The sequence below is a fragment of the Amblyraja radiata genome, chromosome 11, assembly GCF_010909765.2.
Source record: "Amblyraja radiata isolate CabotCenter1 chromosome 11, sAmbRad1.1.pri, whole genome shotgun sequence".
Lineage (NCBI taxonomy): Eukaryota > Metazoa > Chordata > Chondrichthyes > Rajiformes > Rajidae > Amblyraja > Amblyraja radiata.
The window spans coordinates 33,166,373-33,310,551 of NC_045966.1; the positions used below are offsets into that span (position 1 = coordinate 33,166,373).

Here is a 144,179-nt window from a genome sequence, read left to right on the forward strand (position 1 = left end):
TAAATCTCAAAATTATCCTTCAAAATACAATGTTTCGCAAACAGTTGAAGGATACGTCAAAGTAAATGTTTGAAATAATACATTTCAAATAAAAACATGAGGAATAGAAATATTAATTGAAAAGCGGTCATGGATAAGAACAATATCTTCAGAGTTTGCATGCAGAAACATAATGACAGACACATCCACTATGTTTTAAGCTTTATTATTAAGGTTAAAAGTAAACGAGTAAATCAAATAATTTTACATTGGTACAATTGGTCAGGCCATAGTTATAATGTGTGAAGTTTCATGCAATCTTTATAGATAGGAGATTAAAGCCAAAGAATGTAGATTCCACAGAATAAGTATAGGGAAATGCTTTTGTGATGCAAGATATGAGTTACTCAAATTGTTACCATCAATAAAATGAAGAAATTAGCTGTTTGTGATCAACTTTCTGACCACATCAATTTGGTCCCATCCCATGGGTTATCGTCCTTAATTTTGCCCAAGTTGCGGTGGAAGGACAACTATGCTTGACTTATCAAACATTCAGGATTGAAATTAAATTCTGGAGAGTTTAGGTTAATCACCTGAAAGGTCCAAAAAGCAAAGACAAGTAGAAAAAACATCATCCAATTATTTGAACAATGTTTAGGAAGGCAACCTGAATGAGTGGGACTATTACATTTGGGAAGTCATGTAATGAAACATCCAAGAACAAGTCCAATTGGTGTTAGCAACCCTAATTAAAAGCCTGCAGTTTCTTCACCTTGAATCTCAATGAACACTGTAGAATTAACAAAAGATTGTGCTTGTGAATATTTTTTAACAAATGAAAAGATCCTCCCTTGTCTGGATTGTTGCGATTCATTGCCTTTTGAAATCAGAATACAGAATAATGGATTCTTTTTTCCCTACACCCTATAGCACAGCCTGTTCCTTTAACTAATTGAAAATCATGTACTGAGGAGCAAAGAAACAAAGAGGTTGGGGAGGGAGGTTGTTATTGTTGGTGCACATGGAGGAGTGCAGCAGAAAAAAGGGTGTGTGTATGACTCAAACAGTTCCGCTATGTGCAATGAATTTATTTTGGCAGCTGGGGAACAAGGGTGAGTAATAGGAGTCACGAACCCTGATATCAATCCCTATCATGGACTTACATAGCTCATTCATTCCGGCCTGGTTTCAATGTGTATATAAAAAATATAATAAATTCTTTTTTTTAAACTGTCAAATAACTTTGTTTAATTAACTCTCACTGTTCCATCTTCTCTTCAACACTTTTCTCACAAACTAAACCTTTTCTCACAATGACTTCACAGTAAAGTTGGGTGGTCAGAGACCATCACAATCTCCCATCAGTGCTCCATGATCATCATAGCTTAGAATATATTCTCCCAATTACTTTCCAGGACACAAGAGTTCATGTTCAATTATTTGGAAAGTATGGAGAATCTGGGATTTGGTTATTTTTTTGCTTGAAAAATGTTGCATGGGAAGAGATATAGAAGAAAAGAACTTTAAAATGAAGTGATATTCTGATAGCAGAAAAAGGGAAGTGCATTCCACTGGGAAGTGAAAAAAGATGCCTGAAAAAAGTAAGCTTATTAAAAATACAACAGTATCTGAAATGTGTAGGAAGGAACTGCAGATGCTGGTTTACACTGAAGATATACACAACATGCTGGAGCAACTCAGCAGGACAGGCAGCATCCCTGGAGAGATGGAATGTTTTGGGTTGAGACCCTACCCCAATATCTGAAATGCATTGTTTGAAAACAATGCCAATTAACATTTTGAAGGGAAACTAGATGCATAATAAACAAAAAGGTAGTGGACCTGACTAGATAATCCTTCCCTAGTGCTACCACAGTCAAATTAGACAGAAAAATATTCTATTTAATTCCATTTAAGATTTCAAAGTGGAAGTGACCAGAGCAATTCCTCAAATACCCACTTAAGACTGGTCACAAAATTAAACAAATGACGAGAAATGTTACATGGCAAGGATTTGGAGTGCTTTGCTATGGGGAATAATTACATAGAGCTATCTGAAGCAGACCAAAATGCAAATACTACACTATACCATCATTACAACCACATAGTTCCAAGTCACATTAGCAAAGATTCCAATATAGACATGATTGGTCAAATAGCCACCTACTATGTTTTTTAAATTCTGCACCTCAATTTGGAGTGAAAGAAATATTACCAAACTCCCCTCTGCACAAACGGTGGCGAGTTCCCGGAATGCCCTGCTGGGGGTGGTGGTAGAGGCAGATACGATAGTAGCATAGAGTTACTTTTGAATAGGTACATGAATGTACAGGGAATGGAGGGATATGGATTATGTGCAGGAAGATAAGAATTGGTCTTGGCATCATGTTCGGCACAGTCATTGTGGGTTGAAGGGCCCATTCTTGTGCTGTAGTATTCTATACATCGAGATTGTGCTGACTTAATCTTTGATCAGCAGCCCAAAAGGTTGTTACATCCTGAATAAAATACATAAATTGACATCAAATTAAGATGACAATATAAAAAATTCAATTTTAAACTCAGGCAATGATACATGTAATAACATGTTGCCATCTTCCACAATGCTCTGACTCACACCTCAAGATTATAGCATCTGTAGTCTCTTGTGTTTCCTCTATCTGGTTACTTTAGTGTGCAGGTATGCAAGAAATAATGGAGCTTAGAAAAATTCTGTTTGCAACCAAGGAGAAATATTTATTCTTGTATTTATTTCTTTAAAATGAGCAAGCCTTTAAAAGGACAAGAAACATGACACTGCATTAAATATAAACATGTATTTGCAATCAATTGAAAACACAAATTCTTGCTTTGCCTTCAACTTACCAATAATTACAGAATGAAAGACAAAACCTTTGGCTATTACGTATTAAAATAATGCAAACCAGATTACTATAAGGCCACAAACAACTTTCCCAAAATGCTTCACCAGCCATTAAAACATCTCACAAATTGCATTTTCAATAGTTAAACTATACCGAGTTCTTTATTCAAATCAATTCAATTATTAATTAAACCAAATGCATTTGATTAATGCATTTGGTTTGACCAAAATCATTACTGACAGGATTTATGCTGCAATAAATGGCTGCCAATTATACAATCATCTTGCTTTCCACTTCATTTTCATCCCACCTTTTACTTTTGAGATGTCAATGCGCTTTAATGTGAAAGTGTAGCAAGTTGTGAATTAGGCCTGACGGCATTTGACAAATTGTTATTTTGGTAATCTTTGGTGAATATCGTACAATCAAGTATCAAACCAAAAGCTCGCCGGAAAGATTGATTAAATAAAGCATATAACAGAGGATTAAGGGCAGAATTAACATAACCCAGCCACACAAAAACTTCAAGAACAATATGATGCACCTGATATCCAAGTAAAGCGTTAGCAATGTTTGCAGTGAAAAAGGGTAACCAGCAGAACAGGAAACAGCCAATGATGATACCAAGAGTTTTAGCAGCTTTCCTTTCCTTCTTCGTGGAAGTACTGTGGTGAAATCTAGTGGCGTCCATTTCGTGGGATCCATTTTCCATGGTATATATCTGTCTGGCTTGGATCCTGGCAACTTAGAACATTTTGCCATATGCAGCCAACATCACCAACATTGGAAGATAGAAGGAGATCACTGAGGCACAGAGAGCGTAAGGGATATTGACAATTAACACACAATCATGTGGATCCAGTTGTGAATGAATAGTTTCCAATCCCGTCAAATGGAGGCCCAATAGCAGTGGCACAAATGACACTAAGCCTGGTAGAACCCAACAGACGAGGAGGAAGGTTGTCACTCTCTTCCGAGACACCCTGAAGCGATATCTCAGAGGGTAGCACACTGCATAATACCGGTCGAAGGCAATGCAACTAAGGTTCATGATGGATGACGTGCAGAGCATCACATCCATGACCGTGTGAATTGTACAAAAAGCCTTCCCGAAGTACCATCCAAACATCACCTTGATCATGCTGAAGGGCATAACGATAATCCCAACGAGGAAATCTGCAACAGCCAGTGACAGTAGAAAGGCGTTGGTTAGAGTTCGTAGTTTGGTAAAGTAAGCGATTGAAACAATTACCAAGAGGTTACCCAGGAAGGCCCCGAGAATGATAATGGTGAGAACAGTCAGGATAAAAACCTGTTCTATAATTTGCCATGTTGCATGCGGAACGATTGCTGAAGAGTTGCGGTGTGCGCTGCAGTTATAAATGAGAACATTTACCACTTGTGATGTTGGGCAAATAATAACTGCAGACAACATGGTGCATTCAGCGGGAGAATCTAGTTTTACAATAGTTTATTCCACACATTTGGCCATCCATGCTGTTCTTATTTTAAACCTGTTCAATTAGTTCTTCAGCGCTTTAGAGTATTTTTACTCAACGCAGCGCTAGTAATAGACACACTGGTCGGTAATACGCCAATCTTACCCGGAACAGTCGCCAAGGGATACATTCGCTTCGCCTTTATCACCCATTTAACATACTTGATGCGTGACAAGTCGGGATGTAAATCATTAACCTTGTGACAATTATTTATCTTTTGCAGGCTGCATCATTTGCAACTGACAGTAGAGATAAACGACTGCTGATTTCTATCCTTGCTGACTAAATGGGTCATCCAGAAGTCCAAATCACTACCCACAGATCAATACTGGCCATACAAATCATCTGCACATTTCGAATAGAATGCAAATCTGGTGAAACTCGAAAGTGCTTTAAAAGGAATTTGCGTTCAGCTGGTTGTAATCAGTGGCGAGGTCATAATTAATATTTAGACGCATATAATGAGTATAGTCTACTAGAGTGAGTCCAAAGCGATCTGCGTTAAAATACATCTGTAATATTTACATTTTATTATATTTGAAAAGGGAAATAGTAATCAGCCACTTGAACGAACAATGGGGCTGATACAGCAGTTTACGACCTTTATAAAGGCACTTATTTGGATCTGACGAAGGGTCTCCGCCCTGAAATGTTTTCTTTTCCGCGACACGGCCTAGTATTTTCAGCCTTTTTTGCTTTTGTTTTAGATTTCCAATTTCTGCACATTTTCACTTGACTGCATTAGTTACATCAACTAAGAAACAAACTTATCCCTCTTTTAAAGGGACAGGTTTGAGGATGTGAATAGCCTCCGTATATTTAAGTTGTCAGCTAATTTGATTATCAATTTCAATTTTTGTTCTCGGACTTGATGCCAACGAATCCCCTCCAAGAGTCGTTCCTGCTTCTCTCCATTCTAGTCTGGTTTCATGTAGTTCCAGGATACCAGACAAAATTACAGAATAAATAGCAGTCCATAAGTAGAGTCCCTTTAAATGTGATATAAGCAAGGTGCATGCACTTTCCAACTAGGAATAAAGGGGCAATGAAAATGCACGGGCTTTTCAAAGTCTGTAACAAAAAGGTTCAAAAGGCAATCGGAGAAGCACTTGAGGGAAATAAACGTGAAACAACAGGGAAAGGGCAGGAGAATGGGACAGCTGAATCACTCGTCGGTATTAATGTGGAGTTCATAGGACAAATGTTACCATCATTACTCCAAACTTCTAATAATAAAAGGAGAGCTAATATGTAAAGATAAAAAGGGACCAGGGGCTCAAATTAACATTTGGAATCAATATGAATCATACAGCATAGGTGAATGACTTATGACCCAATGAACTTGTCTCAGCACCTTTGAAGAACAATCCTATGAATTCTACTTCAGCTTTTTCAACATATCAGTGCCATTTATCCTCCAAGTATTTATCAAATTCCCCATTGAAATTTTATTTTTTTGATAATTCTTTAATTCTATCCACCTGTTGCATAGAAATCACTCTTCATTGACAGGGTCTTGTTCATTTGCCAATCATCTCAAATTCATGTTCTCTACAATATTTAAAGACAGTTGCCCTTTATTTTCATAATGCAAACTCTTCACACCATTTTCAACCTCAATCAAACCTCCTTTCTCTAAGGAGAACAATCCAGTTTTGCCAGTACATCCATGCAATGATAATCCCTTTCCTAGTAAATCACACCTGTCCCCTTTGGAAAGCCACTGCAACCTTCCCAAAAGTAATAAGAGGAAGAGTGAAATAGATCTACCAGAAGAATAAAATTCAAATTCAAAAGGTATATAGACATTTAGTCTACAATCTGTGCCAAGAAACAGAAGATTATGCCAGATGAAGCTGAAAACAAAGGTTGCACATGACAATAGCAAAATCAAGTGAAATATAGGAAATACCATAATTGATAAATAATTTGGTAGATGAGGATCAATAACACCACTAACATAGTAAGTTAGTCCAAATTGCTTCATAGAAACACCAGCAAATAAAATATGGCACTGGGCAGATATGAAGTTGGGTCTCAGTGATTGAAAGTGTGCTTCAAATGTGAGATGACTAAAATGAAACAATACAGGTGCCACTGAAGGTTGTGGTGTTTGAGGAAGTTCCAGAGGCAAGTAGGGATGTGGACATAGAATGTTTCAAGAATAAGGATTAAAGATTTATGTGGCGGAGAGCATATTTTGAAGATTAGCACAACATACAAAGTATTGTGACTGAATCTATTCTGAAGAAGCTACACTGCATAAATGCAGTGAAATTTATCCTAACTTACTTGCAAGGCTTACTTACTTGTATTGATTGTTTGAAAACAATCAACACTTGACAATATTTAATAACGTAATTACTAAATTGTTCCAGGTAATTGCAGGCCAAATGTGAAAGCTGAGCATAGAATTATATTGTTAGTTTCATTAACTTACCAAAAGTGGTATTGCTGGCAAGGCTATCGTTAATTGAACCTCCCTAAATTCCCTTGGAAAGATGGTTGTTCCCTTGTACTGCTGCAGTCAGTCTGATCCAGTTACTCCAATAGTGCCATTGGTGATGTTATTCCACACAGTAGACACACTCACAGTAATGGAACTGTGATAGATTCCATATCAAGGTAGTGAGTGACCTAGAAGGGAGAATGCTGACTGTGATGGACCCAAACAATTGCAGTCTGCTGGAAATATAGTTTAATTAAAAAATAAATTGGCCATTCTGGTACTTAAGCTCCACATAGGTCACTTCATATGCCTTTTTTTAAATCAAATTCTGTCAGAGTGATCTTCTTTACCCATCTTCCTCAAGTGATCATATTGGATTTCTGCAAATACAAGTATGGTGTACACCTTGACCACTACTTGTGGTAGGAAGTTCCTTCCCATTGCAATGCCATAAATACATTTTCTTCTGAAATCCCCTTTGATCTCGTACTGTTTTTGCTTCGCCAAACAAATAGACTCTCCTTATGCCTATTCTCACATCACATTTCATAATTTAAATCTTGTTGGATCAGTCATCCCTTCTAAGAGAATGCTACCCAACATGCAATTCATTTCCCAAGAGGCATAGACAATTGCTTGGGCAAATTTCAAAAATGAAAATAGACAAAATACTTGTCAAACCCCAGAATGGCAGAGGTACATTCATTAGTGCTATAGCCTCTAGGCTGAGTTCCTAGCTTTTACCAAGCAGTCTAGGAAATAAGCTTACTAGTGTACCATCGTGTCTCCCTCGCTTTCATACTTAGTGGGGGGGGAGTGATGGTTTAGCACACTTTTCCTTGTATATTATATACATTGTTCAAGTGGAAGTACCACCCAATTATTCTGTAGCCTGGTTTCAACTAATCAATAAACATCTTTCTGGTAAGTTTCAGTTGTCTATTTGCATTTTCTTCAACTCTTTGAAACCAATTTATTTTATCTCCCTCTTTCAATTGTACCACTCAGGCCCACATGCATCCTTTTTCATCATCCCCTAATTATCCTGTCAGCAATACTACGTGGAGATGGGAATACTTTGTTCCAGTCCTAATTATGATAATAAGGCTCCTTTCATATATATGGGACCGTCTCATGAGATGGTTAATAATTATAATACATTTTATTTGCGGGCGCCTTTCAAAGTCTCAAGGACAACTTACAGAGATTAACAAGAGAGAAAAAACATATAATCGGAGTAAAATAAATAATAAGGACATCACCAATACACAAATTAAAGACAGAAATCGCTCCAAAGACAAAAAATCAAAAGCACAATGTGAAGAGAGAGCAGCGGCAGCTAAAGCGCGCCAGCGTCCACTCTCCCTTCCGACAGCCATCTTGGACACAGACTAACATGTCATGCCACTGAGGAAAACTACAGTACTCTATTTCATCCCCAACACTGCTGCCATATGAATAAATCTTGATTGATTAATTGATAGATACAGCATGGATACAGGCCCTTCAGCCCATTGAGTCCATCGAAACCGTTGATCACCCGTTCAAACTTGTTCTATCTTATCCCACATTCACATCTACTCCCAATACAATAGGGGACAATTTTTAGTGGTCAATTAAACTATAAGTTTGCACATCTCTGGGGTGTTGAATGAAAACTGGAGCTCCCAGAGGAAAAGCATGTGGTCACCGGAAGAACGTGCAAACTCCATCCAAACAGCACCTGAGGTCAGGATTTAACCAGGGTCAATGGCATTGTGAGCTAGCATTTCTACCAGCTGTGCCACTGTACCATGTCGGCATTGAAGGCAATGGGTATAATTCTGGGAAATTTAATTTTTATGGATAGATGGGCATGGATATCTTTGCCCTGCTTCATCGGTTGTAAGGCAGGATGTACCTTCCTCCTCCAATTTACAACACTAGGATATCTATCAAGAACAGAAGCAAAATCCCATTTAAGAAGAGACTACACTTGTTCATTGGGTGCTTTTGCAACAAACAATATCATAGTGTCCAAGGACTTCTGGTGGCATTGAATGTAAGAGTATCATATGTTTTAAGGCTATTAGCACCACTCATAACCCCAATCAAAAGGCGAAATCTCCTCCATTAGTGGAAACATCTTATTTATATATACAATTAAACAACTTCCTGTCACTTGACAGGCTCTTTTCACTTGACTAATCATCATAGGTGTTCCAGCTTTAATTGAACTATTAATACCTCAAGCATTACAACGCCAATGGTTTATAACAATGTTAGTTGCATCTATCTCAACGTTTTAATAAACTAAGTAGAATGCATACTATCACTATTCTAATCCACTCACAAAGTTCTTGCTGTCTTCCACTTTACACTACACAAAGTCTTTAAGGAAGAACTTTTTTTTTTATCAACAAGGTGGTTGGAACCTGAAGGGGATGCAGAGACGGATTCATACAATATTTAAGAAGTATCTAGATTAGCACATAACATTGAAGGCAATAGGAAAAATTCTGCTCAATTGAATTTTTATGGAGGGGTTATCATGGCTACTCTGTGCTTTTTCCACTCAATGACTGAAATAAAACTATCGAAAGGTCTGCTTTAAATGTGTCTGCATTTCCAATGCACAGTTAATTTATAGGGAGTAATTTTAATCTTCAGGAACAGATGGGGTTGAGTTTTAATGCTGGGGATCATGGGAGCTAGTATACACAAATATTTACAGTTTTTCTTTATTTTTAACTCAGCATGTGAAAAGGAGCTTAAAATGACCAGATACCTGGGTTAAGAGTATGTATTGCGCACTGAAGGCCAACATGTGTTGGTGTGCTTCCTCTACCCTGGTCAATGAGCTTATTTGTTTCTTACTTTATCATTTATGAACCCATCCTCCACAATCCACAAGATACTCTCTCCACACAACACTTTCCAAGAATAACCCATATATAATATTTGTCCCTGTCCTCAGGCACAGGTATGTGCTGTGGAATATCTTCCCCTGCAAACTGTCCTCAGACAGGTTCAAGTTCAAGTTCATGTTCAAGTGAGTTTATTGTCATGTGTCCCTGATAGTACAATGAAATTCTTGCTTTGCTTCAGCACACAGAACATATTAGGCATTTACTACAAAACAGATCAATGTGTCCATATACCATAATATAAATATATACACACATGAATAAATAAAATGATAAAGTGCAAATAACAGATAATTGGTTATTAATCATCACAGTTTTGTCCGAGCCAGGTTTAATAGCCTGATGGCTGTGGGGAAGTAGTTATTCCTGAACCTGGTTGTTGCAGTCTTCAGGCTCCTGTACTTTCTACCTGAAGGTAGTAGGGAGATGAGTGTGTGGCCAGGATGGTGTGGGTCTTTGATGATACTGCCAGCCTTTTTGAGGCAACGACTGCGATAAATCCCCTCGATGGAAGGAAGGTCAGAGCCGATGATGGACTGGGCAGTGTTTACTACTTTTTGTAGTCTTTTCCTCTCCAGGGTGCTCAAGTTGCCGTACCAAACAACGATGCAACCGGTCAGCTTGCTCTCTACTGTGCACCTGTAGAAGTTAGAGAGAGAGTCCTCCTTGACAAACCGACTCTCCGTAATCTTCTCAGGAAGTAGAGGCGCTGATGAGCTTTCTTGATGATTGCATTAGTGTTCTCGGACCAGGAAAGATCTTCAGAGATGTGCACGCCCAGGAATTTGAAGCTCTTGACCCTTTCAACCATCGACCCGTTGATATAAACGGGGCTGTGTGTCCCCATCCTACTCCTTCCAAAGTCCACAATCAGTTCCTTGGTTTTTCTGGTGTTGAGGGCCAGGTTATTGCGCTGGCACCATATGGACAGTTGCTCGATCTCTCTTTTATACTCTGACTCATCCCCATCATTGATACGTCCCACAACAGTAGTGTCGTCAGCGAACTTGATGATGGAGTTCGCACTGTGACCGGCTACGCAGTCATGAGTATAGAGTGAGTACAGCAGGGGGCTGAGCACGCAGCCTTGAGGTGCTCCCGTGCTGATTGTTATCGAGGCTGACACATTTCCACCAATACGGACAGACTGTGGTCTGTGAATGAGGAAGCCGAGGATCCAATTGCAGAGGGATGCGCAGAGACCCAGTTCTGCGAGTTTGGTAACCAGCTTGGAGGGGATGATTGTGTTAAATGCCGAGCTGTAATCGATGAATAACAGCCTGACATATGAGTTTTTGTTGTCCAGGTGTGAGTGTTATGGAATATTTTCCCCTGCAACTGGTCTCAGGTGCAGATGCGTGCTGTGGGCTCTGTTCCCCTACAATCTGTCCTCAGGCACAGCAGTGTGATATGGAATATCCTCCCCTCCAAACTATCCCCCAGTTGTCGGTGTGGGTTCGGCTCTGTTCCCCTACAATCAGTCCTTGAGATGCCTGTATGCCAAGGACTCTCTTCCTTCACAATCTGTCACTCAGGTTACCTCTCATCTCGGAAATGATGGCAGCAACTAATATCTGTAGAATATTCAAGTCCCTATTTCTGAGCTTTCCATACAGTGTCATCAGATTCTAATGTTCAGTTATTTAATGTGAATGTAAAGAGATGTTTCAGTAATACTTATAAAGTCAGAGTGGGATGCGCAGCAATTACTTTAAAATTCGTAAATCTGTTTTTCATGATCTGCTTGGCTCTTGGGTTACATAACCAGAAAAAAATGTCAAATCATATTTGAAGCAATATGTATACTGGTTCACAACTCATTCCATGTCCTTCATGCACTGGATTTCCCTTCTGTAAGTATCCAGCTCCAATGTATGATAGCAGCAAATGTAAAGATGTTCCACCTACTTGAAGGTTTTTACAAAATTAATCCATTATTATATCAAGTCAGAAACACTTGACTAAAACACAATAAATATTTTTTAAAGTAGTGTAATATATCATGTCAGTGAATACCTTGACATTGGCATTGATGTATTGTATGCTCCTGCCCTTAATGTTCTTCCCCTCCCCAAAGTTCATTTTTTATTACAGGAAAGCTTTCAGAGAAATGCTAAATGAATGATTGCAGGGTTCATTAGAATGTGAAGATTGAAAATCATATTCCAACTCTCTGGAATTCTAAAAGTTATTTGTAGTTTAGGGTGGTTTGGCTTTTTTGTGGAATATGATTATAGGAGTGAATGACACAAACACACATTTAATGTTATGTGCAATTCGATATAAATGTCTGGAAATTTGATTTAATTTATTTTTGTTGTGCTTAAACATTTGTTACATTTCGCACTGGTGCTGAACTCTTTTCTCAGGTTAAAGAAATCTGTAGCTATTCAATCTATCTTACGCCATGAAGAGAGGGAGAGAAGTCCATTCACTTTACTGGTGTGAACCACGCATTCGCAATGGGCAGCATCAACAAATATCATGGCTGCCATGAACGTGAGACAAGATGTAGAAGGAAAGGGAGAAAGCTGCACGATATTTTGAGAAGGATGAAAAATGCTCATAAGTAGAATAAGTGCCAAGGAGATGTAGGAAAGGCCTTCTTCATAAGAAGATCCTGACAGAAAGTGGCTTGAATAGTTACTTTCAGAATGCAAATGTGTAGACAATGTAACAAAGCCATGAGGAATTTAATTATCTTGTTAAAGTGAGTTGCACACTACTGAAAGAACTGCTTACATCTGTACATGCAGTCACACACAGTGGCGGACTGGCCAGGGTGTCAGCTTGCCCGATGACAAGTGGGCCCCTGATGAAGTGATAGCAAGTGATGGCAAGTGGGCCACTGTTAAATTATAGCATTGTAGTTGTGGGTGGGCCCCCTTTGTCTCCTGGCAACCAATATTTTTAGACCCAGTCCGCCACTGGTCACACATGCACATACACACGCATGCACACAGATACACATACACACATATACATGCAAACACATGCTGTTAAATCTGATGATTGAGAGCTGAGTGAAACATTGTGCTCCTGCCACTGAGATCTCATCAGAGAGGCTCCGTTGTGTACCTTGAAATGTTAAAACAGACTTCACTTGAAGTTCCGTGAAGGAAATTTCACTGGTGAATGAGTATGGTATTTATTCTTTGAAATGTTAGCTCTTCATTGCATCTCTTTGCCCATTGCATGCCAATCTAATCAATATTTTGTGTTATGTATTGCTCTCAGTTGCACTAACAGTGACCATTGATGCAGAATAGCAGGCCAAAGGGTTTAAAATTTCAACCAATGTTTATACTTGCAGAGTGGATCTTCTCCAAGGCAGGTATATATTCTGCATTAGGTCGGCATCTTCGGCAAGAGGGCCCTCAACAGGAAATACAGAGGTGTTGTAGCAAGGTAATTTAGTAATAATGGTCAGGGAGTAATTTATTGAGATGTTTTGAACACTGCAGAGCAGAATGTGAGAGAATGTCACATGTCACCTGGTCTTCCAACTGAATCTTAGTGAGCAACATTAGTGTTAATGGTTGGAGTGTGGAGATCGCCTTGGCTTGCTTTGAGGATCAGATTACAATGTTCCATACAAATAGGTATTTTTCCACTGGGTTATTTCCTACCATCAGCGTCCCCCTCATCCATCCAGGTAGGAGATAATGTTCTAGATGTTCAGCAGGGACATCCCCCATCAGCCTTTCTCATCCTCCTGTTCTTCCTCTTACTACTATTCTTCAGCTTATCCCTCCTAGTCCTCATAGTCAGCTTGCTGTTCTTTCTCCTGCACCAGCAGCTGCCTGTACTTTCATGTTGGGGGGCATATTGTATTTGGCGATAAAGTTTCCACATCTCTCTTCCAGCTTTCTTGACAATCAGTCAAGCCCCACATGGATGCACACCCATTTCTCCCACAATCACACCTCCCTTTCCCCTACCCCCATCATCTTCCACCTATATCCCTTCCTATGGCTTCACATTTCACATCTCTTCCCTCCTTATCTCACAGCTTTTTGTATTTTCATCTCCGGCCTTTGTCAAACCATCTGCCAATCATATCCCCCTCACCCGTATCCATCTATCACTTGCCCCCACCTCTCCTCCAGCTTTCTTCCTCCTCCTACAATCAGTCACATGCTCTTCAGCGATGCTGCCTGAATCACTGAATTAATCCAGCACTTTGTGCCTTTTTTTGGAAACCAGCATCTGCAATTCCTTGTGTCTGGGCTCCCACACCTGTTTGGTACATACCCCAGGATTGATGCTGGCAACAAAATCTAAAATTAAGGAGACCACTTCTATTTTGACTGTTTGCTATCTCAAATTATAAAACACTCATCTACAGTGGTTGGAGTCCAAACTGGCGAGAGCAGCATCAGAATTAGGGTGCAGTCCTGGCTCCTCAGGAACCACCCTTAAGGGACGTGCCCGCTACTGAAAATATCTGGCCTGGAGAACACTCTCGAGGTGAACGAATCATGGGTGCTGCCAGAATACATGGCAGCAGAAAGGATGCTGGAGCAATTTGAGGTGCGTTCTGCAGCTGACCAGTTTGGTCCCCAGATGTCCTGTCCAAATGGCCTCTTAAGTCCCCAAAGGGCCTGTTTCAACACTGTATGACTCTATGACGCTATGTCAGTAGTGTGCCCCTTTAAAATGTGCAGAAAGCATGAAGGTAGCATGATGTGCTCCTGGTTGTTGTGAAAGTAGTTCTAATATTCATTGAACAAAGCTGCATACTGGTGCTATTGGAAACATTGGAGGTAGTGGAAACAATCATTGTATGATGTCATTGCTATCGTTGGTTGCACAGTTGGTGCCAGGAAACGTCAGGTGCAAAATGTGGGTCTTGCATTGGAGCCAGTCCAATTTTGTGGTTGGCATGAATCTGCCCGATTTTATTCAGACACATATAACTTGGCATGGAAGGGGAAATGTGTAATGTAACATGGTCTCTTCTTTCCTTGCTACCCTTTTAATGTAGCTGGTTAAGACAAATCTATCTTTATTGTATGGTTCCAGCATTTACTGTTGTTGATCCTGGAACCTGACAATATGAAGCACATAGAATATTAAATTCATAATAATGAAATGTGGATTCAGATTGGTTCAATGTCAGGTTTAGAGAAATCATAGATTAAATGATCTGAAGAACTGAGCGAGATGCAGCAGAGCACGGCCAATATTCTAATTGACCTCGTGTTGTCTTATATCTTAGCCTGAACTCTGGAGCGCAATGCTGGACAGACATCTTCACAAATTTTTACCCCAAGATATACTTTCACTACAAACTTTACGTTCATTATTTGCAAATCCATATGCAAAATTGGCAATAAGTGAATTATAAATGTTTTATTTGCTAACTTACCTCTTTCTCCATTAACCTTGTTGTGTTGATAGCCCCCAGCTGACAGACCATAATGAATAATACTAGGTAGCAATTAAATCAAATTGGAGGAGCATGCTTTTATTTAAAACACTTATTTTTTTATTTAAATAACAATCGATTAAAGCATTGCATCAGCAACGCACCTTACTCCACCATATTACGATGAAGTCTTTGGTAAAAATCACTGTTTATAAAAAAAAACGTTATTGTGATGGCTTTATCATGAATCTTCCTTTTCTCTGGCTGTTCACTCCCTGATCTGATTCCTCTCTCCAATCTTTGCAATCAGCAACCAGTTACTGAGAATTGTGGCTCAAGGTGAGCCAGTGCCTTGTCCTCTCTTCTGGCCTGGACTCCATCACTTGCCTTTTTCTCTATTAAATTGTGTTACTTCTGGGGAAACTGACACTAGTTTAACAGGAGTGATTGGAATATGAAAATGGCCACATGATCTCATGGTCCCATACTATCCAACTATACAGAGGTATTTAAAGCAGAACACTGTGAATCTTCTGCAAACATATTTTTTTCATCAAAACCAACAACAGCAGTTATTCCATGGCTTGGATTTTTAAAGTTATTTTCAAGGAAACATGTTTTACGTGAGACACTGTTACATCTAACATAGACTAAAGCAGTTTAAATATCAGTGATCTTGTAAATGCAAACAAACATCTTTAGTGAAGTGTAAATTGTGCATTCTAGGTAACAAACATTTTCCTGAGGGTACGACATTTTCATAGTAACATAATATACATCTGAAACAATGAATTATCACACGTACAGCAATGAGAGTAAAACATTTATATAGCAATTATAATATGATATGAATTATACATTTGTAAATATTATAGCATACACCAAAATAACATTTCACAACAAGGCATTTCAATGAAAGTCTTGATTCTTGTTTAAATATTTGTTTCTGGGACATGATGCGTCTTTTTATTAGGAACGCTCTTTTGAAATCCCTCAGAATTTGGTGCAAAATGCCCAAAAGCTGTGGTTTTCTTTGTAGGTATGGTTGAACTATTACAGATTCCATACTCTCCATTGATGGTCCTTCCAGGAAACTCATACTTTTTGTTTGGTCCATTGGACTGTAAGGAAGAGCGGCGTTGTGATGAAATCAGCCTCCATCCTCGAAGGCTGCACATTTCTATGTTCTGCTGCTTGTTCTTGTCCACAAGAGTGTGACCCTGGCACAATGATGGCCTTCTGTCATTGTCACCAAAAATAAAGGAGCCACCGTCCACTGAGTCTTTTCGCTGCTGGTCAAGAGAATTCATTCTCCAGTTGTAATTGTAAACCCGCCAGGCTGGCCGCTTTCTGCGGGTACATTGACACTTCAGAATTCGAATAAAAGCTCTTTTGAATTCTTTACTGGAGCACGAGTAAATTATGGGGTTTACACAGCTGTTTGAATACCCTAGCCAAAATACTACTTTAAAGACAGTCTCCGTTGGTTTCAAAGATGGAAAGAATGAACCTGTGAAAGAAAAAGTTCACAGAAATTACATTCATATTTTTGTAAATAAACAATTCATTAAAGAATACAGTTTACTCATAGACAATAGTATTTTATCCCCTTTAAGTGTAATGCAATACTGTTTTTCAAAAAGGAATAGTGGACGTCTCTAATTGAATCTAGTAAATAGATTTACCTTTGGTCCTGAGTTGCTTAAATCTGTAAAGTTTGTCTTTTTTCTGTGATTGAAACCTGGAAATCTCTTTCTATATGTATAAAAACTTAAAGTACATTAATACATCTTACATTAATACGTCTCTTATTTATATGATATCCATTTGAAGGGGATCCGTGTACTCCTACAGTATTTCTTATGCCGATGTGTCAGTCTTGTCGTCTGATAATGGTCTGTTCAAACCCTATCAGTGGTCATTGTGCTTTGGGTGCAAGACATCTTGCAATTCCAAACAAAGCCACTTGGTGTCAGTGTAAACTACAGTTCAGTTATCTTGGTCTAATGTCGTAATCTGACTCATTAATTTTCCTGGGATTATCGTTGATTGAAAACTCCCCTCACTGTTCCCCAGAAAGATGACTTGAGACCATGATTTTCTTATGCCTTGCAACATTGTGCTTCCTCGCCAATGTTCAAGATTCTTTCATGAGTTTGCAGCTAAGAGTTCAGACTAATACTGCATTGCAGTCGTGATGGAGTTCTGCATATTGTGAAGTGCTGTCTTTTCGACGACATGTTCAGCCAATCATCTATCAAATTTCTCAAGCTGACGTGAAAGATCACGTGGCATTATTTTGCAAAAGAGTATGTGCTCATTCCAGTGTCTTGATCATTACTTATCCCTCACTTATTATTTCAGATGGTTAATCATGACCCGTTACAATTCGCATACCGTCCGAACAGATCCACGGACGATGCGGTCTCCCAGGTTTTGCACACCGCTCTCTCTCATCTTGACAGCCAGAAGGGGGGCTACGTGAGGATGCAGTTCATAGACTTCAGTTCAGCCTTCAACACGATAGTCCCCACCAGACTGGCCGAGAAGCTACTGGAATTAGGGCTCAACACCCCCCTGTGTGCCTGGGTCCTGGACTTTCTCACCGCCAGGCCCCAGGTAGTCAAGATGGGAGGGAATACATCAAAGTCCCTCACCCTGAGCACAGGATCCCCCCAGGATTGCGTCCTCAGCCCCCCTATTGTACTCCCTGTACACATATGTACACATATGACTGTGTGGCTAGGTTCAGCTCCAACTCAATAATCCAGTTTGCTGATGACACTGTGGTGGTGGGCCTGATCTCAGACAACGATGAGAAGGCCTACTGGGAGGAGGTGGCTGATCTGGAACTCTGGTGTCAGGACAACAGCCTCCTCTTGAAAATCAAAAAAACTAAGGAGCTGATCGTGGACTTTAGGAGGGCACATCATCCGACGACGTACACACCATTGAGGATAAATGGGGATACTGTGGATAGGGAGAGCTGTTTTAAATACCTGGGAGTCCACATCTCTGAGGATATGACATGGACATCACACGCTGCAGCACTCGTGAGTAAGGCAAGGCAGCGCCTTTACCACCTCAGGCAATTGAGGAAATTCAGAGTGTCTCCGAGGATCCTCCAGTGCTTCTACTCAGCGGCTGTGGAAAGCATCTCGTCTGGAAATATTACAATCTGGTTTGGGAATTGCTTTGCCCAGGACAAGAAGGCTCTGCAGAGAGTAGTGCGTTCGGCCGAACGTACTATGGGAACTTCACTCGCCCTTCTGCAGGAACTATACATCAGGAGGTGCAACTCCAGAGCCAATAAGATCATGGGAGACCCCATCCACCCCTGCAACTGTTCCAGCTGCTACGTTCAGGCAAACGCCTCTGTTGCCATGCTGTGAGAACGGAGAGGTTGAGAAGGAGTTTCTTCCCAAAGGCCATTAGGACTGTAAACTCCTATCTCACCAGGGACTAACTTTACTGTACCACTCTACTGCTTTTTTTTAAATTGCAGTTTTTTTCCCTTTTTCCTTCCGCCCACAATATTTAATATGTAAAAGAATATGTGATTCTGTTCCATTCTGTTTGTAGTTTGTTTGGTTGTTTGTTTGTTTGTCTTTTTGCACAAAGTCCGCGAGCATTGCCACTTTTCATTTCACTGCACATCTCGTATGTGTATGTGATGAATAAACTTGACTTGACTCTGTTTGTGAAAGCTAGCAGTACATGAGTTGGCTGCTCCTTTTCCTTCATTGCAGCATGATTATATTTCAAAATTATTTTTATGGATCTCTAACGTTCTATGGGACATTCTGAAAAGTGTCAGAGAAATGCAAGTTTTTTTTCTTTTCCTCTGTTCCGAACTTCACATGGGATCTTGATATTTACTCCTCCCACTCCTTTTTCCAGGCCATTACCTTTTAAGCAGCTACTGAAAAACTAGAAGTTTGTATCTGTTTTTAATGAAGCATCCTCTGGAAAATGCGATCCATGAGACTAATAACATGTTTTTTTGAGAATATCATCATTCTTGTGGTTTCTGTTTTTTTCCAAACTTCTCCCTCAATCCCCACTCTCATCAAACTGAGATGGGAATCTGGGAGAACAAAGAAAAAAAAGAAACATTTAGCTGATCATAAAATAGTACAGCACAGGAACAGGCCCTTAAGGGGCTGTCCCACTTGGGCGACCTAATCCTCGAGTTCTGGCAAGTTTGCCCTCGACTCATACTCACAGCATGGTCGATGCAAGGTCGTAGGAAGTCATACAATGTATTTACTGAACATGATGCCAAGACCAACACTGTCTGCCTGCATATAATCACCATCTCTCCATTCCCTGCATATCCATGTGCCTCTAATTGTTTTCTGCTGGAAGAATAAAAGGATACTTTTTCAAATAATCCTCCCTCTCTCTTGCCTATTGATATTTTTTTCACTCCATCTCTCTCACTGCACCAGCTTCCTGGATTTTCTTTCCCACTACCCACATTTCTATTGTTCCTCTATCTTGCTGTTAGCCTATTCTTTGGACCCTCCCCAACTCTATCCCTCCCAACTTTCTCTTTATGATTTACCTCCTGGTATCTTTTTCCCACTCGCACGGAAACATAATCAAAGGAGTGGGGGTAGGCATTCAGCCCTTCGAGCCTACTCTACCTTCAATATGATGATGGCTGATCAATTATCTCAACACTATATTCCTGTTCTCTCTCTACACCCACAAATGCCATTTTGTGCTTAGAAATATAACTTTTTAAACACATTTAGTGATTTAGTCACCACTGTTTTCCATGGTAGAGGTTTCCACATGATCACCACTCTCTGTGAGAAGAAATGTAAAGGGCCTGTCCCACTTGCCGATTTTGCCGGTGTCATATCAGTGTTGCTAAAAGATTTTGAACATTTCAAAACCCAGCGGCGCCAAAACAGTGGTGGCGACACTTGAAAAAACACCGCGGGCCATACGTCATCGCGCTGCGTCACCGCCGCGTCATACGTCGTCACGCCGCGTCACACCGCGTATTTTTCAGTGACATGATACATTAGTCAATTATGCCGGCAGTTGCCGAAAAAATCGCCAAGTGGGACAGGCCCTTAAGGCATAAAGTTGTGCAGCACAACTCTGGCCCACCACATCCATGCAAAGCTTTTTGCCCATTGACATTAATCCCACGCCCTCATTAGGATCGTATCCTTCTACCCTTTGCTTATTTATGTGCTTATCAAAATACCTTTTAATGCAGTAATTGCCTTTGATTCGCCACCTACTTTGGCAGCATGTTACAGATACCAATCTCTCTCTATGTAAAACAATTACCCCTTAGATTCTCTTTAGAACCACTACTTCTCACCTTAAAAGTATGCCATTGTGTTTTTGATAACCCTAACATAGGTAAAAGATTTTGCTATATTATCCTAAGTATGCTTCTCATAATCTTGAATACTTTACCAGATCACCCCTCAGCCTCCTTTGATCTAGGGAAAACAATCTCAGCCTTTCCATTCTGTTCCCATAACTACAGTACTTTAATGCAGGTAACATCCTGGTGAATCGCCTCTGCACTCTCTCTATCACATTCATAACTTTCCCATATTGTGGTGACCAGAATGGCAGGTGAGGCCTACCGAGTGTTTTATAAAATTGCAACGTCATGTCCCAACTCTGATATTCTATGCACTTGCAGGTGTGATCGCACTCAGGCCCTGTATAATTGTAGTGAGACACACTTGCTCCTGTACACAAAACCTCTTGCAATGAAGGCCAACATAGTGTTTGGCTTCTTAACTGCTTGCAACATATGGATGTTGCTTTCTCTGATTGGTGTGAAAGGCTCCCAGATCCATTTCTCTACCATTATTTTCAATGTTTTCCTTTATTTTTTCCTCTTCATTTTTCCCATCACTCTCTGTTTTTTTCACACAGAGAGTGGTGAATCTCTGGAACTCCCTGCCACAGAGGGTAGTCGAGGCCAGTTCATTGGCTATATTTAAGAGGGAGTTAGATGTGGCCCTTGTGGCTAAGGGGATCAGAGGGTATGGAGAGAAGGCAGGTACGGGATACTGAGTTGGATGATCAGCCATGATCATATTGAATGGCGGTGCAGGCTCGAAGGGCCGAATGGCCTACTCCTGCACCTAATTTCTATGTTTCTATGTTTCTATGTTTCTATCATCACCAACTCCATTGCTTCAACCACGTCTAATTCTCTTACTTTTTCCTGCCTGGTTTTAAATCTAGGAGTTAAACACCTGAAAATTTGTTTTAGTATTCGGTGACTGAGGACTGATTTCTCCTTGTGTCTTTTCAGTATATTGGTTGTAACAGTTCATAATAATACCAGATCTGGGTGTCCAATGTTAGCATATCACTATGAATGGAACAAGTTAGCAGCAAACCATCCTGTATTACCTATTAAAATTATGCTATAGTCCTTATTATTACATTTTAGCCATCACCTCTAAGCATTTGTTACCACCACATTATTAACAGAAAATAAATGGAGTGCAAATGTAGTGTCTATAATGTTACATATATCTACATAATATATTATGACCACTCCATCAACAGTCCAGATGTGACACAGTATCTAAAAATAAGGTTCTGTGCTGCAGTTAATACTGGTGTCAGATTGTCTGTAGATTCCTAATCAATTTCATCATAGGCAAAATTATAGTTCTCAACTTTGGCACACAAATGTGATCCTTCATTTCAAGAATGCAAAACAGTTCCTCTTTTGGTTTCAATTGGACATAATGGCAAGATAATGTAGTTTACACACTGTAATATATCTGTCCTTATGAAGCACAATGGCCAAGAAATTGGAACTATGAGCGCATTTTCTACGAATTCTGCAAAAGGTTGTTTTGGACACATTTAATTGCTTCCAGATCAATCAGCGACCAACAGGCACAAATGGTTCATATAGTGCATAATTCCTCCACCGCTGACGTACATTGCTGCTATTAAATGGGAAGTCAACATACCACCTTTGTTAATGCATTAAAAAAAACAGGTGTATGTTTTACAGGGTTCAGGAATTCAAAGGCAATTAATAGACTTGCAATGGTGTATGAATGGGCCGCTGAGAGCATTTCCCAGCATCACTGTTCGTGTTAGTTGGAAGTACTTCTTTGATGTTATTAATCCCCTGGAGCTCTTTTCACTTTTATAGTCACTCGTGACCTGCATGTGGTGACTGCCTTGATTGATTTGTGGTTCACAGCAACTTAGACCTTCTCACACCACCAAATGGTTCAGCCCTTACCCTTAGGCAGGGAGTACCTGGCAATATACCATAGAGTACAATACAATGCCTCCCTGTTTTACCTCACTTACATGACAACCTTTTATGCTGCTGTACTGTTGTGCTCCTGGAAAGTGTTCTCGAAGAGCTGACCCACCACCATGAGCAATGGAGCGATAATGTTGCAAATGCAACCTCTATAGACATCTGCAGTCTGAAACTGCGCTGCTGAGGGCTTGCTTTCAGATTGTATCTCTCTATAACTGTAAGAAGCAGCTTGGTGGCACAGTTAGTTAGCTAGAGGAAGTAGACGAGGCATGTATGCCTCTGGGTAGTGTTGCAGAGCAGAGGGATCTAAGAGTACAGGTGCATGGTTCCTTGAAGGTCGAGTTGCAGGTAGATAAGGTGGTCAAAATGGCTTTCGGCACTTTGGCCTTCATCAGTCAGTATTGAGAATATAAGTTGGGAGGTCATGTTGCAGTTGTATAAGACGTTGGTGAGACCACATTTAGAATATTGTGTTCAGTTCTGGGCACCATGTTATAGGAAAGATATTGTCAAGCTTGAAAGGGTTCAGAAAAGATTTACGAGGATGTTGCCAGGACTAGAGGGTGTGATCTATAGGGAGAGGTTGAGTAGGCTGGGTCTCTATTCCATGGAGTGCAGGAGGATGAGGGGGATATCTTATACAGGTATACAAAATCATGAGAGGAATAGATCAGGTAGATGTACAGTCTTTTGCCCAGAGTAGGAGATTCGGGGACCAGAGGATGTAGGTTCAAGGTGAAGGGCAAAATATTTAATAGGAATCTGAAGGGTAACTTTTTCACACAAAGGGTGGTGGGTGTATGGAACAAGCTGCCAGAGGAGGTAGTTGAGGCTGGGACTAGCCCATCTTTTAAGAAACAATTAAACAGGTACATAGATAGGACAGGTTTGGAGCGATATGGACCAAGCACAGGCAAGTGGGACTAGTGTAGCTGGGATATTGTTGGCCGGTGTGGGTGAGTTGGGCCGAAGGGCCTGTTTCCACACTGTATTACTCTCTATGACATGTATAATAACAACATTTAAAAGATAGTTGGGCAGGTACAAGGATAGGAAAGGATTAGTGGGATATGGAACAAATGCAGATCAAGATGCGGACCAAGACTAGCTTAGCTCGGGCTTCTTGATCGACATGGATGATCTTTGCCAAAGGGCCTATTACCATGCTGTGTGACTATGACTTTAACTGTTGCCTCAAGGTCCAGCGACCTGGATTTGAACCTAACCTCTGGTGCTGTCTATGTGGAGTTTGTGTGTTTATCCTGTGACCGCGTGGGTCTCAACAGGCTGGGCTGGTTTCCTCCCACATCCCAAAAATATTCAGGGCAGTAGGTCGCTGCAAAATTACCCCAAATGTTTTGATGAGTGGTAGAATTTTAAGGTTTGGTGTTGGGGTGGGAGAGAATAAAATTGGTTAGTGTGTGATTAGTGTAACAATGGGTGCCTGACCGTAGTGTGGTCTTGATGGGCTGAAGGGCCTGTTCCCATGCTGTATCTCATGAGTAAACCCATCTGGGTTACCAGATGATTTGAAGCCACATTTCACATTGCCCTCATGAAGGAAGGTTCTAACATGGTTTCTAAATACAGGTTGACATGTACTTGTTTAACAGAGAGATTACTGCTTTAGAGTATGTGCTGTTGCCTAGCCATAAGGATCCTGATATACATTTAATGGCTGTGGATAGTTAACAAACTAAGAGCAGCTTATTGAGATATTTGTCGCATCCAGCCTGTCAAAACTGCTGTTCAGTAGATTAATACATCAGCAGGGGAGTTCAACTTCAGGAACAGTTGGAGCCAATTTAAACCACACCACACGTCTTAAAGAGGGGACACACAATGGTTTAATGACTGGTGGCATTGGGTGTAGCTGTGAATGCAACTTGCTTATGCAGTTATGCCTTAACTTGGGAAAGGATAAGTCCTAGGATAGGGTGGGATGGGATGGGATGGGATGGGGTGGGGTGGGGTGGGATGGGATGGGGTGGGATAGGGTAGGCTACCCTCCACTGCTGGGAGACCAGTGAGAAAGGATGACTTTGGGCCAAACCATGAGAACATGGATGCTGTGCTGCATAATGTTCAGTGCTCCCAGCAGTAAGTCATCAGTTAATACACCTTCAAACTCATACCCCACTGACCTCAGACATGGCCCATGTACCCCCTGCCAATCAATCATCTACCAACTATCTCCAATACAAAGGCCTCAGACATCTTTCATGCTCTGCTCAGTGTCCTCAAACACTTACCCTTCAATGGCTCACACCAACATTTCACAATCTGTATAGGCTGCCAGCCTTTCAACAAAACCTATTGATCCGATACGTACTTGCCTTTTGCCAGCAGTTCTGTTGAGAAGTATCAGCAAGGTCCCCTTCATGGATCAGTTTATCTTTGATTTATGCATCTGTGTATTGTACTACTTTCCAACTGGTCCCTGTGCTTTATGCAAGGCATTGCTGACATAGGAAGGATCTCACTCATTTCAAAGTATCGTAGAAATATTGAACTCCACAGCCTAGAAACAGGCCCTTCTGACCAACTTGTCCATACTGACCAATTTGGCATTCTAGTCTAATCTGAAATGTCCATATCCCTCTCAACCCTTAGTGTGTTTGTGAGTGAAGTCAGATCGATCATGATCCATTTTAATGTATTACGCTGTCTGTGACAAATTCCTCCAACATCAGTGGTCGAGGAGAACGCCAGCACCACCTTCCTCCTACTGAGGAGACACTGCTGCTGGAATTTGAGCAGCCATGATAGTGGACATCGATGGAGTTGAAACCATTGAAAGTCCTCATATGTTCAACCCACCTTCTCACGTTGCGGCTTTCTTTCATTCAGCCTCTCTTCTGGGGTACAAACTGTAGAAGGTTAAAAGCTGGCACACAACCTCCCTATCCTCCTTTCCCCTCATCCAAATACAAGCCGTGTTTGTGCCTTCCTCTCTCACTTAGTTAAGACAGCACGCATCAGCAAAAATACTAGAAAAGAGTAAAGGCGAAGATGCACCTTCATTTGATTTTATCGTTGTTCCCAGCTACCAGCTCAGGTATTGGAAACAATGGGGTGCAGACGTTGATAATTGTAAATAAAAATGTAACATGACAAGGATACTCAACAGCTCAGGCAGCATCTTCTGAAAGGGAAACAAAGTTAACTTGTCAGGTCAATTGAACTCATTTTCTGTACTTGTGCCAGCTCAGATAACCTCTCTCCTCACACTGCAGAATAGTGAAGGAACTGGTTAGAATTAAAGACCTATTCAATTGAAGTATCAGTCGCTTATCAGATACATAAAGACAATGCATCCTTGTCTGAAGAAGGGTTTTGGCCCGAAACGTTGCCTATCTCCTTTGCTTCATAGATGCTGCTGCACCCGCTGAGTTTCTCCAGCATTTTTGTGTACCTTAGATTTCCAGCATCTGCAGTTCCCTCTTTAACATCCTTGTCATGGTTCATGGCAAGGGGATGTTGGAGCACATCCTGAGCTGTTGCCCAAAGGCTCTTGGGCAGGGCCGGTACACATGGCGTCACAACCAGGTTCTCAAACCCATTGCAGAAGCCATCAGCATGGGAATCAGCAGCTGCAGACGAGAACGCCGCACCGCCCAGATGATCACCTTCGTGAAGGCCGGAGTGCAGCTGCCAAAAACCACAGCAGCCAGGAATCAGTCAGGAATCCTGGCAACTGCTCAGGACTGGCAGCTTTCCGTAGACCTGGTGAAACAGCTGAAGTTCCCACGGCACATTGCCACGACCACCCTGAGGCCAGATATCCTCCTGGTCTCAGAGGCGACCAAAAACATCGTCTTGTTGGAACTGACTGTGCCGTGGGAGGACTGTCTGGAGGAGGCCCACGAGAGGAAGACGGCCAAGTATGATGAGCTGGTCATAGACTGCCGCAAGCAGGGCTGGAAGGCAAGGTGTATGCCCATCGAGGTTGGCTGCAGAGGTTTTGCAGGGCAATCGCTCTACAAAGCCTTGAGTGCACTGGGCATCAACAGAGTGGCGAGGAGAAGGGCCATCAAGAACACCACAGAGGCAGAGGAGAAGGCCTCGAGATGGCTCTGGATCAGGAGAGGAGGTCCATGGGGAAGAGCGAATGCCACCTGAACATGTCGTGGTCTGATCAACCACGGCTGGGTCGCCTTGGTGAGGGTGTCTGATGTTGAAAGACCCGAAACACCTAATGACCCCAGGTTACATCACTGATGATGTGTTCAGGAGCATCTATCGATGTATTTGTAGCAATCACTGTGCTGGTGAAACCAGTGGCGACCAGGAATAGACTGGTTGACAACCAAGAATAGGGTGGTGACGACTGGAGAGACAGTGGACAGCTCGGGAAGACGGCAACCGGGGCAGGTTGGCAGCCCAAACCGCATCCTCTGAGAGGAGGAGACCCAAATCACGCTACAGAAATTCACATGGAAAAATACCCCCAGGGGTTCCCGAGAGGGGGGGAGGATGCGCACCTCAATTTGACGGATAAAAGGTTAACGACTAATGGCAATGGACAACCGACTACGAGTATCAAATGCAGATGTGGAAAGGTTTGTAAGAACAGCCGAGGCCTGAAGATTCACCAGACCCGGATGAAGTGTTTGGAGGGACAGGGAGTGTCACAACGCATAGGTATTTTATCTGGTGAGACGCAGGAGGAGCCGGGCCCGGAATCACCCCATAGAGCCCAAAGCCTCCAAGTGACGCAACTAGTCCCTCGGAACAGTTCTCCGGAGAAGGTTCGAGTCAAATGGCCTCAGGCCTGCAAGACGGCAATCTGGCATCAGTTCGACGAGGACGTCGACAAGGTGCTAGAAGCAACTGTGAAGGGAGACGTGGACCGAAGGCTGCGGATGATGATGACAATCATCATCAGCCTAGCTGTGGAAAGGTTTGGAGTAGTGGAGAAGAAGCCTGCCAGAACATCTTTCACCATGAACCAACGAGCAACAAAGATCCACAAGATCCGGCAGGAGCTGAAGTCCCTCAAGAAGCAGTATAAAGAGGCCACCGAGGAGCAACGTCCCCCCTTGGCTGAGCTGAGAACCATCCTGAGGAAGAAGCTGATGACCCTCCGTAGAGCTGAGTGGCACCGAAGACGCCGGAAGGAAAGAGCCAGGAAGCGAGCATCCTTCATAGCCAACCCCTTCGGCTTCACCAAACAACTGCTCGGGCAGAAGCGCAGTGGGAGTTTGGCTTGCTCTAAGGAGGAGATCGACCGGCACATCCAGATGACCTACAGTGACCCCGTCAGGCAGCAGGAGCTGGGCCAGTTCAACATCCTGATAAATCCACCTCCACCCATCAAGGAGTTTGATAGTAGAGAGCCAGTCCTGAAAGAGGTCCAGGACGTTGTGAAGAGAGCAAGAGCTGGCTCAGCCCCTGGCCCGAGCGGAGTCCCCTACAGGGTCTACAAGAACTGCCCCTTGTTACTGAAACGGCTGTGGAAGATCCTGAAAGTCATCTGGAGGAGAGGAAAAGTGGCGCAGCAGTGGCGATTCGCTGAAGGGGTCTGGATCCCAAAGGAGGAAGATTCCAAGAAGATCGATCAGTTCAGAATCATCTCCTTGCTAAGCGTTGAAGGCAAGATTTTCTTCAGCATAGTGGCGAGGTGGCTGACCAACTTCCTCTCCAGCAATGGTTACATCGACAGCTCAGTGCAAAAGGGAGGCTTATCTGGAGTGCCGGGGTGTCTAGAGCTCACGGGAGTGGTGACCCAACTCATCAGAGAAGCCAGGGAGAACAAGGGAGACCTGACAGTGCTCTGGCTTGACCTGGCCAACGCCTACGGCTCCATCCCGCACACGCTGATCCAGACAGTCATGGCCAAGCATCATGTGCCGGGCCAAGTGGCAGATCTCATCCTGGACCATTACAACCAGCATTACAACGAGAGTCTCATCAGGGTCAGTAACATCAGAATGGCACAGACTGGAGGTTGGGATCATCACAGGCTGTACCATCTCTGTGATCCTTTTTGCCTTGGCGATGAACATGATCGTTAAGTCTGCTGAGCCAGAGTGCCGGGGCCCTCAGACCAAGTCAGGAATGCGCCAACCACCAATCAGAGCCTTCATGGACGACCTGACTGGCACCACTGAGTCAGTGCCAGGAGGCAGGTGGGTCCTGCAGGGGTTGGAGAAACTGATTGGATGGGCAAGGATGAGGTTTAAGCCAGGAAAATCAAGGTCACTGGGGCTGAAGAAGGGCAAAGTCATGGACAGGTTCCGCTTCAACATCGAAGGGACACCAATCCCAACACTCCGAAAGGCCAGTGAAGAGTCTTGGCAAGGTGTTTAACAGCAGCCTGAAGGATACAGCATCTGTCCAGGCAACCTGTCAGGAGCTGGAGAGTTGATTGAGAGCAGTGGACCGGTCGGGGCTTCCCGGCAAGTTCAAGGCATGGATTTACCAGCATGGTATCCTGCAAAGGATACTCTGGCCACTGCTTGTCTACGAAGTCCCAATATCCATCGTAAAGAGATTGGAGAGGAAAGTCAGCAGCTTTCTCAGAAGGTGGCTGGGACTGCCCAGGAGCCTTAGCAGCATCGCCCTTTACGGAAATAACGCCAAGCTCCAGCTGCCCCTGAAGTCCCTGGAGGAGGAGTTTAAGGTGACTCGGGCCAGAGAGGTGATGCTGTACAGGGACTCCAGTGACCCCAAGGTGGCTCAAGCAGGGGTGGAGGTGAAAACTGGGAGGAAGTGGAGAGCCGGCGAAGCCGTGCTGCAAGCAGAGTCTCGGATACGCCACAGAGTCCTGGTGGGAGCAGTGACTCGGGGAAGAGCTGGCCTGGGAATCTTCCCATCTCCCCAGTTTGACAAGGCCAAGGGGAAGGAGAGGCGCAGGCTGGTCCAGGAGGAAGTGAGGGCAGTGGTGGAGGAGGAGAGGTCTACCAGAGCAGTTGGATTGAGGCAGCAGGGAGCCTGGACAAGGTGGGAGCAGGCCATGGACCGAAAAGTCACATGGACTGAGCTCTGGCAGGCTGAACCACAGCGCATCAAGTTCCTGGTCCAGGCAGTGTATGATGTCCTGCCCAGCCCATCGAACCTCTTCATCAGGGGCAAAGCGGAATCTCCAGATTGCCCACAATGCTCAGGCAAGGGGACGTTGGAGCACATCCTGAGCTGTTGCCCAAAGGCTCTTGGGCAGGGCCGGTACACATGGCATCACGACCAGGTTCTCAAACCCATTGCAGAAGCCATCAGCATGGGAATCAGCAGCTGCAGACGAGGACGCCCCACCACCCAGATGATCACCTTCGTGAAGACCGGAGTGCAGCTGCCAAGAACCACAGCAGCCAGGAATCAGTCAGGAACCCTGGCAACTGCGCAGGACTGGCAGCTTTCCATAGACCTGGTGAAACAGCTGAAGTTCCCACGGCACATTGACACGACCACCCTGAGGCCAGATATCCTCCTGGTCTCAAATGCGACCAAAAACATCGTCTTGTTGGAACTGACTGTGCCGTGGGAGGACCGTCTGGAGGAGGCTCACGAGAGGAAGATGGCCAAGTATGATGAGCTGGTCATAGACTGCCGCAAGCAGGGCTGGAAGGCAAGGTGTATGCCCATCGAGGTTGGCTGCAGAGGTTTTGCAGGGCAATCGCTCTACAAAGCCTTGAGTGCACTGGGCATAAACGGAGTGGCGAGGAGAAAGGCCATCAAGAACACCACAGAGGTAGCGGAGAAGGCCACGAGATGGCTCTGGATCAGGAGAGAAGGTCCATGGGGAGGAGCGAATGCCACCTGAACACAAGTCGTGGTCTGATCAACCACGGCTGGGTCGCCTTGGTGAGGGTGTCCGATGTTGAAAGACCCGAAACACCCAATGACCCCAGGTTACATCACTGTTCAGGAGCATCTATCGATGTATTTGTAGCAATCTGGACAATTGTATTTACATTTCTATTTCCATCAGGCTAAATATCCAATCATCTCTTGTAAAAATGAAGATATATTACTTTATCACATCAGGAGCTTGCATCATTTAATTCATAATGAATCATTCTGGTACATAAATAATTGCCATGACCCTTTAATATACAGGTCGGCTTTCTGCGAACAAATAGATTGGATGGATAATTAGAGGACAGTATTTTTAGACACACCCTGAACTGAAGTACCGTAAAAACATACTCTGCAGATTAGTTGAAATCCTATTTTATTGCCATGGCCAAAGAAACCAACAAGAAATCATTTACAACTAGCCGTGCCTCTTTTACACTTCCAAAACTGATAGAAATTTACAAATCTAACAAAGTGTAATGAAGCTGTTTAAAAAAAAACATCTCGGGTTCATGGAGATGGCCATTGTGAAGTAACTCATCCAGTCATAAGGAAAATACGACTCACGTTTACATGTTATATGCTTAAACTGTTCAAATACTCATTATTTTCCAAATCCCACTACGCTAAATAACAGCTTGATTAATAACAAAGTCCAACAATGTTAAAACATTTCCACTTGGCTCTACGTTTGCTTTGCATGTGAAGTCAAGTGATGGCAACAGTGTAAATAAAACCGCTGACTTTCATGATGAACATGCAATGCTAATACAGGGCTTAGCAAAATATGCCGTGGCCATAATTCTTTCCCCCATTGCTTCCTGCATACATGAAGGAAAACAATTAGATGTACCTATATATGCAGAAGCTGAAACCAAACACAATATGACAGCAATAATATACTCCAGGTAGCCTTTGGTGAAGTTTGCTGCAGTGTTTAATGTCCAAGTGTAACTCATTAATTTGTCCTTGAGTTTATTAGAAAGATTCCCTGTATGCCAACAGCTGATTGGAGTCTGTTGGAATATGGAGCAGCTGTTTGCAGTCACGAAGTATAGAAGTGACATTAAATGCAGGAGCACAAAGATTAACAGACAGTGTAGGAATTGCTTACAATTAAATTCCTGCTTCAGCTAAGTGACACTAGCTCGTTAGGCACTTAAAGACAACACATCCTTCTGTCAACAATACAATCAATACAATCAATCAGTTTTATTCGTCACATTGCACATAAAGTGCAAGTGAAATGAATATGTCAGCAAGGATACAATGAGAAAGAACACACAATACACAATAAACATTTAACACAAACATCCACCACAGCATTCATCTGTGGAAGGCACAAAAATTGGCCAGTCCTCCTCCATTTCCCCACGTGGTCGGGACCAGAGTCCAGAGCCAGTCCATAGTCGGCTCTTCCCCACCGGAGACCGCGGCTTCAGGATGGTGTAGGCCGCAGGCCGGCGGTCGAAGATTTAAAGTCCCCGGCGAGCCGCAGCCAGAAGCACCGCAGACCGCAGGGCCGGCGGTCGAAGCTCCCCCTCCAGGGGTGATGGTAAGTCCATGCCGGGTCCGCGGTAGAAGTTGACCGCGGGCCGGCGGTGGAAGCTTCTTCTTCCCCCGGGTCCCCCACGAGGGATCCCGGGCTGCGGACACCGTGCCAGCTGGAACTCTGCAGACCGCGGCTTCAGGCTTCCGGCTGCCGCGGGCCAGCGAAACGGAGCGCTCCCCTCCAGCGAGCCCTCACCCGCTCCACGCCGAGAGTCCACGCTGCGCCAGCCGCTGGAGCCCCGGACGCGTCTCCGGGAAAGGCCGCGCCGATCCTTGTTGTTAGGCCACGGGGGAGGCGACCTGGAAAAAGTCGCCTCTCCATGGAGGAGGCGACCAAAGCGGTTTCCCCCTCACCCCCCCACACCACCCCCCACACAAAACACACAAAGAAACACAAAAAACATACTTTAAAACATACTAAAAAAACAAAAAAAGTTGAAAAAAACGGACACGCTGCTGACAGAGCGCCGGCTTGCAGCGCCCCCACCGACCGAAGATCACCGACCGTCATGATCCGTTACAGGAATTTACAGTTCTTCCTCCATTGGGCTAAACATACAACCACTTCTTGGGCCCCATGGGCCCCAGCTAATGGCACCAGCTAAGCCTGCCTCTTTGTTGGGTACGTGGAACAATCTTTGTTCAAGACGTACCGTGGCCCTATCCCCGAACTCTACCTCCGCTAGCATAGGCCCCAGCTATGCCTGCCTATTTGTAGGGTATGCCGAACAATCCTTGTTCAAGGCTTACCGTGGCCCTATCCCCAAACTCTACCTCTGTTATGCTGCCTCACCCACTGAGTTTCTTCAGCTTTTTTGTCCACCACTTCTTATAATGTAATCGGCAAATAGATGTTAAATAATACAATATGCTCAATGGTGGCCTTGCCTATTTGATCAGAGCACTTTATTAATGAAGTTTCAAATGCATGCATTACTCACTGTATTCCATAGCTTAAGGGTTGTGGAGAACCTACGCAGTACAAAATTGCATCAACAGCAAGGAATGGCACCATTTTGATGAGGATGTTTGAGATATTGACTGCCCACAGGAAGTCAGCTGAGCAGTAGGTCATGATGACATTGTCCAGCTCCAGTTTAATTTAGTTTTGTTTATAAATCCAGCCGGAAACAGGCCCTTCGGTCCATCGATTCCGCACCGGCTAGCAATCCCTGCACATTAACACTATTCTACACACTAGGGCCAATTTTTACATTTTTACCAAGCTAACTAACCTACAAACCTGTACGCCTTTGGAGTGTGGGAGGAAACCAAAGTTATCAGAGAAAATCTACGCAGGTCACAGGGAGAAAATACAAACTCCACACAGACAAGCACCCATAGCCAGGATCGAACCCGCATCTCTGGCACTGTAGCGCTGTAATGCAGCAACTCTAACCGCTGCGCCACCGTGCCACTCTATATAGCAGCAGAACCCTTTCTTATGTGTTAAAATTGAAAACATTTCAACCCTCCCTCTTCCCCCAGATAAATTGCTGACTGATATGTTTTTCCTTTTTGTGAATTCTACGGGTGTATATTTTCCAAAATTGGTATTGTTTGCAGATGTCTATTTTCTGTTGGCTAGGCTTCTGGTGATAAAAAGTTGTTGATAAATATGGGTGGATTTGAAACTGTCTGTCTGTCTGAAATAATGTGTAGGTGGCAAGGTCACGCTAAGCAAGAAAAAGTTATTGGAAATGGCCACAAGAACGACTGTCGAGTCAATATGCCAGGCATATTGAGGGTCTCCAGGGAACAATTCTCCTGCCTGATACTCAGAGAGGTACATTGTGTGAAAAATCTTGGCTTGATAAGGACATCCTCATTGTAATCTGCCGTGGTCTGCAGCCAAAACAGCAGTCTCAGAGCTGGAGAACTTAGTCTCAGAGCTGTGCGAGGAATGTACTGTATCACTGTCAAAGACAAACACAAAATGCTGGAGTAACTCAGCGGGATAGGCAGCACCTCTGATAGAAGGACTGGGTGACGTTTCAGGTTGCGACTCTTCTTCAGACTGAGTCAGGGGAAAGGGAAACAAGAGATATGGAAGGGTAAAGTGTGAATATCAGAGATCAAATGGGAGGAAGTTCAAGGAAAATCATTATTAGCTAGAGGAAGGTGATAAAGTAAAATGTTATCAAGAGGACAGTCAAACCAGTCAGAAATCTATGATTGGAGAGGGATGGAGAGAGAGGGAAAGCAAGGTTTACTTGACGTTAGAGAAGTCAATATTCATACCGCTGGGTCAAAGACATCACTGTATTCACCCCCCAGATAAATTACTCTTATGAAGCAGCAGTCGAAAATATTTGTAATATTTCTTAGTCTGATAATTCCTATTGCTCTGCGGGGTTCTTTGAGATCCTCCATTCAAAATTTAGTCATATTAGCTTTGGTAGATGATGGCCATTTGGAAGTGATCAATTAGGAGCAGGAGGATGAGGAGGAAGAGAGAAGGGAACCTCGAGACTATTCAGGATGATTAGCCCTATTTAATGTAAAAACTGGGAATCACATTTGGCTACAGTTCCATTTCCCCATGCACTATTAGCCTCACAACTTGGATCCTTTCCATCACTAACCATCACCTGATTCAGTTGGCCACAGTGAAAGAGTAAACTTCAGCGCAAGAGAAATGTTCCAAACTGAATTAATTTATGAAATGTCAGATTTTACAAAAATGTTAACTGGTTGTTCTTAGTACTTGCTTTCTTCTTGCTTATGACTATGCTAGTGCCTACTACACAATGCTTCCATATGATGCACATCGCTATAGAAAGCCTCCTGACTTTCAGTGGGGGAAACAACAGATAATTTTGGAGGATGACTTCCAACAGTTTTGGGCGGCATCTTGTTGCGAGTGGCTGCAGCTGGACTGGCTGACTGGCAGACAATGGTAGGAGTGAGAGGGCAAGGAACTTCCATTACCATCCTCCTAATCTTCTCTGGAAATGCCTCAGTAACACTGTGAGCCTCTCAGCTGACAGATTGCTGGAAGTCCCTTGTGGTACGTAGCCTTGATGACAACAGTCATCGCTCACAACATTGCTCATAGTGCACAGGTGTTTGGTGGAAACTGCATCTGAATATATGTACAGCGTGATTCGTTCCATAAGTGAGTGAATGAAGCCCAACACTCTTTTCACACTGGAAAAAAATAGGCTTTATATAGAGTGAAAAGAGCTGTGTCCAGTTGGATTCCTTCATTCTCTTTGACGAAGATGCAGGGTTTCCGGCAAACTTCTAAATTAAATATGCATTAACCTTTATTTGCAGGTGGCACCATCAAAACCTTAACAGGAACTCTTTATGGAAGAACTCATGCTTAACCGTCCCTCTCATCTGAATTCCCACCTGCTCTAACCATTCCCTCTTCCATGATACCCAGTGCCCAAAACCTCTTGTAGATCTAAGCTGCTCCTCTAAACTGTGCATTGCTTATGTCTGAGCTGATAGCACCAAGTGTGAAATTAAGTGTAATCTTTTTAATTTTCACTCTTTTCTGACGTTACCTGGTGAGATTGCTTTTCTTGGGTATCTGAAATAAGAAATACACCTCTCTGTTGTTATGGTGCAGGGATGGATGTGATGTCAAGTGAGAGAATATTAGGTGAATGGTAGTTCCACATGCTGCTGAAATCGGAAGTGTGAGGAGGTTCATGTGCTAGTGACAGGTGCGAGACATGGAAGATTAGGTATGGCGGTATCTTTTACTGGATTCTATTTCACCGCTGGCTGTAAACCCAGTAACCCGTTTTCCAATGGCATCTAACACCATCTCCTCCAAGAAAGGAAGACACATTTATCCCATTTCAGTTATTGACTTCTGCATTCAGTTGTGCATTACCCTGTTCTGATAGAGAGAGGGAAGTATGTTAGTGAGTCATATAGTAGGTATGTTGCAAAGCCTACCTGAAGCGTCGCTGAAAATCTGTCGCTGCGGGTGTGCGCGATTTTGGCGCTGTTTAGAGGGGGCGGGTTTAAAACGCGATTTTCTCTAGGCTGTTCAAATCGAAGATGTTCAGCCTAGTTAATTATTAACTAAAAATCGCTGAAAGACCCCGTCGCAAAAGCTATTATTAGTTTTAAAGGCCTCGTAAAATAGTTATAGTAGTTTAAAAATCAATCTTTAAACCCGCGACCTCCAGCAACCGCAGGGTCTCATAAAGCAAATAACTGAAGGTATGCTGCATATTTTTACATTAAAAAGGGCTTCTAAAGATCCCTTTATACAAAGTTTAATATTGCGAGTAGCTCATTTTGGGCCCATTATATCCCGCAGTATTTTTCTCGGCATTTGGGGCACAAATCTACCGCAATGTGAACGTTCTAAACCAGCGCGTTCCACAGGGACCCACTGGAAAGCTGATTTAAATGGGCATTTATTTACAGCAATTGAACACTAAATTCCTTCCATTTGGTCTATAAATCATGTTTTATTGTGAATTATTTGTGAATATTATTTGGACATTTAGGCTATTTAAAAATGTTAATCATTTATTAAGAAATGGATAGATGTTTAGATCTAGTAATTGAAGTCTGAAATTAGCTACAATTAGGTAACTAACTAATTATATGCTTTAATTTCAGGTCATCCAAGTAAGATTATTTTATATTTGTTTCAGAATGCTTCAATCTATGATAACTGAAAATTTCATTCAGTTCTCTTAATTTTTAAGAAAGTTATGGGCTTTTGACTGTTCACGATCACAGCTTTTTTGTTATGTCCATAGAAAATCAATAGGGAACAAGATGCTCATTTCCCAGTATGAAAATGGCCATAACTTTTTAAATACTTGAGATATGAAAGTGAATTAGGAGTCAAATTAAACTTATTTTTATGCTTTATCTGATGGGATAAATTACAGACTTGATTTTTAAAATCTCAAAATTTTGTAACATTGCTACATATAGAGTATTCAAATAACATATGTAATGCAGCAAACTACCACATTTGTTCAAAGTAATAGCCTGTTGCGTGATAGAATTAACGACAAAAATAACAAGTTCCAATTAATCTTTTGATGGATATGTAGGTCACGTTTCAGGTTGGGACCCTTCTTCAGATGGATTGTGCTTGGTGAGGGGATAAGAAAGGTAGGAGAGACGAGAGGCAGGACAAAGCATGGCAGGTGATAGGGGTGGGGGTTTGGGGGGGGGGGGGGGGGGGGGGGTGGGGGGATGTTTTGATAGGCTGATGGTTGGAACAAAGGCCAGATCAAACAAAAGTGTGAGACCAAGGAATGAAGAGTTGCGAAGTTTGAAGCCAAAGGAAGGAATGGTGGTGGAGGAAGATGGGGAGGGGAAATAAGTCGAGGTGGGCCACATGGGGAAGGTGAAAGAATCCCATTTTCAATCTGATCCACCTCATGTGGCTGCCCTGCTACTTCTATGGATTCATGGACTCACACTTCAATGTCCCTCTCACTTATCACTATCCTACTACTTGTTTAGGATTCCATTGCTTAATCTCCTGAATCCATTGCTTTGCATTTCTACAGACTGAATTCCCTTGTCATATTTCTCCCTACCCAACCAAGCATTTGAAACCTCCTGCAATCACCAACTTCCAAAATATCAAATCATTTCAAAGTCTAGTTCCCAAATTTGCACAGAACCCTCCAGCTGGTACTGAACTCATATTTTAAATGTTTTTATACTCCATGCCTCGACATATGAAGCCCAAACCTTGTGTACTTACAAAATTCTTAAGGGGTTGGACAGGCTAGATGCAGGAAGATTATTCCCGATGTTGGGGAAGTCCAGAACAAGGGGTCACAGTTTAAGGATAAGGGGGAAGTCTTTTAGGACCAAGATGAGAAAATCATTTTTTACACAGAGAGTGGTAAATCTGTGGAATTCTCTGCCACAGAAGGTAGTTGAGGCCAGTTCATTGGCTATATTTAAGAGGGAGTTAGATGTGGCCCTTGTGGCTAAAGGGATCAGGGGGTATGGAGAGAAGACAGGTACAGGATACTGAGTTGGATGATCAGCCATGATCATATTGAATGGCGGTGCAGGCTCGAAGGGCCGAATGGCCTACTCCTGCACCTTTTTTCTATGTTTCTATGTTTCTATGTACTCAATAAATTGTTTAAGAAGGAACTGCAGATGCAGGAAAATTGAAGGTAGACAAGAATGCTGGAGAAACTCAGCGGGTGAGGCAGCATCTATGGAGCGAAGGAAATAGGCAACGTTTCAGGTCCAAACATTTCTTCAGACTGATGTGAGGGTGGGGGGGCGGGAAGAAGTAAGGAAGAGGCGGAGACAGTGGGCTGAGGGAGTGCTGAGAAGGGGAGGAGAAAGTAGGGACTACCTGAAATTAGAGAAGTCAATGTTCATGCCGTCGGTGTGCAGACTGCCCAAGTGAAATATGAGGAGCTGCTTCTCCAATTTACGGTGGTCCTCACTCTGGCCATGGAGGAGGCCCAGGATAGAAAGGTCGGAATCGGAATGGGAGCGGGAGTTGAAGTGCTGAGTATCGGGTGATCAGGTTGGTTATTGCGAACCGAGCGGAGGTGTTCGGCGAAGCGACCGCCAAGCCTACGCTTGTTCTCACCGATGTAGGGCAGCTGACATTTAGAGCAGCGGATGCAATAGATGAGGTTGGAGGAGGTGCCGGTGAACCGCTGCCACACCTGGAAAGACTGCTTGGGTCCTTGAATAGAGTCAAGGGGGGAGGTAAAGCGACAAGTGTAGCATTTCTTGCGGTTGCAAGGGAAAGTGCCTGGAGAGGGGGTGGTTCGAGTGGGAAGGGACTAATCGACCAGGGAGTTCCGGAGGGTGCGGTCTCTGCGGAAAGCAGACAGGGGAGGAGATGGGAAGATGTGGCAAGTGGTGGGATCACGTTGGAGGTGGCGAAAATGTCGGAGGATTATTTGTTGTATGTGACGGAGGCAGGGTGGAAGGTGAGGACAAGGGGGACTCGGCCCTTGTTGCGAGTGGGGGGATGGGGAGTGAGAGCAGAGTCACAGGGTGAGAGCCTTATCTATAGGAGAAGAGGGGACCCCCCTTTCCTGAAGAATGAGGACATCTCCAATGCCCTGGTGTGGAACACCTCATCCTGGGTGCAGAGGTGGCGTAGACGGAGGAATTGGGGGTAGGGGATGGAGTACATACAGGAAGCAGGGTGGGAAGATGTGTAATGCAGATAGCCATGGGAGTCAGTGGGTTTATAGTGGATGTCGGTCAGTAGTCTATCATCTACGATGGAGATAGTGAGGTCAAGAAATGGTTGGGAAATGTCGGAAATGGTCCAGCTGTATTTGAGTGCCGGATGGAAGTTAGTGGTGAAATGGATGAAGTCAGTGAGTTGTGTGTGGATGCAGGAGGTAGCACCAATATAGTCGTCGATGTAGCGGAGGTAGAGTTCGGAATAGGGCCACAGTACGTCTCAAACAAGGATTGTTCGACATACCCAACAAAGAGGCAGGCACAGCTAGGGCCCATGCGCGTGCCCATAGCTACGCCTTGTATTTGGAGGAACTTAATAACTCAATAAATTATTTTGTTAACCTGTATTGGCATTTACAATGATTAAAATGTTTCTCAGAACCTCTTTTAAAATGACCTCTTCTTGTTCTTTCCAGTTTGCATTTTTCTGTATTGAATTTAATCTGCAAGTGTCATGTATCAGGTTATTTAACCTACTTTATGCTTTCATGTCTAATACCATTCTCCTTTCTTCTTTATTATATTAGCATTATCTGAAAATGTAAGTGCACTGAAATGGTTGTTTAATAATCTTTATTTTACTTTACCTCAATGTTTTATGGTAAGATACTTTATTTACATTTATTATATTGTTATGATTTAAATAATTTATTAAAATGAAATAAAATGATGTCCATTTCAATGCCGCTACTTCCTGAGGAGAATGTGGAGATTTGGTATGTCAATGAATACTCTCTTGAACTTCTGCAGATGTACAGTAGGGAGCATATTAACTGGTTGCATCATAGCCTAGTCCAGCAACTTGATTGCCCTAGAATGCAAGTCAGTAAAAGACAATAAAACACTCTTGATTCTTAAGTTTCTTGAACTTCAAAAATGGTCTGATTATTGTAAACATAAATCTAAGACAAAAACGTTTGCAACAGCAAGCTGTCAAAAGGTCAACGGTGTGTTAATGATCAGGGGGTCAGAGTCCAATTGGCCTTCCATAGATGTGGTTTGTCAGACGGCTATTCAGTATGGAGGTCAGGACAGTCATCCTCTGTATCCAAGTACTGTCCCTGTGGGAGGTAAGCTTGGGCAGGAGTCAGGATCCGAGTGTCCTGTTCTATATTAGTGTTTTGCAATTCCTCAGTTTGGATATTGTGAATAAGAAAATCATCAGACGTCTGTCTTAAGTGGCTTTTTCACGGGGCGACTTGACGCAAGATGTAACCAGAGTGAAGTGGTCGTGGTCTAGCACGATATCACACGATATAACGGGGGGTAGATAAAGAGTTCCCACGGTACTCGGCATTTCTGTTATTTGTGCGAGTGACTTGTCCGTCTCCCGAGCTTTCCCGTTATATCTTGAATGAACATTGTGAAGTGTTGTTAAATCATCACGTGGCACAAATGATGTCACTTTTTTTTCACACACTATAAATATCCTCCCTTGGTTGAATTGGCTCATTTGGAGACATGTTTTACTGTGTATGTGGGAGACACAAATGGACTGAGCACAGTACCTCGGTCTTACTGTGTGTGGGAGAGGGGGAGAAAGAAACGTACACTCACAGAGGCAGAGTCTCTCAGCCTGTGTAAGAGGGAGGGAGGGAGAGAGAGAGAGAGGCACACACAAGGTGGATGTGAAATCTCACCTGCCTGTTTCAGTGACAGACACCCGCCGCCAGTAAATGAAGACACCCCCATCTGTCTCCCCCTCCTCTCCCTCGACTCCCCCACCTTTCCCTCCCAACTCCAGTCCCGTCCCGACCCCCTGGGAAACTGAATAAAGCAACAATCAACTGCTGCCTGTGCGCTGATATGACAATAAAGGCTACTTTACTTTACTTTACTGAGTTAAAGAGTTCCCACGGTAGACTGTAAAACTGGGACCCTGGTTCTGGACTCCCCCAACATCGGGAACATTCTTCCTGCATCTAGCCTGTCCAATCCCGTAGATACTGATTAGACCGGTATCTATTTATTTACTTTATTAATGATTTCAATTAAATATTGGGAACATCAGGCCGCAAACATTATTTCTTGAGTGTTAGTGCTGGACTTTGACTCGACCTTCCTAGTTAGCCGGCGCCTGAGACTGAGCCAAGCAATGTCCAGACCTGACTTCAACACAAAGTGATGGAGGAACTCAAAGGGTCAGGCTCGTCCAACGCTCCGTGTTTTGCTCGTGATTCCTGCATCTGCAGTTCCTCGTGTCTACAGACCAGAGTTGCCACTTGACTCCGAGATGACCATCACAGAGCATACGGAAGATAGACACGAAATGCTGGAGTAACACAGCGGGACGGGCAGCATCTCTGGAGAGAAGGAATGTGTGACGTTTCGGTTCGAGACCCTTCTTCAGAGTCTCGTCCCGAAACGTCACCCTTTCCTTTTATCCAGATGCTGCCCGTCCAGTATTTTATGTCTGTCGCCAGTATTACTGTGTCTATCATCGGCGCAAACCAACATCTACAGTTCTTTCCGACACATTAGAGGATACCGTCTCGTCATCACTCGGATTACCCGCTTCATTTCCATAACGTTGCCACCTCTCTTTACTTTGCTTACTGAAGCCTGATCCTTGTCACACCCAGTGCTCTATCGCCCAGCCTCTCATCTTTCAATCGGGTTCGGCCAGGAAGGAACTGCAGATGCTGGATTAAAACGAAGATAGACACAACCTGTAGCTCAGCGGGACAGGCAGCATATCAGAAGGGTCTCGACCCGAAATGTCACCCATTCCTTCTCCCCAGAGATGCTGCCTGTTGCGCTGAGTTCCTCCATTTTGTGGCTACCTTGGGTTTATCCAGGATCTCCCCGTTGATGTCCTAACTCGCTTTGGTTTGTTATTATTGTCTCATATCGAGAACCAGTAGATACAGGTTTAGGTTCGGGGGGAATGATTTAATGAGAGCCTAAGGGGTAACTATTTTACGCAAAGGGTGGTGGGTGTATGGAATGAGCTATCCGTTAAGGTAGTTGAGGCAGGTACTGTCGCAATGTTTAAGACGCATTAGACTGAAGCATGGGTAGGATAGGTTTAGATGGTTATGGGCCAAACGCGGGCAAGTGGGACTAGTGTAGATGGGACATATTGGTCGGTGTGGGCAAGTTGGGTCGAAGGGCCTGTTTCTACGCTGTGTGATTCTATGCAGGGAATAAACTTTTGTTTGCGTGCTATACAATCATATCAGATAATGCTATACATGAATATAACCAAGCCACGTACAGTCTGAAGAAGGGCCTCGACCCGAAACGTCACCCGTTCCTTCTCTTTAGAGATGCTGCATGTCCCGTTGAGTTACTCCAGCATTTTGAACCATCGAGTTACTCCAGCATTCTCTTTAAACCGGCATCTGCTGTTCCTTCTGACACATGCACAAGAACACCAGGTAGAGCGAAGAGGAAAATACCAGAGTTCAGAATATATTTTTTTGCAGGGGGAAAAAGTCCAATGTCCGCATTGAGGTAGGTTGGTAGGTCGGGTCAGTGCACAAACGAATGGAAGGAAGAACCGTTCTGAAGCCGGATAAGAATAGGTGGTCGGCGCGGACTCGGTGGGCCGAAGGGCCTGTTTCCGCGCTATATCTCTAAAATCTGAAGTTAGGTAATGTCTAAAGGAACTGCAGATGCTGGTTAATACGCACAAAAGGACACAAAATGTTGGTGTAACTCAGCAGGTAAGTCAGATCTGGGAAGAAAAACATAAAAAACTGGAGTAAGTCAGCGGGTCAGGCAGCATCTCTGGAGAAAAAGAATAGGTGGCGATTCGAATCGGAACCCTTCTTCAGACATCCTAATCGGAATTGAGTCTGAAGATGTGTCTCGTCCCGAAACATCAGCTATTTTTCTCCAGAGATGCTGCTTGACTCACTGAGTTACTCCAGCTTTTTGTGTCTGTCTTCGGTTTAAACCAGCATGTGCAGTTCACTCCTTACACGGGTCTCTGGAGAACATTGATTGGTAGCGTTCCGGACCCTGCTTCGGAAAGGCATCGATCGCTAGTTGGCGAGCACTCCGAGCTGTATCTCTCAAAGAAGTACATGTGAAAAATTTCTCACGGACCATAAAAATGTGGGACCTTTCAGTAAAGTCCCTTTTAAAGTCCCTTTTAAAGATTATAGTTATTTTCTTGGAACTCATTAACATAACTCATGAATAAGTTGATGTCCATAAGCGGATGCAAATCTTTATTTTTTAAATTCAACCCCACAGAAGACAATTTTTACTCACCTTCTGTCCCCTCTGTCCAGCTTCCGGGTTCACCGTTCGCAGGAGTTCCCACGGTAACCGCAAGAGTTATTACGGATATCGCACTGGCCACTACGTTCATATAATGTTGCAATGCTCAACCACAAGTGTACAAGTCACTCTTGGAGAAATTCAAACTTGCTTGAATTTTCTCCCGAGTCACCAAGTTACACGATTACCTGCCGTTAGCGCCACGGTGGTCCACGGTGGTCCACAAATGCCGTACTGTTATCGCACGAGGTTCCCACGATGTTAAACTCTGGTTAACTCTTGCGTCAAGTCGCCCCGTGAAAAAGCCCCATTATGCCACTTAAGGTATGGGAGTAATTCCATTATAGACGTGGGTGGCAAAAAGCCTGTTAATTTAACAAAACAAGTGAGTCTGGTTATCACCTACATAAAGCCGAAGATATCCTCACACAGAGTAACTGTAATGATCTGACAGGCAACAAAGGTAAATTATGTGGCTATTGACTGACAGATATTATTCCATTTTACTTTTGAAATAATTGACCAATATTTACTGTAAACATTCAATATGATTTATATCTTACACAAACTCAACAATGGTCACTTATTGACGTTTGAGTTATAAAACATTACCAGTGTCCACTCACTAAACCATCGCCCTTCCTGTACTGTGAGAAGAGTATGATACTGTTGCAATAATTGATAAATTGATAATAACTGACAAAGAATCAGACTCTGTACAGAAGGTGCATTAATATATCACATAGAAAATAATTGCTTCCAATGGATGCTAGGCAGCAGAAAGAGAAACTATAGCCCCTGCAGATGTAAGAGGCAAATTCAATCCTGGTTACTCATTCATTTAATAATGTTTATGATGTATATACACTAGATTTGTGCCTGCATTCAACTATTATTATTTTTATTTTTTTTGAAGCAATACTCTGAGGAGGGATATTAAGTGAAATTAAAAGTGGAGAGCAGAAGATTAATTGACTGTCCATTTTTTTATGCCAGGAGAATCAAAAGGATGAAAAACTTAAGGAATAAAAAATCAGTCGCTCAGCAGATTCACTCAGGATTCATCACCAATATATATGTTAAAGAGACAAAAACCTGCCACCGAGTGATCAATTGTGTTCAATGCCATGGGACGAGACTCAAAATGAAGAGTAATATTGCAGAAACAAAGTTTAGGTCTGTCAGGTCTGGGGATTTCACATTTAAATGATGATCTCAGGTGTTCTGCAAAGAAAATGGAATGTTTGTAGAATTTTAAATAAGTAAAGGGCCTGCATGCGGCAAGCGCGACCAAACCGGAAGCAGGGGCCGCGCGGGGCCGCCTGGAGGTCGAGTGATCCCCGTACAGGGCCTGTCCCACCAGCATGCGACTTCATGCGGCGAGCGCAAACAAACCGGAAGCGGGGGCTGCGCGGAAGTCGAGTGGTCCCGTACGAGTTGACGTGAAGTTCGAGGGAAGCGTACGCCGTCAAGACGCTGCGTACGGCGTCGAGACGGTGCGTACGGCGTCGAGTATCTCACATATTGCAAAAATGTAAGACAAGTGCCTCCCAAATGAGATGCTGAGGCTCCTGGCACTGAGTGAGTGAATGGGAAAATTGATACCTTCCTTGCTTCAATGTAAAGAGTCTCATCTCAAGGGTACTGAGGATAACAACTGTGCCTTCTTTTCGGGAATGATCAAGAAAAGTGCTTCTTTGCAGTTCCTTTTCCAACGGATCAATGACAAGTAAGAGAGTAGGTTAATCCTCTAAGGAAATGGCTTTCTCTTCTTCGAGCCTCACTGCTCCTCATTATTTTTAAACTGCTCTACCGCAGGGTACTGACATTTGGACTCTTTATCTTCTTCAGTAATTTCAATTTCACAAGGCTCTTGGATAAAGATGAAATTGCAAAGGGCTTCCTGATAAGTACTGCAACTGACCCGAGCACCTGACATTTTTCTTCAGTATTCCCACTGTGCATTCAACTTTAGTTTGTCTGAATTTTCCCTACTGTTAGTGTAAATCTTCACAATTATGTTATCTGAAATTTATACATCTCACCCAAGATTTTGAAATAGTACAGATGCACTATTGGAGGATGAACAAGATTTTGTAGCTTCCAAAAATTACACATTCATATGTAGTAATCTGTTCAAATGAATACACACTAATTATTCAAGATGTACAAGTCACCTGAAATAGAGCACTGTAGTCACAAGAAGAGATTAGATGGGCTGGGTTTATTCTCACAGGAAGCTGAGGGGAGATCTTATAGAGGTTTACAAAATTATGCAGGGCATAGATAGAACAGAGTGTTAAACTCTTTTTCCAAAGGCAGGGAAGTCTAGAACAGGTTTAAGGTAAGAGGGGAGCAATTTAAAGGAGATCTGGGTGGTAGGTTTTTCGCACAGAGAGTGGTGAATAGTTTGAACAATCTTCCAGGAGATATCTCTCCTGGAGGCAGATACTATTATGATGTTTAAAAGACACATAGATCGTTTTTTGCTCATGAAAGGAGTAGAGAGACATGAGCCTGATATGGAGAAGTGAGAGTGTATATAGGAATGAGGGTCTGCATTGATGAGATGGACTGTAACTGCCTGTTTCTGTTTTTTATGAAATCCCTTTTGTTTAACAATTTCCTTGGGATCATAGCAGGGTTCATATGGCTTGAGTTCATATGAAATAGTTGTTTCCAGGAATGGCTTGAAAATCATTTAATTCAGAAAAATAAATGGCACACTATTATTTAAGTTGGACTTGAATTAAAATGTAATGAACAGAGTTGCCCTGCCAAATTAAGTAAACAGACAGAATAGCAAATTGGCTGATTGGAATAAGTAACTGAGAGTTTTTGCAATGAGTTGGTGTCATGGAAATTAATCATTGTTGTCACATTCTCAGCCACAGTAAGTGGCGCCTAGAATAAATTTGGATTTAGAAACAGCAATAGTATCTGACTCAAATTATGCTGCATTAATTGGAATATGGCCATTATATATCTTCTCTATTCTAATGGATTTATAACAGAGATAATATGACAGCAAACCTAGTATATCTGGAGACCTCTTGCAGATTCATAGACTAATTTCTCAAAGCTTACTCCAAACCACCACAGCAATAACTTGTGCAACATACGTAATACAGAAACAACTAGAGAAAAACAATTATTGCTGCTATTTCCCAGCTTATTCTCTCTCACATGCCTTTCAACTGCAATTTAATTCTTTTGTCAGTTATCTATATCAGGGCTCAAATAAATAACAGCCAGTCAATCTACCAACATATCTTTGAGACATGGGAGGAAACCAGAGATCCCAGGAGAAACATACATGCTCATAATTAGAACATACAAACAAACAGCACATCATGTCAGGATCGAACCCAGATCACCAGAGCTGTGAGGTGATAGCACTAGTTGCTACATAACTGTTGTCCATATTGAACAGAATGTTACCTCTAAGATTCCTGTCTGTGGGAAATATAATGATCTTAGCAGAGATTGCAATAAAAATCCATGGACAGCCGGATAACCTGTAGCTTGATGTTATCTAGTGGTCTTTCCTGGAAAGGTCAACCTCTAACAAGGTCACATTCAACAAAGATATACCAATGGTCAGATAGCCTGATAAAATCTATTTTTTAGGGCTCAATAGTTGTGCTGTTTACAAGTAGCAAGGACTCAAAGATTCATTTTCCACTGCAAGTATTCATGAAAGGAGAGAAATTTCTAAGATAGATAAAGTATCTGGAATGATGAAAAAGTTTGAACAACAGCAGCAGGAGGTAATAAAAAAATGCATCCAAGTTGCAAATTATATACATTAACAATTCATTAGAAAACTAGAATTCAGTTGTGTTACATTCTCGGTTTTGAGGAAAAATAAAATCTATTAATCCTATTAATGGGAAATAAACAATTGCCATTTAACAGTGGAGCTTGGAACCCATTTTGATGTTCTAATGAGGGAACGACTGTCATCGTTCATTATTATTACATTATGAAACCAATACCACTTTTGTAAACTGCCCGTGAAATATGAGATGCTGTTCCTCCAAATTAGCGTTTGGCCTCACTCTGACAATGGAGGAGGCCCAGGACAGAAATGTCAGTGTGGGAATGGGAAGGGGAATTAATATGTTTAGCAACCGGGAGATCAGGTAGGTCCAGGCGGACTGAGCGATGGTGTTCAGCGAAACGATCGCCCAGTCGAAGTTTGGTCTCACCGATGTATAAGTGTACACAGCTTGAACAACAGATACAGTAGATGAGATTGGAGGAGGTGCAAGTGAACCTCGGCCTAGCCTCTGGACCTACGTGATTTCCCGGTTGTCAAACATTTTAATTCCTGTTCATTACTGATACATCTACATTTGCATTGTTATGATATCACAATAAGGGATTCAATCTCTCAGGATGTCTGAACTCAGAACTACTTTTTGCAACAACATAGCTCCAAATATGCAGCCAACATTGCCCCAGCAACTATTCTGCGAGGCGGGGCAGTCTGCAAGGAACATCTAAGGCAAATGTAGCAGGAACTAAGGCCCTGCCCAAAGACTGTTCTCATGGATTCGACAGGTTTTGCCCTCACAATGTATTTTATCAAATACATTTTGAGACAGCTGAAACCATTTAATTAATAGTTCCTGTCTATACCCGCCTTTTATTTGGTTACGTTGAATAGCCTTTGTTCCAAATGTACACTGACACCATCCTCTAACTCTTTCTCCATTGCATCGATGACTGCAGCAGGGTTGCCTCCTGAACCTGCACAGAACTTGTTGATTTCATTAACGTTACTGCAAATTTCCACCCTGCCCTCAAATTCACCTGGACTACATCGGGTATCTCTCTCCCCTTTCTTGATCTCTCTGTCTCCATCACAGGGGACAGACTATCAGTTGAAATCTGCTACAAACCCAGCGACCCCACAGTTATCTTGACTACACCTCTTCCCACCCTGCCTCTTGCAAAGGTGCTATCCCCTACTCTCAATTTCTCCGTCTCCACCACATCTGCTCCCAAGATGACACTTTCCATTCTAGGATATCCGAGATGTCCTTGTTCCTTGGTAGAAGTGATGTTCCCCCTTCTGTCATAGATGTATTCCTCACCCGTATCTCTTTGTGTCCTGGAGTTCAGCTCTTGTTACCCCTACCCCCAGATGAAACAAGGATATGGTATCCCTGGTCCTCACCTTTCAATCCACCAAACTCCACATCCAACACATCACTTTGCGACATCTCGCTGTTAATCCTGGCTAAATTGGACCAGTCAGGACTTCAAAATGGGGTTAAGTTTCAGGGTTGCTGGGAGATTTGGTCAAATTGGAACTAGTCTCTGCAGAGCTAGGACAGGCTGCGAGAGGTGCCAGGGAGTCTGGAGCTTAGATACAATTTGCAAGCAAAGAATGGGAAGCCTTGTAAACTTTAGGCAAGTCAACTTTAATTAGGCAAGGCAACTTTAATTAGGCAACACAGCTTTAGCATTTCCAAACCAAAGGCAACACAGCTTTAGCATTTCCAAACCAAAAGCAACACAACTTTAGCATTTCCAAACCAAAGGCAACACAGCTTTAGCATTTCCAAACCAAAGGCAACACAGCTTTAGCATTTCCAAACTATATTTTCAAACCACATTAAGGGCACTGACAGATCAGCAAAACCACTCACAGTTTAGTAGACATGTGTTCAGTGTTATTCACAGCTCAGACTGAGAGACGCGACCCTCTCGTTCCCCCATCTTGCAGAGACTGACTGAGGCACTCAACACTTCCGGGTTTTATAGTCCCTCCGGAAAGGGCGTGGCCTTCAAGAGAGAGAATCTCAACATTTTTGTAAACACTAATAACTCTTTTAGTTTTCATCAATGGGAAAAATCCTCTTGGCCTGCGCAGCGGAGGGTGACTCTGAGTAAGATGGCCAAAAATCCCAGCCGTAAGTGGCAGCGTTTTTTCTAAAATCAATATACAGAACCACAGGAAGTGGTCAAGATCAGACTTTTAGTAATATAGATTTGCGAACTACCATGCGTGTATACCATGCAGATTCACAGGATTTGTGGGAGACCATATAACAAATATTTACTCCAGCTGAGAATACCAAATTTCTAGTAGCCCTAGGACACCTGACTTATGAAAAATTGGCAGGTGTGGTAATGGATGACAGTGCAAGAGAAGAGGCTGTTTTAACGGCTCTTGCAAAAACATTCCAGAAACCAGGAGATTTAAGTCGAGACCTGGAAATGACCAGAAAAGAGTGAAGGAGCAGACAAATTTCTAGACCGCTTTTCAAGATTATATATCGACCAATCAGGTGATTTGGACTATCAGAATGGAGTAAGTTCCCCTAAATATTGTGCAGTCTTGTTGAGTTGTCTCCCCACTAGAATAGCGAATTTAATTAGAACTAATAACAGGAACTGGTCTGAGAGCCGAGCTAGTCTAATAGCCAGAGCTGTGAGCTATTACTGGAAGGTAGGAAGGAACCAGGAAAATTATCCTGTAACTAGGAGAGAAAGTGAACGCACAGCGAAGGAAGAATTATCTAAATCTAACTATGACCCATGGATTCCCAGTGTGCCAGCCAATTACGGATTGGAAGAAATTAGGGGCCCCAATTACTCAGATTATCACCACTATACTCCCAATCTCGAGCCCATTTCAATGGAACCCAGAGGTAGAATAAGACCTACAATGCTGCCTAACCAATGCTATACTTGTGGAGGGATGGGACATTGGAGTAGGGCCAGTCCAATGAAGGAATGAATGAAAGAGAGGGGTCAGAGAAGGGATTTCTGAAGAACTTAGGGATCCTAGAGAATATAGAGACATCCGAAATCCAAGGAATTATGGGAGGTCCTTTAAGTTACGAGACTATTGGGACCCAAGAAACCAGAGAGAGAGATGGCCCGAATGTCAGGAATCAAGAAGTCACACACCATTTACTCAAGGTAACCCATTTTCTCAGTCCTGACTCACCAACCCGCCCTGGAATTGTGGGCGTGGAGACATGACCCCTACTCTAATGTACCAGAATGAGTGGATTGGATATACTATAGTAGTAAAAACGGGAAACTTTTTGGAGGAAAATTAAAACCCATATGATTATTCCAGAAACCCCCCCTAGAGCAAAGAAGATTGTAAATCAAGGAGCTTGTTTAAACTGTATCCAATCAGGTCACTGGAGCAGGGTGTGCCCATCGAGAAAGCAGAACATAGCTGTATTGAAAAAAATATCAAGGGGCAATAAAGAGAGTAAGAAAGAGAACATAGTAGCTAGTGTGGGAAGAGATAACAACTGAGGAATGGAAATGGCACTAGGTAGAGAAGAAACAAACTTACTGTACAGGAGGAATGGGAGTGGGGAAAAGAAGATATTGAACTAATGTATTGCTGAGTTTTGTGCCTGCAGGACAGTGTGTCAACAAGAGACTATCTGGGGAGTGAGGTAAAATAATACACAGACCCCCTAAGAATGGGAAGAAGACAGCAGAAGGTAATGTAGCTCCCCAGAAAAAGGTGACCAGCAGGAAGAATTGGCACTGTCCTGCCCCTTTAAGACACTTGGGAAGGCCAGCATGTAGAACCTTAGTATCCACACTCTCTAGCAACAGACACCATCATTAGAAAGGAGGAAGAAAGGACCTTCCCTAGTGTCTACCTTCAGATCATCTAGCTACTGGAAGAATAAAAGGAAGGAGAATAAAGGACACTCCAAACATTTCAAAAAATAAAGTACCCTGACAACTTATAGTGACCGTTGGGTTCCTCTTTAGAATTGGATTTGAACAAAAAGGAATTTCTCTGTAATTCGGGTCAAAATTCTCACTTTGCGCCAAAATTCAGTTATAAGTAAATTAATTTAAAGTGGGTGTATGGGATACAGTCTTGGAATTGTTGGAGATTTGACCGTTAATTTAGCATTCTTCTATTATCTCACCCACTGGAAAATAGTCAAAGATAGTACTGGGCCATCTAGTTACCATTCAGGAAGGGACAGACCTTAGCAGGTATCAGGAATTAAGACATACCCTGGAAAGGTAAGGTGGTAGTATAAAATGATGAGGTAGATCGAAAATTTATGTTCCCCTCGGAAGATCAATACTGACCATCTAGAAGAGTCACCTAGGATAAGAATCCCTAGACAACGAAGCCAACAGAATAAAAGCGAGAAACCCTAGACAGAGAACATAGTAAAAGCTAACATAATAAGAGCTAATAAAATGAAGAACCAATATAGTGAAGAATTAGCATAGTAACCAGTTATCATAGTGAAGAGTCTGTACATAAATGAGAGAAACTGGAGGACAGACTTGATTAACTGTAGGGGGAAACTTGGATTGTATTGGGAATTGCAGAGCCGATGTGTATTTGCCCGATGTATTTGAATTGTTTAACCCTTGATGGTAAAGAGGCTTATATTATCAAGGTGAAAAGAAACTGTTCCTGGATTTGGCATTTTGATTGGACTTAGGTTGAAATTAGTAGTAAAATAAAATGGTTGTTTAAATTTGAACAGCTGGAAATTCCACAGGAATTGGAAGGGAATTGTATTATCGGCTACAATGCTGTGGAATGAAGAAGTGGAAATGGGCATTGAAATTCAAAATGGTAAATTGGAGGCTGAGACTGAATTTGGTTAAATTGGAACATTTATCATGGTTTGCTTCAAATTAAAGTCACCCCTGTAGGGGAACCGGGACCGAACCCAGCTGGAAATTCATATGATTACCTCTCACCAGATATACATAATAACACCATGTGAGGATGAAGAAGGATATTTAGTGTCGATCCTAGAACAATAAAGAATAGGTTAGGGAACAGATAGGAAAACAATATAATAGGTTCAATAGATAATAGAATAGGGCTAGGTTCAAGTGAAATAGCGAATATGTGGGAAAGCATGAGTGCATGATGGTAACTTGCTTTGTCCCAAGCTTCTTAGGATTTTCTAGGGTTTAGGTTTGACTGTGGAAGGTGATGGAAGACTGGGCAGGAACACGGATGGAGGTAATTCGTGCCCACGAAAACTCGGGAGATGAAGACTCCTCAGACTGGACTTGTAAAGTCATGCCCATGAAAACTCGGGACGCTTTACAATATTCTGAGAAGAAACATCATCATCTTGTGTTACTGATAGATGGGAAATGTAAATCACACATGTATATCTGGTTAGCTGATTACTGAGCCACTTTGGTTATCATTGATGATGGGTTATCATAATGATAAAATGAAGGAATGTTAATCCTGGCTAAATTGGACCAGCTATGACTTCAAAATGGGGTTAAGTTTCAGGGTTGCTGGGAGATTTGCTCAAATTGGAATTACTCTTTGCAGAGCTGGGACAGGCTGCGAGAGGTGCCAGGGAGTCTGGAGCATAGATACAATTTGCAAGCAAAGAATGGGAAGCCTTGCAAACCCTGTCAATCTGGTGCTAAATGCATAGAATGGATTGGATGACTGCAAACCAGACATACACCTTGTAAACAGTTTGTAAATAATGTTGCAGAGTCTGACTCTGCTAAGTGTTGATTGGATGGGGTCTTGAGCCTTGTCTGAGTTTTCTGTTAATCAGGGTAAATGTTTCCAAGTTGACTTCATCCTGAAGTCCGTTGTGAATACAATGTATTGAACTGTTGTATCATTGGGTTAGGGAAATGCCTGTTATGTATGGGGTTAATCGATATCTGTAATTGGGTGATTAAGAGACAACCCCCATGTGGTTCGGCCTCTCGAGTTCCCGGGACATATAAAAGTCCATGATCACGAGGCTCAGGGTCGATCTTCTGGAAGAGCGCTCAGGACCGTGTACCCTTCTGGAGTGCCTCTGTCTGAGTGAGGCCTAGAGGGCTTGAACAGATAGATGCAAGAATTGAACCCGCGTGGGATAGGTACATTGTGTGATCTGTGACATGCTTTTGGTAAAATAAAATTTAGTTGATTCAAGTGCTTGATTCAATGTTTTTACTGATACTAGACTGGGGGGAAGCTTAGAAACGAGCAATTATCATCGCCACCAATAACATCTTCCCAACCCACCCATTTCCGCCTTCCACAGAGACTTCTACAACACCTTGGTTCACTCATCCCTTCCGACCAACCACCCCTTCCCCAGGTACTTTTCCCTGCATCCGCAGGAGATGTAACACCTGTCCATAGATTTCCTCCTTCGCCTCCATCCTGAGACCCCAGCAGTCCTTCCAGGTGAGACAAAGGTTCACATACACCTTATCTAATCTTTTCTACTGCATCCAGTGTTTCCGATGTGGCCTCCTGTAAATCGACAAGACCAAACATAGACTTGGCGACTGTTTCGCCAAACACTTGCTCTCAGTCCGCCAAAGCCTACTCGATCTCTTGGTTAATAACTATTTTTAATTTCTCTTCCCATTGCCATACCCTTCTAGTCCTGGGCCTCCTCAATTGCCAGAGTGAGGACACATGCCAACTGGAGAAACAGCACTTCGTATTACCATATAACCATATAACAATTACAGCACGGAAACAGGCCATCTCGGACCTACAAGTCCGTGCCGAACAATTATTTTCCCTTAGTCCCACCTGCCTGCACTCATACCATAACCCTCCATTCCCTTCTCATCCATATGCCTATCCAATTTATTTTAAAATGATACCATCGAACCTGCCTCTGCCACTTCCACTGGAAGCTCATTCCACACCGCTACCACTCTCTGAGTAAAGAAGTTCCCCCTCATGTTACCCCTAAACTTCTGTCCCTTAATTCTGAAGTCATGTCCTCTTGTTTGAATCTTCCCTATTCTCAAAGGGAAAAGCTTGTCCACATCAACTCTGTCTATTTAAAAGGTATTCCACTGGGATAGCTCACAATCCAGCAGTATACACTTTCCACATACATTCCTTTCTCTAGATTTACAATTTGCAACTCTGCAATCCTTTTGTTTCACGCCTCTTGTCTTTTTATCTCTGGCATTTGTTCAACCATCTATCAACCCCTCCCCCCCTCACCTTTATCCATCTATTACTTTTCCCAACATCTATTACTTTTCCCAGACCACAATCAGTCTGAAGAAGGGTCCCGACCGGGAATGTCACCAATCCATGTTATCCATCCATAATATGTGAAACAAACCATTTACTTTTTCAATGAAGGTGGTGATCTCATTTGAATGAATGGGGTCACCTGCAAGGAAGGTGCAAAGCTGAGGGGCCAGATACAAGGTGTATCCAGCTTCTTTGCTCATGCATTACACAATGCCCTAGAAGCAGAGGTTGGATGTACCCAATGATGCTCAAACATGTCCTGGAATGAGCCATTGTTTTTTAATGTTTTAAATGGAACAACTGGCAGTGTGACCTAACTCATTATTCAGACACCCAGTTACCATCTGGCCATGTGCTACATATCATTTTATAATGGCAATAATGTATATTAACAGCCAGAATTCTGTATATGTTGCTCAGTAATTATCTTAATAAAGACTCAGTGATATTAAGGCATAGTTTAATAGCACACATACAGTAGGTATGTTACAAAACTTACCTTCAGAGGAGCTGCAGATCTGGGGGGCGGGTTTAAAATGCCTTGTTTCTCCAGCCTATTCAAATCGATGTCTGTCAGGCTGTTTAGCTACTAAAGAATAATCGCTTCGACTGCCGTTTTATTAAGTTTCTTTTAAACTGCACTGGATATTTTACGAACAGGAGTAAATTAAAAATAATCTTCTAAAGCCGTCAACGCCGACAACAGGGGACGGATTTCATGTATGGGACAGGTATAGGAAAACCGTTTATTTTATATGTAAACTTGCTTCTAAGGATGCCTTTAATCAAAATTTCACGTTGCGAAAATGTAATTATGTAAATATACGAACCGGCAGTATTTTTCCTGCCGATATGAGGTTTAACTTCACCGCAAATGCAACGTTCCAAACCAGCGCATTCCACAAAAACCCACTCGCAAGATGATTAAAACGGTCATTAATTTACGGGAATTAAAAACTAAATTCCTTCCATTTGGCCTATAAATGAATGACAATGAGATTTTAAAATCATGTTATATTGTGAATTATTGTGTGAATGTTATTTGAACACTTAGGCTATTTAAAAATGTTAACTTTTTCTTAAGAAATGGATAGATGTTTAGAACTAGTAATTGAATTTTGTAATTAGCTACAATTGGGTAACTAACTAATTATATGCTTTAATATCAGGTCATCCAAGTAAGATTGTTTCATATTTGTTTCAGAATGCTTCAATCTATAATAACTGAAATTTTCATTCAGTTTTCTTAATTTAAAAAAAAGTTATGGGCTTTTTACTGTCCTTGATCACAGCTTTTGATTTAAGTCAATGGTAAAGCAACAGGGAACAAAATGCTAATTTCAGAGTATGAAAATTGCCATAACTGTTTTAATACTGAAGATATGAATGTGAATTAGGTGTCAAATTAAACTTCTTTTTATGCTTTATCTGATGGGATAAATTGTAGACTTGATTTTTAAAATCTCAAAATTGTGTAACATACAGAACGCCTACATTTATTAATTAACAAATTAATTGTAACGCTGCATGGTAAATTACATTTCACTGCACCTTATGGTGCATGTGAAAAATAAATTTGAACTAGAACTTGAAATAGTCCTCTATATCGATAATATATAGACTAATTTACATGACACTAATACACTGCAATATGCCTTACATACGATATATACTAAATAGTAATAAAATTAATTTATGGGGCAATAATGTATTTTGACAAATACCATATTGGTTTGAAAACATATAGGTTGGTTACATAAATATATAGGGAACATACTTCCAAAGTGACACAAAACTGCTTTACAATTACATAGATGAAGTTATACCGAAATATGTTTTTGAAAATTCCATCAGGGTATTCACAATTATGAGCATTCACATATTCTTGCTACTTTAACCCCCCCCCCCCCATACTTTAAATAAACATAATAAAATACATTTCAAAATATTTTCCAAACTATAATCCATGGAAGTCATAGGAACTCTTAGCTTATTGTGATTCAGCACATGCACAAAATGTGCAACGCTCTTGCACATTTTGTATGACACGTGGGAAAACTTGGCGACCATTCAGTAATCTGTCAACTGGGATTACTGATATTGCAATGTCACATTTTCCAATGGATGCATAAAATGATTTACAAATGTTCAACCACTGCTGTCACGTATCTGCAAGATAGAATTACAATTCCCGTGATGAGTATTATCAGGCTGATTATGAAACGTGGTTCTCTGAATGCTGTTCTAACTTTTTTTAGTGGATCTAATCTGCACTTGCTTCAAGAAGAACTTCCAGTCAGAGAGTATGGCAGCAACGATATCCAAGGAATCAATTCTGCTGCCTAAGATGATCATATCTATTAAATTATCTACCAGCACTGAAATATATGGAAGCAAAAGATATTTACCACCTTGGGATTTTAAAATGTTAGGCCAGTGTGTATTTTTTTTAAAGTTCAATAATCATAAATTGGGCTTATGAAACAGGATCATTTCATAGAAATCATCTGCAGTTCCTATTAATGGTGTCTGAAAAGGCACATTGCATATAAACATTGTAATAGTGCTATAGGGGAGAGGGAAGACATTTTCTTAATGCAAGTTGATGATTATGATCCAAATCAAAATTTGTAAATAGTGAACACTGATTGCATCTTTGTATACAATTTCTCAGTTCACAAAAAAATGATTCATTTCTATGTAATTTCATAACCCCTCACTGAAGACTCATAAAGGTTATGTCTACTAAATAATGGTTTATATTGAACAACATCCTACCCCTCTCTAACAGCTGTATGCTATTTCAGTGTTGTATCCACACACACATTTCAATTATTTATTGCCATCACTTCAGGGTCATTTTAAACAGACTGCACTTGGACATAAATGGATTATATGTTCAAAAACAAAACATTAAAAATGATTTAACAAATCTTTACTTTACACACACTTGAAGGATGACAAACTTTTCTAAAATTAAATTATATTGAATCATTTCATGAAATAAGAGTTGAGCACAAGTATGCACAAGGCATTCAATTATCATACGGAGTATGCTTTTACTGTATAATAAAATCTTTGCAATGCCTGCCACTATTTTACAGATCAAATCCATATGAAGGTAGGTTTGTGAACGAGCAGATAAAGAGCAACTATATAGCTGCCTGGCAATTGGAGAAAGTGTATAAAATGGATGGTCTTAGTAAATATTTTAGTGGAGCATGTTTTCAGGGCCAAATCAGAAATGTGGTCCAGTTGTCAAGCAGCACTGGGTCTCCCACTGGTACTAACAAGCAACTCAAAACTAGGCTGATGCTTGAGTGCACCATGGCTACTGGGCCTGAGTCTCAGGTGCTGATTGTGTATATGTTGGGTTAGATGGGGTCGAGTATCAATATGCTCGTATTTTAAATCAGCTTCAAATTGTATGTGGTTAGATCAGGGTTTATTCTTATACCCAAAGATACCTCAATGCTACATCACTAAAATAGGTCCTCGAGATGAACAATTCTGTGCTGGTGTAACATTTTCAGGATCACTCTCTGTTCTTTTCAGAACTGCAGTGACCGACGTTCAAACCTGACATTGGGCATTGCCTTTGTGGAGTTTCCACATCCTATTCACAACCAATTCATTTTCCTCACCAAAGACATGTCTGATAAATCAATTGCTCACAAAGTGTAGGAAGGAACTGTAGATGCTGGTCTACACCAAAGAGAGATACAAAATGCAGGAGTAACTCAACGGGATTGGCAGCATCTCTGGAGAGAAGGAATGGGTTAACCTTTGGGTCGTGACTCTTCTTCAGACTGAGAGTCAGGATTGTTCTAACCTTGTTGATCAACCTTCTGTGTGAATGCCTTCCAAAAACCCAAATACACTATAACAACTGGTTGCCTATCAGCTACCCCATGTCAAAGAGGTGGAGATGTGCGGAGACAGATTCCATTGAGGCTTTCTGGAATGAATTATATAAATACATGCTGATGACAAATTTGCAGGAATGCAGAAAAGGGGCTGGGATTTAGAACTAGTGAGTGGGTTTGGTAAAGAGCTGGTGTGTAAAACCTAACACTATACATCCTCCCTCATCTTCATCTAGGGATCTCAGCAGTCCTTCCAGGTGAGAAAGAGGTTAATGTGCATCTCCTCTAACCTCATCTACTGCATTTGGTGTTACCGTGATGGGCTACCGTACATTGACAAGAGCAAGTGTAGACTTGGTGATTGTTTCGATGAACACTTGCACTCGGTCCGCCAAGGCCTAATGAATCTCCTGGTTTCTAATCATTTTAACTCCCCTTCTCAGTCCCACACTGACCTTTCTCTCCTGGGCCTCCACCATTGCCAGAGTGTGCCACCTCCACATACAAAATGGAAGAACGGCACCTGATATTCTGCTTCGATATCTTCCAATTCAATGGTATGAACATTGATTTCTCCAATTTCAGATAACAACCTCTCCCCTTTCCACCACCCCCCATCCTCCCCTGTGCCCCACCTAGACTCACATGCATTTCTTCCCTCCCCCTCCACTCCACCTACAAACCTTCCTCTATATTCACAATTTACAACTCTTTTTTTTGTCTCTGGCCTTAATCCACCCATCTGTCCATCACAACACCCATTAACCTATGTTCACCTATTTGCTGCCATGCTTCGTCCTGCTCCAACTCTCTTCCAGCTTTCTTTACACCCCTCCTACCCCCCTACAATCAGTCTGAAGAAGGGTCCTGACCTGAAACATCACCTATCAATGTTCTCCAAGGAGGCTTCCTGACTCGTTGTGTTACTCCAGCACTCTGTGCCTTTTTTGGGTCTGTACATGATGGGCCAAATGGCCTCCTTCAGTGCCATGATCATTCTATGCTTCTGTATTTCTATGAAATAGCCAGGAATGTACTACTTTCCAAGTCACCGTTTAAAAAAAATCTGGAAGCAATTTTTATCTGGCAGGACATAAACACAAAATTATTGAATAAAAAATGAATGTAAAACCATCAGCTCAACAATGGAATGAACACGACGGGGATGGTGTCCATTCTTGCGGCACCTATTGCGCATAACAGCAGAGATAATGTCAGCAATTGTAATTGTTCCCTTGTTTTCATGTTACAGGCATGGTGAAAATATTTTGCAAGTCCATAATTGATAAAATGTAATTGGGGCAGGGTGGGGGTGTTACAGGGTGGGGGTGGGATATCATTAATATGTAGTGTGTTGCTATATAAAAAAGCTACCCAAATCTTCACTGTGATTTTTACTCCCTTAAACATTGCTCGCTGTCTCTGGTTATCTGAAGTAAAAATGATTTTAATCAAGGGATCCAAGGTAATACAGGCTGATGCACTGAACTGGTTTGTAAGTAATGTAAATAGAGCCATCTCATGCTCTGTGGCACTATATTGACATTATCAGTTAAAATTCTGGAGTATGATTGACAATACTGAACTCTTTTAATGTAGTAACAGGTAATTGTATCAGGCTTTGCAAGCTCTGGGCTTTTTGCCCCGATGCAAAGAATTTGTTAATAATATTGTCAATGGTCTCCGTCTGTTAACTTTCTCCGGCCACTACAGATGACTGAATCATTGGGTTGATTAGTTACTCTCTCCAAACTGTTTTGCTTCCCCATCTGCTGTTTTAGAGAATGCCATATTTGAGATAAAACATAAGCTTCACGAACATTAAATATTATGTAAAGACATCAAATAATTGAAATCTATCCAGTACATCGGAAAGAGATTCCATCTGGTGCTTGATTCTCCTACTCAGTAAATCACTTTATTAATTCCCCTCATGATTCCCCTTTCCACATCCAACAGCTGAATCAGTTGACTTCGGGTTGTTCCATATCTCAATTCCATTTACTAACCTAGTCGCTGGTGCTTGATATACTTACCTTACATAACTTTAAATTTGCACTTTATCTCGTGTCTTTTGAAGGGTAAATTTCGAGATTTACTTACTTTTTGTATGGCAAATTAGTTCTGGTGTTTTCCCTTTCGACAAGTCTATCTCTATTTGTAAGTAGACAAAAATGCTGGAGAAACTCAGCAGGCGAGGCAGCATCTATGGAGAGAAGGAATAGGCGACGGTTTGGGTCGAGACCGTTCTTCAGACTGAGGCCTTCTCTCCATTCCTTCTATTCCTTCTCTCGCCTATTCCTTCTCTTCATAGATGCTGCCTCACCCGCTGATGTTTCTCCAGCATTTTTGTCTACCTTTGATGTTTCCAGCATCTGCAGTTCTTTCTTAAATATCTCTATTTGTAAACATATTCCAACTTGTTGTGTGCATTCTCCTACCTTATCTATTTTTTCATTATTTGAATTGCTCTTTTAGAATACCTTTGAGATACAGAATACAAAATGAGTAAGCATCATACATGTCTTTAAGGATAATTATGTCAATTTTAACATTCTATCTTTTCTTTCAGGGTAATGGCCAACAAGTGAACACTCAGCATAGACAAATAGAACCAACGTGCCTGCTTATGCGATGTATGGGATAATCAGAATGATTTTGATGTCAATGGTGCTGTCAGGACCTGAATGCCTGAGCTAGGACTTTATTCCTTGGAGCGTAGGAGGCTGAGGGGTGATTTTACAGAGGTGTATAAAATCATGAGGGGAATTATGATTACTGAGTAGGAGAATCAAGCACCAGATGAAATAGTTTCAAGGTGAGAGGGGTAAGTTTAATAGGAATCTGAGGGACAACTTCTTCCACACAGAGGGTGGTGGGTATATGGAACTATAACTATAAGATACTATAACAAAATTTAAAATAAATTTAGAGAAGTACATGGGTAGGAAAGGTTTACAGCGATATGGGCCAAATGTGGATGGGGCATATTGGACGATGTGGGCATATTGGGCTGAAGGACCTGTTTCCATGTTGTATGACTGACTCTATTTAAAGAACATAAAATGGAGAATCTGAGGAACTCTTTAATTTGAAGGGACAGAATAATGAATGAAGAAAACGTGAAACGGTATGAACGCCAGCATCCTCACAAACTTCTACAGTTGCACCATCGAGAGTCTGCTGACGGGCTGCATCACAGTCTGGTACGGGAACTGTTCTGCCCACAGCCGCAAATCACTCCAGAGAGTGGTGAAGGCGGCACAGCACATCATTGGCAACTGCCTCCCGGCCATTTTGGACATTTTCCACCGGCGGTGCCTGTGGAAGGCACACAGCATCATCAAGGACCACAGCCACCTAGCACGCAGACTGTTCTCCTTGTTGCTGTCAGGCAGACGATATTGGAGCATGGCTGCACGCACCACCAGACTTAATAACATTTATCGTTGTGCCAACAAGCTTCTGAACTCATAAACACATCATATATGTTGATTATTTTATTTATTATTGTCTTTTATCTACCATTGTCACTTTTATCTTATCTTATTTTACCTTAATTTTATCCTTGTACTATCATTACTGAGGTGACCCGTTGTCTTGTCAAACACATTTCATTGTACCGTTGACCCTGTGTTAACCTACATATGACAAATAAAACTGAACTGAACTGAACTAATGGTGGTGCAGGAAGCAGTGGTCAGGAATGATGCAGGTATACTCAGAAACTGGCCAGCCAGTCAGTCCATCGACGCCAGCATTTATGCTACACCGAAGAATCCTTTTGTTTTTTTCCTCGACTGAATCTATGGCATGTTCCAACAAAAAACATGTGCTTCAGCCACGCTTGTGGATGATAAATTCAACATAAATAAATTACACATTCAACGTAAATAAGTTTCCGCTGAATGTCGAGGTGACCTAATAACTCCTGGCTATGCTTTTCCCGGTGTCACACGCGTACTCCATCGAACCCAATGACCAGAACAGGAGATGTGGGGGTTAACAAGATGTGCCTTTTTGTTATTCCAGCTGCACTTAATTGTGTCGTTAACAGTGTACAGGGAGAACAGGAAAGAAACTAAACACCGTGAAGATCGTGTGTACGTCTCAGAAGAGATCCAACTCACTTCTGGGGCAACTCGAAAGCTGTGGCAGAGCCCGGCAGCTAAATGCCGTGCGAGCATTTATTGTTTGCTACCGACCGCGGTGTCCGAACTCTGAAACATCAAGAAGGCATTTAATTACGACTTCCAGTTTGAGCGAGTGTCCGCTCGACAAGCCGTTGAGAATCAATTCGATTTTTCATTTCTTTAAAACAGAATTGTCTTGCTTTAACGTCAAAGTACCAGCTTCAAGAAGGTGCACAGCTATAGTTAAATGATCATACACCACCGAAATAGTTTTATAGTTGGTCTCAGTTCCTATTACCCGCTAACATTGGCATTGATATAATCGATTTACCAGTTTAAGTACTCCTCATCTCTCATGTAAACAATCGCAGTGTTTAAGATGACACTTAAAGTAGAGAGCATGACATGCAAGGCTGCTTAATGCTAATTAACATTAACTTGATTTTCAGTTCTGGGCTGTCTTGGGTTGATATTTTAAGCCAATTAGTTATTTTCAGAGCATTTAATTAGTCACCCCACTCTCGCCCCAGAAATCGTGAATAAGTTGTTATTCTATTTATGAAAGTGCCCCTTTATTAGACTTCATGCTTTCTACAGATGTAGGGGAAAGTTCCAAGAACAAGCACACAAATGTGAAAGAATGAATCTTGCGGCTTGCTGCCTGAATAATATTTGTATGCTATTCAATCATTTCAACACCGATGGATTTTCGAATAAGCACAATGGTAAAACTAACATAATTTTTGGCGTTCTTAAAATAAGAATGTTATATATTTAAACCATATTCTTGTTCCCACTGCAGATATGATTTAACCTGGTGATAATCGACGATTTGAGGAGAGAGGCTGAGGAATGTGCAAAACTATTTCCCCACGTTGAAACGTCTTGAAGTGAGAAAGTATCCAGGCAACGTTTCCGAATTTTGCCTGATAGTCGCTGCCATTTTGCGAAGAATCTGAATATGTTGCTCGTCACTGTGCAATAACTCGCCAAAAACTTTTCACAATACATTTAAAGGTGCTCGCAGGAGGCTTCAGAACATCATCCCGATCAATAAAAAAAATGAAGTTAGACACGAAAAGCTGGAGTAACTCTACGGGTCAGACAGCATCTCTGGCGAAAAGAACAGGTGACGTCGAGACCCGAAAAAAACACCAGACACTGGGGGCTTTAATCTTTCGTGTCTCCATTGTTCAGCTTACCGTACCTGGAAACTTCATGGACTGTGGAAACTTTCACAATTATAAACAATGCATTTTCATTTATAAGTCTTGGAGACATAAGTCAACAATAATGAGTGAACTATATATAAAAATGTCACCGACCCATTTGAACTCCCTTTAGGGCACCATTTTAAACAAAGTGAAGGGATTTTCATTTATTTTGTCCCGGCCGAGCTTTATATCTGTGGTGCTCATAGGTTTACGCCACTATTCAGTTATGGACCATTTCCCCACAAATGGTCAATTGCTAAAGTTTACATTAACTTCTACTCACCCAGGGGAAGGGCAATGAAAAATGGCAGCCAGCAAAGCATGAACATGCCCATGACGATGCCTAGGGTTTTCGCTGCCTTCTTCTCCCTGGAGAACTTGAGGAGGCGCACCGACAGCGAACTTCTTAGATGGGGCCCTTTGGATCTGGAGGCAAGGGCCTCGTCCTGAATGTTCCTGCAATGGATGCGCAAGGTCAGCTCTCTGGAGTCCGAGGTCTCCTTCATCACACCAGCCTCCAAATTCTTGGTAGTCCTTTTGGCCACAATGTAGACCCTAACGTACATCACCAGAATGACGGTTAAGGGTATGTAAAATGACCCCAGCGAGGAGAAGAGAGCGTAACCAGCTTCCAGTGTGATCTGACAGTCCTTTTCATCGGGCGGAGCAGGCTGTTTCCAACCCAGGAGAGGTCCGATGGAGATAACAATCGATAGAGCCCAAACAGCCACTATAACCGACACTGCCTTTTTCTCGGTTACAATAGAGGGGTAGCGCAGAGAGTAGCGCACACCGATGTAACGGTCTATTGAAATGGCACACAGGCTCATGATGGAGGCAGTACAACAGAGCACATCAAGTGCCGCCCAAATATCGCAAAAAATCCTCCCGAAGATCCAGTGCCCTACGATCTCTAAGGTGACAGAAAAGGGCAGCACTGTTGTACTTAGGAGCAAGTCTGCGATGGCTAGGTTTATGATAAAGTAGTTTGTGGTTGTTTGCAAGTGTCGGTTGAAAGCTACGGAGAGGATGACTAGAATGTTACCAACCAAAGCGAATAACATGAAGAGTCCGAGGACCAGCCCCAGAACCGCTCCCCGGGTCGCGTTGAGGGGCGGCACGCTGCAGTTTTGGAAGGTCCCGTTTGAAACGTTGGCGGTCAAGTTGCCCTCATACGAAAGGGGTGCTAAGGACGACCGGTTGCCACCCAAACCTCCGCCGGGCTGTGCGAGATTCATGTTAAAGATCATTCTCCATTCCAGCTCATGCTGCTGCCAAGCAGCGAGGGGCCGCCGATTGCGGACATCCCGAGCCCCGGACAGCGGCGCAACTTGTTCCGCCCGCAGCAGCCGCGACCTTCTGCAGAGCCAACTGCGGAGTTACCCCAGTCCAGCCCAGGACTGTACAGCACAGTCCAGCTCAGTCCAGCTCAGCCTAGCTCAGCCTGGGGCGGCGAGAAGGGTGAGTGGTGTCCGCGGTGCCGCCGTAAGCGGGGGTTGGGGGGCTTGTCTAGCTCGGCATTAACTAGGCATCTGAGTCCGTTGTGCGCCGCCTTGCAGCTCAGTGCCTTTATATAGAGCATGTTCAAATCAAACACAGACACCAGTCTGTCAAAGGTGCGGGAGCACTGACGTCAGGACTCGGTCAGAAGCCGCACGTTTGGTGCGAGTCAGTCCCTGGGAGAGAGGCGGGCGGGCAGGGTGAGAGCTACCGGAGGTGAGGCAAGGGTAGAATGGGAGGGGGGTGGGGAGGTGTCGCAGGGGTAGAATGGGAGGGAGAGGGGGGTGTTGCAGGGGTAGAATGGGAGGGAGGGGGGTGTTGCAGGGGTAGAATGGGAGGGAGAGGGGGGTGTTGCAGGGGTATAATGGGGGTTGGCGTTGGGCAGGGTGGGGATGTCACAAACGCAGGGTGGGGTGTTCCACGGCAGGGTAGTTGTTGCAGGGTGGTGGTGTCAAAGGGTTAGGTGGGGAATTATATGGTGGGGGTGTTACAGGGGCATGGTGGGGTGTTACAGCGGCAGGGTGGGGGTGTTACAGCGGCAGGGTGGGGTGTTACGGGGCGAAGGTGTTACAGGGTGGGGGTTACAGGGTGGGGGAATTATATGGTGGGGGTGTTACAGCGGCAGGGTGGGGGGTGTTACGGGGCAGGATGGGGGTGTTACAGGGGTAGTGTGGGGTGTTTCAGGGTGGGAGTATTACAGGGGCAGGGTGGGGGTGTTACAGGGCGGGGGTGTTACAGGGCGGGGGTGTTACAGGGCGGGGGTGTTACATGGTGGGGGTGTTACAGGGTGGGGGTGTTACAGGATGGGGGTGTTACAGGGTGGGGGTGTTACAGGATGGGGGTGTTACAGGATGGGGGTGTTACAGGATGGGGGTGTTACAGGATGGGGGTGTTACATGGTGGGGGTGTTACAGGATGGGGGTGTTACAGGGACAGGATGGGGGTGTTACAGGGCGGGGGTGTTACAGGATGGGGGTGTTACAGGGCGGGGGTGTTACATGGTGGGGGTGTTACAGGGCGGGGGTGTTACAGGGCGGGGGTGTTACAGGATGGGGGTGTTACAGGGCGGGGGTGTTACAGGGCGGGGGTGTTACATGGTGGGGGTGTTACAGGATGGGGGTGTTACAGGGACAGGATGGGGGTGTTACAGGGCGGGGGTGTTACAGGATGGGGGTGTTACAGGATGGGGGTGTTACAGGGCGGGGGTGTTACAGGGCGGGGGTGTTACAGGATGGGGGTGTTACAGGGCGGGGGTGTTACAGGATGGGGGTGTTACAGGGCGGGGGTGTTACAGGGCGGGGGTGTTACAGGGCGGGGGTGTTACAGGGCGGGGGTGTTACAGGATGGGGGTGTTACAGGATGGGGGTGTTACAGGATGGGGGTGTTACAGGGACAGGGTGGGGGTGTTACAGGGCGGGGGTGTTACAGGGGCAGGTGGGGGTGTTACAGGGCGGGGATGTTACAGGGTGTGGGTGGGGGATTTACATGGGGAGGTGCAGTCAGGAGAGGGAAGCAGACCCTTTGAACGACCTCTCGGTAGCACATGGACAGGTTATCTTGACAATTTCTAGAGGCAGACAGACAATTACAAACATGCGTTAAGATTGAAAATTTCCATTCATCATTGCGGGGCCAAATTTATGACACTAGTTTTGTTTTCAAAACTAATGTTGCATGAGGGAAACAAACGGAAGTAACAGTGCAAACAATTCCCAGAAAAAAAAAACAGTTTCTGATTTATTCCCGATGGCGGCAGTCATTACTTTAATCGTGGATATCGCTGCATTGTCCGGTGGGATTGCGGGCCGCGCCTGTCCATTTTTATTTGTAATAAGGAAGATAAAAAGATAATTACGTCCACTAAGCAATTACTGATTGCTGTGTAATAAGTAGTAACCCATACTAAATCCACAGTGAGAGACACACAGTGCTGGAGTAACAGGCAGCATCTCTGGAGAACATGGATCGGGAACGTCCATCGACCGTAGACGTCACCTGTCTACGTTCTCCAGAGATGATTCCTGACCCTCTGAGCACTCCAGCACTTTGTGTCTTTAAAAAATATATAAACCAACATCTGCAGTTCCTCGATTCAAAATCCCATAGTGGATCAGAGCATCTTATTCCGGAGAGAACTTGGTACCTGTTGCACCACTCAATCTAACACAGCAGAACTGAGTTCTTTAAGTCAATCTTTGAGTAACTTCGAAGCGTCAAGTCCTGAATGTGATCGTAATTGCTGCTTTTACATTTTCGGTGGGGGGCAGCACAGAGAATAATTCACACCGGGGTCTCATCAGGACACCGACTCCTGAAATTCCCAATTTGTAGGCGTAAAACTCCTGCGGTACCAGTCGATGGATTGCCGGATTTGAGAGTATTCACCACTGAGAATTGAAACTGATAATCTCTGGGAACATTTTCATACACGGCTTTAAAACAAGGCATAGAAAATGCGCAGAGTCGTGGGAATGGCAGCAAAAGGAATGGGGGAATCCTACACACGTCCTTTGACTCATGGATCTCTGGCTTTTAACACATGTATTTTAAGAACGTGATCTGGATTCTGGGCATTCACATTTTTTTTAACAATTCTAATAGTTCCAGATATTTTATTTTTATTTTTTTAATCGATTTTGTAATCTAAGTAAACACATTTCCAAAACTATATGGAGTGCATTGTACTTCTTAAAACAGTATAGCTGTACATGGTTTTATGTTGTAGGAGAAGAATAATAGTGCTCTGATTACACCATGTTCTATTTTATGCTCTGCACTCACTATAGTTTAGAAAGTACCTTTGGCCGGGTGGGAGGAACAGTTTGTGGTCCTATAAGATTCAGATTCAATTTCAATTTAATTGTCATTGTCAGTGTACAGTACAGAGAATAAATGGTCAAGGAGAGATAGAGACATTATGCATCTTTCCTTTTTTGAAGGTTAATTTAGTTTTCAAAAATGAGTGGTGAATTAAAGCCCGTTTCATATGTAAATTGTGTTTCATTAACAGAGCAAGTCACCTACATCTTTGTGCCAAGGTTTCTAACATCTAAAATTCAGTCAAGAGTGTTTTATTGTCACGTGCCCCAAAAAAGAACAATTCTTACATGCAGCAGCACAACAGATATGTAAATATAGTACTCCGTAAAAACTATAATAACCATAAAAACCTGTCCCAAATTCCACACCTTGGTCTTATTGACGTTGATAGCAAGGTTGTGTTGGAAGGAACTGCAGATGCTGATTTAAACCCAAGATAGACACAAAGTGCTGGAGCAACTCAGCCGGACAGGCAACATCTCGGGAGAGAAGGAATGGGTGATGTTTCTAGTCGAGATCCTTCTTCAGCAAGGTTGTTGTTCTAGCACTATTTGGTCATTCAATTGATCTATCTCCTATAGCCTGACTCATCATCATCCGTAATTCATCCAAAAATGGTAGTGTCATTGTCGAACTTGAAGATGGAGTTCAAACTGTGTCCAGCTACACAATTCTGAGTATAGAGCAGAAGGCAGAGCATGCAGCCTTGAGGTGCTCCCATGCTGATGGTTATTGAGCTGGAACTGTTGCTGCCAAATTCATACAGATCATAGTCTGTTGATGAGGAAGTCAACTATCCAGTTATAGAGGGATTTGCAGAGACTCATTTATGTCGGCTTGATAACCAGTTTGGAGGGCGTTGGAGCTGTAGTCTATGAACAACAGCCTGACGTATATGTTTTTACTGTCTGTGGTCCAGTGCAGAGTGGAGAGCCAGTGAAATGGCATCCTCCATTGACCTGTTGTGGCAAATTGTACTGGGTCCAGATTCTTGTTAGGGTAGTTGATGTGTCCTATAACCAATCTCTCAAAGCACTTAATCACCATGGATGTTAGTGCCACTGGCCGGTAGTCATTAAGACACGTCACCTTACTTTTTTTGGGCATCTGTATTATTGATGCCCTTTTAAAGCAGATGGGAACCTCAGGCCTCAGTAATGAGAGGGGAAGATGTCCTCAAAAACTCCAGCCAATTGGTCTGCACAGGTTTTAAGAATACGACCAGGTTGTACCATCATGTGTTTTCCAAGAATTCACCCTCCTGAAGGGGATCTTCTGACATTACCTGCTGTGACTGGGATTGTAATACCATTAGGAGCTATGGGTGATTGGGAATGCACATCAGTGTATTCCCTATCAAAGCATGCGTAGAAGGCATTGAGCTCATCTAGGAGTGATGCTTCGCTGTCGCTTGAGTTGCTCCCTCATTTCATCTTGTAAAAGGTGATGGCATTCAAGCCCCACCACAGCTGTTAAACATCCACATCATCCTCCAGCTTAGAATAAAAGTCCCTTTGAGCCTTTTTGATGGTCTTATCAAAGCCATATCTGAACGTCTGGTATAACACTGCCTCGCCAGACTTGAATGCCAAAGATCTGGTCCTTAGAAGAATGTAGACCTCCTGGTTCATCCAAAGCTTCAGGATGGGGACACATGGGAACGCATTCCTCCACAAACTTTCTTACGGAGTCGGTAACAACTGTGGCATATTCATTCAGGTCCATGCTGAGTCCTTGGACATTACCCAGTCTACTGACCCAGTCCAAGCAGTCCCGGAGTAATTCCTCTGCCTCCCCTGACCAACTCTGTTCAGTCCTCACCGCTGAGGCTGTGGTCTTCAGTTGCTGCCTATATGCAGGAAGAAGGAACACAGCGGAGTGGTCGGATTTCCTAAAGTGAGGGTGGGGGATGGAGAGAAAGGCATCCTTGATGGTGGTATAGCTGTGGTCAAGGGTCTTTGATACTCTGGTGCTGCAGGAAATGTGTTGGTGGTAGTTAGGGAGTGATTTCTTCAGGTTGGCTTTGTTGACGTCCCAGGCTATGATGGTAATAGCATCGGGATACAGCAACTGGTGTTCATTGACCACATGCAGCCCCTCCTGTGAGCTATGTCTCTGTGAAACAGAGCACACAGCATTCCCTCATCTCCCTTTGGTAAAACAGTCAGTGTAAAGAAACCAGTTAAGGTGCTGTGGAGTTAAGGACCTGCCAGTTTAGGTCCAGTTAATCTTTTAAATGTGGCTGTATTAAAAAATATAAAAGACACATAATTAACAATTGAAAGCAAATAATGCTTCTGATGGGGAAAAAAACAGAGGAGGAGAGTAGGAAAATTAGACTGGATAAAAATTGACTATGATTCCAGCTTCCTGATACATTATCCATCCACCCTTCCACCATCCACCACAATCACTTGGTGGAGAATGAGTATGGATAAGAAACAGTGATGCAGTGGTAGAGTTGCTGCCTCATGGCACCATATAACAGTGTTCAATCCTGACAAAGGATGCTGTTTGTATCGAGTTTGTACGTTCTCCCTATGACTGCGTGGGTTTTCTCTGGGTGCTCTTGTTTTCTCCCACATTCCAATGATGTGCAGGTTTGTAAGTTAATTGGCTGTAAATTGCACCCAGTGTGTAGCGTGTGAAAGTGGGACTACATAGAACTACTGTACGGGTGATCGATAGTCAGCATGGACTCGGTGATGAAATGAGCCGGTTTCCATGCTGTATCTCTAAGCAAAACTAAAAAAAGGAGTAGAAGTAAAAGGTAGGGGGCAAGGGTTATGGTTAATCAACATCAGGGAAATTAGAAAGAAGAGAAAGAACGCTAGTTGTGTGAGTCGTTCAAAAGGAAGGAGATAGGGTTATTAAACTAGTGAGATGAGGTAGGAACGAAAGCAGTTGGCAGGGAAAGGGAAAATATAGGCAATGGAAGGTGTGATAAAATGAAGGATGAATAGTGTTGGCAAGAATGGGAATTAAAGCATTAAACCAGGCATTTCCCTTAATAACCTCATCTTGAGGACAGCTACCACAAAATATCATCCTCATCTCTCCATGCCTCATACTTAAAACAAAAAAACAAAAATCAAAAATAAGGAGCAATGTCACAACACATAGACAGTATTCTCCATCTGTGCCATGGGAGATACACCAGCATCAAATAATCTTGTCCTTGTGATTCTTTCAGACTGGAAATGCATATAAAATTGGATGTATGTGGATGACTGACACATGTTTTCCACAAGGATCCATCACAACAATCTTCCATTGCATGTTAATGCACACAAAGCAATGTTTTCACACATTTGAGAATTAAGTGAGGCTTTTACAGATGAGGCTAAGGGGGGGGGGGGGGGGGGGGGGGGGGGGGGGGGGTTGGGGGAGGGGAGGACACAGACGTGATGGCGATGTTCATGATTGTCTGCTATGGTAGCAGGGAGAATCCAGGCTTACAGTCAGGTGTGTCAGGGGGAGGGGTAGAGGTTGTGACTTTGGGGTGGGGGTGTGGGCTGTGGTGGGGTCGTTTATGAGCGGTCAAGGTCTGATTGGTAATGACATAAGGAATAATGTAATGAGATTTCATACTTTGAAGACCATACACATGCAGTCATCCCACACTTGCGTCAGGCCTTCCTTTGAACATCAGAAGAGACTTCTCATTCATTGTGAAGACCAGCTTTTCTATGTAAAGTCTGTGTTATGTACTGGTAAGACCTCCAGAAATGTATTGCATATTATTGCACACCACTGTTCCTGTCCTGGCATCTCTGTGTCAGTAAATACCATAAATACTGTATAGAGACTCCAGAAACAATAAATTGCAAATGTCAGAAACTACTTAGAAAGTCATCTTGGAATGTTCTAATGCATGGCAAATAAAGATCACAGCATGCAAATGAATTTCCAACCATTAACTCTACATACACCAGCCCTTAACACAAAGGAGTACAATGGTACCTCACTCAACACTCATAATGCATAGGAAGGAAATGCAGATGCTAGTTTATACCAAAGATAGACACAAAAAGCTGTAGTAACTCAGCAGGTCAGGCAGCATCACTGGAGAAAAGGAATAGGTGACATTCCAGGTCGAGACCCTTCTTCAGACTTATGCAAATTGGAGGAACAGCACCTCATATTTTGCTTATGCAGCTTACAACCCGGTATAAACTTTGATTTTTCTAACTTCAAATAACCCTTGCATTCCCTCTCCCCCCACCCCTCCCCCACCCGTGTCATTCTACTCATTTCACTGTCGTCCTGCTTAATTTCACTGTTTGTATCTACTTGTTATCACCTTCTCCACAGCCAACAGTGGACAATTGTAGGCTCCACCTTTCCCTGATAATCTGGCTGGCTTTGATTTGTTCTTCTTATACCTTTCGTTCATTTGTTCTTTGTACCTTTTCATATCACTTGTTTCCCTCTCCCCTGATTCTCAGTCTGAAGAAGAGTCTCGACATGAAATGTCACAGTTTCCCTTTCTCCAAAGATGCCGCCTGACCCATTGAGCTACTCCAGCATTTTTGTGTCTATCTTCTCACAATGCATTCTCAGGAATGGGAGTGATAAAAGCATCAGCCCTGAAGGAAGTCATTTTGTCATTATACACATGGGGATGTGTTATAGACAGTGCCACTGCCCTGTGAACCCAGTGCAAATCTCTGCCCTCCCTGCTGCTGTGAATTTCTTTGTTGGGATTCCTGATGATGGGACCTGGAATAAGTCCAGTCATAAATTGCTCACATGTAGAGAGGCTGCTTGAGTGGGCAATGGAGCCTTACGCAATTTATTACTGCAAAATTGCTATTGGAAGGCAAACTGTCGTACCACGTTCCAGGCACAGCAGCCAAAGATCGAGTGCAAGTCCTTTTAAAAGTATCTAGAGTCATATGGTAATTGATCTATACAGCCTGGAAATAATCTCTTTGGCCGAGCTCATCCATGCTGACCATGTTGCCTAACCAAGTTAGTCTCGCTTGTCTGCACCTGGACCATGTCCTTCCAAAACCTTTCTATCCATATACCTTCTAAGTATCCTTTAAATATCATAATTGTATCCATCTCTACCATTTCATCTGGCAGCTCGTTCCGTGTATGTAACACCATCTGTGTGAAAAAGTTGCCCCTTAGGTCCCGTTTAAATCTTTCCACTCTCATGCCCTGTATTTCTGAATACAACACTGAGCTAAAGACTGGAAGCTATTAACCTTATCCATGGCCGATATGATTTTAGATGCATCTATAAGGTTATTCCTCACCCTCCTATTCTCCAGGCTATCCTTACAATTCAAATCTGCCAGATGTGATAACATCGTCACAAATCATTTTGCATACTTTCCAGATTAATGACATTCTTCCTATAGCAGGACAGCTACCTACCAGGAAGTATATAGCTGTGAGTGTTTGTGTTGAGGGCCAAGACTGCTATAACATATCAATGCTCTACTGCTTGGTAGAGTATTGTGTATTCGTGAATACACCAACCCTGCTTTTCATTTGCATTGGTTGCTGACATTGACCATTCATATAGGAGGATTACTGATCGGCTGGGAGCTGTTTAAGGTACGGTGATCCAAAGTAGAAGGGCAAAACTCGGAGAATGAACTTGCTCATGTTTTTAAACAGCATCCGATTTTCCTTCCATGACAATTGTTTCTACTCTATTGCTAATGTTAACCAAAAATATTAGTTACTGAGATATTTCATGGTGTGATTGAAGGTCCAGAAATATCTTGTCCATATACTGTACAAAATATGATCAACATTGAAAAGCAGGCGTGCAATTAATCTTATTTGTTTTGGTGCTAGATTCAGAGGCACACAGAGGCACACATAAAGTTGGTGGGCAATTGAACCCAAGAAATTACATTCTGTTTGAACACAAATTGGGAGGGCAGTAATAATAATAATAATAATAATAATAATAATTAACTTGGGTATTTCACATTTGCAAGGTCAAAAAGGCCATTCTCCTTCAAAAAAGAAAATAGGATAATTCAAGACATGACATAAGGCATTACTAAAATTTCCTACAATCAACAATCAAATGCTGAATACATTTTTTGTTCAACTTTACTAGTTCTGCCAAAGGTCCAAAATCAGATCAGTAAGAAGATGCTCAAAACTGACGTAAGTTTGGTGATGGGAGGTGACACAACTAGCATAACGTGATTGTTGTCATGCTAGTCTATTGTCTCAGGTCAAGAGCATCTCTGTTGTAGTACTTCAGAGCAATATTCTTACCAAAAGCTTTATTTGATTCACATGAACATTCTTGCATAAGTGTCACTTTTTGCTTTACGTAATGTATCATTTCAATTCCTGGCATCAGAAAATGTAACAGTCCATGGAGGCAATAGAGACGGCTGGTGCATGAATCTCAAGCAAAGATCAAACTGCTGGAGGAACTCAACGGGTCAGGTATTATCAGTGAAAGCAAAACGTTAGTTGCTGTTTTGGGATAAGATCCTACATCAGGACTTAGAATGTATAGAGGAGATAACAAGCACAAAGAGGTGAGAAATAGGGATAAGGCAAGGGCTGACAGGCAACAGATGGAGACAGGTGGAGAGTGAGATGATGGGCAGATGGAGTCAGGTGAAGGGCAGGGAGGGGTGGAGTCAGGGGGCAGTGGCAGGTGGGTGAGAGATCGAGACAGATAAAGAGAGAGAAAGGGGGAGAATGGAGCTAGGGGAAGAGGAAGGTGGAGGCAGAGGCAAAGGCTGGAAACAAAAGGGTGCAGATGCTGGAATCTGCTAAGTAAGGAATTTGCGCACCTGAATTGGAAATATGTATACCCAACAACACCATGGGGGAATCTTTACCATGACCATCTTCTAAAGTAGTGATGACTAATACATCCTGACCAATAAATATTGGATGTCCATATCAAATAAATAAAAGAAGGATTCAATTATGTGACCATCTGGCTAATACATATATCTTGCAACTAATTCCTTAATATATTGTTGACTAGATTGTTATTGATGATTTGGCATATTATTTATGCTTGTTAGAAGCAGAAACAAGCTGGGACCAAAGCGAAACTGTTGATTTACACAAAGAATTGTAGGTCACATTTGTTTCTGAAATTCGATTATCACAATAGCTGTTAAGCTTCACAATAGGCTGTTAATCACTTTTGTTAGAGCACATCCAACACTGATGCCTTTAAATTTCACCATCTCATAGCATTTGATAATATATTAACATTTTAATTTGACATCAAATAATAATTAACATTGAGCAATAGTTTTGTGCAAGGGATAACATTAATTCAAACAAATAATCAAGGCCGTCTAAAAACCTTTTGGAATGAGTACTAATTACAACAAACTGGGTTATGGGTACTGTGCACTGTACAGATTAATTTAAATGTAATATTTATTGCATTAATTCCTTCACTTATTTGGATGTTTGCTTTCCCATATCCAATTACCTACTCCAAATATTGTTCAGCAACATAATCATAATGAGCACATCTTGCCACAGATGATGAACTTGAACACGTTCAACCACCACGGATCAGAGAATTGTGGAGCCAATACCTCATATTTAACTTACGGCCAGAACCTCAAGCCAAACATGTTGCCAAGTCAAGTCAAGTCAAGTCAAGTTTATTTGTCACATACACATACGAGATGTGCAGTGAAATGAAAGTGGCAATGCTCGCGGACTTTTGTGCAAAAAGACAAACAACCAAACAACCAAACAAACTATAAACACATCATAACACACATATACCTTTACATAATAAATAATGGAAGGAAAAACGTTCAGTAGAGTTAGTCCCTGGTGAGATAGGCGTTTGCAGTCCGAATGGCCTCTGGGAAGAAACTCCTTCTCAACCTCTCTGTTCTCACCGCATGGCAACGGAGGCGTTTGCCTGACCGTAGCAGCTGGAACAGTCCGTTGCAGCTTGGTCCTAACCTACCTCACTCCCACAGCATATTTCCTTGTACCATGATGCCCAAAAGTGAAGATACATTTCTCCCACAGGCACCATGTGCAGGATGAACAGTGTCTTATAGATGGGAATATATAGACTCCTAAAATATATGTAGAAAAGCTTTGATTAAGCTGTGTGCAGCCTAATACTACACTGGGAATTGGTAAATGAAGTTGGGCAATTGGAGTTGTGGATTGGGAGAAAATATGTCATAACAGGCTTAATATCTTAATTTTAAAATTATTATGAAATAGATAAATCAGAAATGGGGATAACATGTTAAATAGGACAAATTTATTGTTCTGAAAAGGGATGTAACATCAATAGAACTGGAAAGAAAAATGTACTAGCAAAATAGTTTCTCAACAGTAGCGGATCTTTAAGGCAGAGATAGGTAGGGTGCAAACAAACATACAGCATGGCAGTTAGAAGGTAGACAAATGTTAAACTGAAATAGTGTGGCGGCTCCCAAGGGTCGGGCCATCCTAACTGTCAAACCCCTCGGCACGGGAATGGTTCAGTCCAGAGGCGGCCCTTAACCAGAGGGTTTAAAGGCAAGGGTTTGGGTGCCATCTTTCTCTCGTGGACTTCCCTACAACCGGGAAGAACATAAATAAAGGTGCCTCTCGAAATACCTGACTCCTCTCTTTCGTTTCGGGACCTACGCACCACATTGGTGACCTCGACGTGATTCGAACACGCAGCACAATAGCAAAATGCCAACTGGAGAATACATTTGCAAACAAGCAGAGCAGACGGGAGGACACTTAAAGTGGATAGAAAGACAAAGTAAGAAATGATGAGCAAGATCACAAAAGGGAATTCAAAACTTTCTATCGACATATGAAAATGAGTGATTATTAAAAGATTGGTAGGGCTGATGATCACAGTAAAAAAAATCAAGTATTTTGTGGCAGACGATATACAATACAATACAATACAATACAATTCAATTTATTGTCATTTGGACCCCTTGAGGTCCAAACGAAATGTCGTTTCTGCAGCCATACATTACAAACAAATAGACCCAAGACACAACATAATTTACATAAACATCCATCACATTGCTGTGATGGAAGGCCAAAAAAACTTATCTCTCCACTGCACTCTCCCCCCCATGTCAGAGTCAAAGTCAAAGCCCCCGGCGGGCGATGGCGATTGTCCCGCGGCCATTAAAGCCACGCCGGGTGATGCAAGGTCGCACACCGGGTTCTTGATGTTAGAGCCCCCGGCCCGCGCGGGGCGGTGCTGTAAGGCCCCGCTCCAGGAGCTCTTCAACCCCGCAACTCAGGCGGGAGAAGTCTCCATTGCGGGAGCCCTGAAAAGCGGTCTCCCTCCAGGGACCCGCGGGCTCCCGGTGCCGCCGTCCGCCAGACCCGCAGTTGCAGCCACCGAATCTCCGGGGGTCGGGTCGCAGCAGCGTCCACCACAGCTCCACCCGCTCCGGACTCGGCCAGCTCCGCGACGGTGAGGTGAGTAGTCGGCACCACAGCCCCCGGTCTTCCTGTTGGAGGCCGCTCCTCGTTGCAGCCCCAACGACAACGGAGACCCGACAAAGAAAAGGTCGGGTCTCCCGTGCAGGGAGAGATTTAAAAGTTACCCCCACACCCCCCCCCCACCCCCCCACACACATACCCCAACAAAAAATAACAAAAACTACATAAAAACATAGACATAAAATAATAAAAACGCAGACGGACTGCAGAGGCCGCTGTTGACGAAAGTCGCGCCGCCCACATATCAAAAATATGTTTATGATACTTCCATCTCACAATTGAAGAGGATGAATTTAATGTCACATTTGACGAGGGAGAGTAGAAAAATTGGGTAGCTAAAATACTGTATATAGAAACAAAGCATTTAGAAAGTAGATATCCCACAATGTTTACATAACTTATTGCTCTTACAACTTTTTCAATAGATCTCTGTCTTCAATGCATCTGCCATTTCTCTATTACATTTATCATTTGCCATTTACCTGGCATTGTTATAAACATTATCTATTTTATTTTAACCACCATATCCTATGTTGCTCAGGAAGCTTGAGTTTTGATTATTCCACATTTAAAACTCCAGATGAGTTCCAGATGGATAAGATTCTAGGTTGCAGAGGAACACCAGGATGGATTAGAATAAACTATGATTACAATTTGTTAATCCTTGAGTTTGGAGACATGCCAGAAGACTGGATAGTTGCAAATAATACACGCGTGTTTAAAAACAGGAAAGATAGGACTGTTAACCATTGTACAAGAAGTGCAATACCAGTGAGATGAAAACAACTGGAAACTATCAACAAAGACAAAATTGATTTTCATTTAAAATAGCAAAATTTAATAAAGAATAGTAAGTATGAATTTGATCAAGGATCACTGGATCTTCAATTTCTGCCTCAGTTGGATTTTAATCTCCAATTGTGAGTATCAAATTTAAGAAAGAATCCAAGTCTTTAGAAAGGGTATAAAATAAGTTTACCATATTTATATTATAGAGAAGACATTCAGTTCTATGGACAATAAGGAGACAGCTGGTTGAGATATTAAATTATATGAAGAGATTTAATAGAAGAAGTAGAGGGATATTATATCCACAGGCAAGTTGGTTGGTAACTTATAATAATTATTTAACAGAAGAACTACCGGTCAAAAGAACCAGTGAGGATTTGCAGATAAATCTTTCAATTAGATGTTCATTGAAATCTGAAAGGTATTGCCCATACTGTTTGGTGGGATCGTTGCATTTTAACTTCCAAGGGCCAATTGGACATGTGCTTGAAATCAATTAATTTAGAGAGTTGCAGATAGAAAGCTGGGGTTGTTACTAAACTGGACAGGCATGACGAACCAAATGACTAGTTTTTAGACAATGTTTGTAAGACTTTATGGTCACAATCTAACTTGTTCTGCCTTCCATTAATCTATTTGTTATCATCCAATAATAGTGAAGAGACTTGAATAAGAAATAAAATTGATAAAATAAAAAAGATAGGAGCAGGAATGGACAATGTCGCACCTTGCTGCTGTTCTGCTGCGCAATAAAATCATGTCTGATCTTCAGCATTTGCACCACTTTCCTGTTCTGTGTGTGTGTCCATCCTTTGATTTCCCGCAATAGAAAAAAAAAGATGTCACTCCTGAATATAATAAGCAACTGAGCTTCCACCACCCTCTGGAATTGTGAATTCCAAAGATTCACTATCTTCTGAATGAAGATATTGCTTGTCATCTCAGCGCTAAATAATGCAGCTCCTTATCTTGCGATATGACCCCTGGTTCTTTATGTCACTGTAACTCCACATCCAGACCTGTGAGAATTTTGTACATTTTGATGATATCACCTCGCATTCTTTCACACTCATGAGAATACAGGCCCAGTCTGCTTAATGTCTCTTGAAAGGACCATCACTGTATCTCAGGAATCACTTCGGTGAATCTTCAGTGAAGTTCTTCTGTTGCCAGACACAATATTCCAGGTCCAGTCTCACCAGAACCCTCTATTATCCCAGTGGTACATTAACTAAACCTTGACCATTTAGTGTAGTATTCAATTGACAGGGATGAATGTGGATTAAAGACTGAATTTCTTTTTTAATCTAATTAACAGCTTCTCCATTACTTTGTTCCAGGTGACATGTTTTGTTAAGGCAGCAACAACAATCACAAAGTGCTATCATAAAATACATGAAGTCAATCATGGACCTTTCCTGATAAATCAAGAACAAACAATTTGACACCACATTAGGCTCAGTTCAATATACTGAGGGCAGAACAGAAATCTAGTGTTGGGGAAGTGAAGGGAAAATACATTTACTATAAATGGTACATCCCAATATCAATTAAATGTAGGAGCCAAGTTATCACTGCCATCAAAATCAGCAGGAAATACCTTTTTAGTGCTGTATTTTAAAACACTATTTCCAGACGGGAATAGTTTCTGGTTTATGAAAAATATATCTAAGTTATCTGGTATATATGGGGCCTGTTTGACATAAGCTTTAATGGATTCCCTCCACACAAATGTTCAATACAATTACATCTGTACATCTGGCATTTGTTGGATGAAAGATAAGGGAAATGAAGTTATACTTCTGCGATACGAGTAAACCATTTAAGCATTTAATACCATCAAATAGGAAAGATGATTTATTAAAGCGCAATGGCAGAAATCAATTTGAAAGAAATAATTTTATTTCAAATAACCCATGTTTTGAAGCAGTAGGTGCCTAATAGAAGACTTTTATTTCTTGCTTTACTGATCTTGTGAAACTAGCATTTTAAGATAAATGTTTTCCTTCAGTTAAGGCAGGTGACTATTATTTTTACACAGCATCTGTTGAACAAATGTTGAGAAGATATAACCTTTCTCAAAATTTATTATCATTTCACTTCTGTTCTTGAATATCATCTGAACAAGAGCAGAAAAACAAATAGCATCTGAGTACACATTTTGGCTTTAGATGTGTTCACTCCCAGGAAATTGCTGGAAACGTTAATTGATAATGGTGCACTGAAACAGTAGAGCAGCTGAGACATTAGTGTTGGAAAATACATTACGGTCTAGAAATTTGAATACAGAATGCATATTTTTATATGTTATATAATTAACTTGAAGCAGGAAATAGGTTGCCAAATGCAATTAGCTGCTCCCTTTGCATTCTGTGAAACTGAAAATGCAGGCTCCATGGATGTAACAGACCTACACAAGGAGTAGGACATTAGTTTTGTGCAATGCATGTTTGACCTTGCCATTGTGCAAATGGAACTGTATCTACCCTAATTGATTTACATTGGAACAGCAGGCTTTAACACGCCTCACCCTGACCTGAACTGCTCTCAGAAGCCAGCCATGGAATATTCATCTGTGGACGATGTCCTTATGGTTAAGTTATGGCTTTGCTACTTCTTTGGGTGGATGTTAGGCGCTGGTGAAATGTGAGGCCCCAACCTCTGGATATCCACCTCCACTGAATTGTGTTAGAGGTACCTACCCCTGTCCCCAAATCAGTCCTGATTCAGGCACATCTACTCTGGCTCCACACATGATTCTGTCTCTGCTCATTCCCACATTGCAGATGTCAAAAAATACTCAGGAACTAGACTGGGGAATCTCTGATTTTTGGACAATGTGATTTTTGCATTTACATCGAAGTTACATATCTCCTACCAAAAGTACAGGTATTTATGAAATGTAAAAAACAGAACTGGAAATACTCAGTACCCTTTGAGGCAAATGTATTTGTCATGTTTTGGGTTGAAACCTTGCATCAGGACTGAGAAAGAAGAGTAAAGATAGCCAGAATGTAATAGTATGAGAGAGGGGTGTGACAAAAGCTGGTAGATGATAGGTAGAATTAGATATGTGGTTATGGAGAGAGGGCGGTGGGGGTTTGAGATGATGAGCAGATGGAACCAGGTGTGGGTGTAGTGGAGAAGGGGATGGGAAAGGTTAAGAAAGGGGAAAGGAACCATAGTGGACAGGAGTGTCGGAGAAGAATATTGAGGGTGTGAGTAACCCGAAATTGGAAAATTCAGTATTCATACTATTGGGTTGTAAACTATCCAAGCGGAAGATGAGATTCATAGAGGAAACCTAAGTTTTTACACCCCTGGCCATGTGTCTTTTGAACAAGAAGGCTGCCTCCTGCCTGCAGTGATCTTCAGAAACAGGAATGTGTACATTCCTCTGTCTGCATCATCTAGGCGACTATGATCCCTCCTCCCATTATCATGGCTCGACAAGCATTATCATAGCCAAAGATCCTATGGCGAGCAAGATCAGATTCAGATTCAGATTCAGATTCAGATTCAGATTTAAAATTTATTGTTATTGTGCAGTGTACAATACAGAGACAACTAAATGCAGTTAGCATCTCCCTAGAAGAGCGACATAGAATATGAGCAATAAATAAATATATTTACGTCCACTCGATGAAAAAGACGTAGTAGGGTCATGGGTAATCTTCAGCCCCATTTCCGTAACTGGCTTCCGTCTCCGCACCAAAGACCCCATAGCGGAGCAAAGATACTAGTGTGGAGACGGAAGCCATTTACGGAACATCGTCGTAAAAATCAAACATCTTTGGTAAAAATCTTCTCCTCATTTTCTTTCTGCTTCTCTGCCTCACAATAAAAGGCAAAAAGATGCCTATGTTCCTTCCACAGCGTGTGGGAAGTCTGGCCCGGATCAGCACGGCTGGGACGCCAGGGTAAAGTTGCGGGGAGGTTTATAATGTATTTTAATGTAATGTTGTTCCTTGTCTGGGCCCTGTGTCCGAAATAAAGTTTATCATCTATATTACTAAAACTCTGTTCTTGACCGGTTTTGGCTTTCTGTGCTGCGGTTTCCGAGAGTACGCCGCCACCTACGGCCGTCATTTTTGGCCACCTCGCTCAGAGCCCCCCACCGCCGCATGTGTGCCGAGGATTTTTCCTGGATGAAAATTGACAGAGATATTAATGTTTTTACAACATTCCCCATTCTCTCTGCTGCCCCCGCTGGAGGGAGAGGGAGGGAATATAAAACCAGGAAGTGGTGTTCCTCAATCAGTCTCTGCAAGTGGTGTGCCTCAATTAGAGCTTTGAATGACACTGACAAATGTCTACAGCACTGTGAGTACCCTTAATTTGGTTTGAAAATGAAAATATGGTTAGAGGTAAAAAAGCACTGCCTGCAAATGGTTGTTTGGGTTTGGGTTGAAGTAAAAAAGGCACTCTCTCTCTCCCCCCCCCTCCCTCTCCACTCCCCCCCCTCCCTCTCCTCTCCCCCCTCCTCCATCTCCTCCCCCCCTCCTCCATCTCCTCTCCCCCCCCTCCCTCTCCTCTCCCCCCCTCCCTCTCCTCTCCCCCTCCTCCTCTCCCCCTCTCCTCCTCCTCTCCCCCCTCTCCTCCTCTCCTCCTCTTGCCTCCCCCCCTCTCCTCTCCCCCCTCTCCTCTCCCCCCCTCTCCTCTTCCCCCCCTCCTCTCCCCCCCCTCTCCTCCCCCCCTCTCCTCTCCCCCCACTCTCCTCTCTCCCCCGCCCCTCATCTCACCCCCTCTCTCCCCCCTTTCTCCCCCTCTCTCTCCCCTCTCTCTCCCCTCTCTCGCCCCTCTCTCCCCCCTCTCTCCCCCCTCTCTCCTCCCCCTCTCTCCCCCCCTCTCTCCTCCCCCCCCTCTCTCCTCCCCCCTCTCCTCCCCTCCCCCACCATCCCTCCCCTAAACCCCCCTCCCCTCCACACACCCCTACCCCCTCCCTGCTCCCCACCTCTCCCCCGCCCCTCATCTCACCCCCTCTCACCCCCTTTCTCCCCCCTCTCTCTCCCCTCTCTCTCCCCTCTCTCTCTCTCCCCCTTCCCCCCCCCCCTCTCCCCCCCTCTCTCCCCCCTCTCTCCTCCCCCCCCCCTCTCTCCTTCCCCCCCCTCTCTCTCTCTCTCTCCCCCCTCCTCCCCTCCATTAGCGTGAGTGCGGGAGGGGGGGGGGTAGTTAGTGTGTGATGCTGCATGCCGGCTCCCCCCCCCCCCCACAACCGCACGTTGGGGGAACAGACCCAACGGGTCTGCACTTGGTCTAGTTATATATAAAAATCTGGAGAAATATATATGTGTGTGTTATATGATTATATACATCTATATCACATTCATATATATGTGTGTATGTGTTTTCTTTCCTACACAATCTAATCAGTTGTATGCTCGCTGAATAAAACCATCCTTACGTTATACATCATTTTTTAATCTAGCTCAAAACAATTTTTATTTTGTTAAATACTTTATTTAGATAACCCCACTATTACAGACAGATCTCATTCCACTCTCTGGCTATTGGGAAGACCAGACCCATTTTGTTGAAAAACAATTCCATTGACACAAAAAAACATTAAGGGACATTAAGGAACATTCCAAGAGTAGAACTGGAATCTTCATATTGCTATTATTTTTCCAAATACCGCAGTTGTGAACAGTGTGATTAGATGAATTACAGAGTGCAAGTGTAATACAAAAATCAGCTCAAACACAGCACATGAGCCATTTAAAAAGAAATGTTTTGAAAAAAACATTAAAAAAGACAATTAACAGAATCATAATTTGTTAACATATTAATCTTTCACAAAATTTAACAGAATTATGAAATAACAGAATTATGAATCTAACCCTATATCGGACACACAAACTTCCGCAACCCTCGCAAGGCTGATTACACTGCGAGAGGGATATACAAAGTCGGGTCGGGTTACTGAAATGGCCAAAGGAAAGCCCGACGTTCCACTCCGTTGCATACCACATGTCAACCCATTGGATTTAGCAGGAGTGGAATATCTTGCTCGCTATAGGATCTTTGATCATAGCTCTATATGCGGTGATAAGAGCTGTGGGAAAATATATTTCTATCATGAGAAATCACAACTATTTGCGAAATAGAGTAGTGTTACACAAAGAGGCTATAAGTAAACAGAATTTACAGACCATCTTTAGGATTATTTTAATGAAAATTAGGGAGTCTGCTGATGCTGAAATTACATCAAAGACATTTCCAGCCCCCATACTTCCATTCACGGTATTGAATAATTGGTTTTAATATGTTCGTCAATTTCTATCCCAATCTTGAAAATATCAACTAAAAGTTATACATCTGACGCCCATCTTTTTCATTCATTTAAACTTACATAAAGATTGAGGATAAGAGATGAATTGATGAGAAAAACATAGAAACATAGAAAATAGGTGCAGGAGTAGGCCATTCGGCCCCTCGAGCCTGCACCGCCATTCAATCCGATCATGGCTGAAATCCAACAGTATCCTGTACCTGCCCTCTCTCCATACCCCCTGATCCCTTTAGTCACAAGGGCCACATCTAACTCCCTTTTACATATAGCCAATGAACTGGCCTCAACTACCTTCTGTGGCAGGGAGTTCCAGAGATTCACCACTCTCTGTGTGAAAAATGTTTTTCTCATCTCGGTCCTAAGGGATTTCCCCTTTATCCTTAAACTGTGACCCCTTGTCCTGGACTTCCCCAACATCGGGAACAATCTTCCAGCATTTAGCCTGTCCAACCCCTTAAGAATTTTGTAAGTTTCTATAAGAACCCCCCTCAATCTTCTAAATTCTAGCGAGTACAAGCCGAGTCTATCCAGTCTTTCTTCATATGGAAGTCCTGACATCCCAGGAATCAGTCTGGTGAACCTTCTCTGTACTCCCTCTGTGGCAAGAATGTCTTTCCACAGATTTGGAGACCAAAACTGTACGCAATACTCCAGGTGTGGTCCCACCTGCATGCCTACTTTCAATGACTGGTGTACCATGACACCCAGGTCTCATTGCATCTCCCTTTTTCCTAATCGGCCACCATTTAGGTAATAGTCTACTTTCCTGTTTTTGCCACCAAAGTGGATAACCTCACATTTATCCACATTATACTGCATCTGCCATGCATTTGCCCACTCACCCATCCTATCCAAGTCACCTTGCAGCCTCCTAGCATCCTCCTCGCAGCTAACGCTGCCCCCCAGCTTCGTGTCATCCGCAAATTTGGAGATGTTGCATTCAATTCCCTCGTCCATATCATTAATATATATTGTAAATAGCTGGGGTCCCAGCACTGAGCCTTGCGGTACCCCACTAGTCACTGCCTGCCAATCTGAAAAGGACCCGTTTAATCCTACTCTTTGCTTCCTGTTTGCCAGACAGTTCTCTATCCACATCAATACTGAACCCCCAATACCGTGTGCTTTAAGTTTGTATACTAATCTCTTATGTGGGACCTTGTCGAAAGCCTTCTGAAAGTCCAGATATAACACATCCACTGGTTCTCCCTTATCCACTCTACTAGTTACATCCTCGAAAAATCCGATAAGATTCGTCAGACATGATTTACCTTTCGTAAATCCATGCTGACTTTGTCCAATGATTTCACCACTTTCCAAATGTGCTGCTATCCCATCTTTAATAACTGACTCGAGCAGTTTCCCCACTACCGATGTTAGACTAACTGGTCTGTAATTCCCCATTTTCTCTCTCCCTCCCTTTTTAAAACGTGGGGTTACATTAGCTACCCTCCAATCCTCAGGAACGACTCCAGAATCTAAAGAGTTTTGAAAAATTATCACTAATGCATCCACTATTTCTGGGGCTACTTCCTTAAGTACTCTGGGATGCAGCCTATCTGGCCCTGGGGATTTATCGGCCTTTAATCCATTCAATTTACCTAACATCACTTCCCGGCTAACCTGGATTTCACTCAGTTCCTCCATCTCATTTGACCCGCGGTTCCCTGCTATTTCCGGCAGATTATTTATGTCTTCCTTAGTGAAGACGGAACCAAAGTAGTTATTTAATTGGTCTGCCACGTCCTTGTTCCCCATGATCAATTCATCCGTTTCTGACTGCAAGGGACCTACATTTGTTTTAACTAATCTCTTTCTCTTCACATATCTTAAAAACTTTTGCAGTCAGTTTTCATGTTCCCTGCCAGTTTTCTTTCATAATCTATTTTCCCTTTCCTAATTAAGCCCTTTGTCCTCCTCTGCTGGACTCTGAATTTCTCCCAGTCCTCTGGTAGGCTGCTTTTTCTGGCTAGTTTGTATGCTTCATCTTTTGTTTTGATACTATCCCTGATTTCCCTGGTTATTCACGGATGCACTACCTTCCCCGATTTATTCTTTTGCCAAACTGGGATGAACAATTGTTGTAGTTCATCCATGCAGTCTTTAAATGTCTTCCATTGCATATCCACCGTCAACCCTTTAAGAATCAATTGCCAGTCAATCTTGGCCAATTCACATCTCATACCCTCAAAGTCACCTTTCTTTAAGTTCAGAACCCTTGTTTCTGAATTAACAATGTCACTCTCCATCCTAATGAAGAACTCAACCATATTATGGTCACTCTTGCCCAAGGGGCCACGCACAACAAGACTGCTAACTAACCCTTCCTCATTACTCAACACCCAGTCTAGAATAGCCTGCTCTCTCGTTGGTTCCTCTACATGTTGGTTTAGAAAACTATCCCGCATACATTCCAAGAAATCCTCTTCTTCAGCACCCCTGCCAATTTGATTTACCCAATCTATATGTAGATTGAAGTCACCCATTATAACTGTTTTACCTTTGTTGCACGCATTTCTAATTTCCTGTTTGATGCCATCCCCAACTCCACTACTACTGTTAGGTGGCCTATACACAACACCCACTAGCGTTTTCTGCCCCTTAGTGTTTCGCAGCTCTACCCATATCAATTCCACATCCTCCAAGCTAATGTCCTTCTTTTCCATTGCGTTAATCTCCTCTCTAACCAGCAACGCGACCCCACCTCCTTTTCCATTCTGTCTATCCCTCCTGAATATTGAATATCCCTGGATGTTCAGCTCCCAGCCTTGGTCACGCTGGAGCCATGTCTCCGTGATCCCAACTATATCATAATCATTAATAGCTATCTGCACATTCAACTCATTCACCGTATTACGAATGCTCCTTGCATTGAGACACAAAGCCTTCAGGCTTGTTTTTACAACGCTCTTACCCCTTAATAATAATGTCTTTATTTATATATAGCACATTTTTAGTCAACTTGCATTGACCCCAAAGTGCTTCACACAATTACTTCCATACAGACAGGCAAAGGTGGGTGAAGTGTCTTGCCCAAGGACACACACAGGCAAAGGTGGGTGAAGTGTCTTGCCCAAGGACACAACGACTGTATGCACTCCAAGCGGGATTCGAACCAGCTACCTTCCGGTTGCCAGCCGAACACTTAGCCCATTGTGCCATCTGTCGTCCCTTATACAATTATGTTGAAAAGTGGCCCTTTTTGATTTTTGCCCTTGATTTGTCTGCCTGCCACTTTTACTTTTCACCTTGCTACCTATTGCTTCTACCCTCATTTTACAACCCTCTGTCTCTCTGCTCACACATTTAAGAACCCCACCACCTCTTATTCTCTGTTTATTATTTTTTTCTTCTTTCCCCCCTACATGTTGGGTCGGAGTGCTTCCCTTCTCTGCCTCCTGCCTCACACACTGTCTACTAGCTTTCTCTATTTGAGTCCCTCCCCCCAACCGTTCTAGTTTAAAGTCTCCGCAGTAGCCTTTGCAAATCACCCCGCCAGGATATTGGTCCCCCTCGGGTTCAAGTGCAACTCGTCCTTTTTGTACAGGTCACACCTTCCACAAAAGAGGTCCCAATGATCCAGAAACTTGAATCCCCGATGTTGAATCCCTAAACAATCATCTTTTATAGAAACCCACAGCATTTGATTGCTGGTTGAATGATTATTTTTGTACTCACTGGGAATTGGAAGACCATACTAACTTTTATTATTTTGCATGAAGAAATGTGTATGCCACAGAGTCATAAAGTCATAGAGTGACACAGCATGGAAACAGGCCCTTCGGCCCAACTTACCCACACCGGCCAACATATCGCAGCTGCCTATCCTATCGCCTATCGCAGCTTGGTCCCTATCCCTCCAAACCTGTCGCATCCATATACAATACCTGTCTAACTGTTTCTGTGCCATCAACTATAAACTTCCTTTCCTACATTTGCTTGAATTTGAAGTAGTATTTTGGCCAAACTCTTCTATTACTTGTATAATATGAGTACATTTCTCTCTAAATTCCTCTTTTATTGGCCACCTTTTCAAACTGAACAACCTAAGATTGTCAAAGCATTCCTGGTACATGTCTCCTCTAACAACTGGGTTCTACAGAAATTCCTGAAATATTTATTCTCACCTGTACTATAAAAAGTATGACCTTAGGTGATCCTTACATTGCTTACCCATTGGCATTTTACCAACTATAATGCTATAAACACATCTTGGTTAAGAACAATAACACAATGCACGCCAAAGTTTGAAGTTGGAATTTTCCTGACCTTTAGTATCGTAAAACAAAAAGTTGTAAAATCTGCACTGAACTTTCAATAAAAGATGTAATCATGGATATCAGTTATTAGCAAAGAATTTGATTCACAAAGACTGAATTAAAAAAATATATTATTCCACTGCAGTAGCAATTCTGCAAACCTAATAATGACTGTAACTATAAGCATGATGCATGTTTCATTATCAACCTTGTCAGAAATGTATTTGGCAATGTAAATCAGGTATCTTTTAAATCCAGCAGAAAAATTGCTGATTTTTTTCTTCACAATTATATTCTATGGTCTGGATCAACAAAATACAGAGTCTGGTTCAATTTATTCAGAGAGAAATATAGAGCGATATTTTTAATTAATTTTAAGTAAAGTAAGGCTTGCATTTAAATAGTGTTTTTCACAACCCTTTCAATATGCTCCACATACTTTACTGCTCATGAAGTTAATTAAAATGACAGTTATGATAGTTTATGATTGTTTATGATAGTTATGATAGTTACTAGTACAGTTATGATACTTATGCCTGACAAATTGGGGAGAGCCAGCTCTCAGAAGCTGCAAATTGATAATGACCAGATAGCCTGTTTTTATTAACATTAGGTGAGGGATATGTCTTAGGCAGGGCACCAGGGATAACAGAGCACTCTTCTTTATACAGTGTCATGGGATCATCAACTAATTTGAGGCAATGGATAGTTACAAATAAGCAGTAAAATCCACAGTAATATAAAACTTTGCATGTCAAAATTGAAAACCAAAATAGGAAGTAAAGAACAAGTATCTTCCCACTTTATTGAATGAAGTCCAACATGTTTTTGGGAGAAGAGCTTGGGTGGGGATTAATTTAATAATGAATTACATTTCATTTCAATCAATCTGATACTGGCAGCATTGTCGCCTGCTCTTTCTCAATACTCATTGTTTAGACAAGCCAATTGTTCTTGGCCTTGTGATTTGTTTGTTTTGATTATATTAGAGTAATAATTCATTCTCATTGCACATAATGAAACTATTATTAATCTGAGAATTTTTATTTGTAATTTTTCAGCTCAGTGATTTTGTGGGAATTGGTTTATGGTTAACCAGCAAATTTGTAGAAGGAAATGAATTTAAATATTTAATTTAGAGCCAGCAAAGTTGAGCTGAATAGGCTGAACATTCTTCTATAATTGTTAAATGTGCATCTCCATGTACAGCTCCAAATCTTGAAGTCATATACTTTTGATAAACCATGTTTGGAACATTGTATTGCACTGAGAGAGATGCTCAGAGCTCTGATCTTTCTGGGTTTCAAAACAGCTACATAAATCTTGTTGTTGGACTCTTCGGTGCTGATGTTGACAATGTGGCCAATTTAAAGTCATTTGAGTATTATTATGTGCTTGATTCTGGAGAAAAAATTCTCATCCAAACCAAGGGTTGCACATTCAGATTATTATCTTTCAAATTGTGAGTAGAATCTGGTTGAACCAGTAATATTTCATGTAAAATAAATGAAAGATAAGCAGTTACATTGCAACTTTTGCATTTTCATTTGTCCCAAAAGAGCTCCACAAACAATTAATCTGAAATGAAAGGGGTGGAAATGGGCAGAAATCAGCATGCTGCCAGTGATCCAAATATCTCCACTGCTGTGCATTTTATGCAGAGGGCTGTGTGGAAGGCTTTCAACGAGGTGATGTGAGGTGGTAGCAGTGACAAGGCTTCCGGCAACATGCTCCTGAGGTGCCGACCCTAGAACACTAGACTGGAGTTGAGAGTGGACTCTCAGTTCTTGTCAAAGCTGGTCAAAGTTCACTAATAGCCTTTAAATACCTAAGACATTCAGATACATGAAAACAAAAATTGAATAGATTTCAATAACTATTTTTAAAACATATATATTTTTAAAGAACTAATTAAAACATTTAAAAATGCAAAATAAGAAAATAAAATGGTTGATTAATGGAACAAGCTGCCAGAGGAAGTTGGAGAGCCAGGTACAATTACAACATTTGAAGGACACTTGGACAGGTTTGTTTCTTCCCAGCCCTTAACAGGCAATTGAGCTGTCTTCTCATCAGCTAAAGTGCAATCCTGATCTCCCATCTACCTCCTCATTGGAGACCTTTCAACTATCTTTAATCAGACTTTATCTTACACTAATTGTTGGATCCATTATCATTTATCTGTGTACCATGACCAGTGTGGTTGGAATCATGTAAATCTTTTCTTTGACTGGATAGCAGGCAACAAAAAAGCTTTTCACAGTGCCTTGGTACACGTGACAATAATAAACTAAACTTCTACATTTAGAGGGATAAGGGCCACGTGTTTAGAGGGATATGGGCCAAGTGTGGGCAAATAGGACTATCTCAGGATGGCATCTTGATCAGCATGGACAGGATGAGCTGAAGGGCTGGTTTCCAGGCTGTATATGACCTTATGACTTTAAGTAAGCACATAAATACCTTACTTATCTTTTACATTTCACTAACACATCTGGGAATCCCCTGAGTCTGCAGAAGTTCAGAATTTACATATCTGGTAGTGGCTGTTCACTACTGTTTTAGAAGCAAATAGAAATACATACAAGAAGAAAATAAGTAAGAGTAGGCAATTTAGCCCCAAGGCCTTCCTGCCATTCAGTATCATCATGGCTAGTGTTCCCGCTGGCCTCAGCTCTTCATCTGTATCATTTCCCCACAGTTTTTAATTATTTTACTTTACAAATGTTATCCACCTCCTCTTTTAATACCTCCAGTAATTCAATCAACCCGACGTGCACAAACAAATAGATCAAATAGAACAAGTTGACCTACAACTCTAGGCTGTGTACGCCATACGCAAGAAGAAGAAGAAGACAACTGTAACAATATTCCCAACTTTCAAACTCCAACTAGCCTGAAATAAAGGTCAAATGTCATTTGCTTTCTTACTTACTTGCTGCCATTGCATAATTAATCTTTTTGGTGTCAGGTACAAGAATGTCCAGATCCATCTAAATCCCATTCAATGGGAGCCTCTCCTTTTGGACAACAGTTGGTCTTTTGATTTCTAACACCAAAGTGTATGACCACACACTACCTCACATTCAATTCTATTTGCTGAAATGTTGCCCATTCGTTGAACCTGTCTATATCCTTTTGTAGAGTCAAAGTATCTCAGCAAGCCTGGGGACCTAACAATCTGCTCCACACCTGCAAAGTAAAAATAATAATTGCTGGCCAAAGACCAATCCTTGGGGGTACTCCACTAGTGCCGTTATGGTGTGAAGGAGATCCATTTATTCAATTTTCTATGAGATAACTAATTTTTAGACTGTATTAATACATTACCTCCAATCACATGCACCTCCACCTGTCTTTTAAGTGGCACCATATTAAATGCATTCTGGAAATGGAATTCCCTCCCTGATCCTCTCTGTGGATTCCACCTTCAGGTCAATTCCAAAATCAAATGAAGTTGTGGCGTCATGTGAAACTTTATTTGATAACATTCTGCTGAAATTCTGCAGACCAAAAAACAATCCTATGAAGTGTCCAAAGGCCCCTCCCTTTCTGCCGTACATTATTTGACCTAGGACTAACTCTGAACTTATTGTTCTTAAATTTATCTTTTAAAACTTTTTCAGGGATGGGTCGAGTATTGCTAAAGTTATTGAATGATGTCCTAGAAAATCTGCTGAGTTGTTGAAACCTTAACTCTGTTTCTCTCCCCACTGATGAGGCCTGAGTGGCTGAGTATTTTCTATTTTTATCCTAGAAAGTAGCCCAATCTGTTTCAAAGCCCTCTTCAAATCTTGTGCAACGGATGAAAGTTGGATAAATCCTTAAGTGATGCTCAAAACCATGACCAATAACTCATTCTTCATCAAATGGTTCTGTTAGGAGTAGGCATTAACTCACGTGCTAGCCTACGTGCTACATGCTATCTTACACTCTTATCTATATATTACTAAATCTCTGTTCTTGACCGCTTTTGGCCGTCTGTGCTGCGATTTCCGAGAGAACACCGCGACCTACGGCCATCATTTTTGGCCACCTTACCAAGAGCCCCCCTCCGCCGCATGTGTGCCGAGGATTTTTCCCGTTGATGAAAAATGACAGAGATATTAATGTTTTTACAAAATTCCCCATTCTCTCTGCTGCCCCCGCTGGCGGCAGGGGGGAGGGACTATAAAACCAGGAAGTGGTGTGCCTCACTCACTCTTCAAGATGGAGGAAGGCAGAGGGTCACGTTTCTCTGAGCTGTGAATAACACTGAACAAATATCTACTCAAATGTGAGTGCCCTTAGTGGTTCTAAAATGCTTGCAAAAAGTGTCTATTGGTTCTAAAATATTTGCAAAAAGTGCCAATTGGTTCTAAAGCTTGCAAAAAATATCTCTATTGGTTCTAAAATGCTTGCAAAAAATGTCTGTTGGTTCTAAAGCTTGCAAAGAAATGTCTATTGGTCCTAAAATGCTTGCAATAAATGTCTATTGGTTCTAAAGCTTGCAAAAAAATGTCTATTGGTTCTAAAATGCTTGCAAAAAATGTCTATTGGTTCTAAAGCTTGCAAAAAATGTCTATTGGTTCTAAAGCTTGCAAAAAATGTCTATTGGTTCTAAAGCTTGCAAAAAAATGTCTATTGGTTCTAAAATGCTTGCAAAAAATGTCTATTGGTTCTAAAGCTTGCAAAAATGTCTATTGGTTCTAAAGCTTGCAAAAATGTCTATTGGTTCTAAAGCTTGCAAAAATGTCTATTGGTTCTAAAACTAGCAAAAAATGTCTATTGGTTCTAAAATGCTAGCAAAAAATGTCTATTGGTTCTAAAGCTTGCAAAAAAATGACTATTGGTTTCAAAATGCTTGCAAAAAATGTCTATTGGTTCTAAAGCTTAAAAAAATGTCTATTGGTTCTAAAGCTTGCAAAAAATGTCTATTGGTTCCAAAATGTTTGCAAAAAGTGTCTATCGGTTCTAAAATGTTGCATAAAGTGTCTCTTTTCGTTCTATAATGCTTGCAAGTGTCTTTTTTGGTTCTAAAATGCTTGCAAAAAATGTCTATTGGTTCTAAAATGCTTGCTAACAATTGGTTCTAAAATGCTTGCAAAAAATATTGGTTCTAAAATGCTTGCAAAAAATGTCTATTGGTTCTAATGCTTGCAAAAAATGTCTATTGGTTCTAAAGCTTGCAAAAAATGTCTATTGGTTCTAAAATGCTTGCAAAAAATGTCTATGGTTCTAAAATGCTTGCAAAAAATATTGGTTCTAAAATGCTTGCAAAAAATGTCTATTGGTTCTAATGCTTGCAAAAAATGTCTATTGTTTCTAAAGCTTGCAAAAAAATGTCTATTGGTTCTAAATGCTTGCAAAAGGTGTCTATTGGTTCTAAATGCTTGCAAAAAGTGTCTATTGGTTCTAAAATGTTTGCAAAAAGTGTCTCTTTTGGTTCTACAATGCTTGCAGAATGTGTCTTTTTTTGGTTCTACAATGTTTGCAAAAAGTGTCTCTTTTGGTTCTACAATGCTTGCAAAAAAATGTCTATTGGTTCTAAAATGCTTGCAAAAAATGTCTATGGTTCTAAAATGCTTGCAAAAAATATTGGTTCTAAAATGCTTGCAAAAAATGTCTATTGGTTCTAATGCTTGCAAAAAATGTCTATTGGTTCTAAAGCTTTCAAAAAAATGTCTATTGGTTCTAAAGCTTGCAAAAAAATGTCTATTGGTTCTAAAGCTTGCAAAAAAAATGTCTATTGGTTCTAAAGCTTGCAAAAAATGTCTATTGGTTCTAAAGCTTGCAAAAAAATGTCTATTGGTTCTAAAGCTTGCAAAAAAATGTCTATTGATTCTAAAGCTTGCAAAAAAATGTATTTTTGATTCTAAATGCTTGCAAAAAGTGTCTATTGATTCTAAAATGTTTGCAAAAAGTGTCTCTTTTGGTTCTACAATGCTTGCAGAATGTGTCTTTTTTGGTTCTAAAATGCTTGCAAAAAATGTCTATTGGTTCTGAAGCTTGCAAAAAATGTCTATTGGTTCTAAAGCTTGCAAAAAAAATGTCTATTGGTTCTAAAGCTTGCAAATAAATGTCTATTGGTTCTAAAATGCTCGCAAAAAGTGTCTCTATTGGTTCTAAAATGCTTGCAAAGGTGTGATGGGGAGGGACTATAAAACCCAGAAGTGGTGTGCTTCACAGTCTCTTCAAGATGGAGGAAGGCAGAGGGTCACGTTTTTCTGAGCTGTGAATAACACATGTCTACTCAAATGTGAATGCCCTTAGTGGTTCTAAAATGCTTGCAAAAAGTGTCTATTGGTTCTAAAATGTTTGCAAAAAGTGTCTATTCCTTCTAAAATGCTTGCAAAAAGTGTCTATTCGTTCTAAAATGCTTGCAAAAAGTGTCTATTGGTTCTAAAGCTTGCAAAAAAATGTATATTGGTTCTAAATGCTTGCAAAAAGTGTCTATTGATTCTAAAATGTTTGCAAAAAGTGTCTCTTTTGGTTCTACAATGCTTGCAGAATGTGTCTTTTTTGGTTCTAAAATGCTTGCAAAAAAATGTCTATTGGTTCTAAAGCTTGCAAAAAAATGTCTATTGGTTCTAAAATGCTTGCAAAAAAATGTCTATTGGTTCTATAATGCTTGCAAAAGAAGTCTATTGGTTCTAAAATGCTTGCAAAAAATGTCTATTGGTTCTAAAGCTTGCAAAAAGTGTCTATTGGTTCTAAATGCTTGCAAAAAGTGTCTATTGGTTCTAAAATGTTTGCAAAAAGTGTCTCTTTTGGTTCTACAATGCTTGCAGAATGTGTCTTTTTTTGGTTCTACAATGTTTGCAAAAAGTGTCTCTTTTGGTTCTACAATGCTTGCAAATAAATGTCTATTGGTTCTAAAGCTTGCAAAAAATGTCTATTGGTTCTAAAGCTTTCAAAAAAATGTCTATTGGTTTTAAAGCTTGCAAAAAAATGTCTATTGGTTCTAAAGCTTGCAAAAAAATGTTTATTGGTTTTAAAGCTTGCAAAAAAATGTCTATTGGTTCTAAAGCTTGCAAAAAATGTCTATTGGTTCTAAAGCTTGCAAAAAAATGTCTATTGGTTCTAAAGCTTGCGAAAAAATGTCTATTGGTTCTAAAGCTTGCAAAAAAATGTGTATTGGTTCTAAAGATTGCAAAAAAATGTCTATTGGTACTAAAGCTTGCAAAAAAATGTCTATTGGTTCTAAAGCTTGCAAAAAAAATGTCTATTGATTCTAAAGCTTGCAAAATAATGTATATTGGTTCTAAATGCTTGCAAAAAGTGTCTATTGGTTCTAAAATGTTTGCAAAAAGTGTCTCTTTTGGTTCTACAATGCTTGCAGAATGTGTCTTTTTTGGTTCTAAAATGCTTGCAAAAAATGTCTATTGGTTCTGAAGCTTGCAAAAAAATGTCTATTGGTTCTAAAGCTTGCAAAAAAATGTCTATTGGTTCTAAAGCTTGCAAATAAATGTCTATTGGTTCTAAAATGCTCGCAAAAAGTGTCTCTATTGGTTTTAAAATGCTTGCAAAGGTGTGATGGGGAGGGACTATAAAACCCAGAAGTGGTGTGCTTCACAGTCTCTTCAAGATGGAGGAAGGCAGAGGGTCACGTTTCTCTGAGCTGTGAATAACACATGTCTACTCAAATGTGAATGCCCTTAGTGGTTCTAAAATGCTTGCAAAAAGTGTCTATTGGTTCTAAAATGTTTGCAAAAAGTGTCTATTCGTTCTAAAATGCTTGCAAAAAGTGTCTATTGGTTCTAAAATGCTTGCAAAAAGTGTCTATTGGTTCTAAAGCTTGCAAAAAAATGTATATTGGTTCTAAATGCTTGCAAAAAGTGTCTATTGATTTTAAATGTTTGCAAAAAGTGTCTCTTTTGGTTCTACAATGCTTGCAGAATGTGTCTTTTTTGGTTCTAAAATGCTTGCAAAAAAATGTTTATTGGTTCTAAAGCTTGCAAAAAAATGTCTATTGGTTCTAAAGCTTGCAAAAAAATGTCTATTGGTTCTAAAATGCTTGCAAAAGAAGTCTATTGGTTCTAAAATGCTTGCAAAAAATGTCTATTGGTTCTAAAACTTGCAAAAAAATGTATATTGGTTCTAAATGCTTGCAAAAAGTGTCTATTGGTTCTAAAATGTTTGCAAAAAGTGTCCATTGGTTCTAAAATGTTTGCAAAACGTGTCCATTGGTTCTACAATGCTTGCAGAATGTGTCTTTTTTGGTTCTAAAAGGCTTGCAAAAAATGTCTTTTGGCTCTAAAGCTTGCAAAAAAATGTCTATTGGTTCTAAAGCTTGCAAAAAAATGTCTATTGGTTCTAAAGCTTGCAAATAAATGTCTATTGGTTCTAAAATGCTCGCAAAAAGTGTCTCTATTGGTTCTAAAATGCTTGCAGATAGTATCTCTATTGCTTCTAAAGTGTGTGTGCGCGGCGTCTGTCTGTGTGTGCATATGTATGAGTTGCTGTGTCTGTGTAAGTGTCTGTGGATGAGTGTGTGAGTGTGTGTATGTGTGAGTGTCTGTGTGAGTGTTTGACTGTGTCTCTGTGTATGAGTGTTTGTATGTGTGTCTGAGTGTGTGTCTGCATGAGTGTCTGAGTATCTGTGTGTGTGTCTGTGTGAATGCGTGTGTGTGTGTGTGTGTGTGTGGAGAGCCACTAAGAGTGCATGGGGGGAGATTGAGGGGAGATGGACTGAATGCATGTGGGGGAGGGGAATGGCATGGAGCAGAGTGAGGGGGAGAAGGGAAGAGGGGTGACTGAGTGAACTGCCACCACCAGCTATGAGTGACTGGGCTGCCAGCCCACCAGCCATGAGTAAGTGAAATGCCAGCCCACTAGCTGTAAGTGACTGAAGTGCCAGCCCACCACCCATGACTTAGTGAACTGCAAGTCCAAAAATCCATTCAGTCCACAATGTCCATACTAGCCCTCTGGAAACCAGTTCCTTCAGTGCACAACAGCCTGAGTGACTGAGCTGCCCGGCCAGAGTGACTGAGCTGCACGGCCAGAGTGACTGAGCTGCCAGCCCAAGAATCCATTCAGCCCACAATGTCCATACTAACCCTCTGGAAGCCAGACCCTTTGACCCACAACACACATACTAGCGCTCCAGAAACCCCCCCCACTGGCCAGCAATATTGGAATTGGTGGAGAGGTGGAATATTGCGTTGGGGGACCAGCCCTCCCGTATGATGCTGGGACCCAACGGGTCCCACTTAGTCTAGTACGTAATATAATTGTGGCTAATTGCCCGTCGGAAACAAGCACCACTGCGTCGCTAATGTTTTCAACGATTTAACAATAATAATAATAATAATAAATGGTAGGATTGTCACTGATTCGTATATGCAAAAAAAGGATTGCACTATTCTTAGATACATGTGAGAATAAAGTGTCATTGAATCATTGAAAGTATCCATGTCCATCTGAATGAGGGCTAGCAAGCAACTTAAGTAGCAAATATCCCTTTAATAATACTATAGGCAGCTATTCCAAATTCCTTTATCAGCATGTGTATCACTCAATAAGAAGACTAAACTGGCATTGCAGCTTGGCACCCAATCATTTTGTACCAACTGTATGCCGAGAATATCTGGCCATTGTTTACAGGGGCTACAGACAGTCCATTGAGACCACTCTCCCAAATAGCTTACACATCACAGGAGGTACCAGTGCAAACACTGCAGAAGATGGGGGTCAGGATAAGTATAGTGAACAGCTGGTGCAGTTAAAAGCCGACTGCAACATTCAGACCCATACATTTATCATTGTGAAGTGATGGGGGGATAAATTTATTCAACATAACCTTTTCCCTAAAGTTTGATGGAGTGGAAAGCAGCTATAAGAATCAGTGCATTAATGCAAAACAGATGACATTCTCTCCCCAGTGGCTTTTCACTCAATCAGTAGTACCCTGGCATATTCTAAACCATTAGAGTTGCCAAGACAGGCTGATCACACAGTACCTCCTCCTGGACTTCAGTACATTCTGTTACAATTACACCATGCTTACTTCCAAGAAATGAATGTCGAAGTCCAATTTCTTCCATTGCCTTGTCTCCCAGCATGATTTACAGGAGATTGAGTCTCCGCTTCCTCCGCAATGTTCATGGGAATGCTATTACAGCTACAATACGATCCAACCTCCCATCACATCTTGTGGTTTTATTTATTTAGATACATATGAGGAGCTAACATAAAGAAAAACAACAACATCCTGTTTGGATTATTTGAACAAAATTCAAATATAATCGGTAAACTAGTTTTATGAATTCTTATTAAAAAATCATGGAATTAGTGTTGATCAGAGAGATCGGAGAGATGGGAAATGCTTTTCCCTTGGACACAAGATATTGAAAGCTGACCTATTAGAGGTTTTCAAAATATGGTCTTGAGAGAGAGGACAAGAAAATTATTTCCTTCATTGAGCATTTGATAAGGTTCCGCAAAGTAGACTGCCCTGGAAGATTAAATTGCATAGGATCCAGGGAGAGCTAGCAGACTGGATAGAGAATTGGCTTAATTGAAAGAAGCCGAGGGTGATCGTGGAAGGTTGTTTTTTAGACTGGAGGCCTGTGACTAGTGATGTGCCTCAGGCATCAAAATTGCGGCTATTGCTGCTTGTGATCAATGATTTGGATAGGAATGTACGGCTGGATTAGCAAGTTTGCAGATGACACTGAAGCGGGTGATATTGTAGATAGCATAGATGGTTAGCAAAAATTACAGCAGGATGATGATCAGTTGGGCAAGTGGGCTGAGGAATGGTTAATAGAGTTTAATATGGATAAGTGTGAGGTGTGGCATATTGGGAAGTCAAACCAGAGCTGGCCATTCACAGTGAATGGTACACAATGAATACTTCACAGTGGCGCAGCGGTAGTGTTGCTGCCTTACAGCACCAGAGACCCAGGTTCGACTACCTGTTGACTACAGTTGCTACCTGTAAGGAGTTTGTATGTGCTCCTGTTTTCTCCCGCACTTCAAAGGTGTACAGGTTTGTAGGTTAATTGGCTTCAGTAAAAATAGTAAATTGTCCCTTTTGTGTGTAGTACAGGTACTAGTATATGGGGTGATCTCTGGTTGGAGTGGACTAGGTAGGCTGAAGGGCCTGTTTCAGTGCTGTATCTCTAAAGTCTACAGTGTAAACACTCCCTAGAGTGTTGTATAGCAGATGGATCTAGCTGGTACATAATACCTTCAAAGTGGTGCAACCCAGTTGATAGGGTGGTCAAGATGCCTTTCAGCACATTGACGTTCATTAGGGTATTGAGTATACAAGTTGGGATGTTATGTTACAGATGAACAAGATGTTGGTGAAGCCACATTTTGAGTATTGCATGAATGTTCCGTTTTCATCATCCTGCTGCAGGAAGAATGTTGTTTAGCTGTAGAGGGTGCAGGGAAAATATAAGAGGATGTTGCCAGGGCTTGAGGGCCTGAGCTATAGAGAGAGGTTGGACAGCTAGAGCCTTGTCACCTGGAGTGCAGGAAGATGAGGGATAATCTTATAGAGGTGCATAAGATCATGAGGGGAATAGAAAGGGTATTAGCACCACATCTTTCATCCAGACTAGTGGAATCAAGAACCAGAGGACATAGGTTTAAGGTGAGAGGGGAAAGGTTTAAGGTGAGAGAAACCTGAGCTGCAACATTTTCACATATAGGGCAGTGAGTATATGGAATGAGCTGCAGAGGGGGGTAGTTGAGGCAGCTACATTAGCAACAGTTACAAAAGACAAGAATACGAAAGGTTTAGAAGGGTATGGCCAAATGCGGGCAGGTGGGACGAGTGTCGATGGGGCATTTTGGTCAGAATGGGTGAGTTGGGCTGAACGGCCTGTTTCCATGTTGTATGACTCTATGACTCATGACAACACCCCCTTCCTCTGAAGCCACTCTGATCCCTGTCATTAGCAGACTGGCCAGGAGAGGCCAATCCTCAACATCCTTGGTAAAAGGCTGTGTCCAATTAGCTGACATCAGATTGGCCCAACTGAACCTCGTCAACCTTCTCCTTATAAAACCCAGGCATTCATGTCAGAGGAGAGAAGGGAAGAGAAAGCAAGGCATTTTGCCACTTGTTCTGCAGCAGCAGATTCAAGGAAGACTGAATCACTGGGACATACCCAAGACCACTGGATGGTCAAGACTGAGAAGAAGCCCTTGATAGCCAACTCTCTACTGAGGCTAAGACTTCTTCTTATGGAGTCCACACGCAAGATTAGAGGTTGTTCAGCCAGAGCATCTGCAAACCATGGTTTCTGTCTTGTGCTTCTTGTGCATGGTGGTGGAAAGATTGGTTAAAACAGCGCTGCGAAGTGAATGCTCTTTCCTTGACCCCAGGCTAAGACTAAGTGGTTGTGGCAAGGCTGAGATGCAAGTGCCTCTTCCTGTCCATGGACCATGGGGGACTGCGCCCACATGCAGGTAAAGACTGAGCTGCCAGGATAAGCCAGAGATGCCAGTGCTGCCTCTTCAAGCCTAAAGCGGAGTCACCAGGATCAGCCTGTGACTGCCAGCAACTCCTCTTAAGGCAAAGGTGAACTGTAGAGAGAAGCCTGAGATCACCATGCCTCCTCTTTGCTGGACCAGGACTTTGCTGCTCGGACAAGACTGAGATTTCCAGTGCCATATCTCCCTGTAGCTGCTTTGCCTCATTCTCACAGATCACACAACCACCCAATTTAGTACTATCAGTAAATCTAGATACTTTAGTTTAGAGAAACAGGCCCTTTGGCCCACTGAGTCCTTGCTGACCAGCAATCACCCTGTATGCTAACACTATCCTATGCACTAGGGACAATTTGCAATTCTTACCAAAGGTAATTAACCTACAAACCTGCACATCTTCGAAGTCTCTCAAGAAACCAGAGAACCCATGTGGTCATGGGGAGAATGTACAGTTACCACCTGTAGTCAGGATTGAACCAAGGTCTCTGGTACTGTACTGTGCCACCATATATTTACTTTAAATATTCTCATCCAAATCATTGAGATTGTAAACAGTTGGGTCTTCAGTTCATCACAGATGATCAACCAGATTCTCGAAATGTCGCCTATTCCTTCTCTCCATAGATACTACCTCACCCGCTGAGTTCCTTCAGCATTTTTGTCTACCTTTGATTTTTCCACCATCTGCAGTTCTTTCTTAAACATAACCCGATTATTCGTTCTCTTTGTGTTTTTTTTTACCCATTAACCAATCCTTAATCTATTCCAGTATATTGCACCCAATAATTTTGCTTAATAACCTTTTTGTGCAGCACCTTGCCAAAGGTCATCTGAATATCTGAATTTTCCACATTAGCTGGTTTATTCTTTTTTAATCTGCTTGTTAAAACCTCATAAAGTTATGACAGATTTGTTGAACATTGAATTGAATTGAATTGAATACCTTTATTGTCATTCAGACCTTACGGTCTGAACAAAATTTCGTGCCAGCAGTCATACATACAATAAAAAACAACAATAAACACAAATTAACATCCACCACAGTGTATCCTCCAAGCACCTCCTCACTGTGGTGGAGGCAAAAATCTTAGGGTTACTGTCTCTTCCCTCCTCTTCTCCCTCTGCGCTGAGGCGATTCCCCACCGGGCGATGGCACAAACAGTCCCGCGGCTCACCGAACCCCGCGAACGGGCCGGCTCAAACACCGCGGCCCAGGGTGGTCGAAGCTGCCGCCCTCCAGTCCAGCGGACGCAGCCGCTGGCCCGCGGCTGAACCCAGGACTCAGGTCGCCGCCGCCAGAACGCCGTCCCAGCCACCGGAGCACCGTTCCAGCCCCGAGCCGGATCGCACTCACGTGAGTGCCGCTCCTCCCTTGAGCTGGGCCACTCCGACGGGAGTGCCGTTCCTCCCTCGGGCTGGGCCACTCCGACAGGAGTGCCGTTCCACCCTTGAGCTGGGCCACTCCGACGGGAGTGCTGTTCCACCCTCGGGCTGGGCCACTCCGACGGGAGTGCCGTTCCACCCTCGGGCTGGGCCACTCCGACGGGAGTGCCGTTCCACCCTCGGGCTGGGCCACTCCGACGGGAGCGTCACAGCCCTTCACGAGAGAGTCTCAGCCCCTCGTCAGGCCGCCCTCACGGGAGCGAGCCCAGTGCAAGTCCTGACAGGCTCTGCCTCCGGAGCCTCGAGGTCGCCAGCTCCGCCATTAGGCCACAGCGCAGACGGAGGCAGAGAAGGGGGATACGACAAAAAGTCGTATTCCCCCGAAGGGAGAGACAGCAAGCCCCGGTTTCAACCCCCCACCCCCCCCCCACATAAACACAGCTTAAAAACCAAAAACGTAACTACACAAAACGAAAAAAACAACACAAAAAAGTAAAGACAAACAGACTGCAGGCGAGCCGTAGCCGTTCCCAGCGCCGCCACTTCCGGGAACATGATTTCCCTTTCAAATTCTGTGGTGATTCTGTCCAAACCTACTGTTATTTGTTAGGTGTTCCATGAGCACTTCCTGAACGATAGATTCCAGCATTTCCACAGCTATTACATCAGGTTAACTGGTATGTGTATCCCTTTTTTCTCTTTCTTTCATCTTTCTAGTAGTGTTGGAGTTGCTATTTTTCTATCAGTCCGAACTATTTTGGAATCTGCAGAATTTTAGGTGATAACCAATGCGTCCATTACCTCCATTGATCCCTCTTTCAAAACCTTGAGATGCTAGTTTCAAGGACCCATGATTTATAAAATTAGCCATTTTTTAGCTTTAACTAATTTCTGTAAGTTGTTCATTCACTCAAGACATGAACACTGCTCTATTTTTGGAGATTTTCTGTGTTCTCCTCTGTGAAGATTGACACTTTATTTACATTTCTCTGCTATTTCCATATTTCCTAGAACAGTTTTATTTTTGTCTCATTCTGTATGGGACCAATATTAACTTGAGTTAATGATTTGCTTTTTACATACCTACAGAATCTTTAGAGTCTGGTTTTATGTTTCTTGGTCGGTTACTCTATTTTCTGTTCCCCTTTTTTGCGGAATTCTGAAAAGTTTCCAATTCTTCAGCTTAGTGATGTTTTGGCACCTTTACAAGTTCTTAATTGTAAATATAAATATTCCTTGAGTATCAACTTTAAATAGACTAAAGACATTCAATCTAAATGTTGTTATACCTGAGAAAATGATTTGCAGAGAGAATGTTATACTGCCTTCATGCCTTGATCCACCACTGGTTTTCCGCCACCCTTGGCTTCAGAGCCTTTCTGGATTATCCATTTTGCCTGACCAACAGAAGTCATGGCCTCCAGGAGGAGTCAAACAGTCTGTCTAGGCCACCGAGGGACCGAGATGTCATCCTTCGAAGTTGACTACGGGAATGTATCTGCTGATTCCGGCTGAGCCTAAGTTCCAGAGCCCTGGCCACAGGGGGGAAAATTCAACACACCAATCAGCCGTGGAAGTCCGGATGAGGTAGAGATCTCTATCCTCACCTGGTCTAGGTGCCACATTTTCAGGTAGACTTTTGGGGGGGAGGGGTGTGCTCTTGTGACTTTTATCCAGATTGAAGGAGGTGCCGGTCCATCAATTGCTGGAAAATCAGAGGTAGACTTGTATTAGTAACTGTTTAAAAATCATGATGACTTTTTTAATTACTATGCTTGAAGCAAAATTATAGTGTTGACATAACATGCAATGGCAGGTGTTAACTTATCTTTGAACGTTGGCAAATTTCGGCTTGATATATATGAGAGAATTACCAATGTGTAAATGAGTCCAGTGCATATGGAGGATCAAATGCAATAACTTTTGTAAAACACGGCAATTGAAACAAAGTGAGCTTTATGTGGATATAGTAACTTACTATATACTGTGTAGAATACAGAAACATTTACTACAGCAACATTTCCTAGTGAACTATCTTTAGGATGGAGTTCACAGAAACAGGCTGCTTTCTGTGGAGCCCTAATAATTATCAAATTATATTTAGGGAGTGTTCTTTCAAGAAACAAGAATGAATAAGTTGGCAGAAAGAGAATCGGTGAATAAAACATTAAATGGCACTTGAGTCTCTCACTGATTATTATGAAAAACCCAGTGGTTATAAATAAACATGGGAATCCTTCAATTCATACATTGAATAGGTAGAAATGTCTATTTTTTAGGGTAAATTACATTATAGAGGAAGAGGGTGTGGATATGAATGAGGGAATGTGTAAATGCAAATAGGCGACCTTGTTTGGGTTATATATCTATGTAACACTAGCAAACTTGCATGCAATCAACTTGTAATGAAGAGTTAGAAAATCTGCAAAATTATTTGAACCAATTGCTTCTGGAGATTATTTAGAGATTGAGGCTCTAAGGCGCTGGTGAGGAGTACTGCGAGCAAATTTGGAAGGATGTGTTGGCTCTGTGGAAGGATGTGTCGGCTCTGGAGAGGATCCAGAGGAGCTTTACAAGAATGATCCCAGGAGTGAGTGGGTTAGCGTATGATAAGTATTTGACAGCACTGGGCCTCTACTTGCTGGAGTTTAGAAGGTTGAGGGAGATCTCATTGAAATTTACAGAATAATGAAAGGCAAGGATAGAGTGGATGTGGAAATATGTTTTCACTGGTGGGAGAGTCTAGGACCAGAGGTCATATCCTCAGAATTAAAGGGCACGGTTTTAGAAAGGAGGTGAGGAGGAAATTCTTTAGTCAAAGGGTAGTTAATCTGTGGAACTCATTGCCACAGAGGGCTGTGGAGGCCAAGTCAGTTGATATTTTTAAGGCAGAGATAGATAAATTCTTGATTGGAACGGGTGTCAAGGATTATGGGGAGAAGGCAGGAAAATGGAATTAGGAGGCAGAGATCAGCCATGATTGGATGGCGGCGTAGTCTCAATGGGCCGAATGGCCTAATTCTACTTTTATAACTGAACGTGAATTATTAGGAGTTACATGTTTGGAACTTCTAATGAGAGGTCAGGATAGATGATTATACAATTTCCTAAACATTTTCAGTAACATTGTAGTGATTCTTGGACCGGGTTATTCTTGGCACGGACTAGAAGGGCCGAGATAGCCTGTTTCCGTGTTGTAATTGTTATATGGTTATATGGGTGCTACATAGCCATCTGTTGAGTTTGCCCAGTCTAAATTAATATACAGTTGGATTCTAAAGTTCAAATGAGCAATTAGGGACTCATTGGGACTAGATTTCATAAAAGTGTTAGTCAATAATATATATCAAACAATGGCAGCAGCTCTGATATTGAACTTGTGGCATGAAAAGCAGGGCTGGTATAGTTGTAGGAAGAATCATTCAGCATGTTCAGAGAGTCAAGGTAACTTTAATTATAAAAAGCAAGGGAACATAGTCTTTGTACACAGGACTAAGCAGAGGATAGCAGGCTAAAGCAGTGACAATATTGCCCGTGCCCAGTGGAAGGGAAATAATTGGGGAAGAAAAGCATAGTTTACATGACATTAAGCCAGCTGAGAAAGCGAAATCCAATTTAAACAAAGTTTATGTATCTAGAAATAATGTCAAAAACTGAAAATATTAATATGAATGTAAATACAACCATTGACTGCTCCATCATAAAAAATGAAGTAGGGACATTTCACTAATCATTTTATACAGTGCCATCGGTGTGAAGCACATTAATGATGAGGAAATATTCTAATAGGAAAATTAGGGAAAATACAATGTGTGGTCATCTACACTGGACAAACCACAACACTGCTGATTATACAAATAGGTCATATCTGCTGGGAGGAGGGTGGCTAAAAGAGCTGAGGATGAATTGAAAAACATATTCCATGTGATTACATGTAAAGAAGCTCTGGAATATTATGAAGATATGATGGGCATTAGATTGCTCCAAGCTCACATGCATATGACAAGAGCAGTAATATATGTACTGAAAGCCCAGGCAGAAAAGGAGCCAAAGGCACTTTGTGACACTCAGCTTTGTATGCACAATGTGTATAGAGTTGTTGCAGGGATAGTATAATATTTAAAGAAACTGCTCAGACCTTGTTTGAGCTCTTTGTGTCTCACATACATCAAGCTGTACACTCTGCTGCATGCTTACTTAATGGTTAAGAACTCAGAGTAAATTAGGAAGATACTCATGGTACTCACCGTACATGGCTCTGAATTCTACGCATTTCAGAATCTTGGTTTTGCCTTTCAGCTCACATCAAACTTTTAAAATATGACTGGAAGTGCAATGCACAGTGCTTTGTAGAGATTTTCTCCTGGTAGTTTTGGTCCCGTACACAGAAAGAAAATACCTTGGGAGACATGCGAGGAAGGTTTACAAAATTGATTCTTGGTTAGTGAGTATTCTTGGTTCTTGGTTTCTTGGGCCTCCAAAATATTCCAAATGGAATTTAAACTGGAGGTGGTGGAGGGTGTATTGTTGTATGACGAAATATTGAGATGAATAATGTCCATTTTTTCCCCTTGTACTTGGAAGAATGATCGATGACCTGTGATGGTAGAAGGACTTGTCAGAATGGATGCTGGGAAGTTGTGCCATAGGATGGAAGGGTCTCGAATATAGTCACAGGATGGAGTGATTGGATATCTAGGATATTTAGTCGGAGTTTATTCACTCAGATATTTTGAATTTTTTAACTGAGTGGAATGTGTATGTTCAGTTGTTGAATATATTCAAGGCTGAGATTGAAAGATATTTGGAAACTATGGGAATCAAAGAATATGAGAATCAGGCAATGCACTGAAATTGAGATGGAAGATCAGCCTTGAAACTGAGTGATGAAGCAGGCTTGCGCCAATGTGTATATAACCTGTTCCATATTTTCTTAACTTAAATCCAACCTGTATCGTATTATAAATCTGCTGCTAAGTAATTTTTGGATCTTTCGCAAAAATATGTTCAGCTAAAGTTAAAAAAAAATCATAAATTTCCAAATATTCATTTATTTTACGTCAAAACACTTTTCTAAACAGGGTTACATGTCATTGCTAAACTTTTATTACCATTATTACCATACTCAGAGGAGGAGGAGCCATCTTGGTGAACGGCTGCTAGCAGCAGCCGTCCGTCTTAAATTCGTTTTTTTTTAGTTTTTAGTGAGTCCTGTTTTTTTGTTTGTAGGGGATATGGTCTTTTAATGTGGGGGGGTAGGTGTTACTTTATTTATAGGTCCCTACCTGGTCGGTGTGGCAGCCTTTTTTCCGGGCTGCCCGTCGACCCGTCGTCGTGGCCTACCAGCGGGCTTGGAGCGCCGTTTCTTGGCGGGAACCACCCAGCACCTCGGCCTGCGTGGTGGCACTGCATTGGAGCGCTGGAGCGCTGGAGCGGAGCGGAGCGGAGCGGGCGATGCCTTGCCTGGGTCGCCGCGCTGGAGCTCTGGCGAGCTGGACCGCCGTGAGCAACATCTCCGGGCTGCGGGTTTGCGGAGCGGAGAGGCGGCGTGCGTAGAGGCGGCAAGGCGGCAGTGAGGAGAGCGGTCGCCGACTTTTTCATCTGGAGCCTAGGAGCGCCAAACCGGCGCGGCCTTGTCGGCTTCGGCAGCCGCGGGCTCCAACCAAGAAGCGGCCGTTCCAAGTGGCCCAGCCGCCGAAAGGACTCTCCCGACGCCGGGGCAAGACCACCCGGTGAGAACGGCCAGGGACATCGGGCCTCCGTAGAGGCAATTGCGGTGGCCTCAATAGGCCTGACTTTGGGGTGAACAAGGGGTGGGGACTGGACATTGTGCCTTCCTCCACAGTGCTATCCACTGTGGGGGGATGATTTTTTTTTTGTCTAACTGTAGTCTTGTAGGTCTGTGTCCAAGATGGCTGCCATGAAGGGAGAGTGGACGCTGGCACGAATTGGTTGCCGCTGCTCTCTCTTCACACTGTGTTTTTGATTTTCTGTTTTTGGATTGAATTCTGTTTTTAATTTGTGTCATTGTGATGTCTTTAATTACTTGTTTTACTCCGATTATATGTTTTTATTCCGATTACTATGTAAGGTGTCCTTGAGATTTTGTATGAAAGGCGCCCATTAAATATAAAATTTATTATTATTATTATTATTGATCTTGTCTTTAAAATATTAGGCAAAAAACATACTGCTGGAGGAACTTAACGAATCAGCCAGATATGTGGGGGGCAATGGATGGACTACTTGGTTCCTCCAGGAGTTTGTTTTTTCTGAAGATTCCAGCATCTGAAGTCTCTTGTGTCTCCTTTATAAATATGACCTTCTTAGGTTTTGCTTTCTTTGGAAACGATTATTTGATAAAAAGTAATTTAGATGAAAAAATATAAAAGGTTGAAGCATTCAAGTGGATCTCATCATCATAGATTTGAAAAGTGGATGAACATTTATTAAGAGGTGGCACCAAAACTTGACAGATACACAAATAATTTAAATTCTACATTATTTTGAAAAAACACCTGTCAAATCAAATTGGACAGAAATGCAATCGGCTCCACTATGGAATACTGTCGAACTGGTCGAACTGTTTAATGCTGCTGTTTACACTGCACACCTTGTGCAAATGCTTCTGCTACATATGATTGTTTTTCGTTCAATGTGAGTCACCCAAGAATTAGAAAGTTATTGGAAAAGTTTAGGCATTTCAAGTGCAAATTATGTGTAGTGCAAATGTTGTTTCTACTATTTTATTAGATGTTTTTGAGGAGGCTCTTAAAATCAAACGTCAGAACGACTTTACTAATCGCAAGCACATTAAAAAAAAAAAAAAAGAGAGCATTATTTTGTGATTTGCTGAAGAACATACCACTGAGGAAGGGCTGTAATGACGGTTAAGTTTTAGTTTATTGACAGTGTGATATTCGCATTGTACATAGAATTTGGATAATTGTTTATGAATGATATATATGTGTGTTTGCATGCGTGTATGTATGTGGCGTATGTATGTATGTGTGTGTATATATCCATATCTATCTATAGAACTAAAAGTCTCATCTTGACCACTTCCTGTCTGCGCTGTATATTGATTTTAGAAAAAAACACTACCATTTATCACTTTGATTTTTGGCCATCTTACTCACAGTCCTCCTCCGCAGAGGCAGCCCCGAGGATTTTGATGACCAGTAAAAAAGTTATGAGTGCTTAAAGAAAATTTTGAGATCAGCTGATTGGTCCTCTCACCTGTCAATCACCATGATTAAGATAACGCCCCTTCCGGGGTGGGTGGGGGGGGGGGGCAGGACTATAAAACCCCAGATGCCTGGATGTGAGTCAGTCACTCTGGAAGATCGCGAGGGAGAGTCTACAACTGTGATTCTAAGCTGTGAATCAACTGAACTGTGAGTCTGCAATGTACTTGCAATAAATGATTTGTTAGCCCTTAATGACAATGCAATGAGTTGTTTGGCAATTTGGTGGCCTGCACGCTGCTTGAAATGCTATGAAATTGAATTTGGTGGCCTGCACTCTGCTTGAAATGCTATGAAATTGAATTTGGTGGCCAGCACTGCTTGAAATGAAATTACAAGGAATAGCCGTGACTGAGCTGCCAGCCCACCAGGCCTGAATGACTGAGCTGCCAGCCCACCAGGCCTGAGTGACTGAGCTGCCAGCCCACCAGGCCTGAGTGACTGTGCTGCCAGCCCAAGAATCCATTCAGTCCACACTAGCCCTCTGGAAATTAGTCCCTTCGGCCCACAACACCCATACTAGCACACCAGAAAGCCCCCACTGGCCACCAATATAGGAATTGGTGGAGAGGTGGAATATTGCATTGGGGGACCAGCCCTCTTGTGTGAACATGGGACCCAATGGGTCCCAGTTAGTCTAGTACCTAACTAAAACTCTCATCTTGTCCTCTTTCATTTTGCATTGTTTTTACATTTGCGCAAAAACGGTACCTGATCGCATTACGATTTCTCGCCATTCTCCTGTGCTGCAAGTTTTGTTCCGATTGGTGAAATATTACAAATGTTATTGGTCTTCTCTCCTGTCATTTGCTGGGACGGTGTCACCCCTTCCGGAATCCGCTGTCAATCACTGGCAGTGAGGAAAATAAAGCTGAAGGAGTGGAGTGAGGAGAGTCTAGGCGGGGCTGTGTCCACTGGCCACGCCGACCACCACCACCACGAAGACAAGCCGGGATCTGCTGAGTTAGGCTGGAGCTGGGGCCGGGGCCGGGAGCTGTTGAATGAGGGCAAAGCTGCAGCCGGGAGCCGTTGAGTGAGGGCGAAGCTGCAGCCGGGAGCCGTTGAGTGAGGGCGGAGCAGGGCCAGGAGCCGTTGAGTGCGACCGGAGCCAGGATCTGTTAAGTGCGACTGGAGCCGGGGCCGGGATCCGCTGAGAGAGGCCGGAGCCGGGGCCTGGAGCAATTGAGTGCGGGGGTTGTAGCTGGGGCCGGGAGCCGCTGAGGCCACCCACCCCCCCTCCCACCCACACCCCCCTCCCCCCCACTACCCTCACAACACCCCCCTCCTCCCCTCCAAATGTCTCCTCCCCCACACTAACCCCGCCCACACACCCACCCCCCCACATAGCGGTAGGCCACGCCAGCTGCAGCGGTAGTCCACGGTAGGGGTGGGCCTTGGCAGCAGCAAGGGTAGGCAGTGGCAGTGGTAGACCATGGCAGCAGGCCGCGGCAGAGCTCCCCCCCCCCCCCCCACCGGCTCCTGACAGTCCCCACCTGAAGCCGTCACCCTCCCCTGGCTACAGGCCGCTCAGCGCCAGCCTCTGCCTGAAACTGTCCCCGTCACCCGGCTTCAGCACTGATTTTTTATGTCAATGTTTAACTATTGAGTGCATCACTCTGGAATGAAACGGATTCAACGAAACATGAGAATTCAAACAAGAACATACAAAGCAAAAAGCATAATTTAGATTTAGCAATAAAGTTAAGAAATACAAATAAAATTGAGGAAGAGATATAAAGGATCAGATAGATACAGCAAAAATGATTGATTTGAAAATGAATTAGACTTTTTTGTCTGAAACACTAACATTTTGAATTAAATTCTGTTTTATGCCTAATAAGATTGTTTGGAAGTAACTTTTACCTATCACTCCATTTAGAAATTCACTTTCAAACTGGATGTTGGGCAGCACTCAGGAGGTGAACAGCCAGAACCATTCCTTTGCTGTTGGCAGCAAAGTTAAGACCATCAAAATATTGAAAGCCCCAGATACAGTGCAGGCACTGAGTGGCATCATAGGGCACTGAACAGTCTTGCCCTTTTCATACATGTCATACATTTTGAGAGTTATTGAGTACAGCAGAAACATTTAGTTCATCATCTGCGACAACTTCATTATAATTTCAAACGTGGAAGTTAAGAGTTGACATATCCCATGTGGCTTTATTATTGTTACATAATATGCAAAATGCTTAATTATAATTGCTGAAGTTTACATTTTAGGACTTTATATTTTGCCAATTTCAACCATTTCAGTCTCAATTTTTACAATACAGATTTTTAGTGGAGGCAGGATCACAATGGTGCATCAAATCTCAGAATGTTTTTAACCATAGAACCTGGTCAGTTCCCCAAAGAGAATATTCATTTAATATTGGATTATTATCAGCTCTTTCCTAATATAATAGAACTTATCAATGTTAAGACATACATACATAATTTCAACAAACTTGCTTCTGCTCCTTATCAAAGCAGCTGCACCTCGCTTGTGAAACTGCACAGAAGATATAAACACCTGATTATATTCTCTGGTCACATTGGTGTAAAATTGTCTGATTTTAATCATTTGTGATTTAAATATATCTCTAATAGCATGTCAATCAGAACGTGAGTTAATACGTTCGTCATCTATATACCAGTATTGCAATGGCAACATCAAGAAAGAAGTGGTGAGAATTACTGCTGCCTCTTCAAATCCAGGCAATTTCCCGTAGCAAGCTGGCATACTATCTTAAAGGTTAGATTTGACGGAAATGTCACAGCAATATGAAATGCTCTGGTTACATGAGTCACTGCACAATACGTATTTGAAAAGAAAAACTCGGCGATGTGGAACAAAGCTCACAATCATTTTGAGGTTCATCTGTGTTGCTCATACTAAGTTGTTTTGGAAAAAGGCATTTTCTGGAATAGGTATTTGTCAGATGTGGGAAAGTGCATTTGATCTGTTTATTTCCGACTTGTCTAACTGGTCTAGTTAGCTACAAAATGATTCATGTCGCAAAGTATTGCCATTACTTCATATAATTTACTGCTGAATGCATACTCATACGAGATTCAATTTGGGTTTGTCATGGAGCATATTAGCTGTATCAATCACTGATAAAGACTTAATTTAAGCATCTACATGGCACTTGTGTAACAGTTATCCAGCTTCAAATTAAAAACAAAAAGTGTTTAGGTGTAATTTTGGTTGCAAGGGTTTTTCTTTCCCCCTTATTACTCAACTTGATTCGGAGTCGAGAATGGACTACTCAAATCTAATTACTTTACAAAGTCCACAAGCTGGGTAAAGGTTTGCTGACAAGTGATATACCGTTAATGGAGTAAGTAGCTTTTTAAACTGCTCTAGTTTACTGGCAGTGGTTTATCAGCATGTTACAATATGTTCCACACATAATGCTGTGCAGAACCAATCAATTCACTCCTTCCCAACTGTAGTAATGAACAATTAAAATTGATCAGATTTTTTTGCTCGTACTATTCCCATGTGCTAATTCCATGTGCATTACCAGAATAGCACTTACTTTGGTACAAACGGACATTTATTTTGCCAGAAACTGCATTTTGTTATTATTAACGTGTCCAACAGAAATCCTTCTGTTGGGTTCCTGCATTCCATCGCCTGACATTCTTTATAGTGTTGCACAAACTTCAATACATTTTCAGAAAAATAGCCAAACCTCTACTCATTTGAAGAATGAGTTTGAAATTTGACAGCAGCTCTGTTAAGCTTTTCCTCTTTCATTTCTGATCATTTTACAGCATTGATAAGTTTAGAATTATTAATGGAACATCACGTGTAGTTAGTCTCCACACGACATACCACCCGGATGGAAAAATACCGATTCCTTTATAGGTGCTAAATCCTGGAATTCTCCACCCAACAGTCTTTTGAACTTCTACAGGTGTATTATGGAGAGCAGACTGACGTTTAGCACAGCCCGGTTCGGTAATATGAATGCCCAAGAACCACGGAGGCTTCAGAAAGTGGTAGACATTGCCCAGTCCATGATAGGCATTGACTTCACCACCATCAAGCATCAGGTCTTGAACTGCTATGTACAACCCTAATCACAATCCTACCTCAGCATCAAATTGCATGGACTTGGCACTGTTAAGATGGCTCTGTGTACTTTGGCATGTATTATTATGGCCTGGTTTTCCTAGTATAACTGATAATTTATTGTATATTTATCATTGTGTTGTTGTGGTTATTATGGGCCTGCAAAGCTGCAGCAAGTAAGATTTCATCCTTCCTGACTGGGTTCACATGACATAAACACTAATGACTCCTGGACAGCTTTTTGGAAGTATCGTCATCATAGGACTACAGCGATTCAAGAAAACAATTCACCACCGCCTTCTCAATCACATTTAGGAATAGACCAAAAATGGCCACAACATGAATGAAAAAAATATCCTTACTGTTTATAAAGTGTGAATTTAGTTCAAATCAGTAAAATAGATTGTGGTGCATGAAAATATATTTCAATCTTAGGGAATCATAGCCTTGTCCATCTTTTTGAAAAATGCGTCATTCTGGAGAGACTGTTTAGAGAGCATAGATCATTTTTTCACAACAGTGGTGAGATTGAATATTTCACACAAATCATTGATTTTTATTTTTATTTTTAAAATTTATTTTTATTAGAAGCAGTGTACAAAAGTGTAAACCGCGGCATATGACATAATACATTTATTGTACAGCTTCGATTTTAATTTTAGCAAAGATGAAATAGAAAAAGAGAGGAAGAGAAAGAAAGAAAGAAAATGAAAGAGAAAGTGAATGTGTAAGAATAGAACCCCAAGACTACCAAATAAGTGTAGTCGAAGAGTGAGTAAGTAAAAGAAATGAGAAAAAAGTAAAGAAATAAAAAGATAAAAACAGAGAGAAAAAAAGTGATGATATACCTGCTTCATTTCTCTCCCCACCCATCACCCAATAGTCTGTGCAGTGTTTTAAATTGGATTAAAATGTGTCTAACATTAATCGAACAATTATGTATATATAAAATATTTTTTTCCCATCTGTCTTTGGAAATTTTTAGGCCTAATTCCTCTTCCCATTCTCTTCTAATTGCGTCTGACTATGGAGTTTCTATATTTAGAAGGGTATTATGCAAGTATGATGTTAGATTGTATGACTCTGAGTTTCTATTCATACCTTTGTCTAATATATCTGGCAGCAGAGTTTGATAATCATGGGTATATGTTTTCAAATAATCTCGAATTTGAAGATATCTAAAATATTGATTACCTTTCAGACTGTATTTCGACTGTAATTTCTGAAATGACAGGAGATTTCCCATCTCGTAGAGATCTCCAAGCTTTTTAATTCCTAGTCTTTCCCAATAAGTAAATGTTTTATCTATAATAGATGGTTTAAATGACGGGTTATTAGCTATTGGTGAAAGAAGAGATAAATTTCTTAGTTTAAAAGTTGATTTTACTTGTCTCCAGATTCGTAAAGTGCTGTGAATAATCGGATTTTTTTCATATAGTGTGCTCTTCAACTTTGTTGGGGAGAGAAGAATCGCACCTATATTAAAAGGCAAGCAATCCTTTCTCTCCATTATTAACCAGTCTACCTGTTGGCATGCGTTATCCAGCCAATAAATTACTTTTTTAATATTCGTTGCCCAATAATAGTATCAGAAATTGGGGAGAGCCAATCCGCCCGTTTCTTTGGGTTTGCATAGATGTGCTCTATGAATTCTATGTGTTTTATAATCCCAGATAAAGTTTGTAATCCGAGAATCAAGATTTAAAAAAAAATTTAAGGTATGTATATCGGTATAGATTGAAGTAAATAGAGAATTTGTGGGAGGAAAATTATTTTTATGGCAATTATTCTGCCTATTAGAGACATCAGAAGTGTTTTCCAGAATTGAATAAGAGCGTTTAATTTAGTAACTATAGGCGGGAAGTTTGCATTGAATAAAGAAGTATATTTTCTTGTTACCTGAACACCCAGATATTTAAATATTTCTGTAGCAATTCTGAAAGGGAATTTTAAAAGGTGTGTCGGCTCTTGAGGTTTTATTGCCATAATTTCACTTTTGTTCCAGTTTTTTTATTTAGGCAACTATTTATATAGCACATTTCATACACGAGGCAGACTCAAAGTGCTTCACATAAAAACATGTCATACAATAAATGAAATAATAAAATGAAATAAAATAGAAGAACTAAAAGAAAAGAAAAGCAAAATTAAAAATGCATTATAAAAAGTGCAAAAGTTAAAAGTGCAATGTAGTTAAGATTTAGCTGAAAGCTTAAGTAAACATAAAAGTTTTCAGTCTTGTTTTAAATGTGGTGAAAGTTGAGGCAAGTCTTAAATCTTCAGGAAGTTTATTCCAGCTATTTGTTGCATAGTAACTAAATCCTGCTTTCCCATGTTTTGTATTTACTCTGGGAATCACTAGCAGATTGGTTTCAGAAGATCTTAGCGGTCTAGAAGGCTTATATAGTGGAAGCATGTCAGTGATATACTTTGGCCCTAAACCATGTAGTGATTTATAGGTGAGCAGCAGGATTTTAAAATCAATTCTCTGACATACAGGGAGCCAATGTAAGGATTTAAGAATTGGTGTAATATGCTCAAATTTTTTGGTCTTTGTTAGAACTCTAGCAACAGCGTTCTGAACAAGCTGTAGCTGCCTGACAGTTTTTTTTGGAAGACCTGCAAGGAGACCGTTACAATAATCTAGCCTACTATTAATAAAGGCATGTACAAGTTTTTCTAAGTCTTGAGCTGACATGAGTCCTCTTAATCTTGCTATGTTTTTGAGGTGATAGTAGGCCGATTTTGTTACTGATTTGATGTGACTGTCGAAATTTAAATCTGAATCCATAATGACCCCAAGATTTCTGGCTTTGTTTGAAGTTTTCAGGGACAGAGAGTGAAGGTGTTGGGTTACTTTAAGCCTTTCTTTTTTAGCACCAAAAACAATTATCTCCGTTTTGTCCTTATTTAGTTGGAGAAAATTTTGGCACATCCAGTCTTTGACTTGCTCAATGCACTGGCACAACAGATCTATGGGGCGATAGTCATTTGGTGATAGCGCTACATAGATTTGAGTGTCATCGGCATAGCAGTGGTGGTCAATATTATTATTTCGCATGATTTGCCCTAGTGGGAGCATGTTGATGTTGAATAAAGAGGGCCCTAAGATCGAACCTTGCGGTACTCCACACGTCACGTTGGTTGGTTCTGATACAAAGTCGCCAATGGAAACAAAATAGTTCCTATCTTGTAAATATGACCTGAACCAACTTAAGACTGTGCCTGAGAGCCCCACCCATTTTTCCAACCTGTCCAAAAGTATTGAGTGATCAACAGTGTCGAATGCAGCACTGAGGTCTAATAGCATTAATATTGAAACTTTGCCAGAGTCTGTGTTAAGACGGATGTCGTTTACAACTTTAATAAGAGCGGTCTCGGTCCTATGAAGAGGTCGAAATCCTGACTGGAAGTTGTCGTAGCAGCAAGTTGAAGCCAGGAAGTGATTAAGTTGCTGGAGGACAACTTTCTCAATGATTTTACTTATGAAAGATAGGTTTGAAATTGGTCTATAGTTGTTAATAATAGAGGCATCTAGGCTCCGCTTTTTTAAAAGAGGTTTAATAACTGCAGTTTTCAAGGCTTTTGGGAAATTGCCTGATTGAAGAGAGCTGTTAACTATTTGCAGTATGTCTATTGTTAGGCAGTCAAAAACATTCTTAAAGAAGTTGGTAGGTAAAGCATCAAGGCAGCAGGTGGATGGCCTTAGTTCTGTCACCATTTCCACAAGAGTTTTAGAGTCTATGACATTAAAGCATGTCATCATTGCCACGTTACCTTTGCCTAAACAGGGTGGTGATCCAACATTTTTGTTTGAAGCGGTGATATTGATGGCACGTCTGATGCCTTCAATTTTATCTGTACAGAATAATGCAAACTCATTGCATTTCTGCGTGGAATGGAGTTCAGGTGGTAATTGTGTTGGGGGGGTTGGTCAGTCTGTCAACAGTTGCAAATAGGGTTTTTGCCTTATTAGTGTTGTTGTTAATGATATTGGAGAAAAATGTTTCTCTAGCACGTTTTAAGTCTAAATTGTAGGCACGGAGGCTCTCTTTATAGATGTCATGGTGAATATGAAGTTTTGTTTTCCGCCAGATGCGCTCAGCTTTCCGGCATTCTCTTTTCTGGGCTGTTACAAAAGCAGCTTTTCTCCAGGGTGCCTTTTGCTTACCAGAAATCGTTTTAACCGTAACAGGTGCAATGACATCTATAACTTTCACAATTTTGGAGTTAAAGTTATCTACAAGATCATCAGCAGAACATGAGTTTAGAGGTGGTAAGAAGGAGATGGCATTTTTAAAGAGTACATTAGAATGTTCATTTATATACCGTTTTTTGACAGTATTTGATTTTGTCTGTATGTCGGGAATAAAAGATATATTAAAGAAAACACAGAAGTGGTCAGACAATGAAGGAACTTCATAAGGATTAATAATCTTTTTATTAGAGGCAGGTACATATCATATTAAAAACATTTAATGTATATCATTCCTACATTACTAATATTATCAATTGATATTAACTCTGCTTCTGGTATTTTTTTTTTATATAGATAGAAAATAAGAAAGAGAAATAAAAAAAGGAAAAAGTATAATAAAGAAGAATGGAATAATTTACTAAAAATACAACTTTGGAGATAAGTTCATAAATTATAAAGTATAACTTTTCATCTGATCCTTAATTCGAGTTTCAGTCAGGTTCACGTGCCGAGCCAGTCTGCCCCTTCAAGTAGTCAATAAATGGAGACCATATTCTGATAAAAAGTTCTTGTTTGTCCATTAAATGAGTCTGATTCTTTCCAAATGTAAGGTCTCCGACATTTCCACAATCCACATTTTAATTGTGGGGGTAATAGGACCTTTCCAAAATCTTAATATTAATTTTTTCCCAGTTATTATATTATAGTCGATAAAGTTTATTTGGGTTTTGTTCCAGTTTATTCTATATCCTGAGAAGGAACCGAATTCCTCTATAAGATTTAATATATTTGGAATACTAACTTGGGAATTGGTGATATATAATAATACATCATCTGCATATAATGATTCATTGATTTTATATATATATACTAGACTAAGTGGGACCCGTTGAGTCCCATGTTCACACGGCAGGGCTGGTCCCCCAACGTAATATTCCACCTCTCCACCAATTCCAATATTGGTGGCCAGTGGGAGGGGGGGCTTTCTGGAACGCTGGTATGGGTGTTGTGGGCTGAAGGGACTGGTTTCCAGAGGGCTAGTATGGACATTGTGGGCCGGATGGATTCTTGGGCTGGCAGCTCAGTCACTCAAGCCTGACGTGCTGGCAGCTCACTCACTCGCGGCTGGTGGGCTGGCAGTTGACTCACGGCTATTCCTTGAAATGCCATTTCAAGCAGGGTGCAAGGCCACCAAACTGAAGTGTAGTTTCCAACCATTTCAAGCAGGGTGCAAGGCCACCAAACTGAAGTGTAGTTTCCAACCATTTCAAGCAGGGTGCAAGGCCACCAAATACAAGTGCAGTTTCATACCATTTCAGGCAGGATGCAGGGCCACCAAATTCAAATGCATTTTCATGCCATTTCAAGCAGGATGAAACCACCACATAAAACACCACAAAACATCACATAAAAAACACATAAAAACCACACTCACAGTTCAGTAGACATTCAGTGTGTTCAGTTGCTTCGTAGCTCAGACAGAATCATGACCTCTCTACCCCATCTACCAGAGACTGAGCCACGCCCACACATCCGGGTTTTATTGTCCCTCCCCCTCCCACTGGCAGGGGTGTGGTCTTCATGGCGTGATTGACAGGAGAGAGAACCTCAACATTTTTAAACAATAATAAGTCTTTTGTTTTTCATGGATGGGAAAAATCCTCTTGTCCTGCGCAGCGGAGTGGGTCTCTGAGTAAGATGGCCAAAAATTACAGCTGTAAGTGGAAGCGTTTTTTCTAAAATCAATATACAGTGCAAACACGAAGTGGTCAAGTTTAGACTTTTAATTATAAGCTTTTTCAAACCACCCACCATATTTGCTTAGCTTTTTCAAATTAACCAACCACTACCACCACATTTACTTGGTTTTTCAACCAACCACCACCACAACCACATTTGCTTAGCTTTTTCAAACCAACCACCACCACATTTGCTTAGCTTTTTCAAACCAACCACCACCACCACATTTGCTTAGCTTTTTCAAACCCACCACCACATTTGCTTAGCTTTTTCAAACCAACCACCACCACATTTGCTTAGCTTTTTCAAACCAACCACCACCACCACATTTGCTTAGCTTTTTCAAACCCACCACCACATTTGCTTAGCTTTTTCAAACCAACCACCACCACCACCACCACAATTGCTTAGCTTTTTCAAACCCACCACCACCACAATTGCTTAGCTTTTTCAAACCCACCACCACCACAATTGCTTAGCTTTTTCAAACCCACCACCACCACATTTGCTTAGCCTTTTCAAACCCACCACCACCACAGTTGCTTTGCTTTTTCAAACCAAACAACCAGCACCACATTTGCTTAGCTTTTTCAAACCAACCACCTCCACATTTGCTTTGCTTTTTCAAACCAACCAAACACCACTTTTGCTTTGTTTTTTCAAATGAACCACCACATTTGCTCATTCAGACCACATTAAGGGCACTCACAGGCCAGTAAAACGGACATTTTTTCAGTTATTCACAGCTCAGACTGGTAGTCGTGACCTCTCGCTCCCCCATCTTGCAGAGACTGAGGCAGTCCACACTTCCGGGTTTTATAGTCCCTCCCCCCCTCCCACCGGAGGGGGGAGGCCTTCATGGCATGATTGACAGGAGAGAGAATCTCAACATTTTAAAAACATTATTAAGCCTTTTATTTTTCATCGATGGGGAAAATCCTCTTGTCCTGCACAGCGAAGTGAGACTCTTGAGTAAGATGGCCAAAAATCTCAGCCACAAGTGGAAGTGTTTTTTTCTAAAATCAATATGCAGTGGAAACAGGAAATGATCAAGATTTGAGTTTTAATTATATAGATATTTAAAACATGTTTTGGCCCTGCTGTAATTGGGAGAAGCTCAATATGTTCTCCAAAGCCTTGATCCATCTGGAATTTAATACAACACTCAGGATGCCCACCAGATTTTCTTGGTATTCTGCACACTCCACAGTAGGACCCTGGCAGGAAAGTCATAAGAGATGCATTGTCATTGTCAGTGCATATCTCATCTCCAGTGTATGATACAGATTGTAATTATAGAGTCATACAGCTTGGAAACAGGTCCTTCAGATCAACATCCATGCCAACTAAGCCATCTATTTTGGCGAGTCGCCTTTGCCTGTACTTGATCTATATCTTTCTAACCCTATTCTATCCATGTACCTGTCCAAATGCCTTTTAAATATTGTGATTGTATCTGCCTCTACAGCTTCCTCTGGCAGCTTGTCCCATGTATGTCGCCACCCTCTGTATGAAGAAGTTATCGCTCACGTTTCTCTTGAATCTTTCCCCTTTGACTTTGCCTTCTAGTTCTTGATTCTCCTTCCCTGGGAAATTACTTTATGCATTCACCCTATTTATTCCCCTCATGATTTTATAAACCTCTATAAGATCACTCATTACATTACAAAGAAAATGTCTCACCCTTTGCAGCCTTTCTCAAGCAAGTGAAACCAGCTCAGATAGACATTGTAGTCAGCATGGACCAGTTGGGCTGTAGGGCTGGTTTCCGTTTTGTATATAACCTTTGGTTCGTAACATCCTTGTGAATTTCTTGCACCTTTTTCCATCTTACTCAGTGACAAATAAACAGTGCTCTATTTTTATTTCTGTAGCATCAGCTCGCAACCTTTCTGTGGACATTCAAGCAGCGGATCATAGCATTTCGAGGCCCTTTACTGTGGAGAAATGTGGTGTGTGAGAGCATGGAAAACAGCAGCTTTTCTCTTTATACAATCTGATGGAAAAAAACCCTCTGTGAAACACTGTGTGGAAATTAGTCCTCAGTTACTAGGGCTGAACTTGCACATATTGAACTCAAAGCAATCCAATTTTGTAAGTGGTGTACAATACACAGTTGCTATTACATATCCGTAAAGACACAAGTAGCCTAAGATTCGTGACTAGTGGTACGAAAGAACTGCAGATGTTGGTTTAAATCGAAGGTAGACACAAAATACTGGACTAACTCAGCAGACATCTCTGGAGAGAAGGAGTGGGTGACGTTTCGTGTGGAGACCCTTCATGTCACCCATTCCTTCTCTCCAGAGATGCTGCCTGTCCCGTTGACTTACTCCAGCATTTTGTGTCTACGTTTTATTCATGACTAACTTTAAATCAGAAAGAAAGTAAAAATTTGAATATTGGTTTCAATGTAAAATCAGGACCAGAAATTAAAAATAAAGAAAGGAAAAAAAAACAAATGAGTGAGCAAGGATTCAAAATGGATGAAAACAAAACCATGTTTTTTGATGTCTTCTGCAATAATTTAATTTTGAAAGATTGAGTCTCCACATTTATAAAATTACATTTCTTAGGACCAGCAATTAAAGGTAATTATGACTTAACATGCCTTCGAAATTCACTTCATGCACTTTTTCTGTGTTTATTTAGTAACACATAATAAGTATTGCAACTTCATGCTCCATATGTGTATTAATGCTAAAAAATCTCAGCAACATCTGCGTTTTTGAGCTTAACTGAATTTGTATAGATTTGCTCTGTAACTATTATCACAGATAATAACAGTATTTGCTTGAGACAGAACAGGTAGACTTTCCCTGGTCCTCTTCCATTCCACCAGTGTCCACATTCAACAGATCATTCTTTGTTATTTCCAGTCTCTTTCCCAGTTCTGAGAACAGGTCTTCAACCTGAAATGTTACGTCTGCTTTTCTTCCCCCAGATGAGACCTGACCTGCTGAGCATTTTCTGTTTTTTATTTTAGAATGTGGTTGTGAGTTCTGCCAGTTAGCCGAGCAGTGACATTGTGGATTTTGCTTCTGGCCCAGGAAAGACACAGTCCAACTCCTGGCTAAATGAAGGCAATTAACCTTTTGTACCATGTGGATTTTTCATTTTGTTGGAAATATTTTGTACAATGTAACATGGTTATACTTCAAACAGTACTTCACTGTTGTTGAGGCTTGGAAAGACCGATCATCAGATGCTCCTTATAGATTCATGGAAAAATGCAATATGGATACAGGCTCTTTGTCCGACTGAGTCCACACTTAGCATCGATTGCCTATCTACACTTATTGAACACTAATCCCATATTTTTAAATTCTCCTTACATTTCATGAACACTTCCCAGATTATACCACTCATCTGTGCACTCAAGGCAATGTACTGTAGCCAATTAACCAACCAACCAACACATCATTGGGATGTAGGAAGACACTGGAGTACCTGGATTAAATTTATGCAGCTACAGGGAGAACATGGAAACCCCACATAGACTGCGCCCGTGGTTACGATTGAATCCAGGTGTCTGACACTGTGAGGCAGCAGCTCTACTATGCACCACTGCATTGCCCATCCACTTTTCCTCTTTCCATTCTTTTAAAATATCTATTCAAAATAAATAGCTTGCTCAGTAATGTGGTAACAGAAGGTAAGGTATTGCATCACCTGGGAAAGAACCAAAGCCAAGAGGCTCTTCTTTGCTCTGAGTGATTGACATATTGAATATACTTACTTGAAGGTTGTGCTCTAAAATTGTGAACAAAGTGATGGGTGGACAACTACCTGTGGATTGAATAACTCAATGTGTTTATCTCTTCTATTCTTCTGTGCGACTTTAACTTCCACAACCATAAACCTTGTTTACAGTTATAAGGTCATAAGAGAAGAATTAGGCCATTCAGCCCACCAAGTCTGCACCGCCATTCAATCGTGGCTGATCTATCTCTCCCTACTAACCCCATTCTCCTGCCTTTTCCCCATAACCCCTGACACTCCAAGCTGGTTACCAAGCTCACGGAACTGGGTCTCTGCGCAACCCTCGGCAATTGGATCCTCGACTTCCTCATCCACAGACCACTGTCTGTCCGTATTGGTGGAAATGTGTCATCCTCGATAACAATCAGCACGGGAGCACCTCAAGGCTGCATGCTCAGCCCCCGGCTGTACTCACTCTATACTCATGACTGTGTAGCTGGACATAGAGCGAACTCCATCATCAAGTTCGCCGATGACACCACTGTTGTGGGACGAATCACTGATGGCGATGAGTCAGAGTCTAGAAGTGAGATCGACCGATTGACCAAATGGTGCCAGCACAACAACCTAGCACTTAACACCAACAAAACCAAGGAACTGATTGTGGTTTTTGGAAGGGGTAGGATGGGGATCCGCAATCCCGTTTGTATCAACAGGACAATGGTGGAAAGGGTCAAGAACGTCAAAATCCTGGGCATGCATATATCTGAAGATCTTTCCTGGTCCCAGCACACAGATGCAGTTAGAAAGAAGGCACATCAGCGCCTCTACTTCCTGAGAAGATTACGGAGTGTCAAGGAGGACTCTCTCGAACCTCTACAGGTGCACAGTAGAGAGCATTCTGACTGGCTGCATCGTGGCTTGGTTCGGCAACTCGAATGCCCAGGAGCAGAAAATAATGCAGAAAGTTGTGACCACTGCCCAGTCCATCATCGGCTCTGACCCTCCCACCATCGAAGGGATCTATCGCAGTCGCTGCCTCAAAAAGGCAGCCAGCATCATCAAAGACCCACACCATCCTGGCCACACACTCATCTCTCCATTGCCATCGGTAAGAAGGTACAGGAACTTGAAATCTGGAACTTCCAGGTTCAAGAACAGCTTCTTCCCCACAGCCATCAGGCTACTAAATATGACAGCAAACAAGCTCTGAACAATAACAGTCTATTGAACTTTATATGTTTATTTATTGTGTACATATATGGTCAATGGTATATAGACACACTGAACTTTTATCTCCTGTTCTGTATTATGTTTACATATTCTGTTGTGCTGCAGCAAGCAAGAATTTCATTGTCCTATCTGGGACACATGACAATAAAACTCTCTTGACTTGACTTGACCCGTTACTCATCAAGAATCTTTCTATCACTGCCTTAAACATATCCATGGACTTGGTCTCTACAGTCTTCTGTGGCAAAGATTCCACAGATTCACAACTCTTGACTAAAGAAATTCCTTCTCATCTCCTTCCTAAATGAATGTCCTTTAATTCTGAGGCTATGACCTCAGACCTCTGTTGCACTCTCCAAATGTCCGAATAAAGATCTCTCAGTTCATCTCAGCCCATACCTCATTGTTTGAGAATTTGGAAAGTATTTTTCCTTTATGGCTTTAGATAAAATATTTTTAATGTAAAATATGTATATATTAATTAATAGTTCAAAGTTTCTGCTGGAATCAAAAAATGGATGGAAGTTTTGATTTGTTTTATTTTGTCTTTTACAAATTCCACATTTTGAATTTAATTGCAGAACTGTAACCTAAGGCACAGAGCTCAAGACGACCTGAATTAAATTATGCTCTTAGAATACACCCCCTGGCTTCCATTTCACAGTAAAATATCCACTGTCTGTTGCAAATTATAACTTTTGTTTCTTCCTGTTGTGCAGAGTTCCTTTGTTCAGTATTATCACAGCCCTCGCTCACCCTGACTTTGTTTTCAAAAAATTTCTTGAGGATTCCATTAATATCTATATTAGTAAAAGTAAGATCTTGACCGCTTTTGACTCACTGCAATGTGATTTCCGAGAGAACGCTGTCACTTACGGCCGTCATTTTTGGCCACCTCGCTCAGAGTCCCCCATCCACCGGACTGGACCGGAGGATTTTTCCCATCGATGAAAAATCAGAGAGATATTAATGTTTTAAAAAATGTCACCATTCTCTCTGCTGCCCCCACTGGCGGCAGGGGGGAGGGACTATAAAACCCGGTAGAGTCGTGGTTCACTCAGACGGAGGAAGCAAGAGGGTCACAGCTCTCTGAGTTGCGAATAACACTGAACGCACATCTACTCCATGGTGACTCCCCGGATAGAGGTTTTCAGCAAATGTGTTTGTTGTTTGCAAAGTGTTTGCCCAATTAGGTTGGCTTTTTAAAGGACTTTCAGCAAATGTGTTTTGTTGGCTTGCAAAGTGTTTTTGTCCAATTGGCTTGGCTTTTAAAGGGCTTGCTTGCAACAGTTTTCGGATGGATAAAGCGTGAATAAACATTTTATTAGATCAGGACTGTGTTTAATTTCAAAATTGGCGCTCATTCTGTGATTTTCGCTTAGTTGCAAGATGGCGCAGATGACGTCATTTCCGGTTAGCAGCATGCTGGTGCTGAGTGCGACATTTCCCGTTCGTGGCAAGAAGCGAGAGGGTGACGTCAAGATGGCGCCATTGAATAATTCAAGAGAGCTGACTGCTCTGTCTATGTGTGTTTGTTGGGTGTTATTTAAAGCATGTTTTTGCTTCAGCAGCAGCAGCCTCTACAGGAGGCTTTAAACATTTGTTTTACACACTGTATATTCAACACATTCTGAAGTTACTTGGCATTCTAGGTGTGTGTGTGTGTGTGTGTGTGTGTGTGTGTGTGTGTGTGTGTGTGTGTGTGTGTGTGTGTGTGTGTGTGTGTGTGTGTGTGTGTGTGTGTGTGTGTGTGTGTGTGTGTGTGTGTGTGTGTGTGTGTGTGTGTGTGTGTGTGTGTGTGTCCCATTGGCCAGCAATATTGGAATTGGTGGAAAGGTGGAATATTGCGTTGGGTGACCAGCCCTCCCATGTGATGCTGGGACCCAATGGGTCCCACTTAGTCTAGTATTTAATATATTTAAATATTAATATTTGTTAGCGCAGTCTAATGCTTGTATAGTTTCACTAGGAATTAAAAATAGTAGTTATCTTCCTTGAAATAGGCTCACATGTTCAAGATACTTCTGCATTATGAAGAGGGGAATCATGAATCTCGTATCAAGATTGGACAGTCAAAAAGTAACCTTATGCCACAACCGACAAAATAATCGTTTTTCTATTCTTGTTTTAGTCTCTTCTATAACTCTCTACACATTTTATGTTATACTCTATTATCTAGTTTGTCCTTCCAATCATTTTGAGATGTGGGCAATATAGTCAAGTTGCTATGAGAAGGTGGTTGTGAGACTATAGATTGCAGTGGAGGAGTACATTTCTAGTGTTACTGATGGTCCACATCACCTGGTGAAAGCCCTGATTAGATGTCTCAGTTCTATTCTGAATCTATTTCAGTTACTACAGTTGTAGTGTTATAAAATATGATGCAGAAAGTTGTCTGAATGTGAGAGTCACATCTACCATTGCTATTATGTACATGTACAATGCATCTGCACCAGGTGGATTGGTGAGGTCAAGTACTTTTTCATTTTGGGTGTACTTGCTATGTGGTATTCATAGAATCATAGAAAGTAGGTGCGAGAGTAGACCATCAGGTCCGTCGAGCCCGCACCGCCATTCACTCATGGCTGAACACTAAACAGACACACTTACCCACAAACAGTAGACACAAGACACAGAACACAAGACACTACCCTCCCCTCTATACCGCTATCACCCCTCTCCACCCCAAGAACCGCGTGATCTCCTGGGGGAGGCAAAAAACCGGATAAAAACCCAGGTCCAATTCGGGAAAAAAATCCGGGAAATTCCTCTCCGACCCCAATCCAGGCGATCGACACTTGTCCAGGAGATCACTCAGGTCTACTATACTAACCATACCTAGGCCCATATCCCTGCCCTCTCCCCGTAGCCCCTTATCCCCTTGGCAGCTAAAAAACCATCTATTTTTGACTTAAATAAATTTAACGTTTCTGCTTCCACTGCTCCCTGGGGCAGTGAACTCCACAAACTAACCACCCTCTGGGTGAAGAAGTTCTTCCTCATCTCAGTTTTAAAAGAGCCCCCCCTCACTCTGCAACTATGTCCCCTAGTTCTAGCCTCCCCGATCATTGGGAACATCCTCGGTGCATCCACCCGATCAAGGCCCCTCACGATCTTATACGTTTCAATGAGATCGCCTCTCATTCTTCTAAACTCCAAAGAGTAGAGTCCCAGCTTACTTAACCTTTCCTCATATGTCAATCCCCTCATTGCAGGAATTAATCTTGTAAACCTTTGCTGCACTGCCTCCAGGGCTAGTACATCCTTTCTTAAGTATGGACCCCAGAACTGTACACAGTATTCCAAATGTGGTCTCACTAATACCGTGTACAGCGCATTTAGATAAAGCACTTTCAGATGATTTTTACTACCCTTCCTTCCGTTTTTGCCCCTTTTACATCTAGAGCTTTATCTTCACACATTCTGGATCCTCCTGTCACATTTTGATTCCCTAGCCTCGTCTTTCAGCTATGTCCTTCAGAACTCAGCCAACCCAGCTGGTGATGGTGTTACCAACTGTAATCCGAGAATTTTGCCCAAACAGTCCGTTACCCATAGTGCTATGTTTAAAGCCCCACAGGGCTGTGACCGGTAGTGCTATATTTAAAGCTCATAGCGCTGTAGCCAGCAGCGCTTTGTTTAAAGCCCCATGTGCCAAGCCGACAGCGCTGTGTGTATTACCTTTGCACAGCAAACCTGCGTCCGATAACGCTGTGTGTATTGTTTTACGCGCCAAGTCTGCGGCTGGTAGCACTTTGTTTCCAAGGGAGGGGGGGGGGGGGGCTCGCTCAGATGCAGGCCCATGCCATTGGTTGTAGTTTGAATTTGGGAGCAGCGCTATTGGCCAGGACTTACCGGCGGCTATTTAAAAGGCTGATTTCTGCAAGTAGAAAGGCAGCGGCCCATAAGCCATAAGATAGTTAATGTACTAGAGCGGTTAACCGATGGGCTGAGTCATGATCAGCGCCGGAAGCAGAGGGCGAGGGAGGTGTGCTGCTGTAAAACGGACCCCATGCATACCGAGACAAGTATTGTTTTTGTTCTCTCCCTTGCCAATAAATCTGATTTGTAACTAAACAGCTGAGCGAGCCTTTTTCTGTTCTAGTCAGATCCTTGAAGCTATTCCCTTGTAACACGAACCCATTCTTGGAACTTAAAATCCTGCACAGTTCCAAGAACCTTGCACAATCCTGCACAAACCTGCACTCTGTTCTATTGCTATTCATTGCTTCTTGTGAGTGTTGTTCCACATCAAGAAGCATTATTTTTCTAGTTAGTAATCAGGAGGAAGTTTTCTTGCCCACATTTGACCTTCATGAAGTCTGTGATCAACAATGAGAACTCCCAAGGCTATTCTGTCCTGCCTGTGCGGTCACCTCTGTTGGCTTTGACTGCCTAGAGGATGTAACCAAATGTTGCGATGGAGTCTGCCATGTTGTCTGTAAAGTTTGATTATGTTGCTTGGGGCTAGCCTGTGGATCATTTTGTCCAATTCAAAACCATGGATGAGAGGGGATCTTATTGAAACATATAAGATTATTAAGGGTTTGGACACGCTAGAGGCAGGAAATGTTTCCGATGTTAGGGGCATCCAGAACCAGGGGCCACAGTTTAAGAATAAGGGGTAAGCCATTTAGAATGGAGATGAGGAAAAACACAGAGAGTTGTGAGTCTGTGGAATTCTCTGCCTCAGAGGGCAGTGGAGGCTGGTTCTCTGGATGCTTTCAAGAGAGAGCTAGTCAGAGCTCTTAAAGATAGCAGAGTCAAGGGATATGGGGAGAAGGCAGGAAGGGAGTAATGATTGTGAATGATCAGCCATGATCACATTGAATGGCAGTGCTTGCTCGAGGGGCCGAATGGCCTACTTCTGCACCTATTGTCAGAACTTTGTACCCTGTGAGGGGAACTTTGCAAGGTGTTCTGAGTCAGTAACAACAATGTTCCTGAGCTGGAACAAATTTGCAGCTTCCAAATTTGGTGCCTTGATTGATGCTGGATGCTCTTGTCAGTGTTATCCTTTCTGTGTTTTAACCTGGCACTCATGATACAACTGAATGACTTGCTGTGGAGAGTCAATCGCATGGCTGCAGATTCAGTGTCAACTTTAGGCTAAGCTAGACAGGATCAGGGAACAACATTCCCCTTTCTCAAGGCACTGGTGAACCCAATGGGTTTCTGTCACAGCCCCTAGTTTCATGGGTATCATTATTGAGAATGTTTTTTCTTAAATTCCAGGTTATTAACCACATTTACAATCCATACCTGTCATGTAATTTTTTAACGTTTCTACTCACTGATTAGAAAATATATTGTTGAGTTTTGCTTTACTTACAATGATGAGTCTGTGAAGTACAAAATTGAGTACAACTCAAGCAATGAGAAGGCTAAATATTTTATCGAACTGACAGCTATTGGGGAGTGAAAAATACAGGTTGCTATGTTGATTATTTTATACTTTTATACTTAACAAATCCTGCCTGGTGCCAGTTATATATTATATTCAATGAGATGCTTCAATCTAAGATCTCAACTAGAATAGAATAACAAGTCTTCTAAGGATTAAAATGCAATTTGGGAAGTAGCTAACAAAATAAAAATAATATTTTTTGAACGGAAGACCTCAATGAGCTTCAGAAACTAACATTTTAATGATCTATTCCCCAAAGTATACAACATTTCCCATACAATTATAATCTGCTTCCTGTCACTGCCCATTTCTCTTATTTCACCTTTGGGAATGAGAATGACTTTAATAGCATTCTTCCATTGATGTTGTGTACATTTATAACCACCACATTAAACATTTTCTTTTAATTTTGTTCCATTTTAGGTTATCTCTTAAAAGTTTATTTTTCATGGTCATGTAACATAAGCCATTATACTCTTCAAGAAGAATCATTAAACCTTTGAAACTTCATAATGACATTTTGTTGCCTGATGTTATTTTTGGGTAAATGAGATGGACAGTAGATAGTTTTTGCATATCACAAAGTGATTATTAAAACGACAGCTTTGGTTTTATATTATTCAATGATTCAATCCTTAATTTGAAACAAAGAAATTAATATGATTCACATTCATCCAGTTCAAATGATGAGGAAGTACCTGTAAATCGTTAAACAAGAGCATAAAACGGAATCTTCCACACCTCAAGAATTATGTTCAGCACATGGCATGCAGAAATCTCTTGGGGCTGGGTATTACGATAAATGTATCATACATATTTATACGGACAAAATTCATTTGGGTCCAATTTGTAGGGTTAATATATCTGCTGAATGTTATATCAATTTGGTACTAATTTATTGCATTTAATATGTCAATATATATATTTGGCTATTGAATTCCCCAAGTGAAAACATTGGCCATATAACATTTCTCATTACTTAAAGGTGTATAGCTCATTTAAAATGTCGGTGCTTGAGTAAAAGACTTGTCCCTTTCTAATTCATGGATATTTCATGTTAGATAGAAGCAGTAGAATACAAATAAATATATAGCTTTGTGATCTAAAAGATCCAGCTAGTAAATAAATATGCAGTAATGTCCTGCTTTGACAGTATATAAGACAGTAATTCAAATTTCTATTTCAAATGTCTGAAAAGTAGAAAGAGAAATGAGAAAATGCCCATTCTTTGAACAAAACAAGAATTTTCAGTTCTCCATGGCCCCAATATAAATTTATCATTCACACATGGTATAATGTGATATACTCACATTGTAAGATATATTAACATAAACAATTAACCATATTATGTTTGCTCCTAAAAGTGTTTAGTAGATGCATGCAAAAAAGATCATGCCTCTTCAGGAAAAAAACATCCATGCAGATATGAACTATACTTTCTAATAATTGCATTTTAGTTGGTTGTGCCAATAAATTAAATTCTTCCAATGGGCATCAGTTATTTGCGGTTGATTCCTTAAAAGGACACCATTTTTAGAATCTCTTTTACTAAATGTTATTCTTAGAAAAAAATGTTTTTCTAGCCATAGTTGTAAATGGCTTTTTATTAATGATAATTACTTCCCTTTGCCTGTGATATTGTTTTGTCTTTGTTTTGGACATTGCAGAGTGATGCAACAAATGCTGCAGCTTCTAAAACTTGCTCCAAATATTAAATATCATAATTTTCTTTCAGATTTTACTTTAGAATCAAATTCCCACACTCTTGCTTTAACCCGTCATTCTCCAGTCAGAGATGGCAGTAGAATTGATAATTAATACGTGTGATACCTTTTGATTTTCTACATTTTAGAACTTTGGAAATACGTTACATGGATAAACAATCTAATTTCTAACAGTGCTAAAGCCTGTTTGAAAATGTGAAAAATATCTAGCACTAAAATTGATGGAAAACTCTGCTGAAATGTTTTGATTTTATGTGGCAAAATCAAATTGGTGTCTTTAATATAGTAAAAGTTGCCACGGTGTTCATATTGAATAACAATTTTCACCCAGAGCGAGATGTGCCGCAACACCAACCAAGACCAAGGAATTAATAGTTGACTTTGGTAAGGGGAAGTGGAGAGATTTAATATGTCAATATATTTGGCTATTGAATTCCCCAAGTTAAATCATTGGCCACATAACATTTCTCATTACTGAATGGCTTATTCAAAATAAATCAGTGCTTGAGATGTTGTAAAACACATCAACTTTCATTGGGGATCATTACCATCCCTGATGATCTGTCCTGTGCCCAGCACATAGATGGTTCGGCACATTGGCACTGAGGTAGAGTTCCAAATCACAGTGTCAGAGACCTGGGTTTGTTCCTGACTACGGGTGCTGCCTGTATAGAGTTTTTACGTTCTCTCTGTGACCACATGGGTTTTCTCCAGTTGCTTCATTTTCTCTCACATTACAAGTACACGCAGACTTGTAAGTTAATCGGCTTCTGTAAATTGTTCCTAATGTGTAGGATAGAACGAGTGCACAGGTGATCTTTGGTCAGCGCTGACTTGGTGGGCCGAAGGGCCTGTTTCCACACTGTAACTCTAAACTAACAAAAACAAAACTAAACATGTAAGCACAAGCAGGTAGGCCAACACTTTTACTTCCTTGGATGTTTAAATAGGTTTGGCATGTCACTGAATACTTCAAAAATCTCCTAAACTCTGCAGAAAGTATCCTGATTTGGTGAGCCGACGGCCATCCACACTTTAGAAGTTGTGATCACTGTCGTACATAGTATTGTAAGGAATTATGATAAAGCACACACACCAAAATTCTATACTTCCAGCGGCGGAAGTCCGCAGGACCTGGAGGACAGAGATGTGTGGTGCATCCATCACCGTTCCCGTTAGAAACCAGCACCACTGCATCGCTAATGTTTTCAACGATGATGAATGAATGATGAATGAACGAAACACATCATCTTGTTTGATTATGTAAGTCCTGTAAATCCTTAATTGGTGAACGTGTCACTATTTCAATGGGGTGAGGTCCTATCTCCTTCTTGTAAATGATCCCAGAGCATTGGCTGAAGTGCACAGGAGTTTTTCTGTTTTCCTGGCCAACAGTCCTCGCTAAAACATTTTGTTTGTTTCTTTCTTTGTCATTTATGGGATCTTGACGTGAAAAATTGGCTCCATTTGATTCTGTATCTTCAAAAGTAATCCATAAATCATAAATAACCATGAAAATGGCAATCTATTTCAAGCCAAAGTTATCTACTGTAAAATTATGACTGTTGCATTAAAATGAAAAACTTCATCCCAAGGGGTAATAATAGTGAAAATTGTATTGCATTGATAAAGCTACTGTTAGATATTATTTTTATTTCTTTTGTAGTCTTTAATGCAATATTGTGTGGAAGAGAGCCAGTTGATTAAAAGCTTTTGTTTTAATAAGTCTCAAGTCAAACAGAGGTTAATTAAAAAAAAGCTAAATGCTGCATTTTGGCAATTTAACCTTTTCATATGTGGTTGTGACAATGAAATAATAAAATACTATTTTCATCATCTAATCAATACAATACATCAATAATTTTTTATCTTGTAAAATAAGAAGTTGAATATACTTAAATTTGGAAAATAAGAATTCACAATGAAAAGCTGAATTTATCTTGAGCACAAAATGAGCATTGAGTGGGCAGAATGATTGCTTGTTGCCAGATTGAGGCCTCAGAGTTTAATATCAATACCTTGTTGGATAGTAGAGTTGAACTGCACAGTCCTATCCAGCATCCTGTTACAAAATAAGTCCAATCCTGCTTCTTGAGGATGTGCAGAGAAGGAAATAGGTATTCAGTACCATAGGGTAGCAGGCACCCTGAGAGTTGAAGTGGAGTGCAAATGAAGAGTGATGGCTACTGAGATTTTGGCCACAATTGACCCTCCGTGCATCTGAGAGCAACAGAGAAAGAAATTCCACAATCATTCTCACCTTATCAAGGTTACTGTCCTGCACCTTCCAACTCTAGCTGTCAAATGTAACCTTGTGACAAACACCTTCGCCACAGCGGCATCAGTGACTAAGCTCTGTTCCAGAGGACTCAGATATAGACAACATGGAATAGTTCTTGCCTGCAGAGATGCGTGACATGTTGTTTGTCCTGCATGAGTGCTAGTGAGAGATGTCAAGTCCTATTCCAATGCCTTCCAGGTCCCTCTGAAGAACGAGGAGCTTAATCAAAAATTGGAGCCAGTGTCTGGCAATTTTGATACAGTCACATTTCAGCAACTAATGGGACATGGTGTTGTTCCCATTAAAGCATAGGTGGAGGACAGCTAAAGTCTATGTGTCCATGGAGATTCAGGCAGAGTTTGTTTGGTGCCACCCAGGAGCAGACTGCTTGTTGTAGGAGCAGAAATATGCCACCTGGGGGCACACTCTTGCATGCCGACTATTTATCACCTTTGTTGATATAATCCTGAAGACTGGTGATAGCCACAAAATGCTGAAGTAGCTCAGCGGGACAGTCACCATCTTTAGAGAGAAGGAATGGGTGACGTATTGGGTAGAGACCCTTCCCGAGTCTGGAGGCAGCAATGTGGTTGAGGGATAACAATGTGTAGGAAGGAACTGTAGATACTGGTTTACACTGAAGATAGACACAAAATGCTGAAGTAACTCGGTAGGATAAGTAGCATCTCTGGAGAGGGTCTTGACCCGAAAAGTCATCCATTCCTTCTCTCCAAAGATTCTGCCTGACCCGCTGAGTTACTCCAGCATTTTGCGTCTATCATAGGGATAACAATGGATATCAGGCATGTCGGAAGCCCATTCTCCTGACAGTGCAGGTGCACTGTTGTCCTTCAGAATGTCAGCATCTTTCATCTCACCACTGGGTCTCTGGCCATAGCCCTCCATTTTCCCATAACCAGCTACCCGTGTTGGCCATTTTGATGAGCACTGTGAAACCAGTAGTTGTACCAATACTAGGAGGTGAAATGTTTAAATAAAATTGTAAGCTTCATGACCATACTATTTATTGTCATGTCAAATGTTGAGGCTGCTCCAAGTCGTCAGAACCACCCTGTAGTCAAAAACATTAATCTTACCACTTTTGTTTAAAAGTATTTAATAAAGCACTTAATCATTCTTCTGGGGACAAGGTGATGTTATGATGCCAAATGCTGCTAATAATTTTGTCTCATTGTTTTTCATAAACTCAGATCAATTTGTGATGCTGTTGGCCATGTTTTTTCATTGTTCCTTTGCTGCCTAAGGAATTGACTATCCTTTACTGGAACATGATTAGCTGTCTGCTATCTGATCACAGTTTTTATTGTAAACATTAGTCATAGTTTTGCAGACGCAACTGCAGATGAGGCCATTGGTGGTTGAAGTGAATTGACCAAATTACAAATTAGGTTCTTGGCATTGGCCTTGGCTGTTTGTCAAGAGGTGGCATAATGAGCTATCATTAATCTAGTTATTACCTCACTAACTGGGGTGAAAGATTGTAAACTTCATGTGGACCGCCCTGTTTCGACGAATGCAATCAACCCGACGTGCACAATCAAATATGATCAAATAGAAGAAGTTGTTCTACAACTTTAGGTTGTGCATGCCACATGCAAGAAGAATAAGACCTCACAAACTGGGTGTATGGCTGGTGGAATAGGTTTTTCATGAACATGTGTGATGAGATTTGTGGAAAGGAGTTGCCTTTGTTGCTTACATTCTCCTCTTCTACTGTCACTCCTCCTTCACCCCCTTATGTTCCTCTTCCTCCTAAGTGAGGGCTTTAAATTGCCATCATCTGCACGCAGCAGATCAGACAAAGTAACCAACCCTGACTGGAGAGCACTGCAGGCACACTGTAGGCTTGGAATCCTATCTTGAGAAGTCTGATAACACTCTCCATAAGCCTCCTGCAATGCCTGCTGCAAAGCCAGAGCACATACAAGAGTTAAGAGCCGAGGGAACCAAGCTCATCTATCAGTGCATCACCCTTGCCACACAGATGTAAATGTGTGTTTGATGATCAAAGCCTCTGAATCTAAGATATACTTCTGTTCCTCAGATAAAGATCATTGGTTTTATAATTTTTTATTGTGGTTGTATAAGCTTATCTTCAGTAAATACTTTCTACTAACTTCTCTTTTCTAAGTTGATAATCATTTGTCTGAAGACTTGCAGGTAGACACAAAATGCTGGAGTAACAGCGGGACAGGCAGCATCTCTGGAGAGAAGGAATGGGTAACGTTTCGGGTTGAGACCCATCTTCAGACTGAAGTCTGAAGTCTTGCCTTTGTTTTGCTCATCTGTTATATTCAATGTATTTCAGTTACATAATTAATCATAAAAAAACACCTATTAGTTTTGCCTTTTGCTGACAGATTCCTTGGGATGTACAGTGTTTCTGACTTCATCCATTCATTAGTTCTAAATTATTCATTTTGTTTTTCCATACTGTTAATGCAATTAACTATGAAAAGTGTTATTTACATTATGAAAGGTGACAGTGATTTTAGTTTGTTTTTGCATTCAGCAAAGCGAATGAAAGTGAACATTTATATGTTATTCCTGACTGTAATATTATTTTCCTGGCTACAGAAACCTAAATCTTATTCAGACAAGTGACATATTTCTGCATTTGATTTGGAAAAATTATGTATTTAAACCACAAAAGCCTTCAGCTTGCGTTTTTAGACAAACCAGAAGCATTTCTGATACAGAATGTACAAATGTTATCAAAGATAGACACAAAATGCTGGAATAACTCAGCAGGACAGGCAGAATAGAATGCCTTTTATTGTCATTCAAACAGACAGGTTTTCCAGCATCTCTGGAAAGAAGGAAAGCGTAACATTTTTGGTCGAGACCCTTCTGCACACTAGTCATGGGAAAGGGAAATGAGAGATATAGACAGTGATGTAGAGAACTCTGTATCTGTTACGACTAGGGGTAGGGGGAGCAAGGGCCGAGCTGCCGGGTATCAAGGAGACACATGTGAGGGCCTCATTTGTGATGGAAAAGGGGAACCCCTGTTCCCTAAAGTATGGGGACATCTTGGATGTCCTGTTATGGAACACCTCATCTTCGGCGCAGATGCTGCGTAGATGGAGGAATTGTTAATAGGCGATAGAGTCTTTGCAGGAAGCAGGGTGGGAAAAAGTGTAGTTGAGATAGTTGTGGGAGTCAGTGGGTTTATAATAAACATCAGCCAATAGCCTATCTCCTGTGTTGGAGATGGTGAGATCAAGGAGATCAAGAAAGGGGAGGGAGGTGTCAGAGGTGGTCCAAGTGAATTTCAGTGCAGGGTGGAGATTGGTGGTGAAGTTAATAAAGTCCATGAGTTCTGCATGGGTGCAGGAGGTAGCTCCAATATAGTTGTTAATGTAATGGAGATAGAGTATGAGGATAGGGCCAGTGTACGGCAGGAACATGGTTTGTTCAACGTACCCTACAAAGAGGCAGGCATAGCTGGGGCCCATGCAAGTTCCCATAGCTACGCCTTTGATTTTTAGGAAGTGGGAGGAGTTGAAGGAGAAGTTGTTAAGGGTGAGGACCAGCTTTTATTGGCGGAGGAGAGTGTTAGTAGAGGGAAATTGGCTGGTTAACAAATTTAATCATTTTGCTGACATGCCTTAAAAAAATTAATTGAAACCATTTCTATCTTTTGCTCTGGGATACATGCAGCAACATGGAAGGAGACCACTGGGCTCATCCGCTCCATGCTGGCACCCAGGGGAACAATCCCATTAATTCTCCTCTTCCTCTCCCTGGTATCCCTGCAATTTATTCTCTCTCACAGGTCCATTTTCTCCCCTTTTATTCTTTCACCATTAACCTATACTAAGGGTCATTTGCATTAGCCATTTAGCCATGTGGGAGGAAACAGGGGAGCACCCAACGGCAACCAATGTGGGCATGGAAAGTATGTGCAACGTTTACTAGAAATATGTCAAATGAATATGTCAAGTGAATATTTTATGTCTTGCCTCATATTTATCCTTCACCAAACGTTGCTCAAGAAAACGGGTAATATTGTCATTGCAATGTTGTTGGCTGTGGGTAGTATGTGTGAGAATATTTAACTCACACAGTTAAAATACAGTTTTACAGTATTCGGATTGCCATAGGCTGGATACTTAATATTGATCTTTTAATTTAGTTATAAGATTATGGACAAGTTTAAGATTGGCACAATGAGCTGGCACTGTACAGTTTATAGAAGTGTGGACTGTAAGTGGAGATGATTTAATCAAAGTTTATTAGATGACAGAAATGGACTGAAATCATTTCAACTCAATAGGTTTGGGAAAACCACAGGTCATCATCTCACATTATCTAAAGCCAAAATTAGGTTAGATCTCAGGAAATGATTCATTTCCTAGAGATTAGTAGACTGTTTGAACAGGCTGCTACCTTGTGTGGTGCATTTGATCCACTAAGTTCCTTCCGGTAAAAAATCATGTGTGGTGAATCATTTTTCATTTTTAAGTGAACTTTAAGTTTGTGAAAATGTTGAAAAGTTATATCTCCTGGATCTTAGATTACCTGAAGAGATTGGAGAGGAATTATTCAGATATTTACCTCTAACTGCGCTAGGTTTTCATTGGGTTTATAGTTTCTCTCATGAGATGACTTGGTGACCTGCAGAGATGGAGTTTATATATTGTGTTACACAAAGGATTAGCCAAGGTGGATTGTGGAGTATTTATCGCTTCTTCTTCTTTTCGTGCCTTTGAAGCTGGTTGACTATATGACAGTTTCCCATTCCTTTACAGTCCTTTGCGTTTTTGTTGAACACTGCAAGATCCTTTGAGCTGCACTGGTTGGGTAGTAGGGGGCAGACAAGGCAGTGCTGCATTGTATGGTCCTCTTCTCCACATTCACAGGTGGTTTGGCCAGTTTCATAGCCCCATCTGGCCATGGCAGCTTTTGATCGCCCTGTTCCTGTTCTCAGGCGGTTGAGCGTCTTCCACTGGACCCATGGTGCTTCTGAGCCCGGAGGGAGGGCTTCAGAAGGAGGGATACCCATGTCAGTAGGAGGGGGGTCGTCCTCAAGCCTTTTTGTCCATAGTTGGAGTCTGGTTTCTTCCCGTGATGTTATTAGGGGCTGGACATGGCTGAGAAAGCTTCTCCTGGACTTCAGCCGTTGGGCCGGGGGTACACGTCCATAGAGGAGGTGGCGTTCATCACTGGTGGCCTTGGTCATCTCTACTCGGCTGGCGACTTCCCGTCTCACATCAGCAGGGGCAATGCCAGTGAGGAGGTGCAGGTTGTTTATGTTGGTGGGCTTCAAGCAGCCAGTGATTGAGCGGCAGGTATTATTCAACGCTGGGTCTAATTTCTTGGCATGGGATGATCTCTCCCAAACAGGACACGCATACTCCGCAGAGGAGTAGCACAGGGCCAGAGCAGTAGATCTTAATGTGTGTGCTGTGGCTCCCCATTTGGAGTTGGTCAGCTTCCGGAGGATGTTATTTCGGGAGTTAACTTTCAGTTTGGTGTTTTTGACGTGTTCCTTATAGGAGAGAGTGCGATCCAGTGTTACACCGAGGTAGACAGGGTTGGTGCAGTGCCCAAGAGGTGTTCCAGACCATGTGATGTTAAGGGGTCTGTTTGCTTCCCGGTTCCAGAGATGGAACAAGCAGGCTTGGGTCTTCGCAGGGTTTGCGTGTAGGTGGTTGCGCTCGTAGTAGAGGTGTAGCTCATCTACGGCTGAGGTGAGATTCGCTTCTACAGCTTCAAACGTACTCTCTTGGGATGTTACACAGAGGTCGTCGGCGTAGATGAACCGCTCAGTGTTCTGGTCCATTGGCTGGTCATTGGTGTAGATGTTATATAGTAGTGGAGCCAGCACACTACCTTGAGGCAAGCCATTCCGTTGTCGTCGCCAGCGACTTTGCTTGTTGTTAAGGACAACATAGAAGCGCCTATCTTTCAGGAGGGCTCCGATGAGGTCCGTGAGTGCCAGGTCTTTGGTATTCTCCAAGATCTTTTTTAGGAGGAGGCGGTGGTTCACAGTGTCATACGCGGCAGACAGATCAACAAAAATGGCTCCTGTCACCAGTCCTTTCTGGAACCCGTCTTCAATGTGCTGTGTGAGATTCAGAACTTGACTTGTTGTGGATTTGCCAGGTCGGAATCCAGCTTGTTGAGGGATGATGGCTGGTTCAGCGACTGGGGCAAGCTGAACCATATTTATCAAGCATATTTATCGCTGCATTATGGTCATGCATTGTATCATAAATTGTAGCTATTGTGAAGTAACTGTTGGTGCTGAATCTGAGAGAGTACATATAGCTATCACATAAACGTTTTAGCATATCCCCCCAAAAATCTCCAAATGCATGATATTGATAATACCATCTCAAACATCAATACTTTGTGATCTTTATTTTGTCAGTGGGAAATTTGAACAGCAATGAAGCCATATAAATATTCTGCCACTTATTCACTAATCAACCCTCAGAAGACAGCAAAATATAATCAAATACTAATGTCATTAATTAGTCCACATACATATTCAGTCACATGCATACGTGTACACTCAAGCACACACACATATACAAGCGAACACGATATGCAAACTCAAACATAATGTTTTCTTAATACACATTATAATGTAGCTGTTTTGTTTTTATTATGACTGGTGACTGGCTATATAGACTTTCTTAAAATATATTTAGTTTACGATGATTTTCTGGTGAATTCAAATAGAATTACATCCTAATTAAGTTGTAATTATTGATATCTAAAAACCATAGGGACTCCCTATTTTCAGATCCAGACATTAATCTGAATCTCAACAGTTAAATGGTAGTAGCTCCTATACAATTCTCCCTTGGGTACACCAATATCCAATAATTAAATCTGAAAAATAGATGTATCATTTATGCTCCCTGATTGAGTTCAGTAATCAGCACGGTGGTAACAATATTACCGCACCTGGATTCTCTATAAAAGAATAGATTATTTGAGAAACTTAATACATGCTTAGAAATAAACAAGATCCTTCTGCTTTCATAACTGATATCGCACATCTGTTCATATAAAGGAGAAATATAGTTGGATTAGTCCGTGGTTTCACCATGAGCTAACCTTATTTGAACAATTTTATGCAAAAACATATTATTTTTGTTTTTGTAATTCCAAATATGAGGCCAACATCAGTGTGAGAACCTAATTCAGTTCCAACTCTACTGTCTCCCAAGGATTGGCCATCCTCATTACCATCCTATAATATTGTTATTGCTTCAGAGACTGTGTGGGCAGACCTAGTGAATGAGAGATCGTGAGTGAGTCATTTTAGGAGACCAGAATTGTTGTTTATTGTTACAGAAGAAAATAGGCATGAAAGATGTACAAAGCAAGAAAACTTGAAGAAAGCAGAGGCACACAAAGTTATTTACGTGACTCAAGTAGAAAACACAAAAGTAACATTAGTCATGCAAATTGTTAACTTTTAAATACTAATACTAATAAGTGAGCTTGCGATCTATGAATGGGAACTTCAAGTTATTTCACATAAACTGTGAAGTGGCTTAATTTGTGCATCACAAAGTTCCGTAGAGCATGGAAGGAAGTAAATTAGTTGATCATGTACTGGTGTATATTCCTCAAATAAATACTGCCGGGCAAAGTATTGTGGTAATGGTAATAATTAGATTATCAGTACTCAATTGTATGATACAGGTCTCTTGCTTATGGATTCAGGAGGTTGCAATAAATGGAATGAAGATGCTTCATGTACATGATAGATTAAAGCTAATCACAACCAACAGATTAAATCTCATCTATTCCAGCGTTTGTACATTTTTAAGAGTGTAAGTCTTCCTTACTGCCATGCAATCTTTTCTGCATTAAAAAGCAAATTTATACATGTCATTTAGTCTAGAAATAAAGCATGGAAACAGCAGTGACGTGAGTTGAGGTCAATGGCTGGGGAGGCACTGGCTAGTATCAGTGGCCAGGCCCTCCCTGTATTGATCACCGCATCTCCCCGTGGAGAGAGGGGGGTGGAGCCGGGGCTGTGTGCGTGAAGCACAGCGACTGGAGGGGCGGGAGCATTTCCCCGAGACCGTGAGGGAATGACCCACCTCTCCCCTCTCCCCCTTCTCCATTCCCCCTCACACCCCCTCCCCGTCTACCCCTTGCTTCCCCCTCCACCCCTCTACTCTCTCTCCACCCCTCTGCCCCCCCCCCTCCACCCGGGGTAGATCTACCCGAGCCGAGAGTACATTACTCCAGCGCGGGGCCCCCTTAGGCGCGGGGCCCATTTGGGAGCTCTCAGCGGCCCAGAGCCTCTGAATCATCCACTACAAATCAACTAATCAACCTACCAGTCAGCACCGCCCGCGGCTGGAAAGTCAGCACCGCCAGCGGTGGAATAGAGTGCTGCGTCACCGCTGCTGAAGCTAGCTAATGTGGAGGGAGAGTGAGGCACCATCAATTACGTGGGCTGAGCCTACGTGCCACTACGCCCCCTCAGTGAGGCAGATGTGATCGCTGCCTCCCCTGGTGCTTTTTCATTGCAGTTTTATGACGAGACCAGCGAGCCTAAATTTAATATATTTATACGTGAAATAAGTTACCTGGAATATGGAAGGCGAGGACATGTAATGAAGGGGTTTACAAACATTACGTTGGTGACATACAGTGAGGTAGTAACAGGCACACGCTTATTGCCCGTGCTCCATCCAGTTTCTGAGGGTTTGCGCAATCAGTAGGGAGGCTCAGCTCATCACTGCCTCACCTCTCATCTCTCCCTGTATTAATAATAATAATAATACATTTTATTTATTGGGCGCCTTTCAGACATCTCAAGGACACCTTACATAGGTTAACAGGAAATATAAACATATAATCAGAATAAAATCTATATTACTAAATCTCTGTTCTTGACCGCTTTTGGCCGTCTGTGCTGCGATTTCTGAGAGAACGCCGCCACCTACGGCCATCATTTTTGGCCACCTTGCCAAGAGCCCGCCTCCGCTGCATGTGTACCGAGGATTTTTCCCGTTGATGAAAAATGACAGAGATATTAATGTTTTTACAAAATTCCCCATTCTCTCTGCTGCCCCCGCTGGCGGCAGGGGGGAGGGACTATAAAACCAGGAAATGGTGTGCCTCACTCACTCTTCAAATGGAGGAAGGCAGAGGGTCACATTTCTCTGAGCTGTGAATAACACTGAACACATATCTACTCAAATGTGAGTGCCCTTAGTGGTTCTAAAATGCTTGCAAAAAGTGTCTATTGGTTCTAAAATATTTGCAGAAAGTGTCTATTGGTTCTAAAGCTTGCACAAAATGTCTCTATTGGTTCAAAAATGCTTGCAAAAAATGTCTATTGGTTCTAAAGCTTGCAAGAAAATGTCTATTGGTTCTAAAATGCTTGCAAAAAATGTCTATTGGTTCTAAAGCTTGCAAAAAAATGTCTATTGGTTCTAAAATACTTGCAAAAAAGTCTATTGGTTCTAAAGCTTGCAAAAATGTCTATTGGTTCTAAATCTTGCAAAAATGTCTATTGGTTCTAAAGCTTGCAAAAAAATGTCTATTGGTTCTAAAGCTTGCAAAAATGTCTATTGGTTCTAAAGCTTGCAAAAAATGTCTATTGGTTCTAAAATGCTTGCAAAAAAATGTCTATTGGCTCTAAAGCTTGCAAAAAAATGTCTATTGGTTCTAAAGCTTGCAAAAAATGACTATTGGTTCTAAAATGCTTGCAAAAAATGTCTATTGGTTCTAAATCTTGCAGAAAATGTCTATTGGTTCTAAAGCTTGCAAAAAATATCTATCGGTTCTAAAATGTTTGCAAAAAGTGTATATCGGTTCTAAAATGTTTGCAAAAAGTGTCTCTTTTCGTTCTATAATGCTTGCAGAATGTGTCTTTTTTGGTTCTAAAATGCTTGCAAAAATGTCTATTGGTTCTAAAATGCTTGCAAAAAATGTCTATTGGTTCTAAAGCTTGCAAAAAAATGTCTATTGGTTCTAAAGCTTGCAAAAAAAATGTCTATTGGTTCTAAAATGCTTGCAAAAGAAGTCTATTGGATCTAAAATGCTTGCAAAAATGTCTATTTGTTCTAAAATGCTTGCAAAAAGTGTCTATAGGTTCTAAAATGTTTGCAAAAAGTGTCTATTGATTCTAAAATGTTTGCAAAAAGTGTCTCTTTTGGTTCTACAATGCTTGCAGAATGTGTCTTTTTTGGTTCTAAAATGCTGGCAAAAAATGTCTATTGGTTCTAAAGCTTGCAAAAAAATGTCTATTGGCTCTAAAGCTTGCAAAAAAATGTCTATTGGTTCTAAAGCTTGCAAAAAATGACTATTGG

The 144,179-nt window shown here is 41.8% G+C and overlaps 1 protein-coding gene across 1 annotated transcript; it reads right to left on the bottom strand.

Annotated features, from left to right (window-relative positions):
• Nucleotides 1-15,154: 15,154 nt before the first annotated feature.
• adra1b (adrenoceptor alpha 1B) lies at nucleotides 15,155-65,026 on the bottom strand. Its single transcript, XM_033029662.1, has 2 exons — nucleotides 63,618-65,026; nucleotides 15,155-16,581 (listed from the first exon to the last, which is right to left on the bottom strand). The coding sequence occupies exons 1-2, from the start codon at nucleotides 64,582-64,584 to the stop codon at nucleotides 16,004-16,006; spliced, it is 1,545 nt and encodes a 514-aa protein (XP_032885553.1). The 5' UTR covers nucleotides 64,585-65,026; the 3' UTR covers nucleotides 15,155-16,003.
• Between the last annotated feature and the right edge of the window lie 79,153 nt (nucleotides 65,027-144,179).

Excerpts from the sequence above, each read along its gene's own strand:
- adra1b (XM_033029662.1), bottom strand. The coding sequence starts at position 64,584 with ATGATCTTTAACATGAATCTCGCACAGCCCGGCGGAGGTTTGGGTGGC. Across the intron at positions 16,582-63,617 it reads TTTCATTGCCCTTCCCCTGG|GTTCATTCTTTCCATCTTTG; the intron begins GTGAGTAGAAGT and ends TTTCTTTCACAG.